General features: G+C 48.5%; 4 protein-coding genes across 4 annotated transcripts; all 4 read right to left on the minus strand.

Moving 5' to 3' along the window:
• Positions 1-3,967: 3,967 nt before the first annotated feature.
• LOC119778647 (protein Daple-like) lies at positions 3,968-29,382 on the minus strand. Its single transcript, XM_038277988.1, has 17 exons — positions 28,826-29,382; positions 26,479-26,591; positions 23,946-24,054; positions 19,872-19,941; positions 17,656-17,714; positions 16,903-16,986; positions 16,541-16,684; positions 16,259-16,461; positions 11,851-11,932; positions 11,621-11,779; positions 8,958-9,104; positions 8,676-8,829; positions 8,398-8,579; positions 8,184-8,321; positions 7,825-8,109; positions 6,332-7,750; positions 3,968-6,262 (listed from the first exon to the last, which is right to left on the minus strand). The coding sequence occupies exons 1-17, from the start codon at positions 28,883-28,885 to the stop codon at positions 3,968-3,970; spliced, it is 5,703 nt and encodes a 1,900-aa protein (XP_038133916.1). The 5' UTR covers positions 28,886-29,382.
• Positions 29,383-39,586: 10,204 nt separating this feature from the next.
• On the minus strand, positions 39,587-55,214 carry LOC119778645 (MAGUK p55 subfamily member 5-A-like). Its single transcript, XM_038277985.1, has 17 exons — positions 55,013-55,214; positions 51,453-51,736; positions 51,161-51,338; positions 50,949-51,049; positions 49,439-49,546; positions 47,975-48,052; positions 47,755-47,895; positions 47,508-47,669; positions 47,343-47,420; positions 47,083-47,266; positions 46,898-46,969; positions 45,119-45,187; positions 41,968-42,132; positions 41,453-41,542; positions 40,846-40,958; positions 40,665-40,775; positions 39,587-40,587 (listed from the first exon to the last, which is right to left on the minus strand). Exons 2-17 carry the CDS (start codon positions 51,615-51,617, stop codon positions 40,411-40,413), a joined length of 1,992 nt encoding a protein of 663 aa, XP_038133913.1. The 5' UTR covers positions 51,618-51,736; positions 55,013-55,214; the 3' UTR covers positions 39,587-40,410.
• A 4,760-nt stretch (positions 55,215-59,974) lies between these two features.
• LOC119778648 (gephyrin-like) lies at positions 59,975-97,227 on the minus strand. The gene is made up of 21 exons (XM_038277989.1): positions 97,068-97,227; positions 91,253-91,331; positions 91,128-91,185; positions 90,944-91,036; positions 88,139-88,233; positions 87,998-88,064; positions 87,582-87,887; positions 86,091-86,228; positions 81,749-81,791; positions 81,520-81,657; positions 80,895-80,987; positions 80,653-80,801; positions 65,793-66,050; positions 65,591-65,712; positions 65,431-65,518; positions 65,271-65,344; positions 65,008-65,072; positions 64,822-64,925; positions 63,503-63,599; positions 62,748-62,886; positions 59,975-62,674 (listed from the first exon to the last, which is right to left on the minus strand). The coding sequence occupies exons 1-20, from the start codon at positions 97,129-97,131 to the stop codon at positions 62,753-62,755; spliced, it is 2,265 nt and encodes a 754-aa protein (XP_038133917.1). The 5' UTR covers positions 97,132-97,227; the 3' UTR covers positions 59,975-62,674; positions 62,748-62,752.
• A 4,592-nt stretch (positions 97,228-101,819) lies between these two features.
• LOC119778646 (gap junction beta-4 protein-like) lies at positions 101,820-109,910 on the minus strand. The gene is made up of 4 exons (XM_038277986.1): positions 109,684-109,910; positions 104,824-105,032; positions 103,294-103,595; positions 101,820-103,214 (listed from the first exon to the last, which is right to left on the minus strand). The coding sequence occupies exons 2-4, from the start codon at positions 104,992-104,994 to the stop codon at positions 102,872-102,874; spliced, it is 816 nt and encodes a 271-aa protein (XP_038133914.1). The 5' UTR covers positions 104,995-105,032; positions 109,684-109,910; the 3' UTR covers positions 101,820-102,871.
• Between the last annotated feature and the right edge of the window lie 6,115 nt (positions 109,911-116,025).

The following is a 116,025-nucleotide window of genomic DNA, read 5'->3' on the forward strand; positions in this document are numbered from 1 at the left end:
GATCATCATCATCATCATCATCATTCATCATCATCATTCATCATTCATTCATCATGTCATTCATCATTCATCATCAGTCATTACATTCATCATTCATTCATTCATCATTCATTCATCATCAATCATTCATCATTCATCACATCATTCATTCATCATTCATTCATTCATTCATTCATTCATTCATTCAGTCAGCTTCATTCATTCATTCATATTCATTCATCATTCATTCATTCAATTCATTCATTCATTCAATCATTCATTCATCATTCATCATTCATTCATGCATCATTCATCATTCATTCACATCATCATTTCATTCATTCATCATCATTCATTCATCATCATCACATCATTCATTCATTCATTCATTCATTCATTCATCATCATTCATTCATCATTCATCATCATTCATCATTCATTCATTCATCCAATTCATTTCATCATGCATCATTCATTCATTCATTCATGTCATCATTGCATTCATCCATCATTCATCTTCATCATTCATCATTCATTCATTCATTCATTCATTCATCATTCATTCATTCATTCATTCATTCATTCATTCATTCATTCATTCATTCATTCATTCATTCATCATTCATTCATCATTCATCATTCATTCATCATTCATTCATTCATCATTCATTCATTCATTCATTCATCATTCATTCATCATTCATTCATTCATCATTCATTCATTCATTCATCATTCATTCATTCATTCATTCATTCATTCATCATTCATTCATCATTCATTCATTCATTCATTCATTCATTCATTCATTCATTCATTCATTCATTCATCATTCATTCATTCATTCATTCATTCATTCATTCATTCATTCATTCATTCATCATTCATTCATTCATTCATCATTCATTCATTCATTCATTCATCATTCATTCATTCATTCATTCATTCATTCATCATTCATTCATTCATTCATTCATTCATTCATCATTCATTCATCATTCATTCATCATTCATTCATCATTCATTCATTCATTCATTCATCATTCATTCATTCATCATTCATTCATTCATTCATTCATTCATTCAGTCATTCATCATTCATTCATTCATCATTCATTCATCATTCATTCATTCATTCATTCATTCATTCATTCATTCATTCATTCATTCATTCATTCATTCATCATTCATTCATTCATTCATTCATTCATTCATCATTCATTCATTCATTCATTCATTCATTCATTCATTCATTCATCATTCATTCATTCATCATTCATCATTCATTCATCATTCATCATTCATTCATTCATTCATTCATTCATTCATTCATCATTCATTCATCATTCATTCATTCATTCATTCATTCATTCATTCATTCATTCATTCATTCATTCATTCATTCATTCAGTCATTCATTCATTCATCATTCATCTTCATTCATTCATTCATTCATCATTCATCATTCATTCATTCATTCATTCATTCATTCATTCATTCATTCATTCATTCATTCATCATTCATTCATTCATTCATTCATTCATTCATTCATTCATTCATCATCATTCATTCATTCATTCATCATTCATTCATTCATTCATCATTCATTCATTCATTCATCATTCATTCATTCATTCATCATTCATTCATTCATTCATTCATTCATTCATTCATTCATTCATTCATTCATTCATTCATCATTCATTCATTCATTCATTCATTCATTCATTCATTCATTCATTCATCATTCATTCATTCATTCATCATTCATTCATTCATTCATTCATTCATTCATTCATCATTCATTCATTCATTCATCATTCATTCATTCATTCATTCATCATTCATTCATTCATTCATTCATTCATTCATTCATTCATTCATTCATCATTCATCATTCATTCATTCATTCATTCATTCATCATTCATCATTCATTCATCATCATTCATTCATTCATTCATCATTCTTCATTCATTCATTCATTCAGTCATCATTCATTCATTCATTCATTCATTCATCATTCATTCATTCATTCATTCATTCATTCATTCATTCATTCATCATTCATTCATTCATCATTCATTCATTCATCATTCATTCATCATTCATCATTCATTCATTCATTCATTCATTCATTCATTCATCATTCATTCATTCATTCATTCATTCATTCATTCATCATTCATTCATTCATTCATTCATCATTCATTCATTCATTCATTCATTCATTCATTCATTCATTCATTCATTCATTCATTCATTCATTCATTCATTCATTCATTCATTCATTCATTCATTCATTCATTCATTCATTCATCATCATTCATTCATCATTCATTCATCATCATTCATTCATTCATCATTCATTCATTCATTCATTCATTCATTCATTCATTCATTCATTCATTCATTCATTCATCATTCATCATTCATTCATTCATTCATTCATTCATCATCATTGCATTCATTCAGTTCATTCATTCATTCATTCATCAGTCATTCATTCATCATTCATTCATTCATTCATCAGTTCATTCATTCATCATTCATTCATTCATCATTCATTCATTCATTCTTCATTCATTCATTCATTCATTCTTCATTCATTCATTCATTCAGTAGTCATTCATTATTCATTCATTCATTCATTCATTCATTCATCATTCATTCATCATTCACTCATTCATTCATTCATTCATTGCATTCATTCATGTCATTCATTCATCTCATTCATTCATTCATTCATTCATTCATTCCTTCATTCATTCTATTCATGTATTCATTCATTCATTCATTCAATTCTTCATTGCATCCATCATTCAGTTCTATTCATTCATTCATTTCAGTCATCAGCACATTCATCATACCATTCATTCCTCATTCATTCATTCATTCATCATTCATTCATTCATTCATCATTCATTCTATTCATCATTCATTCATTCATTCATTCATTCATTCAGTCCATCAGTGCCATTCATTCATTCATGCATTGCATCATTCATCTTGCTTATTCATGCATCATTTCATTCATTCATTCATTCAATGTCATTCAATCATCATTCCTTCCATGTAATCAGTCATTGCAGTAGCATTCTTCATTACATCTATCATTCAATTCATTCATTCATTCCATTCATCAGTCATTCATATCATCAAGTCATTCATCAGTTCATTCATTCATCATTCAATAGATTAATCTCATCAGTCATTCATCATGCATTCATTCATCCATACATCAGTTCATCATGCATGCATTCATTCATGCATTCATTCATCGATTCATCATCATTCATTCAATCCATCAGTCATTCATTCAAGTCAGCCAATTCATCATCATGCATTCATTCATTCATTCCATCATCCAGTCCATGCAGTCTTTCTAGCATTCATGTCATCACTCATCATTCATTCATTCTTTCATCATTCATTCATTCATGCTATTCATCATTCTTCATTCATCCATTCAATTCATTCCTCATGTTCATCACTCAGCATTCACATCATTCATTCATTCATGTCATTCATCCATTCATTCAATTCATTACATTCATCAGTCATTCATTCTATCATCAGTAATACAATTCATCATTCATTCATCATTCATTCATCATTCATCATTCATTCAGCATTCATTAATGCATCCATTCTACATTCATTACATTCATCATTCATTCAATTCATTCATTCATTCTATCAATCATTCAGCAATCAGTGCATGCAGTGTTCATGACAGTCATCAGTCGGTTCATCAACGTCCGACATACAGCATCAACCTCATACCCACCCTGCCTAAACACCAGTGTATACGATCCTGAACAGTCCACTCCCCCTATCCCGCAGCAGTGAAAACCGCTACCTCCCGCTGGACGATCATCTGCTCTGCATTACAGCTTCATTCGGCCCCCATCTCCTGCAACCAACCTAGACGCGACTCCAACGCTCAGCGACGCCCATCAGGAGCAATGAGGCAGCAGCTGAATAACCTTCAATACGGTCTTGCTGCCGCCTGCAAAGCTCCTCTGGCGACTCCAGCACCTCTGGGAATCCTGCTCCTCTGGGAGATCCTGCTCCTCTGGGAGAAACAACCGCTCACAGGGAGTATCCTTCTGCCTCTAGGGATATCCTGCTTCCTCAGCAGATCCTGCTCCACTGGGAGAACCGCTCCTCTGGGAGAACCTGGCTCCCTCTTGGGAGAACCTGCTCTCTGGGAGAACATGCTCCTCTGGGAGTGAACCTGTCTCCTCTGGAGATCCTTCACCTCTGGGAGAACAAGCTCCTCTGGGAGAACCTGCTCCTCTGGAGAACCCTGCTCCTCAGAGGGGGAAGAAACATGCTCCTCAGGGCATAACATGCTCCTCTGGGAGAACCTGCTCGCTCTGGGAGATCCTGCACCTCTGGGGAGATCCTGCTCCTCTGGTAGAACATGCTCCTCTGAGAGAACCAGCTCCTCTGGGAGATCCTGCTCCTCTGGGAGAACATGCTCCTCTGGGAGAACATGCTCCTCAGGCAGAACATGCTCCTCTGGGAGAACCTGCTCCTCTGGGAGAACCTGCTCCTCTGGGAGATCCTGCTCCTCTGGGAGATCCTGCTCCTCTGGGAGAACATGCTCCTCTGGGAGAACCTGCTCCTCTGGGAGATCCTGCTCCTCTGGGAGAACATGCTCCTCTGGGAGAACATGCTCCTCAGGGAGAACATGCTCCTCTGGGAGATCCTGCTCCTCTGGGAGATCCTGCTCCTCTGGGAGAACATGCTCCTCTGGGAGAACCTGCTCCTCTGGGAGATCCTGCTCCTCTGGGAGAACCTGCTCCTCTGGGAGAACATGCTCCTCAGGCAGAACATGCTCCTCTGGGAGAACCTGCTCCTCTGGGAGAACCTGCTCCTCTGGGAGATCCTGCTCCTCTGGGAGATCCTGCTCCTCTGGGAGAACATGCTCCTCTGGGAGAACCTGCTCCTCTGGGAGATCCTGCTCCTCTGGGAGAACATGCTCCTCTGGGAGAACATGCTCCTCAGGGAGAACATGCTCCTCAGGGAGATCCTGCTCCTCAGGGAGAACCTGCTCCTCTGGGAGAACCTGCTCCTCTGGGAGAACCTGCTCCTCTGGGAGATCCTGCTCCTCTGGGAGATCCTGCTCCTCAGGGAGAACATGCTCCTCTGGGAGAACATGCTCCTCTGGGAGAACATGCTCCTCAGGGAGAACCTGCTCCTCAGGGAGAACCTGCTCCTCTGGGAGATCCTGCTCCTCTGGGAGAACCTGCTCCTCTGGGAGAACCTGCTCCTCGGGGAGATCCTGCTCCTCTGGGAGAACCTGCTCCTCTGGGAGAACATGCTCCTCTGGGAGAACATGCTCCTCTGGGAGAACATGCTCCTCTGGGAGATCCTGCTCCTCAGGGAGAACCTGCTCCTCAGGGAGAACCTGCTCCTCTGGGAGATCCTGCTCCTCTGGGAGAACCTGCTCCTCTGGGAGAACCTGCTCCTCGGGGAGATCCTGCTCCTCTGGGAGATCCTGCTCCTCTGGGAGAACCTGCTCCTCGGGGAGAACCTGCTCCTCTGGGAGATCCTGCTCCTTAGGGAGAACATGCTCCTCAGGGAGAACATGCTCCTCAGGGAGAACCTGCTCCTCTGGGAGATCCTGCTCCTCTGGGAGATCCTGCTCCTCTGGGAGAACCTGCTCCTCTGGGAGAACCTGCTCCTCTGGGAGAACCTGCTCCTCTGGGAGAACCTGCTCCTCTGGGAGATCCTGCTCCTCTGGGAGAACCTGCTCCTCGGGGAGAACCTGCTCCTCGGGGAGAACCTGCTCCTCTGGGAGAACCTGCTCCTCTGGGAGAACCTGCTCCTCGGGGAGATCCTGCTCCTCGGGGAGATCCTGCTCCTCTGGGAGAACATGCTCCTCAGGGAGAACATGCTGCTCTGGGAGAACCTGCTCCTCTGGGAGAACCTGCTCCTCTGGGAGAACCTGCTCCTCTGGGAGATCCTGCTCCTCTGGGAGAACATGCTCCTCAGGGAGAACATGCTCCTCTGGGAGATCCTGCTCCTCTGGGAGAACATGCTCCTCTGGGAGATCCTGCTCCTCAGGGAGAACCTGCTCCTCTGGGAGAACCTGCTCCTCTGGGAGATCCTGCTCCTCTGGGAGAACCTGCTCCTCTGGGAGAACCTGCTCCTCAGGGAGAACATGCTCCTCTGGGAGATCCTGCTCCTCTGGGAGAACATGCTCCTCAGGGAGAACATGCTCCTCTGGGAGATCCTGCTCCTCAGGGAGAACCTGCTCCTCTGGGAGAACATGCTCCTCTGGGAGATCCTGCTCCTCTGGGAGATCCTGCTCCTCTGGGAGAACCTGCTCCTCTGGGAGAACCTGCTCCTCAGGGAGAACATGCTCCTCTGGGAGATCCTGCTCCTCTGGGAGAACATGCTCCTCAGGGAGAACATGCTCCTCTGGGAGATCCTGCTCCTCTGGGAGATCCTGCTCCTCGGGGAGAACCTGCTCCTCGGGGAGAACCTGCTCCTCTGGGAGATCCTGCTCCTCTGGGAGATCCTGCTCCTCTGGGAGATCCTGCTCCTCTGGGAGAACATGCTCCTCAGGGAGAACATGCTCCTCTGGGAGATCCTGCTCCTCTGGGAGATCCTGCTCCTCAGGGAGAACATGCTCCTCTGGGAGATCCTGCTCCTCTGGGAGAACATGCTCCTCAGGGAGAACCTGCTCCTCTGGGAGAACATGCTCCTCTGGGAGATCCTGCTCCTCTGGGAGATCCTGCTCCTCTGGGAGATCCTGCTCCTCGGGGAGAACCTGCTCCTCGGGGAGAACCTGCTCCTCTGGGAGATCCTGCTCCTCTGGGAGATCCTGCTCCTCTGGGAGATCCTGCTCCTCGGGGAGAACCTGCTCCTCGGGGAGAACCTGCTCCTCTGGGAGATCCTGCTCCTCTGGGAGATCCTGCTCCTCTGGGAGAACCTGCTCCTCTGGGAGAACCATCCTCACCTCCCTCAGTGTCGTCAGGGTCTCCTTGTCGATGGTGGCCTGCTTCTGCAGCTCCTTGTTGTCTCGCTCCAGTTCCTTGGCTCTGACCGACGCCTCCTTCAGTCTCTCCAGCTCCTTCCTCAGGGCCGCCGCCTCCTTCATGGACTCGGAGGCGCGTCTCCATTTCTCCTCCAGCTCGGTCTCCTTGGCCTCCAGCAGGGTTCGGATCCTCAAGTTCTCCTTCTCCAGCTTCTTGCGGTTCTCCTCAGACTGCTCCAGATCCAGCTGGAGCTTCTTCCTCTCCTCATCTCCCTCTTCTCTTCTCTTGCGCTCCTCTTTCAGCTCCTCCAGCTCCCGGCTCAGCTCCTCCTCCCTGCTTTGAGTCTTTCTGATCTTGGTGTCCAGCTCCTGCTTCTCCTCCCGGCTCCTCTCCAGCTCCTCCTTTAGGTGGCATTTCTCCTGGTTCACAACAGACAGGTTCTGCTCCAGCCGTTCTGCTCTCTTCCTCTCTCCCTGCGCCTCCTCCATGGCCGCCTCCAGCCTCCGCTGCGTTTCTTGCGCCTCTCTCTGCGCCTCCTCCAGCTCCTCCTGCAGTAAGGGCAGGCGGGCGGATGAGGAGCGCAGGCTTTCTACGGAACGACGGAGCTCCAGGTTCTCCTTTGACAGCAGCCCATTTTCTGCCTCCTGCTTAGCCAGCCGCTGCAGCTCCTTCTGGGCCTCCTCAGCCTCCCGCTTCAGTCTGAGCACCTCCTGCTCCAGGGAGGTCAGCTGCCTCTCCAGAGTTTCGGAGCGCTCACTGCAGAGACGAAGCGACGCCACCTGGAGGCCGAGCAGGAAGATGAAGAGGAGGCGTTCTGTCTGGGAACCCTGAGGAACCTGGACCTTCTGCTTACCTCCATGTTCAGAGCCTCCCTGCTCCTCTCCAGACGGCTCAGCTCCCTCTCTGCCTCCTCGCAGCGTGCCGAGCGCTCCCTCAGCCTCTCCGCCTCCTCGCTCACCACCTTCAGCTGTGTTTCCAGACTGGCCATCCGGGAGCTGGTGTCAGTGATGCTCTGGTGGAGGAGGCGGTTCTGGGCCTCCACCTCACGGACGCGGGCCTCGCTGTTGGACTGAGCGCGCTCCTGCAGGAGGCGCACCGCCTCCGACAGGTGCTGCCTCTCGCTCTCCAGCTCGGAGATCTGTGGAGCAGAGAATCAGCGGGTCTAGGAGGCGCAAAAGGAAGGAGGGACTGAGCGTTCTCCACCAAGCGTACCTGACGATCCTTGTCAGCCCGCAGAGCGTGCATCTCTCGCTCCAGACCCTGTTTCTCCTTCAGAAGCTCCTCCCCCAGAGCCTCCATGTCCTGATTGGTCAGTCGCTCCTGGTCCAGTAATGCTTGAAGACGCTCCACCTGGGAATGACAGAGACCAGAACCATCTAGGACAGTTCTGCTCCTGTTCCACTGGATCAAAGGTGTTCCTCCTCACCTTGCTGCTTAGACTCTGGTTCTCCCGCCCCAGTTCCTGTTTGTGGAGCTGCTGCTCCTGCAGGAGGTGGTTCTCCTCCTTCAGTACGTCCATCGACGCCTGCAGCTCCCGGTTCTCCTTCTCCAGCTTCAGGACTCGACTGGAAACGCACTCGTGGAGCTCGTGGACCAGAGATTTCCGACCTGCAGAGCAGAGAGGATAGCTGGTTGGAGCAGAACCGGTCAGAGGAGCAGGAGGCGCAGCAGGAGGAGCAGCAGGAGGTGCGCTCAGAGCCATACTGTCAGTGTTGGTGGTGCCGTCGTGATTCCTGGTGAGCTGCTCCAGCTCCCAGCCCAGATGGGCCGACTCGTTCATGCTTTGCTTCTGACCGATCTCCAGCAGCATGTTCTCCTCCACCAGCTCCTCCAGCCTCCGACGCTCGCCGTCCCGCTCCTGCAGAACACAGACAGGTTGGAGGAGCTTCTCCTCATGGTCCTCGGCTCCATTGACAGGCGGGGACATCGGAACCGGCCCCTAGGGACGGCTCAGGTCACCTGGACCGTTGCTAAGGACCATCTTACCATCTCCAGGTCGTGGATTTTGGCTCGCAGCAGCAGGTTGTCTTTCTCCAGCGTGTGCATCTTGTCACAGCGCCCCCTGGCGGCGGCCAGCTGCTCCTCCAGCAACACCTTGGTCTCCAGCAGCGTCGTGTTGTCCTCACGCAACTCCTGAACATCATAGAGGGACATGATGGTTCTGAGGAGGTTCTACTGCAGGTGCAACCAATTAAAAATCAGCGGGTCCGAAAAAAGAAAATTATCAATCAGGAAAGGTCCGGAGACATTTTTAATGATTTGTTACTATTAAATGAATTTAACACTGAAATAAAATGAGCTGTTTATGCATCCATGTTATACACTGAATTTGTAAATAAAAAAAAAAATTACATTAAAAAAAGGAAAATTTTAAAATCTAAAGTGTTTTTTTTAATAGAGATCAACAATCGTTCAGTTTGGTTTATAGATAATTTCCACATATTTTCTCAAACCCCTGAACTGATGGTTTGTTATTTCCTTTCTTGTTTCTGTCTTAATGTTGGCAGTGGGCTTTAGGCTGCCCTGCAAGGCTTTAAACCTGGGTTTAACCAGAGACTAAGCCATTCTCAAGCACATATCAAGGAGCTCATTTTGAGCCTGGATCCAGATTTATTGTTGATTCTGTTCATGGTGGAGAATCCTGCTTCACAGCAGCAGGTTGAGCCAAACATCCTCTAAATGTGCAGGCTCCGCTCCGGTCCGGCCAGGTCCGGATCCACTTTGCAATCGCACCAAACAGGAGAAAGATCGGCGAGAAGATCCGGTTTGTCAAATTAAAATATAGTAACAACAGATCAGCAACTACAAATCAGAGCATAATTCTTCTATATTTCAAAAATCTAACAGTGTTTATTTCAAAGATTGGATAAAAGCTATTGGTTCTTAAACAGACCAGAAACTGAACATCTGCTGGAGGCAGATGGGGATTATTTTAATCTGCCAGATTAAATTAAGCGTTAATTTCTGCATGTTTTGCTCCTATGAATTTAATAATAATATGGCGCATGCTCTCCTCGAGCTCCGAGGATCAGTCGGAGCGCAGCGATACGGGAGGAACAGCGGAGGCTGCAGGCTTTGCTTTGAGCAGGAGGTCAGCAGCACTGCGCGGCGCTGTGAGGAGGAGATGGAGGATGTGGGATTTCTGGGTAACAAGAGAAGCGGAGCAAGTGACGTTAAGACACCATCATCAGGCAAATGTTTTAAATCAGGTTGGTTAGCCAGCAGGTGGATCCGGACCGCGGTCCTCTAATCTGTGACTTCTGGTCTACAGAGTCCTGAGCGGTTCTGAGGAGTTCTAAATAGTTTTATTTATATATATATAAATATATATGTGTGTGTGTGTTTACATACATACAAGAGTCATGGAACTCTGCACACTAATAACTTGTGTACATGCTTCTTGTTGATGGCATTAAAATAATTTCTAATAGCGGTGGATGTGGAACAACTCTCACCGATTTACATGAAAGATAAACGCTCCACACGACGTATGTCAGAGGGGCGGAGCGGCGACGTACGTCAGCGGGGCGGAGCGGCGACGTACGTCAGCGGGGCGGAGCGGCGACGTACGTCAGCGGGGCGGAGCGGCGACGTACGTCAGCGGGGCGGAGCGGCGACGTATGTCAGCGGGGCGGAGCGCCGACACAGCATGTGGATTCCGGGGGTAACCATCACATAAAACAACATCAGACCTTTGGAGTCAACAGTTACTTCAATCAGTTTGGTTCCGGTGAGACTCAGCCTCTCAGGTCTGAAACTGACCGACCAATCACAGTCTGGGAGCTTTGATTATGTAGGAAAACATGGAGGAACTTCAGCCTCTTTCCCACTGAGAACAGCAGCTTAACGCGGGATTTTCTATCATTGATCAACCTGCTAACAATCAGCATCTGACTCTCTTCCCATTGGCTATAAAAGCTGGTCTAACCACTCACTAGTGTGGCGTGTCTAGTGACGACATCACGGTGGGTTGGCGTTGATGATGTCACCAGTTTGACAGAAATCAGGGAAGTAAACAATGGAGAGCACCATGTCAGGAAGCCAAGGCGTAGTCAGTGAGCTTTATTGTTTCTATTATCTGCCTGACTCCCTCTCCCCAGAGCTGCTCAGAAAAGTTCTCCACTGTGAGATAGATCAATCAATCAATCAATCAATCAATCAATCAATCAATCAATCAATCAGCAGGAAAGGGTTAAAAGTCTCTGTGCTGCCTGGAGCGCCTCAGGCCTCCTCCAGCAGAGTCTGGGATCTGCTGAGGCTGCTGCCCTTTGACCCCGATAAGAGAAAGACCATGAGTACGTAATATATATCTATAAATAAATCACTAGATAAGTCAAATATACCTTCATATAAATATATATTCGAACAACTCCTAAAATGTATTTATATAAATATATATTGAAACATAGGAATTTAATAATTAGATCTTAAGATTATCTATTTAACTTTATTATCTATTTAACATTGAATAAACTCTATCTTGATCTTTATAGTTTTCTCCGTGTTCCTGGTTGTGGGTGGGCGGGGTTCCATAGATGGCGGCCTGTTGGTGTGAGCCGTACGTACGGTCGGTCCTGATCCAACCATTCCTGCCCGGCTGTAGAACCTGGGATCAGGGGTCGGTTCAGAGACATTCCCATGAGCCTCACCTCCACCCTGCTCTTGTAGAAGTGGACGTCGTTCAGCTTCTCTCTGAATCTGTTCAGCTCAGCCTCCAGGCGATCTCCTCGAGCCGCTCGCTCCCGCAGAGAGTCCACCTCGTCCCGGTACAGGCGGACCGACCGCGCCTCGCACGACAGAGCCTGGTTCTGGACCACAGACACACCGATAAGCAGAACTGGAGGATCAGAGTCTGAAGAACATCAGAAGAAGGTCAGACCTCTTGTTTGAGTTTCTGCAGCTCCTGATCCAGACGCTCCGCCTCGTGTTTTGAATCCATCAGTTGTTCCGTTTTCTCCTCCCTGCAGACATGAAAACATTCAGAAGGAGCTGATCCAAACTGGTCCCGCCTCTAAAACCCAACCAAATTCTATCAGACTCCGAGTTCCATCTGATCCCAGTTACCCAGCAATAGAGTCTAGTTCTGTTCTTCCCTCCAACTGGTTCTGATGGGAGAACCCTGGAGGTGAGGTGGAGGAGCAGACTGGAGGCCGACAATTTAATCAGCGTCTGGATCCTAAATCGACTTCGGCCAAAATGCGGCCGGTATAAAAGCTGAAAGAAACTTTAGCTATCCGTCCTGATTCTGCTCCTCTGCCCCGCCCTTCCTGAGCTTCCTCTGCCCCGCCCTTCCTGAGCTTCCTCTGCCCCGCCCTTCCTGAGCTTCCTCTGCTCCGTCCTTCCTGAGCTTCCTCTGCCCCGCCCTTCCTGAGCTTCCTCTGCTCCGCCCTTCCTGAGCTTCCTCTGCCCCGCCCTTCCTGAGTTTCCTCTGCCCCGCCCTTCCTGAGCTTCCTCTGCCCCGCCCTTCCTGAGCTTCCTCTGCTCCGCCCTTCCTGAGCTTCCTCTGCCCCGCCCTTCCTGAGCTTCCTCTGCCCCGCCCTTCCTGAGCTTCCTCTGCCCCGCCCTTCCTGAGCTTCCTCTGCCCCGCCCTTCCTGAGCTTCCTCTGCCCCGCCCTTCCTGAGCTTCCTCTGCCCCGCCCTTCCTGAGCTTCCTCTGCCCCGCCCTTCCTGAGCTTCCTCTGCCCCGCCCTTCCTGAGCTTCCTCTGCCCCGCCCTTCCTGAGCTTCCTCTGCCCCGCCCTTCCTGAGCTTCCTCTGCCCCGCCCTTCCTGAGCTTCCTCTGCCCCGCCCTTCCTGAGCTTCCTACGCCCCGCCCTTCCTGAGCTTCCTACGCCCCGCCCTTCCTGAGCTTCCTCTGCCCCGCCCTTCCTGAGCTTCCTCTGCCCCGCCCTTCCTGAGCTTCCTCTGCCCCGCCCTTCCTGAGCTTCCTCTGCCCCGCCCTTCCTGAGCTTCCTCTGCCCCGCCCTTCCTGAGCTTCCTCTGCCCCGCCCTTCCTGAGCTTCCTCTGCCCCGCCCTTCCTGAGCTTCCTCTGCCCCGCCCTTCCTGAGCTTCCTCTGCCCCGCCCTTCCTGAGCTTCCTCTGCCCCGCCCTTCCTGAGCTTCCTCTGCCCCGCCCTTCCTGAGCTTCCTCTGCCCCGCCCTTCCTGAGCTTCCTCTGCTCCGTCCTTCCTGGGCTTCCTCTGCTCCGTCCTTCCTGAGTTTCCTCTGCCCCGCCCTTCCTGAGCTTCCTCTGCCCCGCCCTTCCTGAGCTTCCTCTGCCCCGCCCTTCCTGAGCTTCCTCTGCCCCGCCCTTCCTGAGCTTCCTCTGCCCCGCCCTTCCTGAGCTTCCTCTGCCCCGCCCTTCCTGAGCTTCCTCTGCTCCGTCCTTCCTGGGCTTCATCTGCTCCGTCCTTCTTGAGTACTGAGCTTCCTCTGCTCCGCCCTCCCTTGCTAGCTGCTATTAGCGTTAGCATGGAGGTGGATGGAGAGGGAGAAAGTGAGCAGCTTACTCTGTGGTTAGCTGTCATATGAAGTGTTTCCATGAAACACGCTGTTAGGGCGCATTAAGGCGTGCAGAGGAGTTTTATTTGCGCAGGTTTAGGCTAACATATTAGCATTAGCAAGATACTTTTAGAAGAAAAATATGATTATTCTATTGATTCCATTACTCTTCCTACTGACATGCAGGCTGCACCGGAGCTTCATGTTTTCATTGAACTGATTTCTAAAAGGCTAAAACTTCCCTATTTAATTTAATCTGTGGTTTTAAAGCTGCAGCTTTGCTCCTTTAGCCATTAGACAGGCTGTTTTCACATGAATGCAGACACTGGTTTCCTTTTTAATGCTCATCTGTTGAAGTGAAATCTACTAATCAAAAGAAACCAAATGGATTTAGATTCATTTCTCAGGCAGAGGCGAACGGTGAGGTGCAGAGCCGCTTATGGAGGATGTTTGGCCATGGCGGCAGCAATGAGCACAAACATAAATCGGACCTGGTTCTGGAGCGGCCAAAGCAGGCAGAACTTCTGCAGTGGCCTGGCTAAACCTCAGAGGTTCTGACAGGAAGACAAGCCGGTCAGCCAGGCTTCCAGAGTAGGATCAGTAGACAGCAGCAGGTCTCTGACTGCTGCAGGAGGTCCTGGAACAAAAACTGAATAAAGAGCTCACTGCTACAGGCAGAGACCCTATGGAGCTGCTGCTAATCCTGAACAGTCGGCAGTCGGTGTGAGAAAAAAATCAGTTTTATCAGAATCAGACAGCAGCTGGAGGTAAGATGGAGGCATGGTGACCTCCAGCAGGAGATATGGCAGGACACCTGCAGCAATCAGTGTGGGAGGGATTTACGGGCAGGAACTCAACATGAAATTAGCTAAAAATAAGCTGAGCAAGAGCGCAATGTGAGCTAAACACTAGCTAATCATTATCAGAACATTAGCGAATAATTAGCTGAACATTAACTAATCATTATCGGAACATTAGCTAAACATGAGCTAATAATTAGCTGAACATTAGCTAATCATTATCGGAACATTAGCTAAACATGAGCTAATAATTAGCTGAACATTAGCTAATCATTATCGGAACATTAGCTAAACATGAGCTAATAATTAGCTGAACATTAGCTAATCATTATCAGAACATTAGCTAAACATGAGCTAATAATTAGCTGAACATTAGCTAATCATTATCGGAACATTAGCTAAACATGAGCTAATAATTAGCTGAACATTAGCTAATCATTATCGGAACATTAGCTAAACATGAGCTAATAATTAGCTGAACATTAGCTAATCATTATCGGAACATTAGCTAAACATGAGCTAATAATTAGCTGAACATTAGCTAATCATTATCGGAACATTAGCTAAACATGAGCTAATAATTAGCTGAACATTAGCTAATCATTATCGGAACATTAGCTAAACATGAGCTAATAATTAGCTGAACATTAGCTAATCATTATCGGAACATTAGCTAAACATGAGCTAATAATTAGCTGAACATTAGCTAATCATTATCGGAACATTAGCTAAACATGAGCTAATAATTAGCTGAACATTAGCTAATCATTATCAGAACATTAGCTAAACATGAGCTAATAATTAGCTGAACATTAGCTAATCATTATCGGAACATTAGCTAAACATGAGCTAATAATTAGCTGAACATTAGCTAATCATTATCGGAACATTAGCTAAACATGAGCTAATAATTAGCTGAACATTAGCTAATCATTATCGGAACATTAGCTAAACATGAGCTAATAATTAGCTGAACATTAGCTAATCATTATCGGAACATTAGCTAAACATGAGCTAATAATTAGCTGAACATTAGCTAATCATTATCGGAACATTAGCTAAACATGAGCTAATAATTAGCTGAACATTAGCTAATCATTATCGGAACATTAGCTAAACATGAGCTAATAATTAGCTGAACATTAGCTAATCATTATCGGAACATTAGCTAAACATGAGCTAATAATTAGCTGAACATTAGCTAATCATTATCGGAACATTAGCTAAACATGAGCTAATAATTAGCTGAACATTAGCTAATCATTATCAGAACATTAGCTAAACATGAGCTAATAATTAGCTGAACATTAGCTAATCATTATCGGAACATTAGCTAAACATGAGCTAATAATTAGCTGAACATTAGCTAATCATTATCGGAACATTAGCTAAACATGAGCTAATAATTAGCTGAACATTAGCTAATCATTATCGGAACATTAGCTAAACATGAGCTAATAATTAGCTGAACATTAGCTAATCATTATCGGAACATTAGCTAAACATGAGCTAATAATTAGCTGAACATTAGCTAATCATTATCGGAACATTAGCTAAACATGAGCTAATAATTAGCTGAACATTAGCTAATCATTATCAGAACATTAGCTAAACATGAGCTAATAATTAGCTGAACATTAGCTAATCATTATCGGAACATTAGCTAAACATGAGCTAATAATTAGCTGAACATTAGCTAATCATTATCGGAACATTAGCTAAACATGAGCTAATAATTAGCTGAACATTAGCTAATCATTATCGGAACATTAGCTAAACATGAGCTAATAATTAGCTGAACATTAGCTAATCATTATCGGAACATTAGCTAAACATGAGCTAATAATTAGCTGAACATTAGCTAATCATTATCGGAACATTAGCTAAACATGAGCTAATAATTAGCTGAACATTAGCTAATGATCAGGTAAACATCTGCTGGGCTTATTTGTCACTGGTAGACCATCAGCTTTTGGACCACGGCTGTTGTCCCCTCAGGTGGACTCACAGTTCCTGCCTGGTTCTTCGCAGTTTAGCCTTAGCATCGGCCAGCTCCACAGACAGATGCTGCTTCTCCTGTTTGGTCAGCTGGCTCCCAGACAAGCCTTCGTCCTTCAGAACGGAGTCTCCCTGGCCGCCCAGCTTCCTGGTTCCTTCTTGGGGCTGCAGACTGGACAGGTAGTCCCTCTCCTGGGTGAGGTCCAAGATTACCTGGAGGACAGGGTGGAGTTTCTGCTTTAGACTCGGCTCAGACAGAGGGCAACGGGACCGGATCTAAACGTCTTCCAACCTCAGTAGCTTTGTCTCGCTGATCGATGAGTTGCCGTAGTGACGCCGCCATGTTCCGGGACAGCGGCTCCAGCTCCTCAGGGACCAGCTGGGCTCCGTCCTCCACCCAGGAGAGGTCCAGGACATTCTGCTGGTTGTGTGTGACCTGAAACAAACAGAATCAGACATTTCTCCTCTCATCCTGTCAGGAAGTAGGACTCTGGTGTCCGAGGACGACGGTCATCAGAACAACTTTTACCATTTTAGAAACCTGGAACTGGTTCCTTACTGGACCCAATCCCAGTTTGGGATTATTTTTTGCTTTAGATAACATTGGATTTCTCTGAAACTAAAGTTTATAGGAGCTGCAGATGTTCCACAGACCTCCTGAATGTGAGTAACAATGGCCGCCTGGGTCTCGATGTCCAGCAGCTTGATCTTCTCGATCATCTCCTCCTTCCGCTCACACTGAGGACAGACAGAGAACATAGCAGAAGAAATCCTCAACCTTTATTGTTTCAGAGACGATTAACGGCAGAAATACGTCATTGGTTGCTATGGTGATTTAGGTGGTTTAATCTGACTGATGGTCGTTATTTAGTGGACCGTTGGTCTGGACCACTGTGTCGGTATGAAAGGTTACAGAATCTTCTGCTTTGTCCACCTGGGGGTTTTGCTGTGTGGCTCCTCAGGGGTCAGTTCTAGGGGCCCTTCATTCCGTCTGGTTTTATTACCCCCCCCCTGGAATCAGAGCTTCAGCTGCTGCTGATGGCAGCAGGAGGTCTGATCCTAGAGTCAAAGTACCAACAGGCTGCGGTTTAGGAGAAATAAGCTTCAGAAGTTTGTTTAACAAATTCCTGTGGGACAAAGACCGATTCTTTAGAAATCAGCACCCCCCCCCCCCCCCCCCCCCCCCCCCCCCCCCCCCGCCTCCCTCTTCCTGAAACCAGTCAGACCGGGCCCAGACACAGAGGGACGAAGCGGGGGAGAAGTTGGGATGGAAGCAGGGAATCAGCTATAAACACAGAGCTGAATGGAGCTGCCCCACCTCCACATGCTCAGGTTACAGCCAGAACGATCGGGTTTCAGTAAGCCCCGCCCCCTGACCTCGCCATGCCGGCCTGTTTGAGCTCCTACCTGGACGGCGCAGCCCAGGATTAGCAGCAGCAGGTTCTTCAGCTCCTCCATGCTTCTCACTGTGGAAACAAAGCAGTAAGTTAGTGTGAACAGCAGGGGGCGCTGCAGCTGCCGTTTGGTGGTCCTGGACCAGTCGGTACTGCCCCCACCACCCAGAACACCAGTTCTCAGAGTCCATTTTTGACTAGAACCCAGGAAAGTCTGGACTCGGGGAGAACGGGAGCACAAAGGATAAATCTGGGTCGACTGGAACAGAAGCGAACTGATGACATCACCACATTCTAGCGGGTTGGGGGTGGGGGGGGGAGTGTTGTGGAGGGTCTGGATCACGGGGGGACTGGATGGGGGGGACTGGATCACGGGGGGACTGGAACAGGGGGACTGGATCAGGGGGACTGGAACAGGGGGACTGGAACAGGGGGACTGGATCAGGGGGACTGGATCAGGGGGACTGGATCAGGGGGACTGGAACAGGGGGACTGGATCAGGGGGACTGGAACAGGGGGACTGGATGGGGGGGACTGGATCACGGGGGGGACTGGAACAGGGGGACTGGATGGGGGGGACTGGATGGGGGGGACTGGATCACGGGGGGACTGGATCAGGGGGACTGGAACAGGGGGACTGGATCAGGGGGACTGGATCAGGGGGACTGGAACAGGGAGACTGGATCAGGGGGACTGGATGGGGGGGACTGGATCAGGGGGACTGGATCAGGGGGACTGGAACAGGGGGACTGGATGGGGGGGACTGGATGGGGGGGACTGGATCAGGGGGACTGGATCAGGGGGACTGGATCAGGGGGACTGGAACAGGGGGACTGGATCAGGGGGACTGGATCAGGGGGACTGGATCAGGGGGACTGGAACAGGGGGACTGGATCAGGGGGACTGGATGGGGGGGACTGGATGGGGGGGACTGGATCACGGGGGGACTGGATCAGGGGGACTGGAACAGGGGGACTGGATGGGGGGGACTGGATGGGGGGGACTGGATCACGGGGGGACTGGATCAGGGGGACTGGATCAGGGGGACTGGAACAGGGGGACTGGATGGGGGGGACTGGATGGGGGGGACTGGATCACGGGGGGACTGGATCAGGGGGACTGGAACAGGGGGACTGGATGGGGGGGACTGGATGGGGGGGACTGGATCACGGGGGGACTGGATCAGGGGGACTGGATCAGGGGGACTGGAACAGGGGGACTGGAACAGGGGGACTGGATCAGGGGGACTGGATCAGGGGGACTGGATCAGGGGGACTGGAACAGGGGGACTGGATCAGGGGGACTGGAACAGGGGGACTGGATGGGGGGGACTGGATCACGGGGGGACTGGAACAGGGGGACTGGATGGGGGGGACTGGATGGGGGGGACTGGATCACGGGGGGACTGGATCAGGGGGACTGGAACAGGGGGACTGGATCAGGGGGACTGGATCAGGGGGACTGGAACAGGGAGACTGGATCAGGGGGACTGGATGGGGGGGACTGGATAAGGGGGACTGGATCAGGGGGACTGGAACAGGGGGACTGGATGGGGGGGACTGGATCACGGGGGGACTGGAACAGGGGGACTGGATCAGGGGGACTGGATCAGGGGGACTGGAACAGGGAGACTGGATGGGGGGGACTGGATCACGGGGGGACTGGAACAGGGGGACTGGATCAGGGGGACTGGAACAGGGGGACTGGATGGGGGGGACTGGATCACGGGGGGACTGGATCAGGGGGACTGGAACAGGGGGACTGGATCAGGGGGACTGGATCAGGGGGACTGGAACAGGGAGACTGGATGAGGGGGACTGGATGGGGGGGACTGGATGGGGGGGACTGGATCACGGGGGGACTGGATCAGGGGGACTGGAACAGGGGGACTGGATGGGGGGGACTGGATGGGGGGGACTGGATCACGGGGGGACTGGATCAGGGGGACTGGAACAGGGGGACTGGATCAGGGGGACTGGATCAGGGGGACTGGAACAGGGAGACTGGATCAGGGGGACTGGATGGGGGGGACTGGATCAGGGGGACTGGAACAGGGGGACTGGATCAGAACTGAACCAGTTCCAGGTCTTCATTGAGGGCTGCTTAAGCAGAACCAGGCGGTGCTGCTCTCAGAGGTTCTACTCCATCACTGACAGAACCGATCGGGTCAGAGCCAAAACCAGAGTCCAGAACTTTCAGTGAAGTGGAGGAAGGTTCTGGTACCGGTACCTGATATGGGGTCCTTGGCGATGTGGAGGATGTTGGGGAGGGGCATCAGGACCAGCTGCTGCAGCGCCTCCTGCAGGAGAGACAGACAGGAGGAAGAGGAGCAGCGTTAGGGATGAGCCTTCATCATCATCATCATCATCGTCCTCGGCCTGTGGCTCAGAGGGAAGAGGAACCAACTGGACTGAGATCCTGGTTCTGACCCGGCAGCCAACAGGAAACAGAGACAAAGGCAGCTGGGAGGGAATACTTTCCATTCCTGAACATCCGCCCCCGTTTCCCAAACAGCAGATAGAACTAACGGAGCTCAGGCTTAGAGGGAGGATGAGGCAGGAGGAGCCCAGCAGGAGGGAGGGGGTCACAGTAGGACCTCCAGAACCACCACATTAAGGGTTAGCCTCTGCTGCTCAGCAACATGAAGGACCTCTAAGTAGAGCTGCAGGAGGTAGAGTTACAGCCTGCCGTAAACAAAGGAGCAACACGACTCTCGCCTCCACCCACCCACAGACACGCCACAGTGAATAAAACATGGAGCTGCCAGCAGGACACCGCACAGACAACTCCAGTAGCTCCGCCCCCCAGCTTTCATCGCCTGCTGAGACTCTGCTGCTCGGCAGAAAAAGTTTCCCTTCCAGCTCACAAACTTTAACAGAAAAAAGTACGAATTATGGGTCAGACAGTCAGTGCGTCACCATGCAACCCAACATCCCAGTCAAGATGGAGGCTACCGTCATCGACCGTGGAAAACAGCGCTCAGCTACAGGCAGACAGCATGCTAAAAGCTAACAGCGCACTACAGGCAAACAGCATGCTAAAAGCTAACAGCGCACTACAGGCAAACAGCATGCTAATAGCTAACAGCGCCCTATGGAAAGACAGCATGCTAAAAGCTAACAGCGCTTTACGGACAGACAGCATGCTAAAAGCTAACAGCGCGCTACAAACAGAAAGCATGGTAAAAGCTAACAGCGCCCTACGGACAGACAGCATGCTAAAAGGTAACAGCGCCCTACGGAAAGACGGCATGCTAAAAGCTAACAGCGCCGTATGGACAGACAGCATGCTAAAAGCTAACAGCGCCTTACGGACAGACAGCATCCTAAAAGCTAACAGCACCCTATGGACAGACAGCATGCTAAAAGCTAACAGCGCGCTACAAACAGAAAGCATGCTAAAAGCTAACAGCACCCTATGGACAGACAGCATGCTAAAAGCTAACAGCACCCTATGGACAGACAGCATGCTAAAAGCTAACAGCGCCCTACGGACAGACAGCATGCTAAAAGGTAACAGCGCCCTACGGACAGACAGCATGCTAAAAGCTAACAGCACCCTATGGACAGACAGCATGCTAAAAGCTAACAGCACCCTATGGACAGACAGCATGCTAAAAGCTAACAGCGCCCTATGGACAGACACCATGCTAAAAGCTATCAGCGCCCTACGGACAGACAGCATGCTAAAAGCTAACAGCACCCTATGGACAGACAGCATGCTAAAAGCTAACAGCACCCTATGGACAGACAGCATGCTAAAAGCTAAGAGCACCCTATGGACAGACAGCATGCTAAAAGCTAACAGCGCCCTACGGACAGACAGCATGCTAAAAGGTAACAGCGCCCTACGGAAAGACGGCATGCTAAAAGCTAACAGCGCCGTATGGACAGACAGCATGCTAAAAGCTAACAGTGCCTTACGGACAGACAGCATCCTAAAAGCTAACAGCGCGCTACAAACAGAAAGCATGGTAAAAGCTAACAGCTCCCTACGGACAGACAGCATGCTAAAAGCTAACAGCTCCCTACGGACAGACAGCATGCTAAAAGCTAACAGCACCCTAAGGACAGACAGCATGCTAAAAGCTAACAGCACCCTATGGACAGACAGCATGCTAAAAGCTAACAGTGCCTTACGGACAGACAGCATCCTAAAAGCTAACAGCGCGCTACAAACAGAAAGCATGCTAAAAGCTAACAGCTCCCTACGGACAGACAGCATGCTAAAAGCTAACAGCTCCCTACGGACAGACAGCATGCTAAAAGCTAACAGCACCCTAAGGACAGACAGCATGCTAAAAGCTAACAGCACCCTATGGACAGACAGCATGCTAAAAGCTAACAGCACCCTATGGACAGACAGCATGCTAAAAGCTAACAGTGCTTTACGGACAGACAGCATGCTAAAAGCTAACAGCGCGCTACAAACAGAAAGCATGGCAAAAGCTAACAGCGCCCTACGGACAGACAGCATGCTAAAAGGTAACAGCGCCCTATGGAAAGACAGCATGCTAAAAGCTAACAGCGCGCTACAAACAGAAAGCATGGTAAAAGCTAACAGCGCCCTACGGACAGACAGCATGCTAAAAGGTAACAGCGCCCTATGGAAAGACAGCATGCTAAAAGCTAACAGCGCCCTACGGACAGACAGCATGCTAAAAGGTAACAGCGCCCTACGGAAAGACGGCATGCTAAAAGCTAACAGCACCCTATGGACAGACAGCATGCTAAAAGCTAACAGCGCCCTACGGACAGACAGCATGCTAAAAGGTAACAGCGCCCTACGGAAAGACGGCATGCTAAAAGCTAACAGCGCCGTATGGACAGACAGCATGCTAAAAGCTAACAGCGCCTTACGGACAGACAGCATCCTAAAAGCTAACAGCGCGCTACAAACAGAAAGCATGGTAAAAGCTAACAGTTCCCTACGGACAGACAGCATGCTAAAAGCTAACAGCTCCCTACGGACAGACAGCATGCTAAAAGGTAACAGCGCCCTACGGACAGACAGCATGCTAAAAGCTAACAGAGCCCTACGGACAGACAGCATGCTAAAAGGTAACAGCGCCCTACGGACAGACAGCATGCTAAAAGCTAACAGCGCCCTACGGACAGACAGCATGCTAAAAGCTAACAGCAACTTAAGGACAGACAGCATGGTAAAAGCTAACAGCGCGCTACAAACCGAAAGCATGCTAAAAGCTAACAGCACCCTATGGACAGACAGCATGGTAAAAGCTAACAGCGCGCTACAAACCGAAAGCATGCTAAAAGCTAACAGCACCCTATGGACAGACAGCATGCTAAAAGCTAACAGCACCCTATGGACAGACAGCATGCTAAAAGCTAACAGCGCGCTACAAACAGCTGATTGGCTGTGGAGGGAAACGGGTTCTGATGTCATCGTTTCTGCTGCCTTTGAAGCAGCAGCTTCAGGATGGGCTTGATCAGAACCAGAAGCTCCACTGTCTAAGTATGGGGGGGATTCAGGACTTTGTTTCCATGGCAACCAGGGAGCAGGAGGTGGGGTTCCTCGGATCCTCCTGAACCCAGAGGTTCCCAGTACCGGTCCGACCCGCTCACTGGTCCAGCCTACCAGGAGGGGGTAGCCTCCATGACCAGGACCTAGAGATCCGGTCTGATCCATGCATGGGGCCCTGATGAAGGAGCAGGGAGGTTCCTGAGATATCAGGTTACTCCGTTACTGGGGAGACTGGGAGCAGACCAGTCTGCTGGGACTCCAGCTAATTAGGAGCTGCAGCAGGTGCTGATCAGAACCTGCTGGGAAAGAGCTGCTCACCAGGAAGGAGCTCTCCTGTGGTTCTGTGGAACATTTCTCAAGGGTTCTGACCATTCACCATCAGCAGCACCACCACCATTTGCATTCCTGGGCTTCAGGTTCTGCAGCTCCCGTCCAACCGAGCGGGAGGCTCAGGTCAGGTTGGGTCAAAGGTCATGACCCTGAATCAGTCTCAAAGAAACCAAGATGGCTGCTGGACTGAGCTGCATCTGGACAGAGGAGACATCTTGGACCATGATGGATGAAAACCAAAGCCAAGGGATCAGAGCAAACAGCTCAGATGTGAAAACCGGCGGTGGAGGTATTATGCTGTGGGTTCTACCTTTAGACAAATGTGAGTCCATCTGTCCAAGGACCTTGCTCCAAACTGGGTCATCAACAGAACTAGGACCCAAACCCAGCAGCTCTACATAATGGCCTAGTCAAAGCCCAGACCTCGCTTCACCTCAAAGAATGGATCATTTTCCCGCCTCAGGTAACCACGGTTACCTGCTTCCTTACCTGGTAGTAGGTCTTGATGTGTCGGGTCAGAACCGTGAGGTTGTAAAGGCGCAGCGACACATCGTTGTTCACATTCTTGTTCAGCCTCTGATTGGTTGGGCTTGGGTCGCTATGGAGACAGAAACAAACAGAACAGGTTCTGGTTAGGGGTGTAAATAAAAATCATTTTGTATCGATCCATCGATCCAACAGCCAATGATAGCGACTCATGTTTTTCTTTCCTCCGGTCTATTTTTATCCATTTGCTCCTGGGCGTAATTCTCCTCCCGTGCTGCGGTGGCGCTAAACCTATTTTGCCCTCCTACCTCTCTTCCTGGTTATACTCTTACAGCAGTGTGTTGCAGTGAGCTTGACGCAGACTTTTTTGATTTATGCTTAATATTGAAGCATGGTCTGTTCTACACGCTGTGGGTCTAGATACGGCCGAGGCGGCGAGGAAGTGGGGGCGAGTTTAGTCCGACGACGGAGGGACATGAGGGCCAAAAAGAGCGGAGATCCAGGTGGAAAAAGGGTCCCAGCGTTCCCGCGCACCTCGCTCTTCTAGCGGGTCAAACTTCACGAGTTGTTTTCCGCACTTTCGGTCATAAAGACAAACCAAGCCGGCCTCCTGTCTGCGGTCAGCTACAATCTGGGAGAGGAGCAGCGGAGCGTCTGTGGGGGGGGGGGGCGTCTGGAGCTGAGGTATTGCATTGAACTCATTGCACTGATTTTCTGCAGTATTTATTAATGCAAGACCTTTCAGGATCTATAACGCAGGGGAGTTATTATTTTTCAGTGAATGAGGTTTTAATAGGAATAGGTGGAGTAAAACTTTTCTACTTCTGTTATTTGCTGTAGTTTCTCAAATAAAGTCCATTAACGATATTACAGCTTTCATTGATTTATTTCAAATCTGAAACATTTTCTAGCCTGTGAGGTAAAAAAAAAAATGAACTAATTAATCAAATCGTATCGTGGTGTATTCTTTAGAATCGAAAATAATGAAATCGTTGGGTCAGGAAATCGACACTGAATCGAATCGCCATGATGGGCGTGACTTAGAACCCTAGTTCTGGTTCAGTGAGACAAAGATCCACGGTTCCTGCCTGACCCAGTGCTAGGAATGAACTGAATAAAAGAACTGAATAATTGATCTAAATTAATGAACTGAATAATTATATTTCTTTTATTTATTTTATGATAATAATTTGTGAATAAATAAAGAAAAAGCTGTCATATGTGGATGTGCTGTATATACGGTATAGATCCCTGTATAGTTGTGTTTGCACGGCGCTGGTGAGCGGGACGGAGCGGTGAGGGAATCCCTGGTTCTGATTCTGGAATGATTTACCGACAGTCTGAGCAGTTTCCCATCTCCTCCATCCAGGAAGACCCCCCCACCCCCACCCCCCTCTAACCCACTTTCTCCTGTCGGCCCAGACTGAGCTTGGCTTTAAAAACAATGGCTGATTATCTTTGTTTCTGCAGACAATAGCAGATTGGAGGCGCGGGTTCGTCTGGAGGTCCAGGCTCAGAAGCTCCTTTCTAACAAAGGGTGGGGGGGCTGTGACCCTCTGCATGGCCAGAGCTCAGCAGGAACCCACTAGCACCACCTAGGATCTAACTAGGACTAACTAGGATCTAACTAGGACTAACTAGGATCTAACTAGGACTAACTAGGATCCAAGTTAGAGTGGCTCAGGTTATCCTGAGCTATCTCTATAGTTCTGCTGCTATAGGCTTAGACTGCTGGAGGACATAGGGACCCCTTTTTCATCATTCTGCTTCATTCTATCTCTGTATAGAACAGGCTCCGCCCTCGTTTGATATAAATGAAGAAAGAAAACCAGAATTAGCTTCAGCAGATATCAGGGATCGGCCTTAGGAGCCGGTGTCGATACCAGAACTGCTCAGGCCCGGCGCCTGTCAGTGACATCACACCATATGATTGGCTGAGCGTTGCCACGTCGACCAAAAAGATCCTGATTGCCCGAACAACTATAATAACATCAGGTAGCGTCTGTGTGCCGAGTCAGGAGCACCTGCAGTGTCTCTGTGTTAGCCCACGCTATAAGGGCTAGCACTGTGGCTATCTAACTGTAGCTAACGTTTCAGCTAACTATTTATTCCATTTCTTAGGAGTGGAATAAATGTTTTGTCTAAAATCTCCATGACAGTGGTTTTCTAAGATCTTCCCTTCGTCCTCTGCTGCTCTCAGATTAATAAGAATAAATAATGAATGTTTGAGCGTTGCCTAGCAACGTCTAACAGCAGAGCTCAGCCAGTCCTCGATGGTCTCTACTGTTGGTCGCTGGAGGAAACGTAAACGAGCTGAGACCCCTGATAAACGAACGCTGTACACGCGTTGTCATATTGTGATGTCATCAGCAGGGGCCCTGAGCTGACCTGGTACCGATACGGGCCCACCTCTGGGTGTTTCTGTTCGGCCTGGTTCTGGTTCCTGTAGATCGTGGTCCATCCCTCTGATGATCTCTGCAGCTCAGGATGTCAGACTGATCCAGGAACCAGGAGTTAAGCCCCGCCCCATACTCACATGTGGGTCATGATCTTGTGCAGGAAGACGCCGTCCACCAGCTCCATGTACATGCTGACCCGCTCCTCTGGACCCACGTCCTCACCTGGTCCCAAAGGGCCCAACGAGCGCACCTGGAGACACATTATGGACCGGGTCAGAACCAGAACATCCACAAACCCACTTAAACTTAGAGGCCTTACAGCAATTCTTCTTCCTCCTCTTCATCACACAACAGAGTTCTGATTAAGACCCAAAAGAACCGAACCCGTTAGTCTGGACCTGAGAGAGCAGAGCTACGCCAGCGAGGTGGAAGTCCAGGACCGACCGCCGGGCCGACCGGACCGGACTGACCGCACCTCATAGGTCGGCGTCCAGTTCTGGTTCTGTCTGACGGGACGGACGCTTGGTCCACAGGAGCTCTCCATGGTCCTGTCATCTAATGAAGCCGACTAATGAGGCGTGGAGCGAAGCTCCGAGTCGCTACGAGTATCGGCGCCCGTTTCTGAGTGACTGGCTGATCCGTCAAACATGGAGGATCAAAGGTTTCTGCTGTGGCGCCATTTTGAGCTCATGGTTGGTTTTATTTTCTGGTTCTTTGAATTTAAATTAATGATTCACCTTTAGTTCACCGTAATTATTCACAAGTTCACATACGGACTGACTGCATCTAAAAATATATAAAAGATATGAAAAATAATCCTTTAGAACCCCACAGCATGATGCTGCCACCACCATGCTGCTCACAGCATGATGCTGCCACCACCATGCTGCCCACAGCATGATGCTGCCACCACCATGCTGCTCACAGCATGATGCTGCCACCACCATGCTGCCCACAGCATGATGCTGCCACCACCATGCTGCCCACAGCATGATGCTGCCACCACCATGCTGCTCACAGCATGATGCTGCCACCACCATGCTGCTCACAGCATGATGCTGCCACCACCATGCTGCTCACAGCATGATGCTGCCACCACCATGCTGCTCACAGCATGATGCTGCCACCACCATGCTGCTCACAGCATGATGCTGCCACCACCATGCTGCTCACAGCATGATGCTGCCACCACCATGCTGCTCACAGCATGATGCTGCCACCACCATGCTGCTCACAGCATGATGCTGCCACCACCATGCTGCTCACAGCATGATGCTGCCACCACCATGCTGCTCACAGCATGATGCTGCCACCACCATGATGCTCACAGCATGATGCTGCCACCACCATGCTGCTCACAGCATGATGCTGCCACCACCATGATGCTCACAGCATGATGCTGCCACCACCATGCTGCTCACAGCATGATGCTGCCACCACCATGCTGCTCACAGCATGATGCTGCCACCACCATGCTGCTCACAGCATGATGCTGCCACCACCATGCTGCTCACAGCATGATGCTGCCACCACCATGCTGCTCACAGCATGATGCTGCCACCACCATGCTGCTCACAGCATGATGCTGCCACCACCATGCTGCCCACAGCATGATGCTGCCACCACCATGCTGCCCACAGCATGATGCTGCCACCACCATGCTGCCCACAGCATGATGCTGCCACCACCATGCTGCTCACAGCATGATGCTGCCACCACCATGCTGCCCACAGCATGATGCTGCCACCACCATGCTGCCCACAGCATGATGCTGCCACCACCATGCTGCTCACAGCATGATGCTGCCACCACCATGCTGCCCACAGCATGATGCTGCCACCACCATGCTGCCCACAGCATGATGCTGCCACCACCATGCTGCTCACAGCATGATGCTGCCACCACCATGCTGCTCACAGCATGATGCTGCCACCACCATGCTGCTCACAGCATGATGCTGCCACCACCATGCTGCCCACAGCATGATGCTGCCACCACCATGCTGCTCACAGCATGATGCTGCCACCACCATGCTGCTCACAGCATGATGCTGCCACCACCATGCTGCTCACAGCATGATGCTGCCACCACCATGATGCTCACAGCATGATGCTGCCACCACCATGCTGCTCACAGCATGATGCTGCCACCACCATGCTGCTCACAGCATGATGCTGCCACCACCATGATGCTCACAGCATGATGCTGCCACCACCATGCTGCTCACAGCATGATGCTGCCACCACCATGATGCTCACAGCATGATGCTGCCACCACCATGATGCTCACAGCATGATGCTGCCACCACCATGATGCTCACAGCATGATGCTGCCACCACCATGATGCCCACAGCATGATGCTGCCACCACCATGCTGCCCACAGCATGATGCTGCCACCACCATGCTGCTCAGTGCCAGGCGCTACTGGGACCAGTTAGTGACGTGTTGATCCCATCATGCACCTGCCTCCCCCCACCACTCACCCACAGCACCAGCGGGGACTCCATGAAGGAGGCCAGCAGTTCGGACAGGGTCGCATCCATCTCGGTCCTCAATCACTCATCAACCCGCCGATCGATCCGGATCAAAGCTGCCGCTGTCCCCCCTCCCCTCCCCTCCCCTCTCTCTTCCTTCTGTGCACGCGCTCAGCAGCGGCTCACTATTGTCTCTGTGGTTCCCACAGTGAGCGAGCAGCGAGGATGAAAGTCGGTAAAAAGCAGCTGGACCGGGTCAGAACCGCCCACTGAGGCTCCCGGAGGTTCTGGACTCGGTTCCGTTAGTTCAGCGGCTCCATCGAAGCGTCCAACACTTGATCCAAACTTCGCTCCGATAGTTGATCGTGTTGCCAAGGAGACACAAAGAGGAACGTAAAGCGTCGAAAAGCGCAGAAAAGTAGTAAAACATGAAGAATCACGTGAGAAAGTAGTGAAAGTCGTGAGCAGAACCGGGTCAAAGTCCTGTTCCCGCTGGCGGCTCCATCCGGACCGACACCGCCGCTTCATCAACCTGTGAGAGCCGAGAACACAAGGAGGCAGACCGACGACCCGGACAGCCAATCAACGACAGGCCACAGCAGCAGCTCCCGCCTTATTGGCTGGACTGACCAATGAAGGAGAAGGCTTTCACACCGGCTCTGACGTCACAGTCTGGCAGAATGACGAAGATGAGTGATGGAACAAGATGATTCCCGCCGGAAGGGAGAGGCTGTTCACCGCATTTAAACCATTATTTAAATTAATCTTGCTTTAATTTGTTTTTAACATTTATTCTTTATCCAAATGTTCCCCGAAATATTCTTTCAAATAAATGAAACATTTAATCTGGTGTAATTTCTTTTTCTGTTCTTCTAATCGCCCTTAGAGCCAGAATAATGAACTGTTTTATATTCTTCTAATTTATTTCCGATTTTTTATATTAAAGTTCATGTTACTGTTTTTCTTTTAAGAAGTTTTATAACTAGTTTCAGCCCCAGTTTTATACTAGTTTGTGTTTTTAGGCACACATTCCTTTCAGTTATGGGTTTTATTTTACAGTATAGTTTATATTTCCAAATATCCCTTAATGACTGTGATAATTTTATTTTTTTTATTATTATATTTATTCCGCATGAAGATGGTCTGCAGCTGCAGCCAAAATAAAATGGATCCAAATAAACATTAGATTAGGAGAAAAGCTTCCTCTGCTCCTCCTCGTCCCACTCCCACTCCTGGATCCCACAGAGCCCGAAAGTGCTTGTTGGTAGAAGGTAGTTATCTTGTTCTCACTCTCTGATCAGCCTTCCTTGACTCAGTTTGAAAAGGAAACCGATGTTAAGGTCAGATCAAAAGCCAGAAGATACGCTACCTGCAGGCATAGAGGTATGCTCCTGCAGCAGCAGGCAGGCAGGTCTGCTCCTGCAGCAGGCAGGTCTGCTCCTGCAGCAGCAGGCAGAGGTCTGCTCCTGCAGCAGCAGGCAGGCAGGTCTGCTCCTGCAGCAGGCAGGTCTGCTCCTGCAGCAGCAGGCAGAGGTCTGCTCCTGCAGCAGCAGGCAGGGAGGTCTGCTCCTGCAGCAGCAGGCAGGCAGGTCTGCTCCTGCAGCAGCAGGCAGGCAGGTCTGCTCCTGCAGCAGGCAGGTCTGCTCCTGCAGCAGCAGGCAGGCAGGTCTGCTCCTGCAGCAGGCAGGCAGGTCTGCTCCTGCAGCAGGCAGGTCTGCTCCTGCAGCAGCAGGCAGGCAGGTCTGCTCCTGCAGCAGGCAGGTCTGCTCCTGCAGCAGCAGGCAGGCAGGTCTGCTCCTGCAGCAGCAGGCAGGCAGGTCTGCTCCTGCAGCAGCAGGCAGGGAGGTCTGCTCCTGCAGCAGCAGGCAGGCAGGTCTGCTCCTGCAGCAGGCAGGTCTGCTCCTGCAGCAGCAGGCAGAGGTCTGCTCCTGCAGCAGCAGGCAGGGAGGTCTGCTCCTGCAGCAGGCAGGTCTGCTCCTGCAGCAGCAGGCAGGGAGGTCTGCTCCTGCAGCAGCAGGCAGGCAGGTCTGCTCCTGCAGCAGGCAGGTCTGCTCCTGCAGCAGCAGGCAGGCAGGTCTGCTCCTGCAGCAGGCAGGTCTGCTCCTGCAGCAGCAGGCAGAGGTCTGCTCCTGCAGCAGCAGGCAGGCAGGTCTGCTCCTGCAGCAGGCAGGTCTGCTCCTGCAGCAGCAGGCAGAGGTCTGCTCCTGCAGCAGCAGGCAGGGAGGTCTGCTCCTGCAGCAGGCAGGTCTGCTCCTGCAGCAGCAGGCAGGGAGGTCTGCTCCTGCAGCAGCAGGCAGGCAGGTCTGCTCCTGCAGCAGGCAGGTCTGCTCCTGCAGCAGCAGGCAGGCAGGTCTGCTCCCGCAGCAGGCAGGTCTGCTCCTGCAGCAGCAGGCAGAGGTCTGCTCCTGCAGCAGCAGGCAGGCAGGTCTGCTCCTGCAGCAGGCAGGCAGGTCTGCTCCTGCAGCAGGCAGGTCTGCTCCTGCAGCAGCAGGCAGGCAGGTCTGCTCCTGCAGCAGCAGGCAGGGAGGTCTGCTCCTGCAGCAGCAGGCAGGCAGGTCTGCTCCTGCAGCAGCAGGCAGGCAGGTCTGCTCCTGCAGCAGCAGGCAGAGGTCTGCTCCTGCAGCAGCAGGCAGGGAGGTCTGCTCCTGCAGCAGGCAGGTCTGCTCCTGCAGCAGCAGGCAGGGAGGTCTGCTCCTGCAGCAGCAGGCAGGCAGGTCTGCTCCTGCAGCAGCAGGCAGGCAGGTCTGCTCCTGCAGCAGGCAGGTCTGCTCCTGCAGCAGCAGGCAGAGGTCTGCTCCTGCAGCAGCAGGCAGGCAGGTCTGCTCCTGCAGCAGGCAGGTCTGCTCCTGCAGCAGCAGGCAGAGGTCTGCTCCTGCAGCAGCAGGCAGGCAGGTCTGCTCCTGCAGCAGCAGGCAGGGAGGTCTGCTCCTGCAGCAGGCAGGTCTGCTCCTGCAGCAGGCAGAGGTCTGCTCCTGCAGCAGCAGGCAGGGAGGTCTGCTCCTGCAGCAGCAGTCAGGGAGGTCTGCTCCTGCAGCAGCAGTCAGGGAGGTCTGCTCCTGCAGCAGCAGTCAGGGAGGTCTGCTCCTGCTTCATGCAGCCTCCACCTACAGATGTCGGACAGACCGTTCACCTGCTGACAGGAAGCATGCATCACCTCCCCAGACTGACTGAAACCAAAGTTTAGCGAAGCACAAAACCTCAGATTACGTGGCAACAATCAATAGGAAGACAGCACCACCTCGTGGTCAATGTCATGCACTACAACTGTCCCTCTGGAAGCTGCTCTTATGCAATTAAGCTGCATCAGACTCTTCACTGAAGCAAAGAAGCTTCTGCTTCATTTCTGGTCATTAAGGTCAGACGTTCAGTAAAGTGAGTCCAGTTGCTTCTGCTGCTCCTGTGTTTAATGGCAGAGAGCAGCTTTGCTATATTTGCTGTGATCAGAGGGTCAAAAGTAGTTTCAAGACAGTGAACTTCGTTACTGTGACGGCGGAAGGAGAAAACGCTGGAAAAACAAAAGTCACAGCGCGGCACTGAGGCCTGTTCTGATTGGAAGACGCCTCGTTATGCGGCCGATAAATGCAACAACTCTGCAGGGTGGGGACTATAAATCTGATACCTGAGAGGAAGGTACTGCTGCTGAAGCTCCTCAGAAATGTTACTAGCACCCAGAACAGCAGGAAGAGTTCAGCATCCATTCTTTTCCTGCTTTGTGTCAACTGTCATGGTTGCTAGGCAACAGGGCATACGGCAGTGAAAGCCAGGGAAGGCTGGACCTGTTTGAATGCACAGCCAAAACTCTTCCAGCCTCCTTAGTCTCACAGACCTAGAAGGATCCTGTCCAGGTAGACCGGGTCCTCGGAGGATCCTGTCCAGGTAGACCGGGTCCTCGGAGGATCCTGTCCAGGTAGACCGGGTCCTCGGAGGATCCTGTCCAGGTAGACCGGGTCATGGAGGATCCTGTCCAGGTAGACCGGGTCCTGGAGGATCCTGTCCAGGTAGACCGGGTCCTTGGAGGATCCTGTCCAGGTAGAACGGGTCATGGAGGATCCTGTCCAGGTAGACCGGGTCATGGAGGATCCTGTCCAGGTAGACCGGGTCATGGAGGATCCTGTCCAGGTAGACCGGGTCATGGAGGATCCTGTCCAGGTAGACCGGGTCATGGAGGATCCTGTCCAGGTAGACCGGGTCCTGGAGGATCCTGTCCAGGTAGACCGGGTCCTGGAGGATCCTGTCCAGGTAGACCGGGTCCTGGAGGATCCTGTCCAGGTAGACCGGGTCCTCGGAGGATCCTGTCCAGGTAGACCGGGTCCTCGGAGGATCCTGTCCAGGTAGACCGGGTCCTGGAGGATCCTGACAAGGTAGACCGGGTCCTGGAGGATCCTGTCCAGGTAGACCGGGTCCTCGGAGGATCCTGTCCAGGTAGACCGGGTCCTCGGAGGATCCTGTCCAGGTAGACCGGGTCCTCGGAGGATCCTGTCCAGGTAGACCGGGTCCTCGGAGGATCCTGTCCAGGTAGACCGGGTCCTCGGAGGATCCTGTCCAGGTAGACCGGGTCCTCGGAGGATCCTGTCCAGGTAGACCGGGTCCTCGGAGGATCCTGTCCAGGTAGACCGGGTCCTCGGAGGATCCTGTCCAGGTAGACCGGGTCCTCGGAGGATCCTGTCCAGGTAGACCGGGTCCTCGGAGGATCCTGTCCAGGTAGACCGGGTCCTCGGAGGATCCTGTCCAGGTAGACCGGGTCCTGGAGGATCCTGTCCAGGTAGACCGGGTCCTGGAGGATCCTGTCCAGGTAGACCGGGTCCTGGAGGATCCTGTCCAGGTAGACCGGGTCCTGGAGGATCCTGTCCAGGTAGACCGGGTCATGGAGGATCCTGTCCAGGTAGACCGGGTCCTGGAGGATCCTTTCCAGGTAGACCGGGTCCTGGAGGATCCTGTCCAGGTAGACCGGGTCCTGGAGGATCCTTTCCAGGTAGACCGGGTCATGGAGGATCCTGTCCAGGTAGACCGGGTCCTGGAGGATCCTGTCCAGGTAGACCGGGTCCTGGAGGATCCTGTCCAGGTAGACCGGGTCCTGGAGGATCCTGTCCAGGTAGACCGGGTCCTGGAGGATCCTGTCCAGGTAGACCGGGTCATGGAGGATCCTGTCCAGGTAGACCGGGTCATGGAGGATCCTGTCCAGGTAGACCGGGTCCTCGGAGGATCCTGTCCAGGTAGACCGGGTCATGGAGGATCCTGTCCAGGTAGACCGGGTCATGGAGGATCCTGTCCAGGTAGACCGGGTCATGGAGGATCCTGTCCAGGTAGAACGGGTCATGGAGGATCCTGTCCAGGTAGACCGGGTCCTGGAGGATCCTGTCCAGGTAGACCGGGTCATGGAGGATCCTGTCCAGGTAGACCGGGTCCTGGAGGATCCTGTCCAGGTAGACCGGGTCCTGGAGGATCCTGTCCAGGTAGACCGGGTCCTGGAGGATCCTGTCCAGGTAGACCGGGTCCTGGAGGATCCTGTCCAGGTAGACCGGGTCCTCGGAGGATCCTGTCCAGGTAGACCGGGTCCTCGGAGGATCCTGTCCAGGTAGAACGGGTCATGGAGGATCCTGTCCAGGTAGAACGGGTCATGGAGGATCCTGTCCAGGTAGACCGGGTCATGGAGGATCCTGTCCAGGTAGACCGGGTCATGGAGGATCCTGTCCAGGTAGACCGGGTCATGGAGGATCCTGTCCAGGTAGACCGGGTCCTGGAGGATCCTGTCCAGGTAGACCGGGTCCTGGAGGATCCTGTCCAGGTAGACCGGGTCCTGGAGGATCCTGTCCAGGTAGACCGGGTCCTGGAGGATCCTGTCCAGGTAGACCGGGTCCTGGAGGATCCTGTCCAGGTAGACCGGGTCCTGGAGGATCCTGTCCAGGTAGACCGGGTCCTGGAGGATCCTGTCCAGGTAGACCGGGTCCTCGGAGGATCCTGTCCAGGTAGAACGGGTCATGGAGGATCCTGTCCAGGTAGACCGGGTCCTGGAGGATCCTGACAAGGTAGACCGGGTCATGGAGGATCCTGTCCAGGTAGACCGGGTCATGGAGGATCCTGTCCAGGTAGACCGGGTCATGGAGGATCCTGTCCAGGTAGACCGGGTCCTGGAGGATCCTGTCCAGGTAGACCGGGTCATGGAGGATCCTGTCCAGGTAGACCGGGTCCTGGAGGATCCTGTCCAGGTAGACCGGGTCCTGGAGGATCCTGTCCAGGTAGACCGGGTCATGGAGGATCCTGTCCAGGTAGACCGGGTCATGGAGGATCCTGTCCAGGTAGACCGGGTCATGGAGGATCCTGTCCAGGTAGACCGGGTCCTCGGAGGATCCTGTCCAGGTAGACCGGGTCATGGAGGATCCTGTCCAGGTAGACCGGGTCATGGAGGATCCTGTCCAGGTAGACCGGGTCATGGAGGATCCTGTCCAGGTAGACCGGGTCCTGGAGGATCCTGACAAGGTAGACCGGGTCATGGAGGATCCTGTCCAGGTAGACCGGGTCATGGAGGATCCTGTCCAGGTAGACCGGGTCATGGAGGATCCTGTCCAGGTAGACCGGGTCATGGAGGATCCTGTCCAGGTAGACCGGGTCATGGAGGATCCTGTCCAGGTAGACCGGGTCCTGGAGGATCCTGTCCAGGTAGAACGGGTCATGGAGGATCCTGTCCAGGTAGACCGGGTCCTGGAGGATCCTGTCCAGGTAGACCGGGTCCTGGAGGATCCTGTCCAGGTAGACCGGGTCCTCGGAGGATCCTGTCCAGGTAGACCGGGTCCTGGAGGATCCTGTCCAGGTAGACCGGGTCCTGGAGGATCCTGTCCAGGTAGACCGGGTCCTGGAGGATCCTGTCCAGGTAGACCGGGTCATGGAGGATCCTGTCCAGGTAGACCGGGTCATGGAGGATCCTGTCCAGGTAGACCGGGTCATGGAGGATCCTGTCCAGGTAGACCGGGTCCTGGAGGATCCTGTCCAGGTAGACCGGGTCCTCGGAGGATCCTGTCCAGGTAGAACGGGTCATGGAGGATCCTGTCCAGGTAGACCGGGTCATGGAGGATCCTGTCCAGGTAGACCGGGTCATGGAGGATCCTGTCCAGGTAGACCGGGTCCTGGAGGATCCTGACAAGGTAGACCGGGTCATGGAGGATCCTGTCCAGGTAGACCGGGTCATGGAGGATCCTGTCCAGGTAGACCGGGTCATGGAGGATCCTGTCCAGGTAGACCGGGTCATGGAGGATCCTGTCCAGGTAGACCGGGTCCTGGAGGATCCTGACAAGGTAGACCGGGTCATGGAGGATCCTGTCCAGGTAGACTGGGTCCTTGTGGATCATCCTTCTCTAGAAGTTATCAAGAACTCATCTATAAATAAATCAGCTGAATAAATCACCATGGTAACGGCTGTGGTACTGCTCCAGCTAAAGCGGTTAATGGTCATGTGACCTGCAGGCGGAGCAGATCCACTGATGGAAGGAAAGAGCAGCAGCCAGATTCTATCAATCATCTATTTTATTCCTTCATATCAAAACAGAAAAAAGTGATTGAGGAGAAAATGTACATTCAATGCAGGCAGCGCCTCCATGGCCCCCCCGACCAACAGCAGAGAGGTCAGGAGGAGAAACCTTCATTATTGGTGCTTTCTAAACTTCATAGATCTACAATCAATAATACAAATATAGAAAGGACTCTAGAGCACAGTGGTGACAGAGATACTGGTGTCAGGTCTACTATAGGTCAGAATAATACTGGACCGTCCTCACAGACAGTCACACAAACAGTCAGTCAGAAACAGTCAGTCAGAAACAGTCAGTCAGAAACAGTCACTCAGAAACAGTCAGTCAGAAACAGTCAGTCAGAAACAGTCAGTCGGAAACAGTCAGTCAGAAACAGTCACTCAGAAACAGTCACTCAGAAACAGTCAGTCAGAAACAGTCAGTCAGAAACAGTCACTCAGAAACAGTCACTCAGAAACAGTCACTCAGAAACAGTCACTCAGACAGAAACGGTCAGTCACACAAAAATAGTCAGACAGGCAGGCAGGCAGTCTATGGGTTTCAGCCACTGAGGTCTGATCACAGGAGATGTTCTGTCTGGTTATTCTTCTGAAACCAGTCAGACCAGTACCAGAGGAAAGCCATGGCCAGTGGCATCTGTTTTTGCTTTCCTCACAGGAGGAAACCGGAATGGACCCCCAACCTCCGGTTCTGGTTAAGAGACAGGTGCAGGATTTCCTGGTTCTGGATTCCTGGTCCTGGATTCCTGGTCCTGGATTTCCTGGTCCTGGATTTCCTGGTCCTGGATTTCCTGGTCCTGGATTCGTGTCTGTTCACCAGGAAAGCTCCTGTGATCCAGTGAAGGCGGCTTTGAAGCGTTTGGTGCCGCCAGCAGGGGGCTCTGAGTGGAAATTCGTCTCCTTTGCTTTCATGCCAGTACTGAGTGTCAGCCATCTTGGTTTTCTGATTGAACCCGGTTCTGATGGGAGGTCCGGTTTCATCTCAACACTTTATATACTGCTGTAGGAAAGTAAAACACAGCCACACCCCTGCCAGAAGAGGAGGGGGTCACCATAGCAACCGCTGACTCAGCTCCTTTAAAAGGATTGGTTCATTTACTAACTGCTCCCTGTCATCAAACATGACGCAGGTTTCCAGTGCTACGTGCCGCTAGCAGGAGAAATTAGCTGCTCTGTGGCGCCTTCAGACAGAGGCGCCGCGCGGGAAAACAGCGACCAGATAATAACTGTGATACGCGGGAAACAGAGACCAGAGAATAACTGCGATACGCAGGAAACAGAGAGCAGAGAATAACTGCGATACGCGGGAAACAGAGACCAGAGAATAACTGCGATACGCGGGAAACAGAGACCAGAGAATAACTGCGATACGCGGGAAACAGAGACCAGAGAATAACTGCGATACGCGGGAAACAGAGAGCAGAGAATAACTGCGATACGCGGGAAACAGAGAGCAGAGAATAACTGCGATACGCGGGAAACAGAGACCAGAGAATAACTAAGATGGTTCTATGGCTAGAAATCGGTTCTGGTCCTGATCCGATTTAAAGGTTCTGCTTCAAAGAGCAAAGGAAGATTGAGGAAAATGTGCCGATTGTTGGGTCAGAAGTTTAGAAGAAACAAAGTAAATTGTCTTTTAAAAGTTTAAATAACTTTAAATTAAATTGTAAATTTATAAGAAAACAAAGACGGGTCAGACTTTCATTCACACAAAAAATATATTTTTATGTATTTTTAAACTAGATTTTTTTTTTTGTTTAGATTTTCAAATTTAAACATTTTAAAGTTCGATCTGAGCTGGTTTCGGTAACTCTTGCTTAACGATTAAATAAAGGTTTTAGTGTCGTCCGTCTGATGCGATTTAATAAAGGTTTTAGCGTTGTCCGTTTGATGCGATTTAATAAAGTTTTTAGCGTTGTCCGTTTGATGCGATTAAATAAAGGTTCGGGCGTCGTCCGTTTGATGCGAGTTAATAAAGGTTTTAGCGTCGTCCGTTTGATGCGATTTAATAAAGGTTTTAGCGTCGTCCGTTTGTTGCGATTAAATAAAGGTTTTAGCGTCGTCCGTTTGATGCGATTTTATAAAGGTTTTAGCGTCGTCCGTTTGATACGATTTTATAAAGGTTTTAGCGTCGTCCGTTTGATGCGATTTAATAAAGGTTGGGGCGTCGTCCCTTTGATGCGATTTAATAAAGGTTTGGGCCTCGTCCGTTTGATGCGATTAAATAAAGGTTTTAGCGTCGTCCGTTTGATGCGATTAAATAAAGGTTTTAGCGTCGTCCGTTTGATGCGATTTAATAAAGGTTTTAGCGTCGTCCGTTTGATGTGATTTAATAAAGGTTGGGGCGTCGTCCCTTTGATGCGATTTAATAAAGGTTGGGGCCTCGTCCGTTTGATGCGAGTTAATAAAGGTTTTAGCGTCTGTTTGATGCGATTTAATAAAGGTTTTAGCATCGTCCGTTTGTTGCGATTAAATAAAGGTTTTAGCGTCGTCCGTTTGATGCGATTTTATAAAGGTTTTAGCGTCGTCCGTTTGATACGATTTTATAAAGGTTTTAGCGTCGTCCGTTTGATGCGATTTAATAAAGGTTGGGGCGTCGTCCCTTTGATGCGATTTAATAAAGGTTTGGGCCTCGTCCGTTTGATGCGATTAAATAAAGGTTTTAGCGTCGTCCGTTTGATGCGATTTAATAAAGGTTTTAGCGTCGTCCGTTTGATGCGATTTAATAAAGGTTTTAGCGTCGTCCGTTTGATGCGATTAAATAAAGGTTTTAGCGTCGTCCGTTTGATGCGATTTTATAAAGGTTTTAGCGGCGTCCGTTTGATACGATTTTATAAAGGTTTTAGCATCGTCCCTTTGATGCGATTTAATAAAGGTTTGGGCCTCCTCCGTTTGATGCGATTAAATAAAGGTTTTACCGACGTCCGTTAGATGCGATTTAATAAAGGTTGGGGCGTCGTCCGTTTGATGCGATTTTATAAAGGTTTTAGCGTCGTCCGTTTGATGCGATTTTATAAAGGTTTTAGCATCGTCCCTTTGATGCAATTTAATAAAGGTTTGGGCCTCGTCCGTTTGATGCGATTAAATAAAGGTTTTAGCGTCGTCCGTTTGATGCGATTTTATAAAAGGTTTTAGCGTCGTCCGTTTGATGCAATTTAATAAAGGTTTTAGCGTCGTCCGTTTGATACGATTTTATAAAGGTTTTAGCATCGTCCCTTTGATGCGATTTAATAAAGGTTTGGGCCTCCTCCGTTTGATGCGATTAAATAAAGGTTTTACCGACGTCCGTTAGATGCGATTTAATAAAGGTTGGGGCGTCGTCCGTTTGATGCGATTTTATAAAGGTTTTAGCGTCGTCCGTTTGATGCGATTAAATAAAGGTTTTAGCGTCGTCCGTTTGATGCGATTAAATAAAGGTTTTAGCGTCGTCCGTTTGATGCGATTAAATAAAGGTTTTAGCGTCGTCCGTTTGATGCGATTTAATAAAGGTTTTAGCGTCGTCCGTTTGATGCGATTTAATAAAGGTTTTAGCGTCGTCCGTTTGATGTGATTTAATAAAGGTTGGGGCGTCGTCCCTTTGATGCGATTTAATAAAGGTTTTAGCGTCGTCCGTTTGATGCGATTTAATAAAGGTTGGGGCGTCGTCCCTTTGATGCGATTTAATAAAGGTTGGGGCCTCGTCCGTTTGATGCGATTTTATAAAGGTTTTAGCGTCATCCGTTTGATGCGATTTAATAAAGGTTGGGGCGTCGTCCCTTTGATGCGATTTAATAAAGGTTGGGGCCTCGTCCGTTTGATGCGATTAAATAAAGGTTTTACCGACGTCCGTTTGATGCGATTTAATAAAGGTATGCATATCAATTTTAGTTTCCAAAGAACGAAACTAAAGTTCAGTTTTATGGATCTTTCTGTTAAAATGGCGTCGTGTTTTAGCCTAAGCTGTAATTTGCGTAGCCAGACATCTGTAGAACCTAGCTTCCTTCCAGTGTCGTCTGGGAGACGTAACATTAATGACAGCTTGAAGGGTGTGATTTCAGTCAGGTTTCCATGGCAGCAGCGGGTCCTGCCGGGCTCAGCGCAGCCAGGAGCACGGTACCCACTGCGGCTCGGTGTCCAGCTTGTTGATGAGCCGCAGCAGCTCGGCGTAGGCCTTGTCTGGGTCTGTGTTGACGATGATGGCGTCGAACAGGTGGCCACAGCTCTGCTCCATCTCCCGGGCCTTCTCGATGATGTCACGCAGCTCCTCGGGCTGCGGGACAAACACACACAGGTGAGGGCAGAGGTCAGAGCGCGTTCCTGCCAGGCGTTCAGGTGGACGGGCCGCACCTTTGGGTTCTTGTTGTCCTTCAACAGCAGCGTTCTGAGTCGCTCCTGTGAGGGTGGGGCGATGAAGATGATGTAGGGCTTCAGGTCGGAGCACCTCAGAACCTTCAGGGCCTGCAGTGGGAACCCAGACCTGGTCAGCGTTCGTCTGACTCTAGGAGTCAAGGAGCAGAACGCCACCTACCTGTGTGTGCAGACAGAGCACGCAGATTTTCCCAGTGTTGATGACCTGCCTCACAGAGTCGGTGCTGGTTCCATAGAGGTTCTTCTCAAACTCGCCAGACTCGATCAGCTTCCCTGAGGAGAACCACAAGCGGATCGTCTAAAGGTCAGCAGAAAATCAACACAGGAATCTAAAAGGTCACTTTCATCACCACGGGAACAGCACCCAGACCAGAGGACCAAACCCACGCCGGGTTCTGAAAGCAACAGGGCCAAGAGAGGCCCTGAAGCTCTGCTACAGATGCCTGGACCGGACCTAACCGGTCCGAACCAAGACCCAGAACCAAACCGTTCTAAGCTCCAGAGATCAGGAGCTGCCTCTCAGGGATAGAGGGTCCGATCCAGGCACGGTCCTGCAGGAAACGAGGCGCCGCTCTGACCCGGCAGAGAACTCAGACGTCTGGGTCCGTTTTCCTCAGAGTCCTAAAGATGTCCTGATCCAGACGCCTCCTCCAACATCCGACCTTATTGGACCTCAAACCCAGAACCAGCAGCATGGTCTAAAGCCTGAACTCCTTCACAGAACAAAACCCAAACCAGGAGGTTCTAACAGAACCAGGACATCTTACCAGCTGCTAGCTCCGCCTCCAAGGCCTGACGGGACACAAAGTGGTAATCCCTGCCGTGGACCTCGCCGTCACGCCGGCTCCGCGTGGTGTCTGCACGCCGCATGCACGCCACGCCGCAAACCCAATCAGAAAAAGGTACAAATTAATACATTTACTGAAAATTAGAAAATAAAAAAGTACAAAAACATCCAAGATTAGTATTTAGATACAGAACATTATCGAAGGAAATGTAAATAAAAAAATACAGATATACATAAAAAAATTTAATAAAATCAATTAGAAAAATAGAAATGTAAATATAAATATAATAAAAAAAATGTAAAAGTAAAAAAAATATGAAACATCAGAAACATTTTCAAACTCTGCAATTTTAGCTTTTTAAAAAAATAAAAACTTCCTAAAATAATTTCAGTTGACAAAAATGCTTTGATAACCCATCAATAATAAATGAGCAGACAAACAGAAAAAGCAGGTTCTGATCTAGAACTTTGCTGGGATGGAGGAGGAAGTCTTACGAGGCACGGCTCCAGCAAAGCGTTCTGGTTGGTTGTTGAGGAGTCTCTGTCTTAGCTCCGCCTGCCCACAGCTGTTTGGACCAATCAGAGCGATCGGACGCTTCCTATTGGCCGGCTGGTGATACAGAGCCATCTCCTCATAGGTTAGAATTTCCTCTTCAGGGTCTGGATCGGTGGAAAAGACAGAGCTGTTATGCATCTGAGGAGAACATGGGCAGATGTTCTGAAGAACCGAGCCGCCCAGCAGAACTGGTTCTGGATCCAGTCTGGGTCCAGCTGCAGGACTGGCAGCAAACATCGGACTGACACCCAAAGACAAGCTTCAGGGATTAATGACGCTTTTATTTTTCTTAACATGATTTTCTGTCAGTGGCTCCTTACAGTAGAACTGCAGTCAGTCCCTGGACTGCCCCTACAAGGTTAGCATGGCTAGCACTGCCCCTACAAGGTTAGCATGGCTAGCACTGCCCCTACAAGGTTAGCATGGCTATCACTGCCCCTACAAGGTTAGCATGGCTATCACTGCCCCTACAAGGTTAGCATGGCTAGCACTGCCCCTACAAGGTTAGCATGGCTAGCACTGCCCCTACAGGGTTAGCATGGCTAGCACTGCCCCTACAAGGTTAGCATGGCTAGCACTGGCCCTACAGGGTAAGCATGGCTAGCACTGCCCCTACAGGGTTAGCATGGCTAGCACTGCCCCTACAAGGTTAGCATGGCTAGCACTGCCCCTACATAGTTAGCATGGCTAACACTGCCCCTACATAGTTAGCATGGCTAACACTGTCCCTACATAGTTAGCATGGCTAACACTGTCCCTACATAGTTAGCATGGCTAACACTGTCCCTACGTAGTTAGCATGGCTAACACTGTCCCTACATAGTTAGCATGGCTAGCACTGCCCCAACATAGTTAGCATGGCTAGCACTGCCCCTACATAGTAAGCATGGCTAACACTGCCCCTACATAGTTAGCATGGCTAACACTGCCCCTACATAGTTAGCATGGCTAACACTGCCCCTACATAGTTAGCATGGCTAACACTGTCCCTACGTAGTTAGCATGGCTAACACTGTCCCTACGTAGTTAGCATGGCTAGCACTGCCCCAACATAGTTAGCATGGCTAGCACTGCCCCTACATAGTTAGCATGGCTAGCACTGCCCCTACATAGTTAGCATGGCTAGCACTGCCCCTACATAGTTAGCATGGCTAACACTGCCCCTACATAGTTAGCATGGCTAACACTGTCCCTACATAGTTAGCATGGCTAACACTGTCCCTACGTAGTTAGCATGGCTAGCACTGCCCCTACATAGTTAGCATGGCTAGCACTGCCCCTACATAGTTAGCATGGCTAGCACTGCCCCTACATAGTTAGCATGGCTAGCACTGCCCCTACATAGTTAGCATGGCTAGCACTGCCCCTACATAGTTAGCATGGCTAGCACTGCCCCTACATAGTTAGCATGGCTAGCACTAGGGGTGTAAATCACATCCATCATGGCGATTCGATTCAGTATCGATTTCCTGACCCAACGATTCGATTATTTTCGATACTTAAGAATACACCACGATTCGATTATTTTCGATACTTAAGAATACACCACGATTCGATTCGATTAATCGATTAATCGGTTAATTTTTTTTTTTATTATTATTATTTTTTTTTTTACATCTTACAGGCTAAACAAAGTTTCAAGTTTGAAATAAATCAATGAAAGCTGTAATATCATTATGCATTTTCTTTAGAAACAACAGCAAATAACAGAAGTAGAAAAGTTGCATCAAAAAATACTGCAAAAATACTGCACAATATCAGTGTAATGAGTTCAATGCAATACCTCGGCTCCAGAGAAACTGTCCAACATATTTTTTTAGAATGTAATAAATATATTCAGGAAAGAGAGATGTTGTGTAGAGAGTTAGACAGGAATAAAAATAAACTAGATATAAGGGAATTGTTTCAAAAGTCATCTGGGGATGTAGTTTTTGGTAGTATTTTTAATTTTCTAAGAAAAACGGGTATTTTAGGGAGAATATAATAGTTTGTCTGGTCCATACTCCATTCTGGAAGGTGGCGGTTATGCACCTATAAGTTGTTTGCCAACCGCCATAAAAAAAAAAGAAGAAGAAGAAGGCTCCAGAGTGTTGACGTCACCGCCCCTTGAGAGACGCTCCGCTGCACCTCTCCCAGATTGTTGCTGACCGCAAACAGTGCACCAGACAGGAGGCCGGCTAGTTTTGTTTTTATGACCGAAATTGCGGAAAACAACTCGTGAAGTTTGACCCGCTAGAAGAGCGAGGTGCGCGAGAACGCTGGGAGCCTTTTTCCAGCTGAATCTCCGCTCTTTTTGCCCCATTGACCCTCCGTCGTCGGACTAAACTCGCCCCCACTTCCTCACCGCCTCGGCCGTATCTAGACCCACAGCGTGTAGCCCAGACCACGCTTCAATATTGAGCATAATTTAAAAATATCTGCGTGAAGCTTGCTGCAACAAACTGCTGTAAGAGTATAACCAGGAAGCGCGGTAGGAGGGGAAAATAGATTTAGCGGCACCGCAGCACGGGAGGAAGAATTACGCCCAGGAGCAAATGGATAAAAATAGACCGGAGGGGAAAAAAAAAAACATTAATTGATTCTCTTGCGGACGTGTCGATGCATCGGATCGTCGGCTTTTGGATCGATGCATCGATACAAAACGATTATTATTTACACCCCTAGCTAGCACTGCCCCTACATAGTTAGCATGGCTAGCACTGCCCCTACATAGTTAGCATGGCTAGCACTGCCCCTACATAGTTAGCATGGCTAGCACTGCCCCTACATAGTTAGCATGGCTAGCACTGCCCCTACATAATTAGCATGGCCATCACTGCTCCTACCAGAGTTAGGGACTCATTTCCCACTGGGACCAGCTTCATGGTCATGCTAGGACACTTTTTTTTTAAAGGGCAATATCATTGCAATTACTCTTAATATATAGTAGAAATGTTAAACATATAATAATAAAATGTCATAGGGGAGGGGTGGTATGGGGGGATGCCCTCCCCCCCATGTCAGGTACTGCCTGCACTGATGCAGACTGACGGTCCACCCACCACTGGCTCCACCCACATACCCGTGATGGGGACATGAGACGGGTCGTACCATCATTCCTCTGGGAGTACAGTAGCTTCTTCCTTTTCCTCTTGTTCTTCTTGGCGCACCAAAGCTTTCCTGTGAAATGAACAATGACTATGTTCTGATGAAATAAAACAGTAATGGGTAACCAGCTTAGCTAACTTTAGCATTTAGCCCTCCCTTTCTGCCATATGTAGTGTGTATATGCAGTTTATTCAGTAATGTCTTACAAAGCTCTGTCACAATCCATTGATACAAATAAAAATACGCTGCGCAGTGCTGAGGCATCCTTCTGGTGATTCTTCTTCTGATTGAACCAGCAGGTTAGGGTAGCAGGTCGACCTCCCCAAGATGGCGCCCATAATTACTATGACATTAAATGAGGGGTCTACTCTTATATGTATGTGTATGGTTAATTTAGTCTTAGCTTATAGCTATATTTAGCATAGCTTTATATAGTGTCGTTAGCCTACCTTAGCTTACAGCCATGTTTAACATAGCTTTATATAGTGCCGTTAGCCTACCTTAGCTTATAGCTATGTTTAGCATAGCTTTATATAGTGCCGTTAGCCTACCTTAGCTTACAGCTATGTTTAACATAGCTTTATATAGTGCCGTTAGCCTACCTTAGCTTACAGATATGTTTAACATAGCTTTATATAGTGCCGTTAGCCTACCTTAGCTTACAGATATGTTTAACATAGCTTTATATAGTGCCGTTAGCCTACCTTAGCTTATAGCTATGTTTAGCATAGCTTTATATAGTGCCGTTAGCCTACCTTAGCTTACAGCTATGTTTAACATAGCTTTATATAGTGCCGTTAGCCTACCTTAGCTTACAGATATGTTTAACATAGCTTTATATAGTGCCGTTAGCCTACCTTAGCTTATAGCTATGTTTAGCATAGCTTTATATAGTGCCGTTAGCCTACCTTAGCTTATAGCTATGTTTAGCATAGCTTTATATAGTGCCGTTAGCCTACCTTAGCTTACAGCTATGTTTAACATAGCTTTATATAGTGCCGTTAGCCTACCTTAGCTTACAGCTATGTTTAACATAGCTTTATATAGTGCCGTTAGCCTACCTTAGCTTACAGATATGTTTAACATAGCTTTATATAGTGCCGTTAGCCTACCTTAGCTTATAGCTATGTTTAGCATAGCTTTATATAGTGCCGTTAGCCTACCTTAGCTTATAGCTATATTTAGCATAGCTTTATATAGTGTCGTTAGCCTACCTTAGCTTACAGCCATGTTTAACATAGCTTTATATAGTGCCGTTAGCCTACCTTAGCTTATAGCTATGTTTAGCATAGCTTTATATAGTGCCGTTAGCCTACCTTAGCTTACAGCTATGTTTAACATAGCTTTATATAGTGCCGTTAGCCTACCTTAGCTTACAGATATGTTTAACATAGCTTTATATAGTGCCGTTAGCCTACCTTAGCTTATAGCTATGTTTAGCATAGCTTTATATAGTGCCGTTAGCCTACCTTAGCTTATAGCTATATTTAGCATAGCTTTATATAGTGTCGTTAGCCTACCTTAGCTTACAGCCATGTTTAACATAGCTTTATATAGTGCCGTTAGCCTACCTTAGCTTATAGCTATGTTTAGCATAGCTTTATATAGTGCCGTTAGCCTACCTTAGCTTACAGCTATGTTTAACATAGCTTTATATAGTGCCGTTAGCCTACCTTAGCTTACAGATATGTTTAACATAGCTTTATATAGTGCCGTTAGCCTACCTTAGCTTACAGCTATATTTAGCTAAACATATTAGCTTATCTGAGCCCAACAACTTACCTGGTTTCTCGGATTCCTTGTCTTCTTCTATGGTCTGCTTCATGGCTTCTCTTTGCTGCTGGAAGCTCTTCCCTATCAGGACATGAAGCATAACAAACATCAAAATAACTCCTAGACCTGAGCGCCATACTGCCAGGCGCTAACAGGGCCGGACAGACAGTAACCTACAGGACCAGAGCTTCTACCTGGGACCAGTCCAGCTAGTGGCTGGTTGTCCTCATCGCCATCTCTGTAGGCTTGCCACCAGTTGGGATCTGCTTGGCTGATAATGTGGAGAATATCTCCCTTCTGGAAGGATAAGCCCAGCTCTCTGCATGGCACGTAGGGGTCATCAGAGGGGTCGTAGTCAAAGTGGGCCTTCACGTGGACCTGATGACAGACAGCAGGCAGCTTTAGGTCTGGATACTGCAGCTGGCAGTGGTGAAGCCAGATAAGCAGGACTCACCACAGTCTCCTTAACAGGGGGGGGCTTGGTCTGATTGCTAGGAATCAACACAAAGGTCAGGAGGCCATGCATGTCAGCCTGTGGAACCCAGAGAGAACAGCGTGGTCACTGAGCGCACTCACTGACAAAAACCCCACCTCCGCAGGAAGCGTTTCAAATCCTCACCAGGATGTCGAACACCTGGTTGACGTCTTTCCCTCGGATCTCGATGCCATTGATCTCCAAGATTTCATCTCCCTCAGACAGGAGCCCGCTGCGTTCAGCCGCTCCTCCCCGGACGATGCGACTGATGATGACGCTGTCCATCTCATTGCGAACCGTTGCTCCCTGCGGGACGTAAAGCCATGAGGTGGGGGTGGAGGGTGGGGGGTGACAGGAGTCCCTCTGAGAGCAGTGGGGGTCGCCAACTCACCAGAGGAACATCTTGAGCCTTTTCTATGCGGACGATCTTCACTGTCTCCCCTCCCCACTGGGTCAGCATCTCTCCTTCCAGCGGCTGAGACTCGGGCTCCATCTCCCTCTCTGCTACGCTGTCATGCGCCAGAAGCAGCGACTGAAATGAAAGCACAGGAGCTGAAGAACCAGAGGAGACGCCTGGGAGCGGCGCTGCAGCAGCCTGGACCTTCCCGTACCTGGAGGCGCGTGTCCGACAGCAGGCTGAGCAGCTCCACGCCTTCTTTACTGTGGTTGGACTGCAGCAGGTTCCTGACCTGAAACAACAGTGACTGATGACATCATCATGACCTCAGAGCTCATTTACCTGGGAGGGGGTGGGGTGTCATCTCCAAACCAGGGCCGTTTCTCAATATGCGTTCTTGAGCCTCAGTCCGAGCACTGTTCCAATTACAGAGAACGCGCCAAACCCCCGGATGTTGTTCTCGTCCCGCCCTCTTTACCCAGCATGCATCAGAGCAGGCTGCTCCGTTCTTGAGATTGACAGCTGTCCCAGAATGCACTGAGGCAGCAGCAACTTTCAATGGAGCGCTCCATTAAGACTTAAGAGTTCTCTTTCTGTTGCTCAATAAAAGTACGTTTCAAGATCATCTGAGGCGAGGATATTATACTTTAAAGCGTCACTATATGGACTATTTACTGATTTAATGCATAATTTTAAAAAAGCTGCGGAGCTCCAAAGCTAACGGCAGCCAGGGCTAACGTTAGCCCGTCTGCAGCAGCCAAGAGTCATTCGAAATTCATTTTCATATGAAAGATGGAGACCAGAGTAAAACCAGGAAGTAGCTGCCTTTCTTTAGGCTTCTGTCACACCCAGAATCTCCTAAAACTCTGGCAGACGCTAAACTTTCTATGGATTTTTTCCATTCTGGGCGTAAACAGAGCATTCATAACGAGTCCAGAACTTCTGCCCAACAACAGCCTAACTTCTGCATGTATTTTAGCGTAATTCAGTGTTTTTCAGCGTTCCCATAACTTATCCACCGTATGCCAGTGTTTTAGCCAGATTTTCCGTACGTCAGGCAGACGCCGGTCTAAATGCAGCTGCTGGCCTTTAGGGCAGGCTGCAGGCCAGGACTGAAGCCACGGTGCTTTCTGCCGCTTTGGGTTTAAACGCCGCTGCATCCTGTACGACGTGCGTCTGCTCAGAGTCCCGGCTGCTGGTTGGTTCCACTACAGCAGATCAGTGACGTTAGCGTTTGGTTCATTATTTGAAATAAAATGTCAGATGAACTGGAGAGTAAATATGATCATAAGGTCTTAAACTGTTTTTTTTTTTTGACATTTTAATGCAAATGAAGATTCCACCTTGGCCACGCCCCCTCTAATCAGCCGCCATGTGACGCAGAGAAAGAACCGGTTATCTCCAGAATGACATGAAAAGGGCGGCGCTGCCGTGATGGAAAGCATCTGAACAGAGACAGAACCTTCATGGGTCAAAGGTCACGACCCTTAAAGGAGAACTAAGATGGCTGCAGGTGAGACAGGCTTCATCTGCATGGAGGAGGCAAGATGGAGAGGGATTTTATTCAGCCCGCTTCTTCTGAGAACTTCAGCTGTTCTCTGGAGGCCCGGTTCTGGGTGGGGAGGAGAACCCGACCAGAACCGACTGAGAGGAGCCGGGCCCATGAAGGAGAGCTTACCTCCATGGCCAGTGGGAGCGCCTGCTGGCTCTGGGGGTACGGAGGAGACGGCTGGTGCATGCTGGCGGCCACAGCATTATGGATCCTCAGCGCCGACTGGAAGTCCGACTGGAAGGAGAGAAGAACACAGGAAACCAGTAAACCCAGACAGGATTCACACGCTTCTATAGAGATAGATCCACCAGAACCATTCAAAAGAAGAGCCTTCGAGTCCGAACCATCAGAACTGAGTTCAGAGTTCACTCTCTGGTTTGGACCAGAGAGGCTGCTGGTTTTACTGGAGTCTCAGCTGAGTCTCAACTGAACTCAACGATCGACTGGTTTTCCTGTCAGACTCCATATAGCTATTAAAGCTGCTGTAGGAGAAAAACGGAGACCACCATGCCTCTCCCTTCACCTCCAAACCACGCCGTCTGTGGCGCAGCCAGAGCAGCAGCAGAGATGCTTCAGCCGCGCATCAGAACTAAACTGCTGCAAGCATCCAAAATGTGTGAACGAAGCATTACAGTGGCTAGCTGCCAGCCATGGCGTCCTGCACAAGCATCGGGGGGTCGATGCGCTCGTGTGTCAGGATACGCGCACAGGTGGGAAGGGAAGAGCAGACGACCATGACTGACATGTCAGGAACAAATCGTTGTTTTGTGATTGGTTAAGGTTATTCCGTAAAAGTTTAAAATGTTATTCACTGATTTCTCCCTGTAGCGGGGGCCATTTATTTAGGTTTCACTCCCAGACCTTCTATTTCACAGCTCGCTACGCCGCTGCAGGGGATCTTTAAGCCTCGTGGTAAAAATGTGGCAGAAAAGACGCCACTTTTAAAGGTCATTCATGTTCAACCCCTCCCGGCCACTAGGGGGCGCACTCACACTCGCTGCCTCTCCATCTGTACTGTTGGCAGGGAGAAGTTACAAGAAGCAGGTTTAACAAACTTAGATTCATCCTTGACTCTGAATTATTTTATCCTGAGTTTTAGCTTCATCAAAGCTGCTCGGTCCACTCAGAGTTAAACACGTCTGCAAAGAGTATGGATCAACGAGTCACCATGACAACAGGAAGCACCCGTTTCCCCCCACTGGAGCTAGAGATTTAATGTAGAAATGAAAAATAAAAAGGAGAATGTGTTTAAAAGACAGAATCAGCTGCAACAGAGAGGGAGAAAACTATCTACGGCAAGCCATGTTTACATTTATTTACACTCTCCCTCTCTGTTGTTCCATTTATAGATCAGTAAAATAAGATTCTTCTTGCTCAGAACTATGATAACAGATTTTCTAAATTACATTTTTGCAGCAGAAACTGAATATCAGGAAGTTTTCCCACTAAATTTTTCCAGTAGGAGTTTTATATAACGTGGCTGTAACGAACGTCCGCCCTAACCGCTCTACAGCGTACGGCCAAACAGCTCAACTGCGACTGTTTCTTTATTTTATCCGATCTTTGTCAGTTTCTCTTTTGCCTGAAAGTGAAGATGAGCCGAGGATCCGTTCCAGCAGCCGGTCCCGGTCCTTACCTTGCTCAGCAGAGTCAGCACCAGCTCCACGTCGCTCTGACTCTGCTGGTCCGACAGGAAGCCTCGGACCTGCTTCAGCGACAGCAGCAGCTCCTCCAGCTCTGCAGGAGCAACAAACATTTTAATTAATCCTCGTTGAGGAATTCCCTCCCTTCCGTTCCAGCCTCCCCTCCCTCTCCTCCCCTATCAGAACCGCTCTGCGTGCGTCCTACCGAGCAGCGCTTGGCTCTGCGGGCCGCCCGGCGCCGGCTGCTGCGGGCCCAGCGAGTCCTGAAGGAAGGACGGGTTGTCGATCCCGACGTGGGGGTTCTGGGACAGCTTCCTGAGTCGGAGCGAGGCGTTCAGGTCCAGCTGCCGACCCTCCTCCTCTCTGCGGCGCCGAAGATCCTCCTGACGGAAGAAGAGAGCAGGCTGGTGATGAACCACGTGGACCTCTGCGGTCCGTCTGAGGACCCAAACGGATCCAGAGCAGATGAGGGGTTCTGACCCGCTAGCTGACGGTACCTGGTGCTGCCGAATCCTCTCCAGCTGAGCGGAGCGGCGGACCGGCAGAGTCCGGCTCCCCAGCTCTCCTGGACAGTCCACGGCCATCTCCCTGTGCTGCTCTTCGTCTCCTCCTCGTCCTCCTCCCTCCCCGCCGGCGTGCCCGTTCAGGTGGGAGGTGGTCATCCTGGTCGCGCTTTGGGCGCCGAACGACGGATCAACCCGCTCCACGGTGCTGAGGCTCTGTTAGGTCCAACAAGTAACGGTCTAGGAGGGCAGCCGGCTAACAGAGGCGGCCATGACACCTGGAGACACGGAGGGAAAACATCAGAGACCTGGACCCTCAGAACCAGGACGGAGACGCCGTCCTAAAACCATCAGAACCACGGCTAGAACCCAGAGTCTGTAGACCAGTTCCGACCCGGCGGACCAGAACCGCTGGTTCCACCGACAGACAGGAAGCAGCGAACATATGGAGGCTTCAGCTAGAAAATGATTATAGATTGAACTAAATCTAAGCCTCATTAAATCCATGAAACTGATCATTAATCTAAAACATGCAGCAATAAATAATAATCAACATGAATGAGATTAAAAACACATTTGAATAATTAAACAGAATCTTTATTGCAGCATCATCACACTGAGTGGGCGGAGTCACTGACTGGATGGTTAATACTGCTCAGTTCCTCAGCTGCAGTCCGGCGGCCATCTTTAACACACCTGAATCTAACGAGTGGATGGTTAGCGTGGCTGAGCTGAAAGGGGGCGGAGCTACAGGATGGCGGGACCTGCGCTCCACCTTTGATCAGCCGGTCCCGCCGCGCTCGGAGAGACGCCTTTTGAGGCTCCAGGTTTGGACCTGAACCATCAGTGAAGCAGACGTTTGTTTTCTGACTGAAGGAGAAAACCCACCAGCTGGTTCAGGTCCAGTAAAACCGGGCCTGGTCAGAACCGGGAGAGAACCTGGTCCACTGTGGGGCAGCCGGTTGGACCTCAAGAGGGGAACCCAGACGGACTGATCAGCATCAGTCAGGAAACCAGGACCGACGCTCTTCTGCTCGCTCTGCTTCACCTCCATAGTTACGGACCTCCAGGTTCTGGATGAGGCCCGACCGGGTCCCAGCAGGAGGCCATGTTGAAACAAACAGAAGCAGAACCTGGTGGGCTTCTGATGATCCATTTCCTGAACAACCTCATCTCCAAGCATGCACTGGGGCAGCTCTTTATACGGCCTTAACGAGAGAACAGGAAGTTCTGCCCCAAACAGACCTGTGGACCGGGTCAGGACTTCACCAGTCGGGTCCGTCTAACAGGACCAGCATCAGTCGGGTCAGAACCGCTCCGTAAAAGGCGCCATCAGGTCTCCAGAGCAGCAGAGCTGGTGCTGACGGGGCGGTCTGGCTGCTGACTCAGCCCGCTGCTCTGACCTTGGAGCAGTGATGTCATCCTCAGATGTTGATCCAGCAGAAACAGATGATGCTAGGCTAATGCTAATGCTAGGTTTTGAATCATTTAGCAGACGGGTCTTCAGGCTCAGAGAGCGCTCTCTTTTCCCCAGACTGAGACTCATTAGGTGGAGTCAATACCGGGTCAGGACTCGGCCAGGACTCGGCCAGGACTCGGCCAGGACTCGGCCAGGACTCGGCCAGGACTCGGCCAGGACTCGGCCAGGACTCGGCCAGGACTCGGTCAGGACTCGGTCAGGACTCGGTCAGGACTCGGTCAGGACTCGGCCAGTGAGCATTCAGTCTTTTTCTGCTGCAGAGTTTATGGAGGTGAAAAATCGAGTTGATAGTGGGTTTAGTTCCACCCTGACCTCTGACCCCCCATCAGTCACTATATAGTGACTTTATAGTGAAGCCTCACTGCAAAGTGCCGGGCGCCATCTTTGTCATTTCCATTTTTTTCCAGTGTTTTATTCTCATCCATCATCAGAGAGCAACGAAATGAACTCTGCGTTTAACCCTCAGGGAGCAGTGGACTGCCATGATGCGGCGCCCGGGGAGCAGGGTGGGGTTAAGGGTCTTGCTCAGGGACCCAGAGAGAGTCTCAGGCTGTGGGAGTGGGACTCAAACTCAGAACCTCTGGGATCCCGAATCCCAGCGTAACGCCCCAACCACCAGGCTGCCATTGGGCTTAGCGACTATTGGACCTACAGACTATTAATACCAGGAGGTGAAATGCAGCTCCAGGCTAGCTCTGAATGTGGTGATGTCATCAGTCAGGCTAGCTCTGAATGTGGTGATGTCATCAGTCAGGCTAGCTCTGAATGTGGTGATGTCATCAGTACGCTTCTGTTCCAGTCGACCCAGATTTATCCTGTATGCTCCCGCTCTCCCCGAGTCCAGACTTTCCTGGGTTCTAGTCAAGATCGGACTTGGTGAGGACACGAGTCCGTACTGGCGTTCTGGTGAACTGAGAAACGGCCAATGGCTGCATCCCAATGTCCGCTCTAATCACTATATCATGGTTACACCATTTTAGATGATGCTCAGAACGTCTGGTGGATGAAAAAGTAGTGACTCAAAAAGCATGATGGGATTTGCCGTCACAGCGGCCCGCCGTCGCCACCCGACAGCAGCCACTAATAACAAAGATGGAGCAGGCACTGCGCGGTGGAGGAGGAGTCTGAACGGTCAGGTAACTGAGTTCACTATAAAGTTCACTATATAGTCCCCGCTCTATATAGTGATGGAGGGGTCAGAGGTCAGGGTGGACGGTCGGACGCTGCCATTGTCTATGATGATCACTACTTTTCAAGGTGCATTGTGGGAAATTTCTAGTTAACTACAGTTTCATCCACTAGACATTCTGACGCTCGTCTAAACTGATCACTAGATGGTGATCAGGGCGGGCGGCCTGATGCAGAAAGACAACAAAATGTTTCCTGGTTTGAAGCTTCAGCGGAAAAACCTGAGAACCGGCAGAACCCCTGATTGTTCTACCGGGTCGCCATCAGAACCAATGATGGTTCTCACCATCAGAACCAATGATGGTTCTCACCATCAGAACCAATGATGGTTCTACCGGGTCCATCAGAACCTTCCCCTCCATCGGGTCAGTCTGCTGGACTTAACGGACCCATTTGGTTCTGATGAAAAGCTCACTGTTCCCAAAGTTCCGGTTCCTGACGTCCAGCCGGTACCGGATGACCCAAAGAGCTTCTGGAAGTGAACAGAACCTCCAGAACCAGCAACAGACTCCTTCATGTTTGGGTTCCGGTTCTGTCCTCGGTACCAAACAGACTATAATCAGGGTTCTGGTTCCGGTTCTGAGTTGACGTTCTTCTGTTATTATTTGGATCGGTTCTGTTGGGCCCAGTTTTCCGGTTCGGTCCCCGCAAGGCGCAGTGACTGACAGCAGCTAGCATCAAGCTAACTGGACCCAAACCATCGGAACCAGAACCCAGCGGAGCTGCTGGGCCGGTTCCATCCGCTCAAGTCGGAACCAGCAGGGAATGTGGGCTCAGAAAGGAAGCCGAACCTTCCGGGTCGAACAGATCCGAACTTTTCGGGGCTAATGTTAGCAGCTAGCTGCTAGCGGCACCTGTTGGGAACAAAGCCGCGCTAAAGGCTCACCTCTGCGCCCGGAGAGATCCACTACAGTCCGGAGGAAGCGGCCCGGGGCAACGGTTCGGAACCAGAACCAGAACCGGGTCCAGGTCCAGATCCAATCTGTCTTCCCTTCTAGTTTCACTCCGAACACTTGTTGCTGTTTGATCGGGGAGCAGACCTCCTCCTGTTGCCCCTCCTCCTCCTCCTCTCTGTCTGTCACTTCCAGATCCACTGGAGGGCGGGGCCAACACATGAAACAAAGACGCTGATTGGTCAGAGTGGTCAGAGGAATGCTGTCTGAGCCAATCAGAATGCAACATTGTAGAACTATGCTGCATTTAATGATACAGTGAAACTGGAATGTTCCTGAGGAGGGAAGGGAATGCCAGGAAACAGGAATTAATGGGAATCTTCTCCTTTGATGGATCAATGGCTTCTGGCTGCAGAACCTCTACCTACTGGATAACTTTACCCCGATTAAAACCAGCTGGAGCGGCCTGGTGGTTAGAGCATAGAGCTATGAATCCAGAAGTTCAGAGTTAAAGCTCCACTCCCACAGACAGCCACTCTGGCTCCCTGAGCAAAGACCCTTAACCCCACACTGCTCCCCAAGGGTTAAACACGGAGAATGAATGCTGTAGATCTATAGTCTGTCAGCGGAATGAGAATAAAAACCTCATCCAGTCCTCCTCAGGTTCAGAAGTGTTTGCATATTAACAACAGCAGCTTCAATCCAGTATCGACTTCAGATTCTGAAGTTGACTGATCAGTCCTTTCATCCGGATAAGATTATATTTGTCCAAGATCACAAAGTAACAAACCTTGGTGTTATTTTGGATTAAGGCTAGGCTTAAAACTTTCCTTTTTGATAAAGCTTCTAGTTAGAGTGGCTCAGGTTATCCTGATCTATCTCTATAGTTCTGCTGCTATAGGCTTAGACTGCTGGAGGACATAGGGACCCCTTTTTCATCATTCTGCTTCATTCTATCTCTATTCTCCCACTCTGCAGAATCTGTTAGTTCAATCTCTAACGTTCTGCTCTCTCTGCTTTTTCTCATAGTAGCTTCATCTGGTCTGTTCCTGTTTGGCTGTGACTCCATCCTGGAGAGAAATATCAGCTGTGCTGCTGCCATCAACACCTTTGTTTCTAGATGTTGGAGCTTGGCCTGTTTTCCAGTGTAGTCCTGTTTCTCTGACTGTGACTAACTGGATGTGCCCTCTTCATCCTCTGACATGGGAGCTGGCTCGGAGCTCGTCTGCCTGGCTGTGTATTTCCTGGACGGGGCCGCCTGTGGAGCTGGTTGACAGTTGCCTTTTGTATCTATGCTTCTTTTTCTATGTCTGCTTCTGTCTCCTTGAACCCCAGTGGGCCTCAGCAGATGGCCGCTCACACTGAGCCTGGTTCTGCTGGAGGTTCCTTTTTTCCTCCCACTGTCGCTATAAGCATGCTTCGCTACTATCTCATCTAGGAGAAGAGAATCCTGTAAAGTCAATAACTGGATGATCTAGATCTATAAATTGACCTGAATGACGTCTTGAAGATTAACTTTAGGAACAACTTCAATCACTTCATTTTACAAATGAAAACTAAAAACAATAAACCAGATAAAAACATCAAAATTAGATAAACTAGAAGAAATTAGTGAAAATGCTTTTTTTTGCATTGATTGATTTATAAATACATTAAAAACATATTCTATGAACACCAACATGTTTTATTTCTCCCAATCCGCATTTTATTATTTCCATAATTAAATCTTAAAAATCCAAATAGTATTCTGCTTTAGTTCTGTCAGCAGCTCAATTATTTAAAGCTGAGCAGAAAAAACGAGATGAGGCAGGAAATCCAGTTAACACCAGACCGCTACTCATTAAAGAAAACTAAAATACAGAAACCATCAATAAACATTTTAGATTCATAGATGCCACTTAGCCTTTAGCTAAATCCAGTCTTTATGACAATATGTACGTGTATTAATGCACTGTCCCATTTCAATAACATCAACTAAAAGCTTTAAACATATCTAAATGAATTAGAAACTTTAGAAAGTCACTTTTTCCTTGCATTACTTACCTGAATATCCAAACAGAGCCCAATTATTCATGTTCCCATAATTTTGCCTGCAGGACATATATTCATTTGATTGAAGCTTTGCTTTTACTACTACTGTTTCTCATTTCCCACACGCAGTGAACGCAGCACGGAGCAGTGCCATCCCTGCAGAACTTTCTGGGTCAAAGTGGCCCGGATAGAAGGAGGGCGGCACAGGCGGGTCGACCGGTGTCCATCTGAGGCTCCTGGATCGGAATCAGGAGGGACCCTGAAAAATGCTGAGTCATCGGTTGCTATGGTGATTCCCTCCTTTTCAGGGCAGGAGTCCCAGAGCAGAGTCACTGGATGAAAAGACGTTTAATCGAATCAGAACCTTTTACTGGAACCACATGGGTCTGCAGCATTTCCTGGATCCTGCAGGTTTCACAGAACCTCCAGATCCAGTTCCTCCAGAACCATGAAACAAGCTTTTTCACTATGTGTTCTTGTGGGTCCTCGTGAAACATCATCAGCCTCAGCCCTGGTACAGTTCCAATCACAAGAACAAGAAGACTGAGAATGGACAAAGGCCCCGGATGTTGTTCTGGCCCCTCCCTCTTTACCCAGCATGCATCAGAGCAGACTCCTGACAGCTGTCCCAGCATGCACTGCGGCAGCAGCAGCTTCCAGGTTAGCGCTCACAGAACTCAGAGGATTAAGTTGACTTCCCTGGGTTCTAGTGAAGAACAGACTTGGAGAGAACACGAGTCCGTACTGAGGTTCTAGTGAACTGGGAAATGGTCATAGAGAGTGGGCGTGTCCTTCTGCTCTCTGATTGGTCAAAAACATGTAAGTCCTCCAGCAGAGGGAGACAGAGAGCTATGATTGGATGGAGGAACTGAACCTGAATAGCCCAGAACCTGACGTTAAACCCAGAACCTGAAGTTAAACCCAGAACCTGAAGTTAAACCCAGAACCTGAAGTTAAACCCAGAACCTGACGTTAAACCCAGAACCTGAAATTAAATCCAGAACCTGACGTTAAACCCAGAACCTGAAGTTAAACCCAGAACCTGAAGTTAAACCCAGAACCTGAAGTTAAACCCAGAACCTGACGTTAAACCCAGAACCTGAAGTTAAACCCAGAACCTGAAGTTAAACCCAGAACCTGACGTTAAACCCAGAACCTGAAATTAAATCCAGAACCTGAACCTAAACCCAGAACCTGCAGATGAACCCAGAACCTGAAGTTAAACCCAGAAGCTGAAGTTAAACCCAGAACCTGCAGTTAAACCCAGAACCTGAAGTTAAACCCAGAAGCTGAAGTTAAACCCAGAACCAGCAGATGAACCCAGAACCTGCAGATGAACCCAGAACCTGCAGTTAAACCCAGAACCTGAAGTTAAACCCAGAACCTGCAGTTGAACCCAGAACCTGAAGTTAAACCCAGAACCTGCAGATGAACCCAGAACCTGAAGTTAAACCCAGAACCTGCAGTTAAACCCAGAACCTGAAGTTAAACCCAGAAGCTGAAGTTAAACCCAGAACCTGCAGATGAACCCAGAACCTGAAGTTAAACCCAGAACCTGCAGTTAAACCCAGAACCTGAAGTTAAACCCAGAAGCTGAAGTTAAACCCAGAACCTGCAGATGAACCCAGAACCTGCAGATGAACCCAGAACCTGCAGTTAAACCCAGAACCTGAAGTTAAACCCAGAACCTGAAGTTAAACCCAGAACCTGAAGTTAAACCCAGAACCTGACGTTAAACCCAGAACCTGAAATTAAATCCAGAACCTGACGTTAAACCCAGAACCTGAAGTTAAACCCAGAACCTGAAGTTAAACCCAGAACCTGACGTTAAACCCAGAACCTGAAGTTAAACCCAGAACCTGAAGTTAAACCCAGAACCTGAAGTTAAACCCAGAACCTGACGTTAAACCCAGAACCTGAAATTAAATCCAGAACCTGAACCTAAACCCAGAACCTGCAGATGAACCCAGAACCTGAAGTTAAACCCAGAAGCTGAAGTTAAACCCAGAACCTGCAGTTAAACCCAGAACCTGAAGTTAAACCCAGAACCTGAAGTTAAACCCAGAAGCTGAAGTTAAACCCAGAACCTGCAGATGAACCCAGAACCTGCAGATGAACCCAGAACCTGCAGTTAAACCCAGAACCTGAAGTTAAACCCAGAACCTGCAGTTGAACCCAGAACCTGAAGTTAAACCCAGAACCTGCAGATGAACCCAGAACCTGAAGTTAAACCCAGAACCTGCAGTTAAACCCAGAACCTGCAGTTAAACCCAGAACCTGCAGATGAACCCAGTACCTGAAGTTAAACCCAGAACCTGCAGATGAACCCAGAACCTGAAGTTAAACCCAGAACCTGCAGATGAACCCAGAACCTGCAGTTAAACCCAGAACCTGCAGTTAAACCCAGAACCTGAAGTTAAACCCAGAACCTGCAGTTAAACCCAGAACCTGAAGTTAAACCCAGAACCTGCAGATGAACCCAGAACCTGAAGTTAAACCCAGAACCTGCAGATGAACCCAGAACCTGAAGTTAAACCCAGAACCTGCAGATGAACCCAGAACCTGAAGTTAAACCCAGAACCTGCAGATGAACCCAGAACCTGAAGTTAAACCCAGAACCTGCAGATGAACCCAGAACCTGAAGTTAAACCCAGAACCTGCAGATGAACCCAGAACCTGAAGTTAAACCCAGAACCTGCAGATGAACCCAGAACCTGAAGTTAAACCCAGAACCTGCAGATGAACCCAGAACCACAGAAGAAAAAAGTTTTAATCTTCCGTCCTGGTACATTTTTTGAAATCATGAAATATTCTGTTTCTGAGCATTCAGAGGGACATAGATCCGGTTTGGACTGGTTTCTAAGACTGGTCACGACCTTTGATCCCAGTTCAACCAGCAGGAATAAGGTTGGGAGGCGAGCAGCTAGAGAATAATCAGGATCATCTTTAATTCAGCTTCAGTTTCAATAATATTACAGAAAAAACATCCTGTTTCATACAGTAGTAGAATGCTGAGTCATTGCTGAGTCATTGCTTCATTACAGGTGCTGGTCAGTGTGCAGAGGGACGCTGGGCCCGCTCCAGTGGGACCCATCACTCGGTACCGAGTCAGTTCACAATGACCTGCTGCTTCTTCCTCTTCTTCTTACTCCAAGGGATCTGATTGGTCCTCTCTGGGCAGGGGCCAGGACCCCCAAGATGCTGCGTTTCAGTCACGTAGAAATTTCCACAGCCATGATCTGCCCAATGTGGGAAAACTAAAGAGAAATGTTTCGTTTCACTGATATTTAATCTAAATATCGTTCACAGGATGAATGAGTCGCTCCCCAGCCTGCTGTAACTCAAACGCAGCACGAGCAGCTGAAATCTGCGCTCTATGGTGCATTTGAGGGAACTGGGAAGTTTCAGAATCATTCAGGTTCAAGAATGACGGGATCTCACATTTAGAAACGTTGGATCACAAGCGCTGCCCAGGTGCTGCACCCTGGCTGAAATCACACCTGCCCAAGGAGGAGGCCACGCCCCCTGCAGGGGCATGGGGGGGGTCAAAGGTCAGACATGGTGCTCCATCAAGTCTTCAGGGGGAAAATTTACCGGAAAGTTTCAGTGAACCAGGAACGGTCAAAAGGAATCTGAATTTACAGTAAAATCGACTCGTTTTAGGGCCCTGAAAGCACCATGAGATGAAGGAAGCAGCTGACCTTTGAGCGGGTTTGGCACCGTCAGAGGAGGATTATCTAATCTGAGAGGGATTAGCTCAACTGTCCATGTATGGAACACCTGAAGTTCCACATGAAAGAAATTATATTAAAAAAAAATGTAAATAAAATCTTTAGTTGGGGAAAAACAATCTGAAAAAGAATAAAATCATTTCAACTATTTTCCAATTATTTATTCTGATATATTCGCTACTAGTTGTTTATTTTCTCATCTCCATTAGTTTGATTGAAGGTTAAACCAGAAGTCATTTACAATAAAATATTAATTCACCAAAATATCCTTTTATATATTATTATTATTATTAGGGGTTTTTAGATCAATATTTATTTTCAAAAGTTTGTTTTATTTGAAGTTTTGGGCATTTTTTTTTTGTAATAAGGCTTCAAACAGTGCTAAGCAACTTTTAGCCACCAGGGGCGCTACACCGGCAGCTTGCAGGCCCAGCGCCCCCTGCAGGCCACTGGCAGCATCGTGTTCTGGTTCTGTTATCAGACCAGTTTGGACTGGCAGGTCTAGAATCCTGCTAAAGACGAGCTAACTGTTAGCTTAGTTAGCCGCACTCTGGGTCACATGACCCATCCAGAGGCGGATAGGATCCGCCCACAGGAAGCAGGGAAAAGGTCCGACCCGTGACGCGGCGATACTTCGAGTCCCTGAAGCCTCCCAGAGGTTTCCTGGATTCAAAGCAGGCGTCATTTTGTCTGAACGACTGGCTGTCAGACTGGTTGGTTCTGAAGGCCGGGTCCACTAAGACCTGGAACCGGAACCCAGAACCGGAACCCAGAACCAGCAGGGTTCTGTTGGGTTCAGGGCCGGGGTTTAAAATATTACAATGAAAAACTGTTTGTGATGCTGGGTGGTACGGAGGCCTGGAAGGGCCAAAAAGACTGAAGTCTGGTCATTTTATAGCAGAGCAGAAATTATAGAGAAATAAAAATAATTTAATTAAGTGAAATAAAAGGGATGATTTTAGTGTTTGTCTCTCCTCACATTCAGACTCTGCTGATTTTTGGCTTCCGCTCCATTTATGAAGTTTTTATTAGTGCAACAAAGAGCAGCTGCTCGTCTGCTGCTCCAACAGGTGGGTTCTGATGGCGGCCCGACCCGGGCCCGGTTCTGATCCAGGTTCTGTTCATGGCTTTGACTGCTTCACTGTTCCTGTTCGGTTGGAAATTCCAGAAATACATCAAAGATTTGGGAGGTTTTATTTCTTGGCAGAATTCTAACAGTTCTGGACCGGAACCGGACCGGTACCAGATTGGAACCTGACCTGGACCGGAACCGGAAACTGACCTGGACCGGACCGAACTGGACCGCAACGGTACCGGAGCGGAACTGGACCCGTATTAGAACGGTAGCGGACTGGAATGGAAAGGTTCCGGAGCTGGACCGGAACCGGACCGGAACCAGAAGTGGACCGCCTGATCCTCAGCTGGGATCTGCTGGAGGAGCAAAGCGGCGGTGAAGGACGGAGTAGGAAAGGAAGAAGAAGAAAGGAGAGCAGAGGAAGAGGAAGTCTCTACTTTGACCTACCAGAATAAAACGCACAAAGCAAATGAGGAGGAAGAGGAGGAGGGATGAAGACTACTAAGATGAGAATATTCAACCAGAACCATGGTAATAATAAATAGAATATTAATTAAGAATATTAATCATTATTTTAGGATAATAATATTACAGAATAAATCTTCTTTTATATATTTTTTTTTCACATTTGTTCTCTGTTGAAATACAGTGAGCGCCTCAGCCTGCAGTGGCTCCGATTGGCTGTTGCATATGACATCACAGCTAATGGCCGCCAGATAGACATGCATCACTTCCTGCCCCCACCAACCCCACCCCATTTCCTGTCCAGAAAGGAAGTCTCCTGGCGTTGCCACGGTGATCGGTAGCAGGTGGAGGGTCTGCAGGAGAAGCAGAGAACAGCTCATCAGTCCCGGCGCTGCCCTGCAGAGGGCGGCGGTGAGTCAAACACACCTGCATCATAAGCGGCCGATCACCATGACGTCCACCACCTCGCCCTTGTGCAGCTCTACGTACTGCTCCGTCTTTGGGGGCAGCATCAGCAGGCCGTTGGCGCTTCGCATCGACATGAGGCGGCTGGACACCTGGTTTCCTGCAGCGGCAACAGAGGAGGCGGGGTTAATGAGCTGACCGACTCTAAGCCTGGTTACTGCCGTGTCGGCGCCGGCTCCCAGGACACTTCCTGCCGCGCCACCAGCAAAACAGAGCAGAACCAGGACCTGCTGCTTTCTGATAAATCCTAAAATAAATGTTTTTCTCTATAAATGTTCTGATTTCCCTCTTCTGAGAGAAGCGCTCTGATTGGCTGTCAGAGCTCCTGAGCTAGCCGCCGCCTCCTCTCCTAGCTCTAGAGGGACGTGGTCGGCCGCCTGTCTCACCTAAACTGGGCTGTCTGGGAGGATCCAGAACTTCAAAGGCTTTGTTTGGCTATTAAAGTCAAACTGCGAGTTGCTCCGTAGAATCCCTGTCCTCCATGTTTGCTGTGAAACGGTCTCTGGTCCTTTCTTAGCAAGTTAGCATCTGAAATTCCTAGATTTAAACCCCACCCCCACCCCAACCCTCATTATGTCCACTACCCCTCATGCCACTGCCCTCAGGGGGCAGGGCTAAACGGGAGGACTGGGGGTGTACTGGGACTGGGCTTTAGTCTACCAGAGGAAGACGTTCTGGCCTGAGTGTTTAATGAGGCTCAGGGTCAATGAACTCACCTGTGCTTTGGGCCCAGGGCAGCGGCTCCTGATGGTGCCAGGTCAGGATGCAGCGATGGTACTCAGGTCTGGGGTCCAACTTCACATCACAGGAGAGCTGAAGAGGAAATGACAGAAGATTTTAAAACCAGCAGAAAATGAGGAACCAAGGCAGACCATCCTAAACCATCTGTAACACTGCAGGCGCTGCTGGTCTGGGGCTAACGGAACCCAGCAGACCGCCTTCTGGACCTCATCGCGTCTGAATTCAACATTATTCCAAGACTAACAGCCGCCGTAAGCCGGCCGCCGTTAGCTGGCCGCCGTTAGCTGGCCGCCGTTAGCTGGCCGCCGCTAGCTGGCCGCCGTTAGCTGGCCGCCGTTACCTGGCCGCCGTTAGCTTGCCGCCATTAGCTGGACGCCGTTAGCTTGCCGCCATTAGCTGGCCGCTGTTAGCCAGCCGCCGTTAGCTGGACACCGTTAGCTTGCTGCCATTAGCCGGCCGCTGTTAGCCAGCCGCCGTTAGCTGGACGCCGTTAGCTTGCTGCCATTAGCTGGACGCCGTTAGCTTGCCGCCATTAGCTGGCCGCTGTTAGCCAGCCGCCGTTAGCTGGACACCGTTAGCTTGCCGCCATTAGCCGGCCGCTGTTAGCCAGCCGCCGTTAGCTGGACGCCGTTAGCTTGCTGCCATTAGCTGGACGCCGTTAGCTTGCTGCCATTAGCTGGACGCCGTTAGCTTGCTGCCATTAGCTGGACGCCGTTATCTTGCCGCCATTAGCTGGACGCCGTTAGCTTGCCGCCATTAGCTGGCCGCTGTTAGCCAGCCGCCGTTAGCTGGACACCGTTAGCTTGCCGCCATTAGCCGGCCGCTGTTAGCCAGCCGCCGTTAGCTGGACGCCGTTAGCTTGCTGCCATTAGCTGGCCGCTGTTAGCCAGCCGCCGTTAGCTGGACGCCGTTAGCTTGCCGCCATTAGCTGGCCACTGTTAGCCGGCCGCCATTAGCTGGCCGCTGTTACCTGGCCGCTGTTAGCTGGCTAGCATTCGAGTGGCGGTTGATGATTATCATCTTACTACATATCAGTTGCTTTCTATCTATATTTATCTATGGATTCTAGTTCTCTGACCGACAGCGGCTAGATTTAGCTAGCTAGCTATCTAAATGCTAGCAAGCTCAGTAAATCTAACAGACTGGAGCCTCTTGAATTGCAGCTCTAGCCTCAGACGTAGAGGCACAGCTGGATGAATTTATCAGACATAAATCAGAGGCTCCAACTAACGACAAAGCGAGGGAAGAACGTCATCACGATGGTCTAGGAAGGGCGTCTCCAGCGGACTCTTACCCTGGCTTTAATAATTGTAGGTCTGGGGTCCAGAATTCCTTGCATCTTCCTCAAAGCAGGAATAACAAACAGGTTGCATGTGACCACGGCAGAGACAGGATTACCTGCAGACATCCAAACATGGAGTCAGATTCCTGCTCAGAGCTGCAGGAAGTTTCACAGACAGCATGCAGCCCTGAGGAGCACCTGGCAGAGCGAAGATCAGTTTTCTTGTTCCATCGATGTCGACGGTGGCGAAGGTGGTGGGAAGACTGTAGGACAGAAAAACCTTCAGCAGCAGGATCTGTAGTTCTATGTTTTATGAGTTTTATGGGTTATATCCAACCCTAAGGACAGCTGGGAAAACTGGGCATTTCAAAGGTCCTCTGGCTCTAAATATCAGACGCTGTGCAAAGTGTGCAGCTTGAGCTGCTTTAGGACGAAGGACGTGTGAACAAACAGAAACTCACCCTGGCTTCATAAAGACTCGTCCAAAGTGGATCTGAGCGTGAAGATCGATATCCAGCACCTGTTTCAGGTAATCCTGAGGGAAACAAGCACACAGAGAGCAGCTCAAACACACCTGCAAGAGCTCAGGAGAAACCTTCAAAGATAGCAAAGGTAGATCACCTTCTCCCCCATGGACACGCCCCCTGAGGTGATGATGACATCGGCGCGGCTGATTCCCTCATGCAGGGCTGACAGCAGGTCGTCAGGGCTGCAAACACAAAGACCAGCTCAGTGTCCTGCAGGACGAGACATATGAGACAGGGACAGCACGGCTTCCTACTTGTCTCCTACGATGCCCAGATTGATGGTAGGGTATCCGTGCTCCTGGATGGTGGCCAGAAGGGTGGAGCGGTTGGAGTCCCTGATCTTTCCTGGATGGAGATCATCCTCAGGATTCAGCAGCTGCACACAGACACAGACACATTCAGAGGGTCTCCGTCTGCAGCTGATGGGCGGGTCTGGATCTTCATCTGGGTCTCTACCTCATTTCCAGTAGACATCACGGCCACCACTGGGAATTTGTGCACGCTGACCTCAGTGACCCCCACTGTGGCCAACAGGCCGATCTCTGAGGGGCCCATGTGGGTCCCTTTGGCCAAAACACACTCCCCTCGCCTGATGTCATGGCCGATCGGCCTGGAGACAGAAACACCCACAGTCAGGGAAGATGGATGGATGGATGGATGGATGGATGATGGATGGATGGATGGAAGATGGATGGATGGATGATGGATGGATGGATGGATGATGGATGGATGGATGGATGGATGGATGATGGATGGATGGATGGAAGATGGATGGATGGATGGATTGGGTGATGGATGGATGGGTGGATGGATGGAAAGGAAAGATGGAAAGGATGGATGGTGGATGGGGATGGATGGATGGTGGATGGGAGGAAAAGGATGGAGGAGGATGGATGGATGGTGGTTGATAAATGGTGGAAGGATGGATGATAATGGATGGAAGGAAAAATGGATGGGTGGATGGATGGATGATGGATGGATGGGTGGGTGGAAAGGATGGATGGAAAGGAAGATGGGGTGGTGGATGGGTGGGGGGAAAGGGGTGGGTGGAAAGGGTTTGGTTGGGTGGATGAAGGATGATGGATGGGGTGGATTTGGGTGGATGAAGGATGGATGGATGGTGGGTGGATGGGTGGGTGGATTATGGGGTGGCTGGATGTGGATGGATGGATGGATGGATGGATGATGGGTTTTGGGTGGATTGAAGGAAAATGGATGGATGGATGGAGGTGGTGATGGATGGATGGGGAAGGGTGGGAAGGATGGATGATGGATGATGGGGTGGAGTTTGGAAAGGATGATAAATGGTTTGGGAAAGGGAAAATGGATGATGGATTGGGAAAGGATGAAGGATGGGGTGAAAAAATGGATGGAAGGAAGATGGATGGGGTGGAAAAGGGGATGGGTGGAAGATGGGGATGGGGTGGATGTGGGGTGGATGGATGGATGGGGATGGATGGGGTGGAAGATGGATGGATGGAGGGTGGTTTGGGTGAAAGAATTTTATGATGGATGGGTGTTTAATGGATGGTTGGGGTGATTTAAAAGGATGGAAGGGAAAAATGGATGGTTGGGTGAATGAAAGGGGTGATGGTTGATAAAAAGGATTTATGGATGGATGGAAAGAAGGATGGATGGAGGGGTGGGAAAATGGATGGGTGGATGATGGAGGTTTGGGGGATGGAAAGATGGGAAGGATGGATGATGGATGGATGGATGGATGGATGATGGTTTATGGATGGAAAGGATGATGGGGTGGGAAAGGATGATGGATGGTTGGGATGGATGGGTGGATGATGGATGGTTGGGTGGATGGGGGATGGTGGATTAAAGGATGGGTGGATGATGGATGGGTGGATTTGGGTGGAAGGGTGGATGGATGGAGGGGTGATGGGTGGATGGGTGGATGATAAAAAAGGATGGAAGGGGAAAATGGAGGGATGGTTTGGGTGGGTGGGGTGGATGATGAGGATGGATGGTGGATGGATTGGATGGATGGGTGGTGGAAAGGTTTGGGTGGATTGGGTGGAAAGGATGGGTGGGGTGGGGGTGGATGGGGTGATGGATGGAGGAGGATGATGGATGGGGTGGATGGAAGGATGGGTGATGGATGGTTTTGGGTGATGGATGGATGGTTTGGGTGATGGTGGAGATGGATGGATGGATTGATGGAAAATGGAATGGATGGATGGATGGGGGATGGAGGATGATTGGGTGGATGGGTGGATTGGGGAAAATTTGGGTGGATGGGTGATGGATGATGGAGGGAAAGGATGGATGATGGGGTGGATGGATGGAAGGATGATAAATGGATTGGGGAAAAGGGAAAATGGATGGATGGAAAGGGTGGATGGATGGGTGGATGATGGATGGTTTGGTTGGGTGATAAATGGATGGAAGGAAGATGGTGATGGATGGGGGGGATGGATGGATGGAAAAATGGGGTGGATGGATGTGGATGGATGGAAGGGTGGATGGATGGATGGATGGAAAAATGGATGGATGGTGGATGGATGAAAGGATGATGGTTTGGGTGGGTGGGAAAGGATGGAGGATGTTTAAAAGGAGGGGAAGGGAAAATGGATGGATGGATGGATGGGGTGAATGAATGGATGATGGATGATTTAAAAGGTGAGGGGTGGGTGGATGAAAGGATGGATGGATGGAAGGGTGGATGGATGGATGTTTGGGTGGAGGGGTGGATGGAAGATTTGGGGGGATGGATGAAGGATGGATGGAAGAAGGATGGATGGATGATGGATGGATGGGTGGAGGAAAAGAATGATTGGGATGGGTGGTTTAATTTGGGTGGTTTTGGGTGGGGTAAAAGGATGGAAGGGGAAAATGGATGTTTGGGTGGAAAGGATGGAAGGAAGATGGATGGATGGATGGATGGATGGATGGAAGATGGATGGATGGAAGATGGGGAAAGGGTGATGGATGGATGGTTGGGTGAAAGGAAAGGATGGGGGATGGGGTTATGGAAAAGGGTGGAAAGGGAAAAAGGGTTTGGGTGGAAAGGATTATGGATGGATGGAAGATTTGGGTGGATGGATTTTTTGGGGGGATGGGGGAAAGATAAATGGATATGGGGTGGATTATGAATTTGGGTGGATGGATGATAAAAAGGATGGGTGGATGATGGATGGATGGGTGATGGGGTGGATGGATGTATGGAAGTTGGATGGAAAGGGTTTTGGGGGGATGGATGGGGTGATGGTTTGGATGGATGAATGAAAAGGGGTGTGGATGGGTTATGAATGGATGGATGGATGGATGGATGGAAGATGGGGAAAGGATGAGGGGTGGATGGATGGGTGGATGGAAGAAAGGATGGATGGATGGATGGATGAATGAATGGAAAGATGGATGGGGTGGAAAGATTTAAAAGGATGAGGGAAAGGGTTTTGAATGGAAGGGGGGATTTATGGATGATGGAAGATTGGGAGGGTGATGGATGGATGGGTGGAAAGAAATGAATGGATGATGGATGGTTATGAAATTTGGGTGGATGGATGGTGGATGGATGGGGTGGAAAATGGGTTGGGTGGGGTGGTGGATGAATGAATGGTGATGGGGTGGATGGATGATAAATGGATGATGGTGGATTTTGAAAAGGATGGAAGGATGGGGGGATTTGGGTGGGGAAAAAGGTGGTGAAAAGGGTGATGGATGGAAAGGGGTGGATGATGATGGATGGGTGAAGGATGGATGGGGTGGGGTGGGAAAGAATGGGATGGGATGGATGATAAATGGAATTGGGGAAGGAAGATGGATGGATGGATGGATGATGGATGGGGTGGGTGGATGATAAAAGGAGGAAGGAAAATGGATGGTTGGGATGGGAAGGATGGTGATGGTGGATGGTGATGGATGGATGGATGGGAAAATGGATGGGGGGATGGATGAATGGGTGATGTTTGGGTGGATGATAAATGGATGGAAAAGGGAAAAGTATGGATGGAAGGAAGATGGATGGATGGAAAGGATGGGAAGATGGAAAGGAGGGAAAGGATGATGGATGGATGGATTTAGGATGGGTGATGGAGGATGAATGGGTGGGGTGAATGGATGAATGGATGGATGGATGATTAAAAGGATGATGGATGGGGGGGGATGATGGATGGGGTTTTTGGATGGGTGGATGGGGTGAATTTAATGGATGGATGATAAAAAGGGGGGATGGATGGGTGGATGGATGGTGGATGAAAATGAAGATGGAAAGGATGGATGATAAATGGATGATGGATGAATGGGTGGATGGAAGAATGGAAGGGGTGATGGATGGATGATAAATGGATGTGGATGAATGGTTTGGGTGGGTGAATTTGGGTGGATGAATGGTGATGAAAAGGATGGTGGATGATAAAAAGGATGATGGGGTGGTTTAAAGAATTTGGGTTAAATGGGGTGATGGATGGATGAATGGTTTATGGAGGGGTGGATTTAATTAAGGATGATAAAGGATGATGGATGGATGGATGGGGTGATGGATGGGTGATGGATGGATGGATGAATCCAAAAGGATGATTTGGAAAGGTTTATAAATGGATGGGTGGAAGGAGGGAGGATGATGGATGGAAAGATAAAATGGATGAATGGAAGATGGATGAAGGATGGATGATGGGTGGATGGATGAATGGGGTGAAAATGGGTGGGAGGATGATTTAAAAGGATGATGGAAAGGGTTTGGGTGGATGGTGAATGGGGTGGATGATTTGGGGGGGTGATGGATGGATGGTTTAAAGAAAGATGGAGGATGATAAATGGATGAATGGAAAATGGATGGATGGATGAAGGATGGGGGGATGGGTGGATGGATGAATGAATGGATGATGGGGGCCTGGTTTATAATGGGAAAGAATGGATGATGGAAAAAATGGGGTGAATTTGGGTGATTGGAAAGGGTGGGGTGATGAATGGGTGGTGATGGGTGGATGGGTCATGGGTGGGTGGATGATGGAATTTAAAGGATGATGGGGTGGATGGATGGGAAAGGATTGAGATGGAAAGGAAAAGATGAATGGATGGGTGATGGATGGATGGGAAAGGTATGGAAGAATTGGATTTTGGGGGGGAGTTGGGGTTGGGTGGAGGGGATGGAATTTAATTGGGGGAATGATTGGGGGGTTGGGGGGGGTTTAAAAAGGGTGGGAATGGGAATGGGGGGGTGGGATGGTTGGGGTGATGGGTGTTTGGGGGGGAATGGGGGATGGGGGAAAGGGGAAAGGAAGGGGGCTGGGAAACGGGGGGGGGATGATTTTTTTTTAATGGGGTTGGTTTTGGGATTTGGGGGGGGGAAAGGATTGGGGGAAAAAAATTTGGGATGTTTAATGGAGGGAAAGATGGATTTGGGTTGATGGATGGGTGATGGATGGAGGGGATTATGAAAAGGTTTGGGTGATGGATGGATGAAAGGATGATGGATGGATGGGGTGATGAATGGATGGAAAGATGGGGGGATGTGGGGTGGGTGATGGATGGGGTGGATATGAAAAGGATGGATGGGTGGAAAGGATGGGTGGATGGATGGATGGAAGTTTAAAAGGGAAAAGGATGATGAATTGGGAAAGGATGTTAAAAGTGATGATTTGGGTGGATGGATGAATGGATGATGGATGGGGTGGAAAGGATGAATGATGGGTGGGTGGATGAAAGAATGGATGGGGGGGATGGATGGGAAAGGGGTTTTGGATGGGTGATGGATGGTTGGATGATGAATGGGTTGGGGTTGATGGATGGGATGGAGAAGGATGGATGGATGGAAAAAGGATGATGAATGGATGGATGATGAATTTATGGATGATTTAAAAGGGGTGATGGATGGATGGTGAAAAGGGTGATGAATGGATGGATGATGGGGGTGAATGGATGATGAATGGGGTGGATGATGAAAAGGAAAGGGATAAAAAGGGTGGTTTGGATGGATGGATGAATGGATGATGGATGGATTTGGGTGAAGGGGTGGATGTTGGTTTGGGGGGTGGATGGGGTGGATGGTTGGATGAAAAGAATGGGTGAGGGGGAGGATGATGGGTGGATGATAAAAGGGTGAAAAGGGGTTTATGGATGAAGGGTGGGGTGGAATTTTATGAATGGATGATGGATGGAAGGATGATGGATGGATGGATGGGTGGAAATTTGGGGGGGTGAAAAGGGGTGATGGATGGATGGATGTGGAAGGAAAGGAGGGTGAATGGAAGGATGGAAAAGATGGTTGATGGATGATGAATGGGGTGGGTGAATTTTGGAAGGGATGTTTGGATGGATGATGAATGGATGGGAGAAGATGGGGTGATAAAAAGGATGAATGGATGTGGGTGGGTGGGGATAATGGATGGATGGGTGGATGATGGTATTTATGAAAGGATGGGTGAATGGGTGGGGGTGGATGATAAATCGATGAATGGTTTATGGGGTGGGAAAGGAAGGGTGATGGAAAGGGGATGGAAGGATGGATGGTGAATGAATGGATGGATGGATGAAAATGGTGGGTGGGTGGATGGTGATAAAAGGATGATGGAATTTTAATGGGAAAGAATGGGAATGGATGATAAAAAAGGTTATGGATGGATGGATGTTTAAAAGGGGATGGATGAATGGATGGGGTTTAAAGGTTTGGGTGGTGGGATGTTAAAATTTGGGTGATTTGGGGGGAATGGTGAATGGATGGGTGAATGGAGAGAAAGGAGGATGGATTTATAAATGGATGTTTGGAAAGGATGGGATGAATGGGTTTGAATTTATAAAAAGGATGATGGATGGATGAATGGATGGGGTGGATTTGGGATGATTGTTGGTTTTTAAATGGATGTTTGGGGGATGGATGGGGGGTGATGGAAAAGGGGGATTTGGGGGATGGAAAGAATGAATGGATGATGGAAAGGGGGGATAATGGGTGATGGATGGAAAGGTTATGGATTTGGGTGATAAATGGAAAGAATGGGATGATGGATGGGAATGGATGGGGTGGATGGAAAGAAGGGGTGAATGAAGGGTGGATGAAAAAAAAAGGATGATGGATGGGTGGATGGATGGATGAAGGGGTGGATGATGGGTTTGGGGGATGGGGGGATGGATGAATGGATGGATGGATGAATGTGGATAGGAGATAAATGGATGAATGGATGAATTTGGGTGGATGGGTGGGTGGTTTGGGTTTGGGTGAATGAAAGGATGATGGAAAGGGAAAGGGAAAGATAAATGGATGAATGGATGGGTGGATAAATGGATGAAAAGGAAAGATGGAAAGGGGTGGATGATGAATGGGTGGGTGATGGGAAAGGGGGGGGTGAAAGGTGGGGTGGGTGATGGGAAAGAATGGATGATGGATGGGGGTGAATTGGGTGGTGATAGAAAGGTTTTATGAATGGGGTGGGTGGTTTGGGTGGGTGGGATGATGGGGTGAAAAGGATTTTGGAAGGGGGTGGATGAAGATGGGGTGGTGTTTAAAATTTGGGTGAATAAAATGTTGGGGGATGGATGGGTGGGAAAGGGTTTATGGATGGGATGGATTTAATGAATGGGGTTTATGGATCGGGGTTTGGGTGATAAATGGTGGATGAGGGTGGGTGGATGATGGGGTGGGTGATGGATGGGATGGGTTTATGAATGGTTTATGGATGGTTTGGGTGGATGATGGATGGGGGATGGGGTGTTTGGAAAGGATGGGGTTGGGTGAGGAAGGGGTTTGGGTGAAAGAATGGGGTGGATGATAAATGGATGGGTGGATGGATGGGGGGAATGGATGGTGGATTTTGGGGGGGGATGGATGATGAATGGGGGGGATTTATGGATGAGAAGGATTGGGGTTAAAGATTTGGGTGGGATGAAAGGATTTATGGATGGAAAAGAAAGGGATGAATGGCCCTGGATGATGGATGGATGGTTTTATGGTTTGGGGGATGGGTGGATGGATGATGAATGGATGGATGAATGGATGATGGATGGATGGATGATGAAGGGTGGATGGTGATGAAATGGTTGGGTGAAAGGATGGTGGGGTGATGGATGAATGGATGATGAATGGGGATGGAGATGAATGGATGGATGGAAAAAATGGAAGTGGATGGATGGTGAATGGGGTGATGGATGGATGGATGGATTTTAATGGGATGGGGTGGATGGATGGATGATGAATGGGTGGATGATGGATGGTGAATGGGGTGATGGATGGGGAAAGGATGATGAATGGTGGGGTGATGAATAGATGGAAGATAAATGGATGATGGTGGGGTGGGGTGATTGATGGATGGATGAATGGATGAAGGATGGATGATGGATGGATGAAAGGGGGGATGGGAAAGGGGTGGATGATGGGAAAAAAAGGATGATAATGGAAGATGGAAGGATGGGGGTGAATGGATGGGTGGATGGAAAGGATGAATGGGGGATGGGGGGATGGGGTGAGGGAAAGGATGGATGATGGATGGGGGTGGGGAAAGGATTGGGATGGGAAAGGGGGTGGGGTGAAGAAGGGGTGGATGATGGAAAGAATGGATGATGGAAAGAAATTGGGTGATGAATGGATGGGTGATGAATAGATGGGGTGATTTAAAAGGATGATGGATGGGTGGAAGGAAAGGATGATGGGATGGGTGGAAGAATGGTTTATGGATTGGGGTGGAAAGAAGGGGGGGATGTTTGGATGGGGATGGATGGATGGGGTGGTGGGGAAGGGAAAGGATGAATGGGTGGATGATAAATGGAAAGAATGGATGGGTGGATGAATGGAGGGAAAGGATGATGGATTTGGGAAAGGGATGGATTGGGGTGGATGATGGATGGATGATGGATGGGGTGGATGATGGATGGATGATGGATGGAAGGGGTTTATGAATGGGTGGATTTAATGATGGATAGGGTGGGGAGAATGGATGGATGAAAGATGGATGGATGATGGGTGGATGGGGGGATGAAAGGGGTGGGGGTGGGAAAGAGGGGTGGATGATAAATGGAATGAATGGATGATGGATGGATGGATGAATGGGTGGGGTGAGGATGGAGGGGTGAATGGATGATGGGGTGGATGGATGATGAAATGGATGGGGTGATGGAAAGGGGTGGGTGGTTGGGTGGATGGGGGGGATGGTGGATGGATGATGAAAAGGGGATGGATGATGGATGGATGGGGGGATGGGTGAATGGATGTTTGGGGGGGATTTATGAATGGGGGATGATAAATGGATGCGGATGGATGGATGAATGGTGATGGATGGATGGATGGCAAGAATGGGGTGGGATGTTGGATGGGGGATAAAAAGGTGAATGGAAAGGTTTATGGAAAGGATGATTTAAAAAGGATGAATGGATGATGGATGGATGGATGGAGATAAAGGATGAATGGAGATGGATGGATTGGAAAGGTGGATGGTTTATGGGGGATGGTGGATTGTGATGGAGGAAGGATGATGGGAATGGTTTATGGATTTGATGGATGGATGATGGGTTTAATGGATTTATGGATGGGATGATAAATGGGTGAATGGATGTTTGGGGGATTTTGGGGTGGATGGATGGGGTGATGGTTTGGGTGATAAATGGATGAAAGGATGATGGTGGGGGGGGGGTTTGGGTGAAAGGATGGGTGGGGGGGATGGGGTGGATGGGATGGGGAAAGGTTTATGGGGGTGGATGATAAATGGATGAAAAGGGGTGATGGATGGATGGATGGATGAATGGATGATGGATGGTGATAAAAAGGATGAATGGATGGGATTGGGGTGAAATTTGGGTATGAATGGATGATGGATGGGTTTGGATGATGGAATGGGGGTGGGTGGATGATGGAGGGGGGATGGGGGATGGATGGATTGATCATTCCCCTTTTAAAGCCCCTAACTAATCTTTTGCAGAGTTAGATGTTGCGCTCTCACCCTGACGTTATATCAGCAGCATTAAGAGAATCTGAACTGTTTATTCTACTCACAGGTTTTCTAGGTTTAGTGGTTTTTGGCAGTTTTTTTTGTTTAAAAATCTAAAAAAGTCTTAAAAAAAAAAAGCTTTTAAAGATGGTGGGTAGAAATGGGCATCCCGTTAGGGATTTGTAGCGCTTAGCTCAGTTTCCTGGGGATTTTAAACCCAAAAAGACCCACGATGGGCCATTTTGGGTTTTTAAAATTTTTCTCCCTGGGTTTTTCCTTTAATTTTCCTGTCCGGGCGGGGGCCCGGACCTTTATCCTAAACCCAGCTTTCCCCCGTGCCCCGGGATTTAAAGGGAAAAAACGGTGAGGGCTGAGGGAAACCCCAAAGGTAGCTACGCATACAGATGCTTACGTCCTTAAAACTCTCTCAAACAGGTCAGTGTCTTCCCCCTGGACCACGGATTTAGTCCACAGGGGGATCGGAGGCCAGTCGTCCTCTCATCACCTGGGCCCGGCATCACTGTTTTTTTGGGTAGGCTGCAAAAACACAAACCCGAGTTTATATGCAAAAAAAATTTTTCCTAAAGCTGACTGACCCTTTGCCTTTAAAAATTTACTGCATTTAGCCCAAAAAATGACTGACATTTGGCCTAAACCCCATGACCCTTTAGCCCAAATCTGACTGACCCTTTAGCCCAAAACCTGATGACATTTGGGCCCCAAAACCCCGTTTACATTTGGGCCCAAAAACCCGACTGACATTTTTGCCTTTAAAAAGGGAAATGACATTTTTGCCTAAAGGGTGGGTGACATTTAGGGTGGAAAATTAATGCATTTAGTCTAAACCTTTACTGGGCATTTAGCCCGAACCTTACTGAAAATTTAGTCTAAAACCCTTTTTGAAAATTTAGTCTAAAACCCTTTTCCGAAATTTAGTCTTTAACCCTTCTGACATTTAGTCTAAAAAACCCGATGACATTTAGCCTTTCCTGACTTGACATTTAGCCTGAACCCGATTTACATTTGGCCTAAACCTCACTGACATTTAGCCTAAACCTGACTGACATTTAGCCTAAAGCGAACTGACATTTAGCCTAAAGCTGACTGACATTTAGCCTGAACCTTACTGACATTTAGTCTAAACCTTACTGACATTTAGTCTAAACCTTACTGACATTTAGTCTAAACCTGACTGACATTTAGCCTAAACCTGACTTGACATTTAGCCTGAACCTGACTGAAATTTGGCCTAAACCTCACTGACATTTAGCCTAAACCTGACTGACATTTAGCCTAAAGCGAACTGACATTTGGCCTAAAGCTGACTGACATTTAGCCTAAACCTGACTGACATTTAGTCTAAACCTGACTGACATTTAGCCTAAACCTGACTGACATTTAGCCTAAACCTGACTGACATTTAGCCTGAACCTGATTGACATTTAGTCTAAACCTTACCTCCATTTGGTCTAAACCTCACTGACATTTAGTCTAAACCTGACTGACATTTAGCCTAAACCAGACTGATATTTAGCCTAAACCTGACTGACATTTAGTCTACACCTTACTGCCATTTGGTCTAAACCTCACTGACATTTAGCCTAAATCTGACTGACATTTAGCCTAAACCTGACTGACATTTAGTCTAAACCTGACTGACATTTAGCCTAAACCTGACTGACATTTAGCCTAAACCTGACTGCCATTTAGCCTAAACCTGACTGACATTTAGCCTGAACCTGAGTGACATTTAGCCTAAACCTGACTGACATTTAGCCTAAACCTGACTGACATTTAGCCTAAAGCGAACTGACATTTAGCCTAAACCAGACTGATATTTAGCCTAAACCTGACTGACATTTAGTCTAAATCTTACTGCCATTTGGTCTAAACCTGACTGACATTTAGCCTAAAGCTGACTGACATTTAGCCTAAAGCGAACTGACATTTAGCCTAAAGCTGACTGACATTTAGCCTAAACCTGACTGACATTTAGCCTAAACCTGACGGACATTTAGCCTAAACCTGACTGACATTTAGCCTAAACCTGACTGACATTTGGCCTAAACCGGACTGACATTTAGCCTAAACCTGACTGACATTTAGCCTAAAGCGAACTGACATTTAGCCTGAAGCTGACTGACATTTAGCCTGAACCTTACTGACATTTAGTCTAAACCTTACTGACATTTAGTCTAAACCTTACCGACATTTAGTCTAAACCTGACTGACATTTAGCCTAAACCTGACTTGACATTTAGCCTGAACCTGACTGGCATTTGGCCTAAACCTCACTGACATTTAGCCTAAACCTGACTGACATTTAGCCTAAAGCGAACTGACATTTGGCCTAAAGCTGACTGACATTTAGTCTAAACCTGACTGACATTTAGTCTAAACCTGACTGACATTTAGCCTAAACCTGACTGACATTTAGCCTAAAGCTGACTGACATTTAGCCTAAACCTGACTGACATTTAGCCTAAACCTGACTGACATTTAGCCTAAACCTTACTGCCATTTGGTCTAAACCTCACTGACATTTAGCCTAAATCTGACTGTCATTTAGCCTAAACCTGACTGACATTTAGCCTAAAGCTGACTGACATTTAGCCTAAACCTGACTGACATTTAGCCTAAACCTGACTGACATTTAGCCTAAACCTGACTGACATTTAGCCTAAAGCGAACTGACATTTAGCCTAAACCAGACTGATATTTAGCCTAAACCTGACTGACATTTAGCCTAAACCTGACTGACATTTAGCCTAAACCTGACTGACATTTAGCCTAAAGCTGACTGACATTTAGCCTAAACCTGACTGACATTTAGCCTAAAGCTGACTGACATTTAGCCTAAACCTGACTGACATTTAGCCTAAACCTGACTGACATTTAGCCTAAACCTTACTGCCATTTGGTCTAAACCTCACTGACATTTAGCCTAAATCTGACTGTCATTTAGCCTAAACCTGACTGACATTTAGTCTAAACCTGACTGACATTTAGCCTAAACCTGACTGACATTTAGCCTAAACCTGACTGACATTTAGCCTAAAGCTGACTGACATTTAGCCTAAACCTGACTGACATTTAGCCTAAACCTGACGGACATTTAGCCTAAACCTGACTGACATTTAGCCTAAACCTGACTGACATTTGACCTAAACCTGACTGACATTTAGCCTAAACCTGACTGACATTTAGCCTAAAGCTGACTGACATTTAGCCTAAACCTGACTGACATTTAGTCTCAACCTGACTGACATTTAGTCTAAACCTGACTGACATTTAGCCTAAACCTGACTGACATTTAGCCTAAACCTGACTGACATTTAGCCTAAACCTGACTGACATTTGGCCTAAACCTGACTGACATTTAGCCTAAACCTGACTGACATTTAGCCTAAAGCGAACTGACATTTTGCCTAAACCAGACTGATATTTAGCCTAAACCTGACTGACATTTAGTCTAAACCTTACTGCCATTTGGTCTAAACCTGACTGACATTTAGCCTAAAGCTGACTGACATTTAGCCTAAAGCGAACTGACATTTAGCCTAAAGCTGACTGACATTTAGCCTAAACCTGACTGACATTTAGCCTAAACCTGACGGACATTTAGCCTAAACCTGACTGACATTTAGCCTAAACCTGACTGACATTTGGCCTAAACCGGACTGACATTTAGCCTAAACCTGACTGACATTTAGCCTAAAGCGAACTGACATTTAGCCTGAAGCTGACTGACATTTAGCCTGAACCTTACTGACATTTAGTCTAAACCTTACTGACATTTAGTCTAAACCTTACCGACATTTAGTCTAAACCTGACTGACATTTAGCCTAAACCTGACTTGACATTTAGCCTGAACCTGACTGGCATTTGGCCTAAAGCTGACTGACATTTAGCCTAAACCTGACTGACATTTAGCCTAAAGCGAACTGACATTTGGCCTAAAGCTGACTGACATTTAGTCTAAACCTGACTGACATTTAGTCTAAACCTGACTGACATTTAGCCTAAACCTGACTGACATTTAGCCTAAAGCTGACTGACATTTAGCCTAAACCTGACTGACATTTAGCCTAAACCTGACTGACATTTAGCCTAAACCTTACTGCCATTTGGTCTAAACCTCACTGACATTTAGCCTAAATCTGACTGTCATTTAGCCTAAACCTGACTGACATTTAGCCTAAAGCTGACTGACATTTAGCCTAAACCTGACTGACATTTAGCCTAAACCTGACTGACATTTAGCCTAAACCTGACTGACATTTAGCCTAAACCTGACTGACATTTAGCCTAAAGCGAACTGACATTTAGCCTAAACCAGACTGATATTTAGCCTAAACCTGACTGACATTTAGCCTAAACCTGACTGACATTTAGCCTAAACCTGACTGACATTTAGCCTAAAGCTGACTGACATTTAGCCTAAACCTGACTGACATTTAGCCTAAAGCTGACTGACATTTAGCCTAAACCTGACTGACATTTAGCCTAAACCTGACTGACATTTAGCCTAAACCTTACTGCCATTTGGTCTAAACCTCACTGACATTTAGCCTAAATCTGACTGTCATTTAGCCTAAACCTGACTGACATTTAGTCTAAACCTGACTGACATTTAGCCTAAACCTGACTGACATTTAGCCTAAACCTGACTGACATTTAGCCTAAAGCTGACTGACATTTAGCCTAAACCTGACTGACATTTAGCCTAAACCTGACGGACATTTAGCCTAAACCTGACTGACATTTAGCCTAAACCTGACTGACATTTGACCTAAACCTGACTGACATTTAGCCTAAACCTGACTGACATTTAGCCTAAAGCTGACTGACATTTAGCCTAAACCTGACTGACATTTAGTCTCAACCTGACTGACATTTAGTCTAAACCTGACTGACATTTAGCCTAAACCTGACTGACATTTAGCCTAAACCTGGCTGACATTTAGCCTAAACCTGACTGACATTTGGCCTAAACCTGACTGACATTTAGCCTAAACCTGACTGACATTTAGCCTAAAGCGAACTGACATTTTGCCTAAACCAGACTGATATTTAGCCTAAACCTGACTGACATTTAGTCTAAACCTTACTGCCATTTGGTCTAAACCTCACTGACATTTAGCCTAAATCTGACTGACATTTAGCCTAAACCTGACTGACATTTAGCCTGAACCTAACTGACATTTAGCATAAACCTAACTGACATTTAGCCTGAACCTCACTGACATTTGGCCTGAACCTCACTGACATTTAGCCTGAACCTGACTGACATTTGGCCTAAACCTGACTGACATTTAGCCTGAACCTGACTGACATTTAGCCTGAACCTCACTGACATTTGGCCTTAACCTGACTGACATTTGGCCTTAACCTGACTGACATTTGGCCTTAACCTGACTGACATTTGGCCTTAACCTGACTGACATTTAGCTTTTGTGCGCTGTGTGAATGCAGCGTTAATCCACCTGAGCAGCTTGGGATGTTTCAGCCAATCAGACTGAAGGTTAAATCCATCTAAGTTCACCTGCTGTCCAGCCTGGGACTCCCCCATGATGAAACGATCTCCAGGTCCATCAGCAGCTGCACATTGGCAAGAATGATCCAGAATTAGGACAACTGAACTGTATTTAACGCAGGACTGGATCAACACAGAGTCAGGATCTAATAACTCACCTCGTACCGCATAGCCATCCTTAACCGAGGCAGGAAATGGAGGAAGGTTGTCTTTGGCATAGATGTCCTGAGCAAGCACCCGCCCTAAACCATCTGCAGAAGGCCAAGCACATTAAATCCTACTGGCTTTGAGTAAACTGGGAAAAACCAGATGATTCGGAATCAGACTTAACCCGAATCAGGCCGATCCCCGATCCGGCTGAACCTGAATCCGGCTGAACCATAATCAGGCTGATCCCAGATCAGGCTGAACCCGGATCATGCTGATCCCTAATCAGGCTTAACCTGAATCAGGCTGAACCTGAATCAGCACCGCACTGATCCCATTTCTGTCACCGTGACTCATGGAGGAGTCAGTGACACAATAAACGGATCAAGAACCAAATTCAGAATCAGAACATCTGACGTAAATTTTTACAACCAAATCATAATCAGAACCATCTAACCTAAACTGTTCAGAACCGGATCAGAATCAAAACCATCTCACCTAAGCTGTTCAGGACCGGATCAGAATCAAAACCATCTCACCTAAGCTGTTCAGGACCGGATCAGAATCGCAACCATCTAACCTAAACTGTTCAGAACTGGATCAGAATCAGAACCATATAAGCAGTCTCAGACTGACCTCTGTAGTTGATGACCTCGATGCCCAGAATGGGCGTCATCTCCAGAACAGTGATAAAGGCTTTGTCCATGGAAGTCAGCGGGAATGGCGACATGCGGTGGCGGCGTGCCACCTTACTGATGTCCACGGCGCTGTGGCCTGAAATAGGAATAGACAGAACCGCAGACGGCTTTAGGCGCCTACAGGTCCAGGGGAAGAGGACCAGGCTTGGAGGATGAATGAGACTTACTGGCTCTCAGGATGTTCTCGTTGCTGCCACATCGAGACTGGACCTGCAGAATAAAATCCATCTGCTGAATAAAAGAACCTTTAAATCACCTTAAAGGGGCCTGGTCACGTACCACAACTTTAACACACCTGCAGCACTGACCCTAACGACTTTAACACACCTGCGGCACTGACCCTCACGACTTTAACACACCTGCGGCACTAACCCTAACACTTTAACACACCTGCAGTACTGACCCTCATGACTTTAACACACCTGCGGCACTGACCCTAACACTTTAACACACCTGCGGCACTAACCCTAACACTTTAACACACCTGCGGCACTGACCCTAACGACTTTAACACACCTGCGGCACTGACCCTCACGACTTTAACACACCTGCGGCACTAACCCTAACACTTTAACACACCTGCAGCACTGACCCTCACGATTTTAACACACCTGCGGCACTAACCCTAACACTTTAACACACCTGCAGTACTGACCCTAACACTTTAACACACCTGCAGTACTGACCCTAACACTTTAACACACCTGCAGTACTGACCCTCACGACTTTAACACACCTGCGGCACTAACCCTAACACTTTAACACACCTGCAGTACTGACCCTCACGACTTTAACCCACCTGCAGCACTGACCCTAACGACTTTAACACACCTGCAGTACTGACCCTCACGACTTTAACCCACCTGCAGCACTGACCCTAACGACTTTAACCCACCTGCAGCACTGACCCTAACGACTTTAACCCACCTGCGGCACTGACCCTAACGACTTTAACACACCTGCGGCACTGACCCTAACGACTTTAACACACCTGCAGCACTGACCCTAACGACTTTAACACACCTGCAGCACTGACCCTAACGACTTTAACACACCTGCGGCACTGACCCTAACGACTTTAACACACCTGCAGCACTGACCCTAACGACTTTAACACACCTGCAGCACTGACCCTAACGACTTTAACACACCTGCGGCACTGACCCTAACGACTTTAACACACCTGCAGCACTGACCCTAACGATTTTAACACACCTGCAGCACTGACCCTAACGACTTTAACCCACCTGCGGCACTGACCCTAACGACTTTAACACACCTGCGGCACTGACCCTAACGACTTTAACACACCTGCAGCACTGACCCTAACGACTTTAACACACCTGCAGCACTGACCCTAACGACTTTAACACACCTGCAGCACTGACCCTAACGACTTTAACACACCTGCGGCACTGACCCTAACGACTTTAACACACCTGCAGCACTGACCCTAACACTTTAACACACCTGCAGTACTGACCCTCATGACTTAAACACACCTGCGGCACTGACCCTCACGATTTTAACACACCTGCAGCACTGACCCTCACGATTTTAACCCACCTGCAGCACTGACCCTAACGACTTTAACACACCTGCAGCACTGACCCTCACGATTTTAACACACCTGCAGCACTGACCCTAACACTTTAACACACCTGCGGCACTGACCCTCACGACTTTAACACACCTGCAGCACTGACCCTCACGATTTTAACACACCTGCAGCACTGACCCTAACACTTTAACACACCTGCGGCACTGACCCTCACGATTTTAACACACCTGCAGCACTGACCCTCACGATTTTAACCCACCTGCAGCACTGACCCTAACACTTTAACACCTGCAGCACTGACCCTAACGACTTTAACACACCTGCGGCACTGACCCTAACGATTTTAACACACCTGCAGCACTGACCCTAACGACTTTAACACACCTGTGGCACTGACCCTAACGATTTTAACACACCTGCAGCACTGACCCTAACACTTTAACACCTGCAGCACTGACCCTAACACTTTAACACACCTGCGGCACTGACCCTCACGACTTTAACACACCTGCAGCACTGACCCTCACGATTTTAACCCACCTGCAGCACTGACCCTCACGACTTTAACACACCTGCACCACTGACCCTAACACTTTAACACACCTGCAGCACTGACCCTAACACTTTAACACACCTGCGGCACTGACCCTCACGACTTTAACACACCTGCAGCACTGACCCTAACACTTTAACACACCTGCGGCACTGACCCTAACGACTTTAACACACCTGCAGCACTGACCCTAACGACTTTAACCCACCTGCAGCACTGACCCTAACGACTTTAACACACCTGCAGCACTGACCCTAACACTTTAACACACCTGCAGCACTGACCCTAACACTTTAACACCCCTGCAGCACTGACCCTCACGATTTTAACACACCTGCAGCACTGACCCTCACGATTTTAACACACCTGCAGCACTGACCCTAACACTTTAACACACCTGCAGCACTGACCCTCACGACTTTAACACACCTGCAGCACTGACCCTCACGATTTTAACACACCTGCAGCACTGACCCTAACACTTTAACACACCTGCGGCACTAACCCTAACACTTTAACACACCTGCAGCACTGACCCTAACACTTTAACACACCTGCAGCACTGACCCTAACACTTTAACACACCTGCGGCACTAACCCTAACACTTTAACACACCTGCGGCACTAACCCTAACACTTTAACACACCTGCGGCACTGACCGTCACGATTTTAACACACCTGCAGCACTGACCCTAACACTTTAACACACCTGCAGCACTGACCCTAACACTTTAACACCCCTGCAGCACTGACCCTCACGACTTTAACACACCTGCAGCACTGACCCTAACACTTTAACACACCTGCAGCACTGACCCTAACACTTTAACACACCTGCAGCACTGACCCTAACACTTTAACACACCTGCAGCACTGACCCTAACACTTTAACACACCTGCGGCACTGACCGTCACAACTTTAACACACCTGCAGCACTGACCCTAACACTTTAACACCCCTGCAGCACTGACCCTCACGACTTTAACACACCTGCAGCACTGACCCTAACACTTTAACACACCTGACACCTGCAGCACTGACCCTAACACTTTAACACACCTGACACCTGCAGCACTGACCCTAACACTTTAACACACCTGACACCTGCAGCACTGACCCTAACACTTTAACACACCTGACACCTGCAGCACTGACCCTAACACTTTAACACACCTGACACCTGCAGCACTGACCAGTCTGAACATCATTTTAATCTCTCGTCTATCCTGAAGCCAAACAAATAGACGGGGAATCTGAAGCTCACTAGAGTGAAACGCGCTGCCTTGGCAATTTGTGCAATATTGTGCTGAAAGTCCTAAATAGAAAAGGTGACGAAGTATTTGGAAAAAAGACGTGGCTGAGCAAACATGGCTACTGCGGTCCGTCAATTTTGCAGACGGAGCTGCATTTCACTCATTGCCCCCCCGCCATGCTGCTGGGTTTACATCTGAGAAGAGGAATATAAAGAGGAATCCTCAGCGAATTGCCCACGACGGTCCTGACCTCACAGTTACTGATCAGGAGGTGGTTGTGAGAGGCTGATCGCCGCTCGTAACCCCCTGTACACTAAACGACTCACCATCAGGCTGAAAGTCGACCTGATCAAAAAATTCCGCACGACTGGAAAATCGCACAGTGTACGCCCGGCTTAACTGCTCGGGAATCTACTCTGATGTTAGTGTTTATCAGTTAGCAGTTCATAACCACACGTCCCTCTTTACCGCCCCCTGCTGGACGAATCCCATCAGGTAGTTCAGTTAACTGGACATAGAGCCTCTAACTGGAACCAGTAGAGCTGCTGGTGCAGAGCAGGAAGTCGGTACGTGACTGGGCCCCCTTCAGGAACAGGGATCCTAACGTCTAGAGCTGGATTTTTGTGAGAACGTGTTTAGAAACCCGGTTCTGGTCCGAAGGGAAAACACTGGGGTTTAAATCCAGACAGGAAGAACCGGAATGACCAGAACCAGCAGAACCAATGCATCAGGCTGCTAACCGGGTCACAGTCCTGAAGTTCTGCTCAGTCCATCAGAACCGGTTCCGCTTGGGAGGATTTTTAACACGACTGAAGGTTCTTGGAATGATCTTTGGAAAACCTCCCAGCCTCATTAACTCCCAACAACACGCAGGCCCCAGAAGAACCAGAACCCGTTTGGTTTGGGCCGGGTCACAAACACATTTCACAATAATCCCCATCAGAACCGTCACAGAACCATGCAGCGCCAGAGGAACCAACCACAGCTCCACACATGCAGGAGGCGTCCGCCAGAGTCTGAGGAGCGGTCAGAACCGCCGACCCGCCAGAATCTGACGACCCACCAGCTGGCGGCTCATGCAGTGAGACGTTTGACCCGGTTCCGGTTCTGGCCGGTCGGTGTGTGCAGGTTTGTGCGTACCTTGGGAGTCGGGCACGAGGCGGTGGAAAGGCGGGACGTCGCCTGTGTGGCCCGTGGTGATTCGGAGGGGGTGGAGCTTAAAGAAGCCGAATCTCGGGGAAGGACCTGAACGCCTCGAGAAATGATCGAGTCCGGGATCTACGCACACACACACACACACACACACACTGAGCGCAGGTCCAAACACTGCTTCAGTTCTGCTTCGGCTGAAGGAAAACAGAAAGTCAGTACCCACACCATGACACAGCCTCCACCGTGCTCAGAGCTTTATTCTGTTTCCACTGATCTGATGCCAGGAACTCAGACCTGTTCAGACCTCCGAGTCCGCTCCAATTTTTCTATAATCGATGCTGAAGTTGGAGGACTTTTCTCAGAGAATTGGATTTTAGAGCAATAATGGTTCTGACCCAATTAGGTATTTAGAATCGGTTGAAATGGACCTCCTTTCATGGCCAATTATTGGTCCCTCTGCTGGAGGATGTACCGCTTCCTGACCAATCAGAGCCCAGAGAGCAGTGGGACACACCCACTCCCAGGAGAATTTAGCACTGGATGGTTCTGGAGAACCTGGACCTGTCTGGTTCTGGTTCAGAACTCAGCAGGTTGGACTGAAAACCTGACCCGTTAAAGTCCGTGTGAACTTAGCTAGTGATGCTGTGGGCTGGCCCTCATCTCTGCTCCCTACAAGCAGGAGGGAATCCCCATAGCAACCATTGTGTGTGGGAGACTGTAAGGCGGAGGTTCTGACTGGTACCAGAACCAAGCTGGTCCAAAGCTCAGTGGAAAGACCACCTTCCATGGTGGATCTGCTCCTCCTCCACAAAAAGCTCTGAGGAGAAGAAGCCAAACCAGCTGTGGGACCAGAACCTTCCACAGCTGGAAGGAGCATACAGTGGCATGCCCCTCCACCACCTGTTGCTGCACGCAGACAGTCAGCTGGCCTGTGAACACTGTGACTGCTTTGGTTCTGGTCTAGGATGAGCTGCGTGCAGCTGAATGAGGATCATTCTGATTCGCTAAGGAAACGCTGGATGCTGGATGAAGATCAATCATCATCATCATCATCATCATCAATGTGTTTAATTACAGCCAAGTTCTGTTTCAGGTCGGTTCTCCAGGTCCATCAGAAGGACTCAGTGTGAACAGGAGGATCAATCAAAGCTGAAGAGGTCAGAGGTCAACCTGGTGGAGGAACAGACAGGATGAGGATGAGGATGGAGGTGCTATGTCTCACCTGGAGGTCATGGGAACAGGTGAAATGAGCAGGGGGTGCAGGTGTGTTTCCAGGCAGGTAGGGGGCTCCCTTAACCATGACCGCCACATGGCTGCTCTGATCACACGCATGGAGACACAGACGGACACATGAATGATGATGTGAAGGAGCATAAGCAGCTGCTTGGAGCAGATACCAGCCTGGTTGCTATGGCAACTGATGACTCCTCTAGATTTGAACCCTCAACCTTTAGGCTGTGCACAGCGGTGGGCGGTTACCTTTGCAGCGATGGCAGCTGCAGTGATGTGGGAGGAGCTGTGCTGCTGGTGGTGGTGGTGATGGTGGTGGTGGTGGTTGTGTCGCCCTCTCCTCATATCCTCCTCCTCTTCGTCCTCTTCCTCACACTGGGTGCCCCGCTCCATGGTGTGCGTGTTGGCGTGGGCGTCCCCGTGTGTGTTGGTCAGCAGCGAGGACGGCGAGGGCAGCTGCTCCAGGGCAGCGTGCGTGGATTTAACTCTGACGGAGGCTTCGCGCAGCAGGTCGACGGCGTGAGGCAGAGCAGGCAGGATGAACTGGAAACACTCCTGCAGGAACAGAGACGTAAAAGGTCGCCGCTCTGATGGTATCCATCTTTGATCTGTTTTTGGGTCATGCTGATGCAGATGATCACCGTGAATAACAGTCAGAACCAAACCTGAGAGCCTTTCTTACTGCCTGGAAGGTTGATGATCAGAGTTTTTCCACGAATACCGCAGACTGGCCTGAAATCAGTGCAGAGGAACAGGCTTAGCTCGGCACACGAACCTGAACCTGGTGTGAACACACGGGACCTCACCTGGACAGCATTCCTAGAGGAGTGACGTTGAGGGATCCCATGAGCATGGCCAGCGCCATTCCTGGAGCCTCTCGCTCAATCACCTCCCTGGTTGCCTGGAACATCAGTTCATAAACAGCGTTATTAAAGACGCTAGCTAAAAATGTTGTTCAGCAAACCACGAATAACGAAGAGCCTGGGAAGATATCACAAACACGCCAGGCTACCTGCTTCAAGCTAGCAGCCAGGCTACCTGCTTCAAGCTAGCAGCCAGGCTACCCAATTTAAGCTAGCTGCCAGGCTACCCAATTTAAGCTAGATGCCAGGCTACCCAATTTAAGCTAGATGCCAGGCTACCTGCTTCATGCTAGCAGCCAGGCTACCCGCTTCAAACTAGAAGCCAGGCTACCCACTTCAAGCTATCAGCCAGGCTACCTGCTTCAAGCTAGCAGCCAGGCTACCTGCTTTAAACTATCAGCCAGGCTACCCCCTTCAAACTAGCAGCCAGGCTACCAGATTTAAGCTAGCTGCCAGGCTACCTGCTTCAAGCTAGCAGCCAGGCTACCCGATTTAAGCTTCAAACTAGCTGCCACGCTACCTGCTTCATTTAGCAGCCATGCTACCTGCTTCATTTAGCAGCCATGCTACCTGCTTCATGTTAGCAACCAGGCTACCTCCTTAAAGCTATCAGCCAGGCTACCTGCTTCAAGATAGCTGCCAGGTTATGTGCAATAGGCTAGCTCCCAGGCTATGTGTTACAGGTTGGCATCCAGAAAAGGTGCTACAGGTTAGCTACTAGGCTACGTGCTATAGGGCTTGGGTGTCATGAGGTAATTACTTTGCGTTGCCGCCATCTTGAGGGCCTCCTTTACTGCTGCTCAGACTACTGCCTATGACTACCGCGTACTGTACTCCCTCTCAGCCGTGTTTTAATTTGATTAATTTCACCTTAACTTGATTTCAACCATGGTAAACCGTTGCTGTATTATGGGCTGTAACAGCGCAACACATGATCGCCATGGGAACAACATAGAAAATGAGTTAATTCTCCACCGCTTTCCTGCCTGGAGGCGTAACCATGGAGACCAAGCGTCAGAGATAAAGAGTGTTTCTCAATATGCGTTCTTGAGCGTTCTCGTGTGCTCGTGTACTCGTGATACATCATCGGCCTCGGCCCGAGTACCGTTCCAATTCTCGAGAACGCCAGATCGAGAACGCATCAAATCCCCGGATGTTGTTCTCGCCCCGCCCTCTTTATCGAGCATGCATCCGAGCAGACTTGTGCGTTCTTCAGACTGACCGCTTCCCCAAAATGCCCCGCGGCCGCAGCTTGATTCCAGACAGCACTCACAGTGGTAAGTTAAACATTCCCTTTTCTGCGGCTGTTGTTCTTCAAAAGTACGTTTTGAAATCGTTTGAGGCGAGAATATTATACATTGAAGCCTCCCTGTGTGGCCTGTTTACAGAGTTAGTGCGAAATTAAAAAAAAAAGTCCGACGTTGAGCGGACCAGAGTGACCAGCAGACCTCCGAGGGTAACCGCAGCCAGGGCTAAATTTACCCCGTCTGTAGTGCACTTCTCTCGGTCTAGTTATGTGTGAACTACCGCTCGTTCTGATGGCGTTTTTTTGCGGTTCGTAATTTTTTTAAATGTTTTTTAAGCTTTAGAAATTAAAAATATTGTTTTCAAAATGTTTTCTGTAGGGAATAAATAGTTTTGACTGTTAAAGAAATGCTAAACAACGTTGTCTGTGATGACGTCACGAGTACGCTTCTGCTCCAATACACGTACGTGCTTGCGTGCTCGCGTTCTCGTCAAGTCCGATCTTCCTGCGTTCTCGCCAAGAACGGACTTGACGAGAACGCGAGTACATACTCGCGTTCTCGTGAATTGAGAAACGCCCGAAGAGTCGTCGGCTAGCTTGGATCGCGGCTGTAAGACGACCGAACATAACTTTCCACAGTATCCCGATGTCATTGAGAGTGTGTTCCCTGCATTTTCATTCTGGTAAGTTAAAGATGCACGGTTTTATTTTATAGCCTACTTTGTTTCTTTCCTTCAAAGTTGGGATCTTTTACGGGAAAATAATAAAAACGGCAGCGGGAAAAGGCTCAAATACGTGAGAAACCCGGAGGGTTTGGGGAGGGTTGAAACACATAGCAGCTAGTTAAAAGTACATTACATGCGTGAGTGGTTGTTAGCATTAGCGGTTAGCAGTTGCCCGTCTGATCACAGCTTACCTTCGTACGGATTACTGTGTTCCCACTGTTTGCTGGCTTTATGATCTGCAGCTCCTGAACCCGTCCATTCATGAACTGCACATGAGACTCCAAGGACTTGTAGCTTGGGAACTGTTTTGAAGTATAGGCGCTCACTCATCGGTGCTCCACTCATTGTTAGGAACTTCATACGGATCCAAATTATTAATAATGCTGATTTTGTCAACATACCGGTCCGTGGCTTCTCTATTTAACGTGTCCCGGTAAATTCCAGATCCTTTTCGGGATTTTAACATCTTTTTTCTCTCTACTTCTACGTGTTTCTTTCAACAACAACGTTGTATCACGGTGTACCACGTCCCACAATGCAACGCGGATCCCAAGCCCTATGGGTTAGCTGAAGGCTAAGTGCTATAGGTTAGTTACCAAGCTAGGTGCTACAGGTTAGCTACCAGGGTAATGGTTCCTGTTTTGGATGCTTTTTTTATCTGCCCTAGAAGGCTGTCTGGTCTAAAACCCAGGTTCAGATCCTTCCTAGTTCTGTTACTCGTTCAGAATGGACCTGGCCGGTTCTCCTACATGCTGCTAGAGCCCAGATCACTGGTACCTCTGGTGTAACATCCCGTGGAGCGAAACCAGTTCCCCCAGTGGTCAGGATGAGGTTGAGCTCCTGTTCATCACACCACTCCAGCAGAGTTTCCTGCATGTGGACACAGGAGCAGAGTCGGCATGTCCACCTCCAGAACCAGCATCTGAGCAGCTCTGCTTTCCTCAGCAGAACCAGAACCTACCTTGATCTCCTCGATCTCGTCCGGAACGATCTTGTAAGCTGCAATGACTCCTCCCAGCCTGCAGAGGGAGACGGTGGTTAGTCACAGGAAGAAGTGCAGTCGCTGGCGTTCATGTGGAGACTCACAGTGACGGGTCGTGGACCAGGTCCTTCAGGTTGACTCCACTGCGGTCTTCTGCCAGGTTCTTGAAGCAGCTGTCGCTGACTGAGGACGAGAAGTTCAGGTTAGGAACTAGAACCAGCAGCCCGACCCTGTCTTCCACAGTCCTTCCAACCATCCACAGTGAGGCTGGACGGCCATCAGAACCGGGTCCTGACCCACTGGGTCCAGCTGCCTTTATATGGATGGAAGATGATTGACTGATTGACTTTATTGGTTGGTTTTATTGATCCGCTGCTCAGCAGTCAGAACAGGAAGTGAACACGATACATCTCACAAATAGCAGCAGCACCTATTGCACATATAGATGGATATTTATATATATAGTTATTGCTCTTTGACTAAAGGAGCTGCTCAGCTCCTCTCCAGTCTGCTTCAGAGGAGGGAAGGTGACGTCCATGATGGATGGAAGCTTGGACAGCAGCCTCCTCTCAGCCACTTCCTCCACTGAGTCCAGCCCAGGACAGAAACGGCCAGTTTGTTCAGTCTCTTTCTGTCCCGCTCTGTCCAGCAGACGACAGCGTGGAGGAGGGCTGATGCCCCCACAGAGTCAGAGAAGGTTTGAAGCAGGGACCTGCTCACTCCAAAGGACCTCAGCCTCCTCAGGAGGTGGAGGGAGGCGACTCAGGCCCTTCTTCTACAGGGCGTCGATGTTATGAGTGCAGTTTATTATTGACGTGAACACCCAGGGATTTGAAACTCTCCACAGTTTCTATCTCCTGCCCTGGATGTTCATGGGAGAGTGAGGTGGGGGTCTTCTCCTGAAGTCCATCACCATCTCCTTGGTCTTACTGGTGTTCAGATACAGGTGGTTCTTCTCACACCAATCCACAAAGTTCATGATGGTAGTTGACGGTCCAGGCAGCAAGATGCCTGTTCACTCCAGCCTCCCTCAGCAGCTCTGCTCTGATGAGGCTGGAAGAGTCAAAGATGGTGACTCTCACTGCTCTCTGGTTCTGAACTCGGCTCCTGCTCTTTCCTCATCCGTTCCAAGAGCGGGTCGTCCAGGAACAGGTTCTTCATCACTGAGAATGGATGAAGGAGAGCTGAGCGGAGCCATGAGGACGACCCGTTTCATACCGGTGCAGTGCTCCCCCTGCAGGCCACTGGCGGCACTGCACTCTAAATGACCCAGTCTGTGCTTTGATTCTGGTATCAGACCGGTTTGGTCCAGCAGGTCCAGAATCCTGGAGTTCCTGCTGAAGACGAGGAAACATTCAGCCTTTGGATGAAATCCTCCATCTGAGGGTCAGAGAGGAGAGTTTCTGGGTAGAGCAGCACAGAGGGAGCATCAATAAGCAGCAGGAGATAAAGGTGGCATTGAAGGATCATTGGAGGGGGTCAAAGGTCACTCTGTGACAGAGATGGGCACTGTGGAGTCACCAAGATGCCTCCATGTGTTTTTGTTCTGAACAACCACAGAACCAGGAGGGTCCAACTAGATCTGCTGACTGGAGGCGACTGCATCTCTGCACCAACAAACGCCCACTCAGGTATCAGTCTGTGTTCTGGGTGGATCCATGGAGAACCACAGTCAGAACCATCATCCACTGATTGAGAACTTCTCCGGCGGAGGTCCGTCTACCAGCCCAGAACATCATCTACACTCTGTCGCCTCCATGAAGGTCAAAGGTCATCCTGGACAGAAAGGGTACTGGTGGGAGACCAGAACCACGCCGGCCCAAAAGGACAGAGATCTGAGCCACTTTACCGGTAAACATGTAGAGGAGCTCTGTGGGCAGGAGAGGCTTCTCTAACCAGTATTCCCAGTATTCCCAGTGGAAATGAGGAAGCAGAGGGAGACGATGGTTTCCAGGTTTATGAGCCAAGAATTTGGTTTAAAGAACGACTTCTAGACAAACCGGATCAAAGACTGGGAGCGAGCTCTGGCAGTCTGTCCCCGAGCCTGAGGGCTGCACGGTGGAACAGGGGTACAACAATAGGGTCCTGGGTTTGATTCCCGACCCAGGGCCGAGACTCTCCAGGTACTCCGGCTTCCTCCCACAGTCCAAAATAATGACTGTTAGGTTAAGTGGCTTCTCTAAATTCTCCTTAGGTGTGAGTGTGAATGGTTGGTTGTCCAGGTGGGACCCCGCCTCCCTGTCCAGGTGGGACCCCGCCTCCCTGTCCAGGGGGGACCCCGCCTTCCTGTCCAGGTGGGACCCCGCCTTCCTGTCCAGGTTGGACCCCGCCTTCCTGTCCAGCTTGGACCCCGCCTCCCTGTCCACGGGGGACCCCGCCTCCCTGTCCACGGGGGACCCCACCTCCCTGTCCAAGTTGGACCCCACCTCCCTGTCCAGGGGGGACCCCGCCTCCCTGTCCAGGGGGGACCCCGCCTTCCTGTCCAGGTTGGACCCCGCCTTCCTGTCCAGCTTGGACCCCGCCTCCCTGTCCACGGGGGACCCCACCTCCCTGTCCAGGGGGGACCCCGCCTCTCACCCACTGACAGCTGGAGATAGACACCAGCACCACCGTGACCCCCGCAGGTATAAAGAGTGACAGGCATGGATGGATGGACGGTGGCCAGTTTTTCCAGCCCAGCTGTTGGATTATTAATCCCTCCACTGATGCTGTGGAGCGTCGCTCTGCCATCGATGTCTCCTGGTTCCTCCTGCTGGTGGAATGGCGTCTTTCAGCCTTCACCCTCATGGTGTTTTTAGTCCCATTGATTGGTAGCTTACGGCTCCACAGACGGCTGGTTCTCAGCAGAAAGGGGTTGCTGGTTCAGCTCCCCCTGACGGGCTCCTCCTCTCCTGCTCCGCTGTCCTGTGGCGTTCACCAGGGCTCCTTCTCCTTCCACTGGACTCCATTTTTAGAATCTATGGCGTCTTCTTCCACTGATGAGGATGACTGCTGCTCCATCAAACTCTTCATCATGTTGTGATATTAAAGGCTCTAAATTGCCTGGACTTAAATGAACACAGACCCCTCCCAGCATGGCTCCTTAGCGAGGCGCCAAGTCCTCATTACCCCCCCCCCAAAGTAGTTCTATGTTTAGCTTATTCAGCCAGTGCAGGATTGTTGATGCACAGATCTGTTTCAGCGTCAGATTCAATCCAACACGGTAAATCCTGGAAACTGGAATCAGGATTATAATCCTTCTATTGCGTGATTGGCTGTTTAAAGGAATAACGACACGCTGAAGGAAACAGGAAACGATTGGACATCCAGATGAACAGGAAATTAATTAAAAAATTTATGTATAACATGGATGCATAAACACCTCATTTTATTTCAGTGTTAAATTCTGTTTAAAGTAACAGATCATAAAAAATGTCTCCAGATCTTTACTGGTTGATGATTTTCTTTATTCAGACCCGCTGATTTTTAATTGGTTCCCCTGGTTTAATGTTTCTAAATCTTTATTTCCCGTCATGTGCTCCATCCAATGCAGATCATTGGCTCCGCCCACATCTAGTGAAAACTAGTGTGATTGGATGAGTCATAGAACGCAAACACTCATTGGTTAGCTAAAGGAAACCATCAGAAGCCAGCAGGTGTTCTTCAAACTGCTAACGTGAATTGTCTATGCCATGCTACAATGTGGGATTCAGAAAAAGATGTTGGAATGTCTGAAAGGTCGGACACAGGAGAGAGCGTATCGGGAGACGGAGACCAACAAGACCTCCCTCATCCTCGGCCCTATCTCAGATGATTTAGAGAAATAGACGAAAAATTGAGCTTTCAGTTCATCTAGCGGCATCTGGCTGTTTTTTTAAAGGTTACTTTATACTTTAAGTAGTTTCTGGAGCACATAGTTTTTCACTTTTACTTGAGTAAAGAGGTCAAGTTGACACATCAACTTTTACCAGAGTGTTTTTAAACTGCAGTATCTATGGCCCTGTCCACACGAAGTCAAAACGAACACGAAATGCTAATATTTTCCAGAACGTTTGTCGTAAAGACGGAGACGTAAAATAAATGTGATCGTCCACACGAATGCATGAAAACGCTGCAAAATGTATGCCAGGCCTGTAAGTGGCGCTGTGGTGCCAAAGCAAAAATAAGCCACGAAATGTTGGGCATGCGCAGTAATATTTATACATGGTTGCCCTGCGGGTCCATTTTGGTGGTTCAGTCAAATTCAGGTGCTGAACTATGTGGTCGATATTGCTCTGTTCTTCTGGAGATATTCCAGAAGAAGAAGATTCTGTTGTAAGCCCGACAGCAGGGTGAGTAGCATGAGCAGCAACCATTCAACACAGTACGCCGCCATTGTTGTTGTGATACTGTGTCGCGCATGCGTGTTTAGAGGCGACGCTATGACGCATGCGTGTAAGAAAAAAAATGCGGTTAGAGCGTAAAGATGGAAACGCGAAAACGGCGTTTCAAAATCTTCCCACTCTGAAGGCTAAATAAAAAAAAGATCGTTTACAGACCCCCGAAACGCCGGCTTCGTATGGATGAGAGGCTGGTTTGGTGAAAAATTTGTGCGTTTAGGCCAGGGTTTGACTTCGTGTGGACGGGGCCTATACTTCTACTGAAGTAACCAATGCGGGAACTTTTGACGCCGCTGGCTGTTAGATTTCCCGCCTTATTCCAGGAACAGCATGATTGATGAGCAAAGTTCAGATTAAGGATTGGAAAAAGCGTCACCAGACGGCGCCTCCTCCCCGAACATGAAAGAAGCGGCGAACGGTTTACTCAGAATCAGAATGGCGCCCGTTAGCAACACGGACTGAGGAAGAGGAACCGGATGAAGAGGAGGAAGAATCCTCCAGATTTTCAGAATAGTCAACCCCCCCGCCCCCCCCAACACACACACAGGGGGGTTGACTATTCTGAAAATTAAAGAATCTGCCTGAACACAGCTGTGGTGGCAGTATGATGCTCTGGGCTGCCACCATCTGGACCTCTGCCTGAAGAAGGTCCAACAGTCAGGTTCTGCAGCAGAACCTCTGAAGGGTCCAAAGAGACCAAGGGCTGGAGTGTCCTAGTCCAAGTCTGGACCTGAACCCTTCATGGTCCAATCAGGTCCCAACTCTGCAGTGACGACAGGAACCAGCAGTACACATTGTTTATTTGGTACCAGCCTGACAAACAGAACCAGAACCCCATTAGTTCTGCAGAAACGGCTGCTCCGCCGAACCAGAACCGAACCAGAGGAAAGCATGGCTCAGCAGAACCTCCTGGGAGCAACATGGAGGACCTCCGTCAGAAACACTCCAGGACTCTGAAGGTCTTCCACATGAGGAGCACGTGACTACATGTGACTGCATGTGACCTCCCCCCCCCCCGGGGTTCTGCTCCATACTGGTCCCAGTCCTCCCAGCACTGTGTTGTGATGAAGATGCTGGAGGACCGGTTCCGGTTCTGCAGGAGGTCCCGGAGCCTCGCGCCTCTGCAAAGGGACATGAATAATGCAGCTCGTGTCGGTTCGGCATCGCTACGGCGCAGGGAGACTTCCGGCGCGGCGCCACCTTCAAAATAAAAGCCCGGGTCTGGATCTGAGCGGCTGCGGCCCGCGGAGGGAGGCCGACATCTTTTATTTTGAAAGTCTGGACCGGGGTTCCTCCTCCAGATTAAAATAGCTGAAAAAGCTCAGATTCCAGAATCAAAATCATTTCTCAGCAAACTAATAATGTCTGAATGCAGATTTCCACCCATTCCCCGTCGAGCCGCTCACAGAACCGAGCCCACATCAGTCCGAACCGGACCGAACCCCCCCGGTTAGCCGCTGCTAGCCGAGCCGCTCTGCGAGCCTCTCAGCCCGGATCGTGACAGGCAACAGAAAACGGGCCGGATGTGCAGCGATCAGGGCCCCCAGGAGCCGCAGCTTACCCGTCAGGATGCCCACTCGGGTCGTATGGTCGTGGTTGGTGAGCACCATCCCGTCCGCCGCCATGTTTCCAGCCTCTGTCTGCACCGTGACGGCTCATACGTAGAGGCAGGGGGAGGAGGTGGTGCTGCTGCACCTCTGGAGGACGACCCCCTCTCTGCATGCATGCACCAGTGGCCCCCAGCTGGGAGGAGCCCCCCAAACACTGGAAGGGCTTCTGATGCTGCCCACAAGCAGCGGTGGAAAACATCTGGTTCTCCAGCAGATGTTCAATAGATCTGATAGAATCCATGGAAGCTTCATTCATCAGCATGATGGAAAAAATAAAGGAAAAAAAATAATCTATCTATGTATCTATGTATCTATCTATCTATAGGTTTATTGCTATCTTAGACGCTATCTTTATATCTATTATTATTTAAATTAATCCAAATGGTTGATGAGAACATGTTACCCAACATTATTAAATCAATTAACTCCAACATTCTGGACTCACGTGTTAAATGTGGAGATTAAGGCAGTTTGATTCATGGCCTCTAGGAATGTCCTGAGATTCCAAATACTGATCTGCACTGCCGACTGTTTATTCACAGCACCAATTGTTTACATTTACATCTGCAATAACGTACTTTAACTGTAATATGCAATTACCTTCCACTGCACTTTAATTTAGATAGCTTCTGTCCAAACTTTATTTATTCATTATATAGTAAAACCCATCTGTATATATGCTATTGGACATAACTGTAAAAACCCTTTCTATAGTAATATTCACCTGTATATTATATTCAGTAAATATCCAGCTGTAAATTTAGATCATAACACTAGTGATCTATATATTATATTCATTATTTTTAATGGTATTCATCTCTATACTCATTCAGTAGAACCCATGTCGTGTATCTATGGAACAATTATTTCTCCTGCTCTGCTGCTGTTGCACTTCTGGTTAGACCTAAACTGCATTTCATTGCCTTGTACCTTTACCTTAGCCTGACGTAGTCCGACTCAATCCTAGTCAGAATGAGTCTGATGCTGCTCCATAGAGCTGTGATTATGGGGCGTGTTTCGAACGAACCAGGAAAAAAAATGCCTCTGCACTCAATAGGATAGACCTACAACCAATAAGAGCAACGGAGTGCGTGACGTATGTTAAGCGAGGCATAGTTGTTGTCAACAAAAATCAAAGCGTGCAGTTTCACGCCTAGAATAAGAAGATGAGCCTTGATCGCGTTTCTCTGTTCCTCTTTTAAAATTAATTTGCTGTCGATATCTTCTAGAACAGACCTAATAGCAGAATCTACTCACCTCAACTCTCCAGCGGCAGCCATTGTTGTTGTCACCCTAGCGCGCTTTGGTCACGTGGTTGATTACGTTACTCTTGATCATCTGTCCATCATAGTATAAAGCCCGCCCTGACAATTTGATTGGATCGCCTGACAGTGGGCGATAATACTCGCGCTACTATGGAGCAGAGCCAGACCGAACTTCCCCGAACTAGGCTACCTTTACCTGTGTAATGACAAGAAAGTTGAATCTAATCTGATCTACTATCCTTAGTCCCAGTGCTAACCTTAGTGCCTGTACTAACCTTAATCCTAGTGCTACCCTTAGTCCCTGTACTAACCTTAGTCCCGGTCCTAACCTTAGTCCCGGTACTAACCTTAGTCCCGGTGCTAACCTTAGTCCCAGTGCTAACCTTAGTGGCTGTACTAACCTTAGTCCCAGTGCTAACCTTAGTCCCGGTGCTAACCTTAGTGGCTGTACTAACCTTAGTCCCAGTGCTAACCTTAGTCCCAGTGCTAACCTTAGTGCCGGTGCTAACCTTAGTGGCTGTACTAACCTTAGTCCCAGTGCTAACCTTAGTGGCTGTACTAACCTTAGTCCCAGTGCTAACCTTAGTCCCGGTGCTAACCTTAGTGGCTGTACTAACCTTAGTCCCAGTGCTAACCTTAGTCCCAGTGCTAACCTTAGTGGCTGTACTAACCTTAGTCCCGGTGCTAACCTTAGTCCCGGTGCTAACCTTAGTGGCTGTACTAACCTTAGTCCCGGTGCTAACCTTAGTCCCGGTGCTAACCTTAGTGGCTGTACTAACCTTAGTCCCAGTGCTAACCTTAGTCCCAGTGCTAACCTTAGTCCCGGTGCTAACCTTAGTCCCAGTGCTAACCTTAGTCCCGGTTCTAACCTTAGTGGCTGTACTAACCTTAGTCCCAGTGCTAACCTTAGTCCCGGTGCTAACCTTAGTCCCGGTGCTAACCTTAGTCCCAGTGCTAACCTTAGTCCCGGTTCTAACCTTAGTGGCTGTACTAACCTTAGTCCCAGTGCTAACCTTAGTCCCGGTGCTAACCTTAGTGGCTGTACTAACCTTAGTCCCAGTGCTAACCTTAGTCCCGGTGCTAACCTTAGTGGCTGTACTAACCTTAGTCCCAGTGCTAACCTTAGTCCCAGTGCTAACCTTAGTCCCGGTGCTAACCTTAGTGGCTGTACTAACCTTAGTCCCGGTGCTAACCTTAGTGGCTGTACTAACCTTAGTCCCGGTGCTAACCTTAGTGGCTGTACTAACCTTAGTCCCAGTGCTAACCTTAGTCCCAGTGCTAACCTTAGTCCCGGTGCTAACCTTAGTCCCAGTGCTAACCTTAGTCCCGGTGCTAACCTTAGTGGCTGTACTAACCTTAGTCCCAGTGCTAACCTTAGTCCCGGTGCTAACCTTAGTGGCTGTACTAACCTTAGTCCCGGTGCTAACCTTAGTGGCTGTACTAACCTTAGTCCCAGTGCTAACCTTAGTCCCGGTGCTAACCTTAGTGGCTGTACTAACCTTAGTCCCAGTGCTAACCTTAGTCCCGGTGCTAACCTTAGTGGCTGTACTAACCTTAGTCCCAGTGCTAACCTTAGTCCCGGTGCTAACCTTAGTGGCTGTACTAACCTTAGTCCCAGTGCTAACCTTAGTGGCTGTACTAACCTTAGTCCCAGTGCTAACCTTAGTCCCGGTGCTAACCTTAGTGGCTGTACTAACCTTAGTCCCAGTGCTAACCTTAGTGGCTGTACTAACCTTAGTCCCAGTGCTAACCTTAGTCCCGGTGCTAACCTTAGTGGCTGTACTAACCTTAGTCCCGGTGCTAACCTTAGTGGCTGTACTAACCTTAGTGGCTGTACTAACCTTAGTCCCAGTGCTAACCTTAGTCCCGGTGCTAACCTTAGTGGCTGTACTAACCTTAGTCCCAGTGCTAACCTTAGTCCCGGTGCTAACCTTAGTGGCTGTACTAACCTTTGTCCCAGTGCTAACCTTAGTCCCGGTGCTAACCTTAGTGGCTGTACTAACCTTAGTCCCGGTGCTAACCTTAGTGGCTGTACTAACCTTAGTGGCTGTACTAACCTTAGTCCCAGTGCTAACCTTAGTCCCGGTGCTAACCTTAGTGGCTGTACTAACCTTAGTCCCAGTGCTAACCTTAGTCCCGGTGCTAACCTTAGTGGCTGTACTAACCTTTGTCCCAGTGCTAACCTTAGTCCCGGTGCTAACCTTAGTGGCTGTACTAACCTTAGTCCCAGTGCTAACCTTAGTCCCAGTGCTAACCTTAGTCCCGGTGCTAACCTTAGTCCCAGTGCTAACCTTAGTCCCGGTTCTAACCTTAGTGGCTGTACTAACCTTAGTCCCAGTGCTAACCTTAGTCCCGGTTCTAACCTTAGTGGCTGTACTAACCTTAGTCCCAGTGCTAACCTTAGTCCCGGTGCTAACCTTAGTGGCTGTACTAACCTTAGTCCCAGTGCTAACCTTAGTCCCGGTGCTAACCTTAGTGGCTGTACTAACCTTAGTCCCGGTGCTAACCTTAGTGGCTGTACTAACCTTAGTCCCGGTGCTAACCTTAGTGGCTGTACTAACCTTAGTCCCAGTGCTAACCTTAGTCCCGGTGCTAACCTTAGTGGCTGTACTAACCTTAGTCCCAGTGCTAACCTTAGTCCCAGTGCTAACCTTAGTCCCGGTGCTAACCTTAGTCCCAGTGCTAACCTTAGTCCCGGTTCTAACCTTAGTGGCTGTACTAACCTTAGTCCCAGTCCTAACCTTAGTCCCGGTGCTAACCTTAGTGGCTGTACTAACCTTAGTCCCAGTGCTAACCTTAGTCCCGGTGCTAACCTTAGTGGCTGTACTAACCTTAGTCCCGGTGCTAACCTTAGTGGCTGTACTAACCTTAGTCCCGGTGCTAACCTTAGTGGCTGTACTAACCTTAGTCCCAGTGCTAACCTTAGTCCCTGTCCCAGGTCGTGTATATTAGGAATTTTCCCCACTCCAAACCAATAATTAAAGTTGATCAGAAATCTATCAGTGACTGTTTGGTGCAGTCCAGATATAGAACATCCAGATCCTGTAAATCTGTAAACGGACCCCAGTTCTAAACTTGGAGGTTTACATTATCAAGCTCTGATGCCTGCATCCAGGAGGACGATCAGCTGTGGATCAGACCTCAGCGTCGCAGCAATAAACCAACGTTTGTCACCTTGAATGTTTGAGGCGATGAGGAGTTTTCTTTCTGTCATCAGGAACTCTGTGATCTTTAATGTTGAGATATTGATGTGAATAATTATTAACAGCTGTCAGTTTATGGAGGGAGGGAGGGGGGGGGGGGGGGGGGGGGGATTATGAAATCAGGTTTAAAGTCCAAAGATCTAACTTGGGTCCAGTTTAATTCAGAGAATTTAGTTTTTTATGGTTTATCAGAACTTTATAGAGACAACCAAGCATGAATGTGAAAAACATTAAATTAGAGAATAAATTAAATCCTTTATTTGGCTTCAGCTTTGAAATAAACATATTTAATGAAAAAAGATGGATAATTTACAGAATTAAACAATTGTGAAAAGATAGCGCCCCGTCGCTGCAGTAGGGGGCGCTATTCAGACAGGCGGGAATCACCATGGTAACAGGGAGGAGCAGCTTTCAGCATTTTTCTGCGTGTCTTGTTTTAAAAGAAGTTTCCTACAAACATTCAGTTCATAATCAGCACATCAAAGCAAACATTTTCCAGCAAAGTTTGTGAAACTGAAAGAAAAACATGAAGGAAAAAAATCTCAGCAGTTTGTTGAGATGAACCGTAGAACATCTCAGCTCCATCAGCTCATTTACAGACACTGATCTAAATAAACTATTATTATTTTCTGTCATAAACCCTGAAGCTGCGTATTTCTACCTGAGGCTTATCGGGTCGGACTCGGTACCTGGAACAGAGCCTGATGCAGCAGAGGTCATTGTTCTGCTCATCCTAACAGAACCAGAACCATGCTGGACTCTGGTTCTGCAGGACGACCCAGTACCAACAGTATTCCATCCTGAGGAATGTTCCCAGAACCAGCCAGAGGAACCAGCTTCTTCCCAGTGCACAGCTTCTGTCCTTCTCTATGACCATGCTGGTTCTGGGTCAGAAACTGGTTCTGATTCTGATTGAAAACCTCAAACCCAGTTGAGTTAATTCTGGACACCTTTATAAACCAGCGTGTTAAATTGATAAAACTCGGCGGTTCTCCTCCAGCGGGTCTTCAGAGGTCCGTCCATCTTGTTCTGGATCAGAACGGTCCTGATGGGGGAACTGGTGACTGACTGGAATGAATGGAGGTGGAGGTTCTGGCTGAAGCCGGTGGAGCCTGGTGGCTTCCAGGTCATTGACTCGGCAAATTCCAGGATGTTTGCTGTGACTGGATGCAGAAATGAAAGCGGACAGCAGCAGATGGAGGACAGACTACGGTAGGCTAGGAAACCCGGTTAGATCTGGAGAGTCTGTGGTCCTGAGTAGCAGTCTGATTGAGGAGCGGCTCGGTGCTACAGCACCGTAGTCTTCTGCCGTTCACCCACCTTCTCCCTCTTGTTTAAACTCAGCTGGCTGTCCGCTCGGGTGGGGTCCGCCCTCCGGTACTGAGACCTGGGGGGAGCGATGTTAGTCAGTTCATGCTGGTCAGCGAACACCATCCTCTGGTTCTCATTCCGGATGTGGATGACTTTGAAGATCCGCTGGCCAATCAGATAAATCATCTCTAGAATGCACATGAAGATGCAGATGGAGCTGGACACCACCATGAAGAGCATGAAGATCTTCTTCTCTGTGGGACGACTGATGAAGCAGTCCACGGTGTTGGGACATGGAGACAGGGAGCACTTGGAAAGCCTACAGAGATGAAGTAGATGAGATTAAACCGACGAAGAACAGCTCTGCTGTCATTTCAGAGGCAGTAAATCAGGCTTACTTGGGGAGGTCGTATCCGTGGTAGATCCGAAACAGAATATAGAGAAAGGACGAGTCGAATCCGGCTTTGAAGACCAAGCTTACTAGATAGGTCCACCACAGACCACCTCTCTTCTTGCCAGGGTTGGCATAGAGGTGGGAGCCTTTGTGCAGAGCCATGTACTTCCTGTCCTTACTTTCACGGTACTTGACATGCGCCATGACCATGAGAGACGGGCAGGTGACGAAGATCAGCTGCAGCGCCCACAGGCGGATGTGGGAGATGGGGAAGATGTGGTCATAGCAGACGTTGGTACAGCCAGGCTGCAAACATCAAGCAGTTTATCAAAACGCAGAAAAACACCTTTAGCTGATCAGGTTTTCAGTCCAATCTGATTTTATACTTTTACCAAAATGAAAACTTGTTGTGCTTATTTTCAGTAGTGTTTCGCTTAGTTATTAGATATAATACAGTGTAACTGTAGATAAAAAAAGTACCATTGTATTTCAACCCGTGGTCTGTTGTGTTTATTTTACACAGTGAACGATTTATCACTCCGGATTCATTCTTCTTTAGTAGCATCCAAATGTACAGAGACACATTTATCTGGTTGGTGATTAATAACTCGGAGGATAGCCATAGTCTAAATGACTCAATTAATGAAAGACAACTGGATTTCTAACAGCCAGATTTAGGAGTCCAACCTAGACTCATTCAACTTATAATTAAAGTGATAGAGGAGGATCTTTTATTGATGCGTTTACGTAAGGCCAGTCATTGAAGCTCAGCTTTCTCACCGCGGATCTTTGAAAATGGCCGAGGGTCGAAACAGAAAAAGTGTCTATGAATTGGATGAGTAGAAATGAAAAACCTCAGAAGAGACAGATATTTTCCAGAATGCTAATGTCTGTCAAACTGGGCTTTGTCTGAGAGTTTCCATAAATTCTGCTAGAGATGCAACAAGCTGCCAGTAAAAATGGGATTATATTCTAAAAGAAAAATAGTCTCGTCTTGGTTGTAGCTGCTTTCCCACTGACATTAGCAGGTTAACATTTCCAAAGACGGGTTGACCTGTTAATCCCCTCCAGGTAGCTGCGACAGAAGTCAGGATAGTAAACAATGGAGAGCAACATGGAAGGAAGCCAGGTCGCAGCCACTGTGCTTTATGGTTTCGTTTTCCCTTAGCTGCGTCATGTTTATCGCATGCTAGCAGAGCTGTTTGGGCTCATTAGATCAGATCGGTTAGGTTCTTATCAAAGAAGCACATCCTGTTTGAGTATTAGGGGCTGGTTCAGAGTCAAATGAGTTGAGTCACAGCTTCCTGGGTCCAGTTGGTCCAAGCTTGGTCACTGGTGTCTTTAAGCAGAGGATCTAACCTCAGTGAAGGGTGGACATTTAGGGAACATTTCTCCTGTTGAGCTTCTGGTTGTTCAGGGAAGCAGGTTCTGCAGAGCAGCCCCAGCCTTCCTGCTCTGCTCGGTCCGGCTCATCAGGCAGGGCCAGTGTCCCCGCTGCACCCCCCAGATAAAGGTGTGTCTGCTTCCAGCTCACCTGTCTGGTGTTGCACACAAAGTCCTTGCTCTCATCTCCCCACACCCTCTGGGCCGCCACCACAAACACCAGGACACGGAAGACGAAGACCATGGACAGCCAGATCCTCCCGAAGGCTGTGGAGTACTTGTTGACTCCACTCAGCAGGTTCTCCAGTCCAGACCAGTTCATCCTCCCGGTTCTGGATCCGAGTCACACACGGGTTCTCACTGTGGAGGGAGAGAAGCAGAAGCATCAGAGACACCTTCCCAGTAGGCCCAGTTTGAGAGGGAGAGCAGGGGAACCCACAGAGAGCAACCCAGTCCTGTTTGGCCATCCAGACGAGGTTTCTAACAGACCTTGCAATTTGGTGAACCGGGTCATCTTTTTTCTGGACCCAGTTATCATTTTATCTTTTCTCCAGTTTTCACAAATCCCAGTTCAACTCTGAGGATTTTTCAGATTTTCACCCAGAACCATCAGATGGTGGTTCTGACCCAGTTAAACACCTAGAACTTCTATCCAATCATAGGTTTCTCTGTCTCCCTCTGCTGGAGGGCCGACAGCTTTCTGACCAATCAGAGAGCAGTGGACAGGAGGCCACGCCCACTCTGAATCACAGCCTGTGACTCCTTAACCTCTAATGCTCAGACTATAAATTCTTCCAGAACTAAAGTAGATTTGAAGATAATTTTTACTTAATTCTTTATTTTTCTGAGGAATTTTTCCTTTAGTTCTTTCTTCTCCTTTTTTCCAAAATTATTTGTTGCTTCTTTCCATATAGAGCATTAAATCAGTATTGAACTCTCCTCCCTTCTCCTCAGTGAATCTGTTTGTAGAGGAGCTATTGACATTTCCACCAGATGTCGGTAACCATCCATACAATCCAACCATAAAAACACATCAGACCATAAATGTCCAGGAATTAAGTTCTGTGGAATAAAGTGGAATGGCCCAAAGGAAAAGTATTGAACACGTGAAGAAATGGAGGAACAAAAAGGCCTGGAAAGCAAAGACAGCAGCTGAAATCTCTCAGTAATTAGAAAGCAATCCTTCTAATGAATATCCGCTGCTTCAGTCCCAAAGGATGGCCTAGAAAAAGGTGCCTCTGGAATCACACAGGAAACATCTCATGATGGGGAAAGCAAAGAGTTTTCTCTACACCTCTGCAGCCTCGGTGATGGCGTTGCTTCCAGAAGGATTTCTAAACTTCTCAATGTTCCAGTGAGAACTTTTTGAACCACAGAGCTTAAAAAGTGCAAATCAATCCACTTTGTTTCCAAGTTTGAAGACGTTTCTCTTCCCATCCAGGAAGATTCTTCAATTCCAAATATCTGGATTAGCGTTAAATTCCAGGTTTTATAGAGTGGACCAAACAAAGAATGTTATGGTTTAGAAAACATGAACATTGAACCAAAAAAACGGCTCCAACATTTAGTAATTGGGCCGTTAGCGTCGTTGGCCTGCAAACCCGATGCTGGCCTATGCCTCTTAAAGGGCGGTCGTTAGGGTCATTGTTGGCCTGGCAAGATGTTTTGGTCCCCTGCATGGAGATCAGGTCTGAGATGATGGGGGAAGGAATCAACTCTATTGCTGGTTGTAGGTTTTTGGTTCAATGTTCATGTTTTCTAAACCATAACGTTCTTTGTTTGGTCCACTCTATAAAACCTGGAGCTCAACGTTAATCCAGGCATTTGGAATAGAAAAAGCTTCCTGGATGGGAAGAGAAACGTCTTCAAACTTGGAAACAAAGTTGGAATGACTCTGACCTGGATGACTGGGAATCTTCCCCAGCATGTTGGAGCCATAATCCAGCAATGAAAAGAACATCATTCCACCATAAACCCACCAGGACCAGGTGCTGGAATCAGCAGGAACAATCTTTTCAAAGAAAACAGTCAGTAAAGCAGTCAGCCGCCATGGCCTGTAGCACGCTCACCACGCCGGACTCCACTGCTGAAGGAAAAGCTGCTGAAGGTCGTTTAAAGTTTGCTGAACAACATTTAGAGCAGCCTGTGAAATACTGGGAGAATATAGTCTGCTCAGATTAGACCAACACTGAACGCTTTGGATCCCATAATACACATCATGTTTGGAGGTCAAAGGGCACTGCACCTCAGCCCATAAACACCATAGCAACAGTGAGGTTTGGAGGTGGGAGCATCATGCTGTGGGGCTGTTTTCAGCGTATGGTTCTGGAAAAGTTCAAATCATTGAAGGAAGAATGAATGGAAAAATGTAGAGAGACGTTCTGGATAAAAATCTGCTGCCATCTACCAGGATGAAGAAGATGAAACGTTGGTGGACATTTCAGCGAGACGATGAGCCTAAAACACGCAGCCAAGGAAACTCTCCACTGGTTCCACAGAGAGAAATAAAGCTGCTAGAATGGCCCAGCCAATCAGCTGACTGCTATCCAATAGAAAACCTATGGAAAGATCTAAAGGTCAGAGTTCATGGAAGATGAACACCAAACCTTCGAGATTTAAAGGCTGTTTGTGGAGGAATGGGCCAAAATCCCACCTGATCAATGCAGGCCACTCATTTCTCCATCCAGGAGGCGTTTAGAAGCTTTCATTGCCAAAAAAGGCTTTTCTACAAAGTATTAAATACATTTAAAAGCCTTCAGCTGATCCAAAATGCTGCAGCCAGAGTTCTGATGAAAATGAAAAAGAGAGATCATATCTCTCCTATCCGGGCTTCTCTTCATTGGCTTCCTGTTAAATCCAGAATAGAATTTAAAATCCTCCTTCTCACATATAAAGCCTTAAATGGCCAAGCTCCATCTGATATCAGAGATCTGATTGTTCCTGATGTTCCTAACAGAGCACTTCGCTCTCAATCTGCAGGTTTACTAGTGGTTCCTAGAATTTCTAAAAGTAGAATGGGAGGCAGATCTTTTAGTTATCAGGCTCCTCTCCTGTGGAACCAACTACCAGTTTTAGTCCGTGAGGCAGACACCCTGTCTACTTTTAAGGCTAGGCTTAAAACTTTCCTTTTTGATAAAGCTTCTAGTTAGAGTGGCTCAGGTTATCCTGATCTATCTCTATAGTTCTGCTGCTATAGGCTTAGACTGCTGGAGGACATAGGGACCCCTTTTTCATCATTCTGCTTCATTCTATCTCTATTCTCCCACTCTGCAGAATCTGTTAGTTCAATCTCTAACGTTCTGCTCTCTCTGCTTTTTCTCATAGTAGCTTCATCTGGTCTGTTCCTGTTTGGCTGTGACTCCATCCTGGAGAGAAATATCAGCTGTGCTGCTGCCATCAACACCTTTGTTTCTAGATGTTGGAGCTTGGCCTGTTTTCCAGTGTAGTCCTGTTTCTCTGACTGTGACTAACTGGATGTGCTCTCTTCATCCTCTGACATGGGAGCTGGCTAGGGATCCGGTAGAACATGGACCTGGCAGAACGTGGACCCGGTAGAATGTGGACCCGGAAGAACGTGGACCCGGTAGAACGTGGAGGTCCCAGTAGAACATGGACCAGGCAAAACGTGGATCCGGTAGAACATGGACCCGGTAGAACATGGACCCGGAAGAACGTGGACCCGGAAGAACGTGGACCCGGTAGAACGTGGAGGTCCCAGTAGAACATGGACCAGGCAAAACGTGGATCCGGTAGAACGTGGACCCGGTAGAACGTGGACCCGGAAGAACGTGGAGGTCCCAGTAGAACATGGATCCGGTAGAACATGGACCCGGTAGAACATGGACCCGGAAGAACGTGGACCCGGTAGAACCTTGCCTTCGGAATCCTTCCAAACGTTGTGATGGGCTTTAATTAGGCAGGATTTAGGACCCAGATGAGGGAACCTGCTGCAGCAGTAAACCTACACCTGGTACCGCAGGAAATGGGCGGGGCCAATCAGGGAACAACAGAACCGTGCCTGTGACAGCAGCTCAGTCACATTTGCCTTCCAAATAGGTGGGCTGAGCGGCGCTACCCGGGCCGCAGACATCAGAACCTCAGAACTTCTGCTGCTCCGCTGCGGTTCCATACTTCTGTTCTACTGACAGAGGTTAGAGGTCAATCCCTTATTCAACGGATCCTGGAGTCCTCAGCGTTTTCCAGAACCTCAAAGATCAGACAGGTTTCTATAGTCCCAATGACACATCAGAACCAGCTTCATCTGGACCTCCCAGCAGAACATTCAGAGGACCAGCTGCTCTGCTGTCCATCCAGGTTCCAATGACCTTCTAAAGGTAGAACCACTGCTGGTTCTGACCCGGTCCACCAAAAAGAACTTCTCTAACACCAAGAGCTGCTGGAGCTGACCCCAATGATCTCCCAGCCTGAGGGAGGAGCGGTACCGTGGAGGTCAGAACGTTCTTGGTGGTGTTGGATCTCAGGTGTGAAGCTCCATGGTTACATAAGTTCTGCAGAGGACCAAAAACACGACCCCTGGAGGCCGACGAGGAACAGTCTTTAAAAATGGCTCGAGGTTCTGACTTTCACTCCCAGTAAGCACCTGTGGGATTTACTGGTCAGAATGGACTTAAGGGACGAGGTGGGTACCACAGAACTTCAGAACCTCTTCAGAGGCGGAAAGTTCTCTGAGCAGCAGGCGGCTCCTTCTGAAGCCTCCTGCCGGGGGCCCCACCCACACAGCCTGAGCTGAAGACCACAGCCATGACTCACTCCCTCCTTTCCCTCTGCGCCCTTCCCTACATGTCTGTCTCTCTGTTTCTACATGTGTCTCTGTCCCTCCATGTCTCTCTGTCTCACAGTCGGGCCAGGGAAATCGGGTTCCTCAGTTCTTTAAAGAACTACTTGTTGTTTAGAGAGAAAGTAGAACTCTGTGATCCTGAATGTCTGAGTTGTTGGAACCCGCCCTGAAGGCAACACAGACTGGAGAAAAGCCAGACCAATAGAACCTTACCTGGTCTCCAAATGTCTCACAAACAGCAGAAACCTCCACAGCACCGTAAAAAAATCTATGAAAATCCAGAAGTGTAGTAAGAGGGAAAAACTCTTTGGATCCTCTTTTTTCTGCTGTTTTCTGCTTTCTGCCTCCTTCCTCAGAAAACCAGCCGGACCAGACCGAGCAGCTGCGACGTCATGAAAACACACAAGCACAAAGGCTTTACATGTTCCGATCTGTCTGTTTCCACTTCTGTAACCCCAAACCTCATGAATAAGTAAAGGAAGACACACCTACAGCATTCAGGGAGGGAGGAACCCGGCATCCTGCTGCCTCGCCCTCCATGTCAGGCTGCTGAGCAATCACAGCGCAGGAAAACAGCATATAAAACCCCAAACCTGATCCAAGACCAGGTCCTGATCGCAACTCTGACCCAACTGTGGAAATTCAAAGTCAGAAACAGGGCCGTGCACAGACTTTGTCAGGGCCTGGGGCGTCCTCACCCTGGACAACCCAGTCTCATGGGAAAATGTACCCCCACTACGTTGGTCCACACTGCAAAACGTAGTGGAGGTACATTAATGGCCATTTTTTTGTGGTACTTCTACATTTCTTCTGCCTATACGCTTTCTATTGTTTTACGTCCTAGTCACGTGACTTTCAAGATTCCAGCTGGGAGAAGAAAAAATATATATATAGATGGCCGACATTCGCTCATTTTTTTGTGGAAAGATTAATAACTTGAGTTTGTTTTTGCAATAAAATGAGTTTTGATTACATTTCTAGTGAGAAATGTATAGTTTGTTGCCAGAATATTTACTCAGGGAATGTACATATTCACTTGCTTGTTCGTTTCTTGCAAAGATTTTTCAAGATAATGTGAAACTGTTACATTTTGGTATAAACATGGCTGAGATTTCTCTAACTTTTAGTGGGAAAATCAATAATTTCAATCAGTTTCTGCATTTAAATGGGTTTTGATTACATTTATAGCGAGAAGTGTAGGGTTTATTTACATAATATTTACTTAGTGAACATACATAATCACCTGCTTGCTAGTTTTTGCTACGTTTTTCGGATCTCGTCAGGATTATGTGAAATTGCAACGTTTTGGCTGCTACCCATCGCCTAGCATTTAGCTGCCGCCCCGATTCAACATTGAATTCTTTGTGATTTAACTCCATCTGACGGATCAAACCCTCGCCACTGCGTGCGTTGCGTCTGAGGTGGATTTTCAGATCAATGCATTACGTCGTGGCATACGGGAGAAACTAATTAAACTAGTTAAAAAAAGGATCATGGGTTAAGATCGGATGTGTTTTATTTGGAAATCTACCGGATCCTTTGTGCATTTAACTTCCTGTTTGGTGCGATCTCATTGATGGGTTTTGACCAAATTTTGACCAAAGGGGAACTCAAAAAAAAAAATATAAAAATTTAAATACACAACCAGCATATCTGGAATCAGTGACAGAGAGTGACTGGGACCAGCAACGCCCATCTCTTTCAGTCTTTCAGCACACAAAAACATGACATATCATTCAGATCAGGCAGGACCATAATCTTAAACACAAAGTGGCAGCTTCAGTTTTTCACGGATTAATCATTCAGAACTGTGTCAATGTAAGGGCCCCATACTTTCAAAAATACCTCCTGTCTATTATTCATTTTAGAAATCAACTGTTCATAATTAGCAACCTTGGTCATCTCCCCCAACCATTCATTAAATGGGATGTTGTTTTTTGTTTTCCAATGCCTAAGGACAATCCTGCAGCCTGTAGTAAGGGCAAGTCTACACCATAAAGTTTGCTGAGCTGACAGCTTTACCCCTTCCGTTATTATCCCTAATATACAGAGCGCAGGGCATCGTGATAGCTCTATTTTGAATATTTTATTGAGCAATATTATTATATTTTCCCAGAGATTCCAAGTCATTTGGCATTCGTACAACATGTGAGTAAGTGTACCTCTATTCCTATCACATCGCCAGCACATATCTGATTCCCTCAATTTCAATCTGGCCATTTTGCAGGGAGTCCAGTAGCTCCTATGAAGGATCCTATATGTGATTAACTGTGTCTGAACTTCCCTCGATGTCTTAAACCAGGACCCAACAATTCCTCTCCACGTCTCAACAGCTATCCCAACCCGTAGATCCTCCTCCCAAGCTCTCTTAAGACCATCAAGCATTGGTGGGTGAGATTGTCTCATTAGACTGTAAAACCTGGATGTCCTGCCCTTAACCATCAAATTGCTCTGAAACAATTCCTGTATCACTGTGTGAGGGATTAGAGAGTGTTCCCTTTGTACTGCCATTATACAGCTCCTCAATTGAAGATATTTCCAAAAATCTTTCTTAGGAAGTTTGTATTTAGCCATCAGCTCTTCAAAAGACCTAAAAATATCATCCTTGAAAAGATCCTCAAAAAAGATAATAACTGCCTGGACCCAAGTCCTCCAATAAAGAGTTTTTTTTATCCACTTTTATTAGATTGTTATTCCAAAGAGGTGACTTCATGGTACAGAGAGGTTTTGACCCTATAACCTGGTGTGATACTCTCCAAGTTTCTCTCGCAAACATCAGCACTGGATTTCTAGTTGGAACTTCTCCCCCTGTCAGTGAGATAAAGGCCTGTATTGGAAGAGGCTCAACAAGCTCTTTTTCAATTGAGACCCATCCTGGAGCTTGATTTTCTACCATATAACTTTTGGATAACTGATTAAGAGAAAAGGCATAGTGAAACCAATCCACTCTCGTTAAGCTAAGACCCCCATCCTCCCTTGCTGCCCATAATTTTGTTTTGTTGAAAAAAGGTCTTTTGCTTGCCCATAAAAAGGTATGTATCGTCTTGCGATACCTTTCCAATAACAGAGGAGGAAAACTCAAAGGTAATAAATATGTGATATAATTAATTTGTGGGATTACTACCATTTTTAGGATGTTTATTTTACCCAACAGAGATAGCCCTAATTTGGCCCAGTTCTGCAAGGTACTCTCAATTTTCTGAATAAGTGGGAGAAGATTTTCTGACATTATGTTTTTTAAGCCTGTGGTAAGCTTTATGCCTAAATATACCAGACCTGAAGGGAGCCATTTAAACTGCCAATTTTCCCTAATATTTGGTGGACATAGGTTAGACAATGGCATTGCCTCTGACTTCCCCAAATTTACTTTATACCCTGAGATAAGAGAGAAGGAGTCAATCAGTGATAACATATGAGGGACAGCTGTTTCTGGATTTGTAGTTAGCACCAAGACATCATCCGCGTACAACAACAATTTGTGTTCCGTCTTTCCTGCATGAATGCCCTTGATATTTACGTTATCTCTGATGGCAGCGGCTAATGGTTCCAGAGCCAATGTAAAGATTACTGGGCTCAGGGGACATCCCTGCCTTGTACCCCTGTAAAGGGAAAAAGTAGGGAACATCCTCCCATTTGCACTGAAGCCTTTGGGTCACAGTACAGAAGTTTAACCCAATTTATAAATATGGAGCCTAATCCAAACCTGTGTAGCGTCCTAAATAAGTATCCCCATTCTACCCTATCGAACGCTTTCTCGGCGTCGAGGGAGAAAGCAACCGTGGGTTCCGTACTATTTCTTTCCTTCCAAATCAAATGTAATAACCTGCGAACGTTATCTGCAGAAGAACGCCCCTTAATAAAACCCACTTGATCTGGGTGAATCAGACTTGGTAGATGTGTCTCCAGTCTCATAGCCAGAATCTTAGCCAATATTTTGTTATCTACATTTATCAAAGAAACTGGGCGATAACTTCCACACTGTTGGGGGTTCTTGCCTTTTTTATGTATAAGTGTTATTACAGCAGTCTGCATACTTTGAGGCATGCTCCCTCTTTTCAGGGCGTCCCGAAATACAGTAAGTAACTTTGGTGCTAATATGTCTGAAAACTCCTTGTAGAAATCTGCCGGAAAACCGTCGTCCCCAGGGGACTTCCCAGAACTCAGTCTCTTTATAGCTCGTTGAACCTCCTCCAATGAAATATCTCCCTCAATCTCCCTTTGTGTTTCCTCAGACAGAGTCGGCAAGTGTACCTGAGACAAAAAATTATCTATATTCGTCTGGTCTGTGGTACATTGTGATGTGTACAACTTTTGGTAAAGTGCTGTAAACACTTCATTAATCTCCACCTTGTCTGACACTAAGACCCCATTCTCATTCTCTACTGCAGTTATTAATGTACGATCGTATTGTTGTTTTACCCTATGGGCCAAAAATCTCCCCGCTGCCTCCCCCTGCTCATAGTACTTCTGTCTGCATCGAAACAGTGCAAATTCTGCCTTCTTCTGTAGTATAGTGTCCAGTTCACACTTAAGTTTGTTTAACTGCAAAAATACCACAGCATTTGGCTGGGATGCATTCACTCTTTCCAGATCTTTAATTTTTCCCTCTAATTCATCTACACGTCTAATTGCTTGTTTTTTCAAATAAGAGCAGTGTTGTATCAGACGACCCCTCAAAAAGGCTTTAAATGCATCCCACTCTACACTATGGTTAGAAGTTGACCCTTCATTAAATTCCCAATATTCTAGAATTTCCTTTTTAATAAAGTCACGGGACTTCTCATTTTGGAGTAGAGAGGTATTGAACCTCCATCGGGTTCTAGGGGTTTCAGATATAGGCCTAAAACTTAACACTGCTTCAACCGGTGCGTGATCAGACACAATATTACCAATTGATGCATTCACGGTCATGCCCACTAATTGTTTCGATATTAAAAAATAATCTATCCTTGAGTATGTGGCATGTGGGTTAGAGTAAAAAGTATACTCCCTATCTTGGGGGTGTAATAGCCTCCAGATGTCGACTAAGCCCAGTTCTTCTTCCAACGTATCAATTGCTAATTGGGATTTCTGAACCTTTTTTGTATTTGTGATATTTGACTTGTCCAATGCTGGGTTTCTTACCTGATTAAAATCCCCCCCAATTATTACATATGAATTCCCCATTTTTGTCACAATGTTACAAATGTCAGTGAAAAAAACTGGGCAATCTATATTAGGGGCATAAATATTAACAAGGGAGCACCTAATACCACAAAGGTCTACATCTATCGCCACCCACCTGCCTTCCCTGTCCGTGAGTTGTTTGTGTATAATAATATTGAGATTCCTACGGATCAGAATGCTAACGCCCCGCTGTTTAGATGAATAGGCACTAAAGAATGTTTTACCAACCCAGTCTCTTCGTAATTTAGTAGACTCTTCGTTATCTAAATGAGTCTCCTGTAGGAAGCAGATATCTGCCCTCTTCTGTTTTAGATACAAAAGAAGCTTCTTCCTTTTTATAGCATGATTTGCCCCCTTTATATTCCGTGATATCACTTTAATCATGTCTGCCATTATTCTTCATTTTTTCCTGATTTGTCCCTGGTCTTTTCTGGTCTGGTCTCAAAGTGTTTGTGACTAAGCGTGCAACCATGCTTTGCACCCCGCCGCAGATGCCTCCCCGTGCTGTAAATGTACCTACATGAAACCCAGACAAAAAAACACAAAAATAAAATACAAATACACAAATGTGGTAACCATCTAGGAACAAGACGGCTCTCCACAACTCTTATTCCAGAAATAGATAGATCTATGGGGTTAGATGTGACACATAACACCTGTAGAACACCTATACAGATGTTTATAAAAACCCTGAGACTGGTAGACATCTTTAGGGAACTTCAGCACAAGAGCCTGGTCATGTTATTCAGCAACATTTCAGACTAACTCGCAAATAGATTATTTTTTAATTTGATCAGAACTGATATCCAAAATTAAAAACTGTGCGTACGGGAACATAGTGATTTCAGACCACGCTCCATGCTCTCTAAGCTACTGTGATAAGAACCTTACAAGGGATCCCACTAGATGGCGCTTTCAGCATCAATGGTTGCAGGATGAGGATTTTGTTAAATATATAGGAACACCAATTGATGAGTTCTTTCAATCAAACGTAAATCAAACAACAGCATGCATCAGATGGGAGGCCTTTAAAGCGTTTATTAGAGGCCATATAAATGTCAGGGGCAGTCCTGATTAGGTTGATGTCACTTTTTTACCTTGTCTTTTCACTTCCTGTTTTATTTTGGTACTCATTTCCTCTCTCGTTTTAGGCAGCTTCACTTCCTGAGTTCCTTCCTGCAATCAGGATCTGCCACAGCCTAATGCAATTCACCTGGTGTATGTGCTCCTCTTTTGTTTGTTAGAGTATTTAGTTCCCACCCTTGAAGCTTCCCTTTGCCAGTTCGTCTTAGTCTTTTGAGCTTAGCGTTCCAGCCTTTTTGCCTGTTAGATTTAGCTTTCTTTTGTTTTTGACCCTGCTTGGGGTTGGACTGCTTGCCTTGCTTTTTG

The sequence above is a fragment of the Cyprinodon tularosa genome, unplaced genomic scaffold, assembly GCF_016077235.1.
Source record: "Cyprinodon tularosa strain WSP-4 unplaced genomic scaffold, ASM1607723v1 ctg1367, whole genome shotgun sequence".
NCBI lineage: Eukaryota > Metazoa > Chordata > Actinopteri > Cyprinodontiformes > Cyprinodontidae > Cyprinodon > Cyprinodon tularosa.

Excerpts from the sequence above, each read along its gene's own strand:
- LOC119778647 (XM_038277988.1), bottom strand. The coding sequence starts at position 28,885 with ATGGATGCGACCCTGTCCGAACTGCTGGCCTCCTTCATGGAGTCCCCG. Across the intron at positions 17,715-19,871 it reads CGCCAAGGACCCCATATCAG|TGAGAAGCATGGAGGAGCTG; the intron begins GTACCGGTACCA and ends TTGTTTCCACAG. Across the intron at positions 8,322-8,397 it reads ACCAGAGTCTAAGCAGCAAG|GTGGAGCGTCTTCAAGCATT; the intron begins GTGAGGAGGAAC and ends TGTCATTCCCAG.
- LOC119778648 (XM_038277989.1), bottom strand. The coding sequence starts at position 97,131 with ATGGCGGCGGACGGGATGGTGCTCACCAACCACGACCATACGACCCGA. Across the intron at positions 65,345-65,430 it reads GCGTGTCCATGGGGGAGAAG|GATTACCTGAAACAGGTGCT; the intron begins GTGATCTACCTT and ends TGTTTCCCTCAG. Across the intron at positions 63,600-64,821 it reads CTACAATTATTAAAGCCAGG|CTCTCCTGTGATGTGAAGTT; the intron begins GTAAGAGTCCGC and ends TTTCCTCTTCAG.
- LOC119778646 (XM_038277986.1), bottom strand. The coding sequence starts at position 104,994 with ATGAACTGGTCTGGACTGGAGAACCTGCTGAGTGGAGTCAACAAGTAC. Across the intron at positions 103,596-104,823 it reads TTGTGTGCAACACCAGACAG|CCTGGCTGTACCAACGTCTG; the intron begins GTGAGCTGGAAG and ends TGATGTTTGCAG. Across the intron at positions 103,215-103,293 it reads CACGGATACGACCTCCCCAA|GCTTTCCAAGTGCTCCCTGT; the intron begins GTAAGCCTGATT and ends TCATCTCTGTAG.
- LOC119778645 (XM_038277985.1), bottom strand. The coding sequence starts at position 51,617 with ATGACCACCTCCCACCTGAACGGGCACGCCGGCGGGGAGGGAGGAGGA. Across the intron at positions 41,543-41,967 it reads CTTTGCTGGAGCCGTGCCTC|ACACCACGCGGAGCCGGCGT; the intron begins GTAAGACTTCCT and ends TGCGGCGTGCAG. Across the intron at positions 40,776-40,845 it reads TGCTCTGTCTGCACACACAG|GCCCTGAAGGTTCTGAGGTG; the intron begins GTAGGTGGCGTT and ends TTCCCACTGCAG.